The sequence below is a fragment of the Oncorhynchus mykiss genome, chromosome 17 (genome assembly GCF_057628025.1).
Source record: "Oncorhynchus mykiss isolate SJ-2025 chromosome 17, ASM5762802v1, whole genome shotgun sequence".
Taxonomy (NCBI): domain Eukaryota; kingdom Metazoa; phylum Chordata; class Actinopteri; order Salmoniformes; family Salmonidae; genus Oncorhynchus; species Oncorhynchus mykiss.
Genome location: NC_143038.1, coordinates 24,300,233 through 24,422,486, shown reverse-complemented (window position 1 = coordinate 24,422,486; position 122,254 = coordinate 24,300,233). Strand labels below are relative to the sequence as shown.

General features: G+C 42.9%; 3 protein-coding genes and 1 long non-coding RNA gene across 43 annotated transcripts in view; 3 read left to right on the top strand and 1 right to left on the bottom strand.

The window, feature by feature from the left end:
• The first annotated feature begins 3,533 nt into the window (after window positions 1-3,533).
• blcap (apoptosis inducing factor BLCAP) lies at window positions 3,534-12,889 on the top strand. Of its 2 annotated transcripts, none has more exons than XR_002469200.3 (2): window positions 3,534-3,898; window positions 10,480-12,889. XR_002469200.3 is itself a non-coding variant. In XM_021568382.3 (2 exons), exon 2 carries the CDS (start codon window positions 10,618-10,620, stop codon window positions 10,879-10,881), a length of 264 nt encoding a protein of 87 aa, XP_021424057.1. In that variant the 5' UTR covers window positions 3,741-3,894; window positions 10,480-10,617; the 3' UTR covers window positions 10,882-12,889. The 2 variants fall into 2 exon arrangements, 1 of the variants encoding a protein (XP_021424057.1); XM_021568382.3 differs by having other exon boundaries at window positions 3,741-3,894.
• A 1,018-nt stretch (window positions 12,890-13,907) lies between these two features.
• Window positions 13,908-95,385, bottom strand: ripor3 (RIPOR family member 3). Of its 9 annotated transcripts, none has more exons than XM_021568375.3 (22): window positions 94,888-95,385; window positions 73,462-73,573; window positions 43,548-43,700; window positions 43,233-43,311; window positions 42,565-42,588; window positions 41,953-42,006; window positions 41,421-41,570; window positions 40,623-40,686; window positions 40,476-40,519; window positions 40,164-40,289; window positions 39,185-39,330; window positions 36,407-36,536; window positions 31,665-32,336; window positions 31,076-31,224; window positions 29,531-29,690; window positions 28,042-28,171; window positions 25,984-26,145; window positions 21,287-21,445; window positions 17,642-17,844; window positions 15,228-15,311; window positions 14,691-14,781; window positions 13,908-14,343 (listed from the first exon to the last, which is right to left on the bottom strand). In XM_021568375.3, exons 2-22 carry the CDS (start codon window positions 73,557-73,559, stop codon window positions 14,243-14,245), a joined length of 2,979 nt encoding a protein of 992 aa, XP_021424050.1. In that variant the 5' UTR covers window positions 73,560-73,573; window positions 94,888-95,385; the 3' UTR covers window positions 13,908-14,242. The 9 variants fall into 9 exon arrangements, with proteins under 9 accessions (XP_021424050.1, XP_090061249.1, XP_090061251.1 ...); XM_090205123.1 differs by having other exon boundaries at window positions 31,076-31,203; window positions 73,462-73,569; window positions 94,888-95,332; XM_090205125.1 differs by having other exon boundaries at window positions 39,185-39,246; window positions 73,462-73,569; window positions 94,888-95,332.
• LOC110493860 (uncharacterized) lies at window positions 80,896-96,339 on the top strand. 2 transcript variants are annotated; one of them, XR_016487839.1, is made up of 4 exons: window positions 80,918-81,074; window positions 81,148-81,242; window positions 88,818-88,887; window positions 95,007-96,339. It is a non-coding gene; the product is annotated as an uncharacterized LOC110493860 (long non-coding RNA). The 2 variants fall into 2 exon arrangements; XR_002469201.3 differs by lacking the exon at window positions 88,818-88,887 and having other exon boundaries at window positions 80,896-81,074.
• A 14,697-nt stretch (window positions 96,340-111,036) lies between these two features.
• chd6 (chromodomain helicase DNA binding protein 6) overlaps window positions 111,037-122,254 on the top strand; it is a 108,013-nt gene continuing 96,795 nt past the window's right edge. For 19 of the 30 annotated variants that reach the window (XM_090205107.1, XM_090205098.1, XM_090205122.1 and 16 more), the window contains exons 1-2: window positions 111,764-112,134; window positions 113,197-113,246. In XM_090205107.1, coding sequence (XP_090061233.1) covers window positions 112,065-112,134; window positions 113,197-113,246 — 120 coding nt within the window. In that variant the 5' untranslated portion in view covers window positions 111,764-112,064. Of the gene's footprint in view, window positions 111,386-111,648; window positions 112,481-113,196; window positions 113,247-122,254 lie in introns of those variants that run through there. The other 11 variants (XM_090205121.1, XM_090205119.1, XM_090205114.1 and 8 more) reach the window with 4 other exon arrangements.

Here is a 122,254-nt window from a genome sequence, read left to right as displayed (position 1 = left end):
TTCATGGTAAGATATTTCATAATAAACTTACAAGCAAACTGACACGTGACGTTACACGACGTGAACACTACGTCTACATGACGTGTGCACTACGTCTACATGACGTGTATGTGTCACGTGACATGAATGTGACGTGAACGCGTCGGCAGTTTGACGCCTTAGAAAAAAATGGTAATTCATAGCGGTATTTTATGGTGCTAGGAAGACATACATACATATGTTCAATACCGGAGATAAATAACGAAGTGCGCGCCCGCATCCACACGTGCCACAAGACTACAAGACTACAGTCCAAAATGAGAGCCACCTTGAAAAACTAAAATTATTAACTCATTTTTCTAAAAACAAGCCTGAAAGCCTTTCTAAAAACTGTTGACATCTAGTGGAAGCCATAGGAACTGCAATCTGGGAGGAATTCCTTTGAATATCCCGTAGACAAGCATTTGAATGGGTGGTGACCTCAAAAAAATAATTCTGTATGGATTCTCCTCGGGTTTTCGCCTGCCATATCAGTTCTGTTATACTCACATACATTATTTTAACAGTTTTAGAAACATCAGAGTGTTTTCCAATCCAATGTTGCCAATTATATGCATATCCTAGCTTCTGGGCTTGAGTAACAGGCAGTTTACTTTGGGCACGTCAGTCATCCGAACGTCCGAATACTGCCCCCTAGCCTTAAGAAGTTTTAAAGAGAGAATGAATGTCCAGTTATTACACGTGAATACATACATTTCACATATGCACAACTGGAATACACTACAATACCTTTCCACTTAGCCTGGGTACCAGTCTGTTTTTGCCATCATGCCACTCCTTGCCACTTTTTGTAATGCCAAAGATGACAAGGAGTTGACATGATAGCACAAACAGATCTGGGACCAGGTTACTTCTCACTCAAGGTTCATGAATGAAAGTAAATCAAAAGATGAATGTGGGTGGCATCACAATAATGCTCACAGGATCATATTACGGTTAATGCAATATTGATATTTTGAAGTTTGACAATTGAATGATCGTTAACATGATGTCAGCTTCACATTTTACACACAAAGACCACAAAAGAAGTCATGTTATCACAATTGCATCATCTTCAAGGTAATCACCACACTGTATATTCCAAACATTCCTGTTTGTTTTGACTTGAAAGTGTCTATATGCCCTTAAACGAGGACACAAAACATTTATGAAGTTGATTCATCCTGATACCTTTGAAAACCGACATGTGATAACTCAATCGTTTGTAAACCGATGACAATGATACAAATGATCAGCACAGCTAAATGAACTAGCATGATTGAGGCTTCTATGTATACCATTGACTGTTAGCCATTGTGTGCCTTGTTTTTAAGGAGCACAGTCATACAGTTACTTAGTGATGGAGTCTCACAGTACGTGGCGGTACAAGAGTAACAGAGAGGAAGCTGTTGAAGATGCATGTCTGTTTTGAGAGATATTGAAGAATAATTTCAATGTGACAAACTGTTGTTGTTGTTTCTACTATCTTGACTACGTCTGTATTGTGACCTCTAATTTTTGCTCTCAGTGGTTGACTCTGTTCTTTTTGATGCTTATCAGCCCAATATCAACATTCCGAGCCATCTGTGGATTTATAATTATGCGATGTCTGTACGAAGAACCATTTTTTTCAGCTAGTTTGTATTTGTAGCTAGTTAAAACTGCATCGCCTGTCAATGCACAATTGTCATCATAGGTCAGAGTCTCTGCAAGTTGGCACAGTTTAGACAAGAGCACACTTTAGGGGTTGTTAACTACATAAAAATAAAATGTCACTGGGCCAATCGGGTCTGCGGTCTATTTTTCAGGCTAGAGACCATGTTGCGGAGCCTTCGGTGGGCAAGCGGTCATTTGATTGATGAAGAGGTGGCCAGCAATCTAATTGCTGTTGCAGGGGAGTTCCTGCAAGAGGCAAATTACATCAACAACGGGAACCTTACCAAGATGGCAAGTTGTTACATTTGTATCATTTTTTTTGTAAGGCGTGCATGGTAAAGGCTGAGATTGTATCATTGTACTTGTCCTGTGTTGTCTCCTGTGTCAAGTCTGGGATTTTATCTGTGCACTTCTATCTTGCGAAGTCAGTCAATAAAAAAAAACATTCTAATGCTGTTCCTAAATTCTATAGGGTGATCTTATAGTCTTTTAACCTAAAAAAGTTTGTAGGAGTGTATGTTTTAACAATTTATTGTATTTTATTTTTGTAGCCTATCCTTTGGAGGGAAGGCGGTAATCAGATCACCAAGGAGCAGTTTGAGTTCCTCATAGATTGCCTGAATATGCAGGCCATGGAAGATCTGGGACATTTTCAACTTACTATATGGGGCCGTGCATTATCATGCTGAAACATGAGGTAAGGTGAATTTTGTGCACAACATTTGAGAGAAATAAGCTTTTTGTTCTATTGGAAAATGTTGGTGATCATTTATTTCAGCTCATGAAACATGGGACCAACACTTTACATGTTGCATTTATGTTTGTTCGGTGTATATTTGTAAGTACGGTGTCTAGTAGAGGTCGGTGTTTGAAGGCAGCTTGGAATCAAAGAAAGCTTCGGAACCGCGGAGAAATCAGTGGGAGCTCGCATTTTGTAACACGGTTTGAAAAAGCACATGATCAAACTAAGCTTTGGATGTCATTGATGACATACAATCGATATACCGATATAATCCATCCACCTGACAGGTGTGGCATATCAAGAAGCAGATTAAACAGCATGATCACTAAACAGGAGCACCTGGGGACAATAAAAGGCCACTTTAAAATGTGCAGTTTTGTCACACAACAAAATGCCACAGTTGTCTCAAGTTTTGAGGGAGCGTGCAATTGGCATGCTGACTGCAGGAATGTCCACCAGAACTGTTTCCAGAGAATCTAATGTTAATTTCTCTACCATATGCCGCCTCCGTCATTTTAGAGAATTTGGCAGTATGTCCAACCGGCCCGACAACCGCAGACCACGTGTAACTTCACCAGCCCAGAACCTCCACATCAGGCTTCTTCAATTGTGGGATTGTCTGAGACCAGCCATCCGGACAGCTGATGAAACTGAGGAGTATTTCTGTCGGTAATAAAGCCCTTTTTTGTGGAGTAAAAACTCAGTCTGATTGGCTGGGCCTGGCTCCTCAGTGGGTGGGCCTATGCCCTCTCAGCCCAGGCTGCGCCCCTGCCCACTCGTGAAATCCATAGATTAGGGCCTTAATTTCTATTGACTGTTTTCCTTATATGAACTGTAACTCAGTAAACTCGTTTAAATTGTTGCGTTTATATTTTTGTTCAGTATATTTCTTAAGAGTCCTGCAATGGAAATACTGAAGCTACGTCAGACTGGGTCATCACTAGTCAACACAGCCACAAAGTCAGATTCCACAAGTACAAAGTCAAAATTGGCTTTAAATTTTTGGTCTTAATTTAAAATCAAAATGTAAGAAGATAAATTGCAGAAATGTGCGGTGTTTCGCCATAATTTTGAATTTGTGGCTGTGTTATCTAGTGACAACCGCTGGTGGCTACGCAGTCGTCTAGGGGTCAGTGCTATCTGGTATCCTTGGGACGTCCCTATATCCTAATATTTCGAAATCACCGACAGTGTCTGGCATTTTGGTACACCAGAATTACATGAATTTCCACTGAAACGTTGCAGATGCATTGTGTTCGGTGTGAATGTTGAACTTTTGTTGCATACATATCCAGATGATGCCGCTTACTATTATGCGTAAAACACGTTCCGTGTGTTCGAAGCGTAACCATTTTAAACTGCAATGGGGGGTGTAGGGAAGTCCCAAGTATCCATCATAGTACGGACCGTCGTCTACTCTTAAGGCAGCAGCAATGGAGTCGAGTAGTGTGCTCGAGCAAGAATGAACCTGGAAATTGGCAGGTCTAGTTTTATTCTTTAAAGCGTTTATGCAAATACTTAGCTAGCTATTAACACTAACTTGTATGTATGATTCAATGTGACATATTATTGACTCTTGCTATGCAAGCAAGGAGCTAGTGTCTCACTAGCCAGCCAGCTAATTATTAACAAGCAAACATAACGTTGACTACATGTTTTATTGTTTTAGCCAACGTTAGCGTTACTGACTGTAGCTAGCTAGTCAGCCAAATCAATCCCACCATAGTTAACCGGCCTTGAATGCAAAAAAAAATACAGTTTGTTGTCCTGGATCTTAGCTAACCAAATCCGCTTTAGCTAACTGCTAGTAGTAGCTATGTTAAGTCACTTCGACCCTACGTATTAGCAGACTAGCGTAGCTATTTTTGCATTTGCAGGGACATTTTATAGCTAGCTATTAAATAAGACAATTGTGTGCATGTGATCCTTTGTTTCTATTAACTAACAAGCAAATAGACTGATTCGGAGCTTGATTAGCAATGTTGCAACAAACTTGCTAAAGCAGCTGGGTGAAGGGGACTACGTGCATCTATGGTTCTGGTAGGCTGGACATTAAATTAACGACTTTTTTTTCAGATTTAAAAACTCGTTAATTGCATCCGCCGTGGAGTCCAGTTAAATAATATTACCGTATGTCCCAGCTGCCTTATTTTAGGGCATTTTTCACCCTGCCAGCTCCTATTGGTTATATAGCACCGTGGCACCAATCTTCCGAGTGTTCTATTCCTAGCCTATTGTTCTGCGTCACAAAGCCTGTTTTGCTATTGCTGGCAATGAGCCCACGTTAACTTCGTAGATTTACCTCAAGTAATCTCTTACTGCTACTTGGTGTGGTAACGTCAGCTCACTTTTCGCCTGGCTGAACTTTGTAGTGACAAACAGTGTAATGTATGATAACGTTTGGCTGGCGCATAGCTTTCTGGTCATGGTTAACCATATATATATATATATATATATATATATATATATATATATATATATATATATATATATAAAAAAAACATTTTTTATTTTTTTTCATAAAAGGGTGTAAACCTAAACAAAACATGTCGTGTCCTATTTTTCAAGATGTGGCCGATTTTAAACAGCTAGAAGACATATTTTTAAATTATTTTTATTTTCGATTTAATGTTATGGCAGGTAGCCTAGTGGTTAGAGCATTGGACTTGTAACTAACTATTCGATCATCGAATCCCCGAGCCGACAAGGTAAAAAACAGTCGTTCTGCCCCTGAATAAGGCAGTTAACCCACTGTTCCTAGGCCGTCATTGAAAATAAGAATTTGTTCTTAACTGACTTGTCTAGTTAAAGGTCAAATAAAAAAAACTAATGCAAAATGGTCTCCTTCTCCATTCCACAGAAATCACGTTTATAGTCAATATTCAGCTTGAATCTTTCCAAAACATGTTTCACAGGATAAATTCTATGTAACATTTTAAATTAAACGTCCTTTACCCTGCTACTGATACAATATTTGTTAGCAATTTTCCATGCTTTCCCCCATTGTATATCACCATAGATATTTGACCAAAATAATCTTGCTGAGGGAATTGTAGTATCACAAATAATATTCCTAATCTGTTTATTACTACATTTATCTTCGATGTTAATATTGCCAATGAATATATTTTCATGTAAGTCTGTTACTTCCATCAAAAACAATTGCATATTCTTTCGGGGTTATTGGAATTTTAAACTTATCAAGAAATTCCCCATATGACAGTAGATATCCATCCTCATTCAGTAACTGACCAACCAAAATAATTGTATTCTCAAACCAATTATGAAAAAAAAAGAGACTTATTTTTAAATACTTTATATGGAACAACAAAAAAACTATCTGTGAGGGGGAAATTGTTTTTACGCCAACATCCAAGCTAAAATTGCCTGCTTATGGAATTTGGCCAACTTTACTGGGATTTTATCAACATCAAAATTACATCAAAGCAAAAATTCTAAACCAACAACAGAGTCAAATAAATACTCAGGGAAGACATTCCAAATACACTTCTGGTTCTTAACATACTTTAAAAATAAATTAGATTCTAAAGTATTATTTAGGGTATTTAAATCTAAAACCTCAAGACCTCCTTGTTCTTGGGTATTGGTGAGAATATATTTTCATAGATAGTGAGGCTTGTTCCTCCAAATAAAATTATAAAGAATCTTATCTAAGTCCTTTACAATTTTAGGGGATAATTCAAGTGATAACGAGACATAAACTGATCTGGATAACCCTTCAGCTTTGGACAATAAAACCTGACCGTATAACAAAATATCTCTCAGCAACCAGAGGTTCAATTTCTTCTTTGTTTTCTCAATAATGGGGTTGTAGTTTAATTCCCTCCTTTGTTTTTCATCCTTGCATATAACAATTCCAAGATAAGTATCCTTATCTTTAATTGGGATACCATTTACTTCCTGTAAAACACAATCCTTGAGTGGAACTAAGAATGACTTATTGATATTAAATTTCATACCCGAAACTAAGAAAAAATCTTCGATACAGGAAACTGCTTTAGAAACCTCATTCCGGTCTCTTAAAAATATGGTGGTATCATCAGCTAGTTGACATAGTTTAAATTCATTGCCAAGTGCTGAAACATCTTGAAAATTCCCTTTCTTGATATGAAGAGCCATAATTTGAGTAACCAATAAAAATGGACCAATTGGGCAGCCCTGCCTAATGCCACGGCCAATATCAAATCTTTGGGATGTCCTGTGAGCTAATTTTACAGAGCTAGTACAACCACTATATAAAGTTTGGACTGCTTTTTTTTAAAAAGTCACCAAACCCCAAAAAACATATTGCTTTGAACATAAACTCAAGTTCTACAGTGTCAAAAGCGTTATAAAAATCAACAAACATAAGAGAACTATCATCAAGGATGAGGTCATTATAGTCAATCATATCTAAGATCAACCTGATGTTATTACTTATGTGTCGACCATGCATAAAACCAGATTGTTCTTCATCAATTATATGATGCAAGCCTTGTTTCAACCTCAGCAAATACAGGGGCAAATCATTTCCCATCATTATTAAACAGGCTAATGGGTCTCCAGTTGTCTATATAAAGAGTATCCTTAGGTTTGGGAATCAAAGTAATAACACCTTGCTTTAAGGAAGCCGGTAACTCCCCTTTTTCTATTGGTTCTTGGAACATAGCAAGAATGAAAGGAATCAATTGATCATTAAATTATTTATAAAACTTGCTTATTAAACCATCATTTCCAGGGGAGCTATTGTCTGTCCTTAAGGCTTTTAATGCAGTTGTTTATCTCTTAGCAATGTTTGCTACGTTGTCTAAAATATCCTTAATTGGAAGTTGACTGGGCTGATGTATACATATTCTGATAAAACTGGGCAACATGCTGAGAGATTTCTTTTGGCTTTTCATTGGAAATATTATTAATCATTAATTTACATATGGAAGGCTTTTCGCGTGCCCTTTTTTTCCTAAATTAAATAAACATTTTTCTCTCCCTCTTCCTTCCGTCTTCCTCTTGATCTTACAAGCCCTCCCCGGGCCTTTTCCTCGTAGATACAGTCTAACTGCATTTGCAATGATGATAGCTCCAGTAATTCCTGATTAGTTAGTTCAGTTTTTTTAGTACAATCCATTATTCCCTTTATGTCATTTTCTTTCTCTCTCTTGGCACGAGCAATTTCCTTCCCCATTGAAATAGCCAAAAGCCTTATCAAATTTCATTAGCTCCCAAATGTATTCACGACACAGGCACAATTCCAGTGTTTAGCAATAATTCCTGCTATTTCCTTCTTAAATACTTCATTATTGAGTAAAGTCTTGTTCATTTTCCAGTAACCATTAATAACTTTTTTTTGTAGACAAACCATGCGTATTTATCTTTATTGAGATCCCTTTGTGGTCTGTTAAAATTGATGGTTCTATAGAGACTGTATCAACCTTGTCAGCCATATCTTCAGTTATCAGCCAGAAATAAATACGGGATTGTATAGATAAATCTTTGGTACTCCGTGTAAACAAAATGTTATCTGGGTTCTTATGTCTCCAAATATATACAACACCTAACCATAGACATATATTCCTTATATCACAAACAGAATTGCTATCTTTAGGAGGCCATCTATCTAGATTATCATGTAATACTGTATTAATCTCCACCCCATATTATTTTGGCCAATGTAGACATAATTTCACTTATTTTCCTCTCAATGTCTCTAAATAAAATAGTTACTTGACTTTTTATTGGAAGCATAAGTATTTACAACAATGAGTTGAATGTGGTTGACATCTATACCAATAGTATAACCCCTGTATTACCTGCTTCATGACTCAATATATGACCCTTACAGTTGCCTTTTAAAATAGCGACCCCTGCTGACCGATTAGTACCAAATATCATTCCGGCATTGACACTTCCAAAACGCAGTATCTGTGGAACAGACATGATTCAAACTGTTTTAGAAACTTCAGTGTTTTCTATCCAAATCTACTAATAATATGCATATCTTATATTCTTGGCATGAGTAGCAGGAAGTTGAAATTGGGCATGCTATTTATACAAAAGTGAAAATGCTGCCCCCTATCCCAAAGAGGTTTTAAGGATCAGACCCTTTTTTTCAATTTTTGCCAAAAATTTAACTGTCTAGCTCAGGACCTGAAGCAAGGATATGCATATTCTTGATACCATTTGAAAGGAAACTCTGATGTTGACGTTTTTGGAAATGTGAAATTGCTGTAGTAGAATATAACACATTAGATCTGGTAAAATATAATACAAAGAAAAAAACGAAACACACTGTGTATATTTAGAGTTTAAGTCAGACACCATTTTAGTCAGGACAATCTCCTCTTTGTAATAAAGTAAGTCTGGGCAGCGAGCTCGGTGGTCGTTGATCACTAGACCAGAAAGAGTCTAGAGTTTTCATTTTTTCCCTACTTCCTCATTACGCAGACATGCTCAGTCGACACCATCAAGGTGCGGTTTGTTTACTTTCTACACAAGTAATTTTTTTCAGTTTCATCCTAAGAAACTTGTAGTGGTAAAATAGAAAGGGATAAAAAAAAATCTGCCATTTAGGGGAAATGGAATTCTAAGCATCACTTCAGTCAGAGGCTCTGCGACGGTTTGTTTCAATTCAATTTCTATGGCCTCGCGCTAGTGTTCCAAGCTCAGCCAACTTCTTCTTTGGCCCTTTTTCAAGCCTTTGGTGAGTTTTGACTCATTCTATTGTCTATTGTCATTCTATTGTCCAGCCTAGTTCTGGTTTACGTTACTTCGTTGTAGAGAATCTTCTCAGGAACACAAGACTTCATTTCGTGAGGGTAGGACTTTGATTAGATCTTATTTTCAAGTTATCGGAAAAGGTCAAAAAGGTCGCAGAAAGATCAATGTTAATCATGAGTCAATAATGGCATCAAATCACCTGTCTGGTTTCTTAAATGAAACACGTTTTGACCAAGGAAAAGAGTTGCTACTTTAAAGCATCTCAAATATAAAATATATTTTAAGTTTTGTTTTGTTACTAAATTATTGCATATGTGTTATTTCATAGTTTTGATGTCCAAACTTTTCACTTGTACAGTATATATCTAGCTATGGCTCTACAAAAAAAATCCCGGTCTACCAGCAGCCTATCACTGACGAATTGGGGTCAGCCCTACTTCAAAGGTATTAGCTGTAACACATTAGCTGGGTTTCATTGTAATGTCATTTTTGGTGTTGATGAGTTTGAAGGAATGATAAACTGCAATGTTTCCAGCAAATAATTAGCCTAGGCTCAGAAGAAACAGTGGGCTGCCTGCTAGCCAGCTGCACAGAAAGAGAGATTTGACCTATTTTCAATTCATTATTTTCAAGCCACTGAATTCTAGTAGTTTTTACTTGAAAGAATAAAAAATCAAAAAATTTGCAGATGGCACAAAACGGTCAATGCTGTGCAGCACTGCCTCTCACCCGGCTCATTGCCTCAGTGAACGGCATGGACCAATCCCTGACAACCATACATCAAAAAGTAGCTACAAAGTTCTACTTTGTTACTTGCTATTTGTTTTGTGTCTGAAAACATCTGAAGCCGAAGGAAGAAACATTTCACCTTATATTTCAGTCAAAAGACGTCCGATGACCATGCAACACCCTGAGGACTTTCCCATACTTCAAATTTCACATCGATCTTAAGTTGAGGAATACCCATCACAAAGAGCAAATATGATGACACCGGTTTTGCAGAAAGGGCTTTCCCACAGATTTGAACGCTCTTAGCACAGCACATGCTTTACATTTGGACTCATATTGCGTAAATATCGTAACGAACAGTATTGGGATTTTTAGACATGGGTGATAACTGCCACATTGTTTTCAAATAATCTATGTGTTTTGACAACCACATTATTGACAATAAGTGAAAACAGATTTTACTGCATTTTTTTGTAGAATTGTGTCTTTTTTTTGTAGCGTTTTAAGCCCTACCAATAGCTACACTACGCTAAACGTTCTTCATTGTCATGTCAAAGAGAAACTGATGGCTTGTGTTGTGTTTCTGTACCTTTTTAATTAATTGTATGCTCTCCTTTTAGGCCCGACCTGAAGGTAACAGATTACAACCTGCTCCGACGTCACAACTGCGATGGTTAGGAAACCCCACTGTGTCATTCCACCCAGCCCTGTGGCCACCTGATTAAGCTTGGTGTGTGTTTGCCTTCCCCTCAAAGACGATGTACTGCCTTCAGTGGTTGCTCCCGGTTCTCCTCATCCCGAAACCTCTGAACCCGGCTTTATGGTTCAACCACTCAATGTTCATGGGCTTCTACCTGCTCAGCTTCCTGCTGGAGAGGAAGCCATGTACCATTTGTGCCTTAGTGTTCCTGGCAGCTCTGTTTTTCATCTGCTACAGCTGCTGGGGGAACTGTTTTCTGTACCACTGCCATGACTCCGCACTACCAGATTGTGCACACGACCCCAGCATTGTGGGCACCTAAGAGGATTCTCCGTGACGTGATGCGCAGATGGATCCTGGACAATATGTATCTAGGCTGTGAATAAAATCTCCCACCTGACACTGTCCATGTGGAGAAACATAGACTTCATCCTGATTCTCATCCCCTCGACCCTTAGTGTGCACTTGTTCACGTCTCTTAATGGATTTAAAAGGAATTGACTGGTGTATGAAATATGGTTACTCCCCCATGCATACACCAGTCCACTGCTTTTAAATGTGTGGGCATGTGTACACTTCCCAGAGAATAGCCTACCCTACCCTCCTCACTACTGCCCTCCACCCCTGCCTTTTCCCCCTGTTTTTTTTGTGAATGTCGCCTACCCTGGCCTCATTGGATCTAAACGTTTGCATGGGTTGCCTTTTTTAGAGTTTTCAAAAGTCGTGTTAATACATATGTTTTAATTACAGAAATCTGAAAGTTTCCAAAGGGTAGAAATCAAATGTGTTGTTCGTGTGAAAATGCTGACTATCAGTATAAGTTACAGTAGCAGGAAGGTGAACATGAAAATCCTGCTTCCCTGTTGAGCTTTGGACGTCAAGAGGAGGCGAGTGATGTGAATCTGTTATCTAGAGTGCCTTCAGAAAATATTCATACCGCTTCACTTACTCCACATTTTGTTGTATTACAGCCTGAATTCAAAATGGATTAAATAAAACCTCACCCATCTATACACAATACCCCATAATGACAGTTAGAACATGTTTTTAGAAATTTTACCTAATTAAATACAGAAATATCTCATTTACGTAAGTATTCACAGCCCTGAGTCAATACTTTGTAGAAGTGCGGTTGGCAGCACTTACAGCTGTGAGTCTTTCTGTGTATCTTTCCACACCTGGATTGTGCAATATTTGCCCATAATTATTTTCAAAATTCTTCAAGCGCTTTCAAGTTAGTAGTTGATCATTGCTAGACAACCATCATAGATTTTCAAGTAGATTCAAGTCCGAACTGTAACTCTGCCACTCGGAAACATTCACTGTCTTCCTGGTAGGCTATTCCAGTGTAGATTTGGCCTTGTGTTTTAGGTTATTGTCCTGCTGAAAGGTGAATTAATCTCCCAGTGTCTGGTGGAAAGCAGACTGAACCAGGTCTTCCTCTAGAATTTTGCCTGTGCTTAGCTCCATTCCATTTATTTTTAATCGGGAAAAACTCCCCCCAGTCCTTAACGATTACAAGCATACCCATAACATGATGGAGCCACCACTATGCTTGAAAATATAGAGAATGTTACTCATTAATGTGTTGTATTGGATTTGCCCCAAACGTTACACTTTGTATTCAGGACAAACAGTTAATTGCTTTCCCCACATTTTTTGCAGGCAAACTTTTAGTGCCTTGTTGCAAACATGACAGATGTTTTGGAATATTTGTATTCTGTACAGGCTTCCTTCCTTCAATTAGGTTAGTATTGCAGAGTAAATAGAAGAAAATTGTATCACAGCCATTAAACTCTTAACTCTTCAGGTCAATGGCTCATGGAGACATACCTGAGCGGTTTCCTTCCTCTCCGTCAACCTGACTTAGGAAGGCTGCCCGTATCTCTGTAGTGATTGGGCGCATTGATACACCATTCGACGTGTAATTAATAACGTCGCCATGCTGAAAGGGATCTACCAATAGGTTCCCTTTGCGAGGCATTGGAAAACCTCCCTGGTCTTTGGTTGATTTATGTTTTGAAATTCACTGCGCGACTGAATGACCATACGCATACAGAATGATCTGTATGTGTGGGGTACAGAGATGAGGTAGTCATTAAAAAATCATGTTAAACAATATTATTGCATACAGTCCATGCAATGTATATGACTTGTTAAGCACATTTTTTATGTATTTTTATTTTATTTGTGCTGTAACAACAATGTGTAAAAAGTCAATGGGTATGAATACTTTCTGAAGGTGCTGTATGTCACTTCTGCAGAGTTCAAATGCTACTACTGCTTTTCATTTAATAAAGTTCACCCTCTGAAGGTGTTATCACACTGAGCATGATGCTGTGGCCTTGTTTTCTCAGTTCTTCTAGGCTTCATATCGACTTCCAAGTGTTATCAGTTGCCCACTATCTGCATTTGCGAAGGCGAGAACCCCATGCCCAAGACCGAAAAATGAAAATACTAATTTGCTGAAAATAACAATTTGATTTTTGAGATTTCACAGAATCATAATATTTGAAAAGACAAAAGTTTGCTTTTATAAAGTTTTGTAACTTGTCATTGAAATGTGTACAGTATACTAATGCTGTCTGCTGCTGGAGGGATATTAACTGATTATTTTCAGTTGGGCCATAAAGAAACTGCTGGACAAGATAATGAGCTCTTAATCAAAATGTTTTGGGATTATTTTTAACTCCAGCACGGTGTGATACCTATCAGGGAAAGTTCACCATTTTGAAGCTGGCTATCCAGTGAACCACAGACCACACGAAATGTTTATATTTTGCCCGGTCTGGTTTTGAGAACTTTTGACAATGAAACTTAAGTTAATTATATTATGTTCTGTTGCTGTAGCAAATTACATTGTTTGCCATTAAGAGGTTAGGTCATCAGTCTGGATTTGCTCTTTCATGAAAATGTTGCTGCCAATTTTATTTATAGGATATATTCAATATGTGGGAGGTTTGTAAATGCAAATAGTTATTTTGGCTTTGTTAGTCATTCTGTTCTAATCTTTTTTGGCTTGTAATTAGCTCATTGTGCTTTTTAATACCTTTACACACCTTTTAGTGTGGTATATCTAGTAATTACATCCAATGTCATTTCTACATATAGATGTAAATAAACAAAGATGGAGCTTTTCACTGTAATGCACAGGGAGTGAGTATTTTGTTCAAAGGGAGATTTTACAGCTAATTTTTCAATAAATCTTTGCTGGTCTTGTCTTGGCAAGGCGTTATTTGTAGAGTTACCTGTCCAATTAATGCTTCCCAACATGTTCCGGCCAGTTGAAACTTTGGTCACACCCCAGAAACATTTATCAACACAAAGATGCTTGGTTCGAAGCAAATATGTACATGTATCCACTTTATTTGTATTGTGTACATTTCATATTGATACTGCTAAAATATAGAATAAATATCTGAGGTGTTTTATATCATACAGAGCACCTAGTGGTTATACAGGTTTTCCTGTACATGAAGCCGGGCAACTGTTTAAGGCCCCATACACTGTCAGGACAACTGCTTTGTACAACATCTGTACAGTTTGAGTATGTACAGGGATTATGGCCCATTATGTTTTGCTGCTGGTCTATTCTAAATGTTCCTCTGGCTCAGATCCAGTCACTGCAGTTTGGCAGCCCAACCGGGAGAGGGGGGTACATTCATATGACTTTTCTCTCAACTTTAAAGGATTGTGATTTCAGTATCCAAGTTCTGATATGCTTCATCTTGCAACTCACAATAAATCTTGTCCATTCGCTGGAATGCAAGGTGACCTTTTTTACCTAAAAGAAGAAAAAAATGCATCAGGTCTACAAAAAAAATCAAGGCTCACATTTGTAAAGCGTCTCAAGAGTATGATTGTTGACCTCAGATCAGTTTTGCCTTTTAAATCATAATGGATAACTGTGGGGACCTGATCCTACGTTAGCACTCTTACTTAGAAGATTCGTGATATAGGCCCAGGTTTCTTATCATTCACTCATGAACACAATATAGGAATTCAGAAAATGATGCATCTTAGGTAGAAATCTAGCCCAATTGAACACAGGACAGTTATTAAAATGATTTATGTAATCAAGTAATTGCAAGCAAATGAACATGTTAATGAAAACACCATCTGGCTGATTACCAAATGATAGCACAGTCTCTCTAGCAGCGCTGCGTAGGTCCTCGTCAGCCGACCGCCACAACTCAGCCACCTGCTCCACACTCTCAGTCGCCTGCCAAACACAGGAGTTCAAAGTTCAAAGCGTGTTATATAAACCAAACCACTAGGGTGCCATCTCCTCAAAACATAACCACAACACATCTCAAGAATAAACACCTGTAGCTTTACGCTGGCTTGGTGTCTTTATTTTCAAGCAGAGCCAAAGGTCTACCACTTGAGTGTCTCCCTCAAATATGCCACCAAAAAAATCCCAATGAAATAGGGTGGTAGAGAGAACTGCCAGGCCAAAACAAACAGGATTATAGCATTGGCAGCCAACGGGCTGGTAATCTACAGCATTCGTGTCCAGGATAAGATGGTGTGTTGACGCAGAGTGGCGAATGGCAACATGTGGGCAGACAGAGGAGAGATCATCTGTGTATTCTGGGATTTGGGTTTGGTCTCCTTGTGAAACCCTGTGGCTTCGGCACAAAGACATCACACACCAAGAGGACTCACTTTGAGACACTTGAGGGCCAGACAGGCAGCCTGCTGGAGCTGGACATTGCTGTCCCTCAGGGTTTCCGTGTAGTAGACGATAGCCTAGGAGGATAATACAATTACAAGGACATAAACTACTTTATGTTCCAGTTTCCCAGACTCAGATTAAACCTAGTCCTCGACTAAAAAAACTCTTTCAATGGAGAACCTCCATTCTGAATGCTTTTTACTCCTGAACAAGGCTTAGTCTGTGTCTGCAAAACCGGTCCTAGAAGAACTTCACTAATAAAGCATCATATAACAATGATATGCACTGCTGCTCAGAGTCTCAGTTTAATCAACTGTAATAAATACCAACCCAACCGAGGGAGGGATGATGGATCTAGACTAGAGCTACAGTAAAGACTAAATAGTAGGATGAGATGCTTGTGTTGTCCTTCGGTAATGGATTTGTTTCTTATGGATCCCAGGACTCTTTGAGAATAATTACACAATTTAGAAAGGTAAAGAAATTAGTATTTCATTATTTACAAAACATTCATAAGCATTACAATTCATTAGCATTTATAACATTTAATAAATCCTCTTAGATATAAAGTCCCCTGTTCTGGAGACCTGTGTGGTTCTGGTACCAGTTCCAACCAACATTTTTGCTTATACATCGATCTGTGGACACCGTAGATCGAAATTGCTTGCGTAGCCCTGGTTCCCATGGACACAGTAGTATATTTAGTCCGCCTGTGTGACGTAAGATGTGACATTTGAAACCACTTGAAGCTGGGATGTCCCTCCCTTCGCTCTTCCGACTGTCCACCAACTCCTGGCTGAACCCTATGTCACGGCCACTGATAAAGCACATGCCTGCAAACCTTACATCGTAGCGCAGCAGGAGAGAGGGGTTTCATCACTATAGCACGTTCAGAGATCGATTTATAGCTATTAATCTAAAATGATTAATAGATTCTAAACAAAGAACACTTTGTCATAGATGGACAGGATATGAGATGAAAGGCTAGTTCCTAATGAGTTCAGGAAGCCAATCTAGAAGGTAGGAAGCTAGAGCTCTGTGTGATGTTCATAGTGGTGGGAGCAGACATTTTGATCAAAACAGACCTTTAGAAAATATACACATTTTCTCTTACACTAAACATACAAATATGTATTTTACAGTTATAAGGAAGGTGAAATCTTATAGTTAGTGGTTTTATAATTTGATTATACTACATTTAGAACGCATATAAGTTATTTCAGTGTTATTCATAGACTTTTGTTGAATAGTTTCATATTTTCATATTTTTATCATATTTGTTCTGTGTACATGCAGCTTGTGTCCTAAAAAGTGACTACACCTCAGCAATTTATAACTCTTTTTTACCAGAAAGGTGACAATTGAACCTTTCTTGGAATATTTCAATTTTACCTTTTGTGATACAGCCTGGATTCGAACCAGGGACGGTAGTGACGCCTCTTGCACTGAGATGCAGTGCCTTAGACCGCAGTACCACTCAGGAGCCCATTACTAGTTATTGTTTATGGTCCTCTCATGATAAATAATTACTTTTGGGGATTATGTAGATTACATTTTAAATTATATGCAGTTACATTTCAGAGGTTTTAAACAAAGAAGGATTTATAAACATTTACAAGCTTTTTGTAACTTGTACTTGACACCCAGGGCCATAAGACGTTATGACACGGTCATAATCCTGTCATAATTTGTCATAACAACTGATATAACTTGCCATAACCTGTCATAATTGGTCATAACACTGTCATGGCCCATATATTTACAACTGATGTAAATGAATTATTTACAGTTATGTTTATTGTCATCGTATTTGAAATAACTTGTAGAAAATACGCTTTATGACTCTGTCATGAAGCATTATGACCATCCTGTGTCACTTTACTTGGACTAAGAAATTACACTTTTGACAATGACAAGAGCATTATGACCATCATAATCATATAAGCCAGAAAGGCCTGTCACATACATGCCATTATATCAGTCATCAGTCGAAAGAACAATGTCTCGTCCTACTCCTAAAATATGCTCCTGCATTCAATCCCAGTCATCAGCAGCAAAGCATTGGGGTAGGTGCATGTCTGACATCAACGTGTGCGCAATTACAAAGATAATTTAATATGGTCAATAAAATAAAAATAAATCTAAAATAAACATACTGTTGACACGTAGGCTATGGTGTAATGGAATGTTTTGCCTTGTGTGGAAGGTTTTGTGGGTTTTGACACTCTTATGTAGGTGTCATAACCAGCCTTAAAATGACGCAATACATGTCACAACAGGTCTAAATATATGTGTCGTGACAGTGTTATAACCGTGTCATAACTGTGTCATGATACTGGGTGTCATATAAAGTGTTACCAAGCAGGTAATGACTTAAAAGTTTCACTATTGGCCTCGTCCGTACCTTTGTCCTGAAGGCCTTGTAGCCCACGGCTCTGCAGAGACAGTTGCTGGCTGCCTGGGACACCTTGTGGTTGGCATCTGTCTGGAGACTGGCTAGGCGCTGGAGGGTATAGCCCAGGGGCAGCAGTTCGACGATGCGCCTCCCTTTCAGCTTCTTCAATGCCTTTCTCCTCTTAGGACTCTCCAGAGCAGTCACCAGGTGCACTGACAAACACACACACCAAAAGATTGTAAGTTATTTTTACCTTTCTATATAATACATTAGGAACCACCTGCTCTTTCCATGACATAGACTGGCCAGGTGAATCCAGGTGAAAGCTATAATTCCTTACCTATGTCACCTGTTAAATCCACTTCAATCAATGTAGATGAAGGGGAGGAGACAGGTTCAATAATTATTTTTAAGCCTTGAGACTTAAATGGGCAAGAAAATTGAGTGTGTCAAGAACTGCAACGGTTGGGTTTTTCACACAACAGTTTCCTGTTTGTATCAATAATGGCCCACCACCCAAAGGACATCCAGCCAACTTGACACAACTGTAGGAAGCATTGGAGTTAACATGGACCAGCATCCCTGTGGAACGCGTTCAACACCTTGTAGAGTCCGTGCCCCAACGAATTTAGGCTTTTCTGAGGGCAAAAGGGGGTGCAACACAATATTAGGAAGCTGTTCCTAATGTTTTGCACACTCAGTGTATAATTAAAAATCTGGGTGCCAGTTTGCTTTTGTCTGCTTAAAGACAACTTGTCATTAATTTGCCGAACAACTCGGTAGGTATTGTTGAATGCAGAAACAGTAAGGAAGGTATAAACAGGCTAAATATTTGTACAACAACAGTTGGAAAGGAAATAGATAGAGAGATAAAGGACACACATGTTGAGGAGATGTTGAGCAGAAACCCAAAAGGGCTTATCAATAAAAACCACAAGACTGAACCATCCCCTATCAGTCAAAATGCATAGCCTATTGTACAATAATAAAACAAATTATGCATGGCTTCCATCCAATACAGTACTCTGGGCTGTTCCCCAACTGCTGCTGTGGCAGCTCAGACTAGACCTGGGTTCAAATACTATTTGAAATACTTTGAACCCTTTCTTGAGCATGCCTGAAGTGCCAGGTGGATGGTTTTGCACTTTTGGGACTTTTCTGTTGGTTCCACATTGCAACGGGCACACTAAACCAAGCACATCTAATGCATTTCAAACAGTAGTTGACCCCAGGTCTGGCTAGACCATACATGCCCAATTATCAAAGCTTTTCTGCAGCATTCTTCACAGGGTAACTCATCACGTTCTGCACATGCAGATTTACAGTAGTATGGATCTTTCAGTGTGTGGTGTGAGTTGTCCCCTGGGCTTTCTGAAGACACAGCTGTAGGGGCCACTAACGAAACCTGTCCTTTGTTTCACACGATGGGTCTTTTCATGTCCTAGAGCACCCACATGCTTCAGTTTATGACTTAATTTAGTTCTGGTGTACATGGAATAGGAATAGTGTCGACAGATTCCATCCAGATGTGTAGTGTGTCTTGGGAATGTTTTTGGGACTCTCACGTTCTCCTGGATCTAAAATACAGTTGAAGTCGGAAGTTTACATACACTTAGGTTGGAGTCAGTAAACTTTTTTTCCACTCCACAAATTTCTTGTTAACAAACTATACTTTTGGCAAGTCGGTTAGGACATCTACTTTGTGCATGACACAAGTAACTTTTCCAACAATTGTTTACAGACAGATTGTTTCACATGTAATTCCCTGTATCACAATTCCAGTGGGTCAGAAGTTTACATACACTAAGTTGATTGTGCCTTTAAACAGCTTGGAAAATTCCAGAAAATGATGTAATGGCTTTAGAAGCTTCTGATAGGCTAATTGACATAATTTCAGTCAATTGGAGGTGTACCTGTGGATGTATTTCAAGGCCTACCTTCAAACTCAGTACCTCTTTGCTTGACATCATGGGAAAATCAAAAGAAATCATCCAAGACCTCAGAAAAAATATTGTAGACCACAAGTTTGGTTCATCCTTGGGAGCAATTTCCAAATGCCTGAAGGTACCACGTTCATCTGTACAAACAATTGTACGCAAGTATAAACACCATGGGACCACGCAGCCGTCATACCACTCAGGAAGGAGACGCGTTCTGTCTCCTAGAGATGAACGTACCTTGGTGCGAAAAGTGCAAATCATTCCCAGAACAACAGCAAAGGACCCTGTGAAGATGCTGGAGGAAACGGGTACAAAAGTATCTATAACCACAGTAAAACGAGTCCTATATCGACATAACCTGAAATGCCGCTCAGCAAGGAAGAAGCCACTGCTCCAAAACCGCCATAAAAAAGTGAGACTAAGGTTTGCAACTGCACATGGGGACAAATATGGAGAAATGTCTTCTGGTCTGATGAAACAAAAATAGAACTGCTTGGCCATAATGACCATCATTATATTTGGAGGAAAAGGGGAGTAGCTTGCAAGCCGAAGAACACCATCCCAACCGTGAAGCACGGGGGTGGCAGCATCATGTTGTCGGGGTGCTTTTGCTGCAGGAGGGACTGGTGCACTTCACAAAATAGATGGCATTATGAGGGAGGAAAATCATGTGGATATACTGAAGCAACATCTCAAGACGTCAGTCAGGAAGTTTAAGCTTGGTCGCCAATGTGTCTTCCAAATGGACAATGACCCCAAGCATACTTCCAAAGTTGTGGCAAAATGGCTTAAGGACATCAAAGTCAAGGTATTGGAGTGGCCATCACAAAGCCCTGACCTCAATCCTATAGAAAATTTGTGGGCAGAATTGAAAAAGCGTGTGCGAGCAAGGAGGCCTACAAACCTGACTCAGTTACACCAGCTCTGTCAGGAGGAATGGGCCAAAATTCACCCAACTTATTGTGGGACGCTTGTGGAAGGCTACCCGACACGTTTGACCCAAGTTAAACAATTTAAAGGCAATGCTACCAAATACTAATTGAGTATATGTAAACTTCTGACCCACTGGGAATGTGATGTAAGAAATAAAAGTTGAAATAAGTCATTGCCTCTACTATTATTCTGACATTTCACATTCTTAAAATAAAGTGGTGATCCTAACCTACCTAAGACAGGGTATTTTTACTGGGATTAAATGTCAGGAATTGTGAAAAACTGAGTTTAAATGTTTTCGGGTAAGGTGTATGTAAACGTCCGACTTCCGACTTCAACTGTATTTATGCTGTGGTCTACTACATTGTCTTTGCCTCTGCTTCCCGTACAAAACCCCATTGTTTGCTATGGATAGGATTTAGGGGCTTTAAAATATGAATAAATAAATGTATGATACTCACTATCCTCAAGATCAACTCAAGACTGTTCTGTTAAACCGCAAATCTTCCATTATGGTCCTAAGACTAACATACTGTAGCTAACTTTTCTCAAATGCATGGAACTGAATGAGGTGATACAGCAACACTTCAATGTTGAAGGTTGTCGTCGGTTGTGTCTATGTCCCTTCTTTTTCTTTTTTATCTTTGCTACTTTTTTGTACAGCCCCGGAGCTTTGCCTGGATGGAATGTAAATGATCCTCTTGCCATGTAAACCAAGCCTGCACAGTTTGGTTCAGGTCAGGTCAGCATGATAGTGTGAAAGAGTCCTATGACAGGATACCTTCTCTGGAGAGGCGGGAGATGTGTTCTCCCAGGTCTGTGAAGCTCCAGCGGCTCAGGTAGGTGGAGAGCTGGAAAACTGTGACCCTCTGTGGACTGTAGCGGGCCATAGGCACCATCCGACAGCTAGCTTGGATCTGCTGCAACAGCTGCGCAAACACTGCAGACGACACAATTTTTCAGTGACCCACTACAGTCAAATACCAGCTAGCCTCTGGGTCATTCCACCAACTTGGAGAGAATTATGTGAACATTACAGTTTTGAAAACATAGCTTGTCCATAAAAAAAGTGGTTAAGCTACAAATTTCTGTACTGAATGAAATATTACCACTACTTTTGTAAAAACCATGTCTATCTTTATTTCCAAAACACAATTCAACACAATCACAATCGCTTGTTTGTCTTTTAATAATGTTAAGCATCTTTTAACACAGGCTTAACATGTACTGTAACAAACACTTTGTACGTTTTCTTTTTACACATTTAACATAGGCCAGGCCCTGTTGTTACCTCATATCCCAGTGATAATGCCTTGCTTCAATTGGCTCAACCATTGGCTCAGCTTACCCAATTTTGACCATATTAGTCCACACAGCTACAAGGATGCACATGCTGGGGTTATGACCTCATATTGAAGCTTATAGAGAACCCAACTGATATATAGAACCATTTAAAAATGATCTGCTTTGGTTTAGATACAAGTGTTAGGGGTGCGTGAATGAGGACCCAAAAGCGAATTAACAAAACAGAGTTTCTTTAATGACGAAACACATGTAGGCTCAGATGGACAGGCAGATTCCGACAGGACAGGACAAGGTTGCAGCAACCACGACGATAGTCTGGTTCAGGCATGAGAAACACAAACGAGAATCCGACAAAGACAGGAACAAAAACAGAGAGAGATATAGAGGACTAATCAGAGGGAAAAAGGGAACAGGTGGGAAAAGGGGTGACGAGGTAGTTAGGAGGAGACAAGGAACAGCTGGGGGAAAGAGGGGGAGAAAAGGTAACCTAATAACGACCAGCAGAGGGAGACAGGGTGAAGGGAAAGGACAGAAACAAGACACAACATGACAATACATGACAGTACCCCCCCACTCACCGAGCGCCTCCTGGCGCACTCGAGGAGGAAACCTGGCGGCAACGGAGGAAATCATCGATCAGCGCACGGTCAAATCACGAACTTGAAACGAGCGAAAAACAGCGCCCAGCGCGCCTGACGCGCATTAAGTCGTTTGGCAGAACGGATGTACTCAAGGTTCCTATGGTCAGTCCAAACGACAAAAGGAACAGTCGCCCCCTCCAACCACTGTCGCCATTCGCCTAGGGCTAAGCGGATGGCGAGCAGTTCGCGGTTTCCCACATCATAGTTACGTTCCGACGGCGACAGGCGATGAGAAAAATACGCGCAAGGGTGGACCTTGTCGTCAGAGAGGGAGCGCTGAGAAAGAATGGCTCCCACGCCCACCTCTGACGCGTCAACCTCGACAACGAACTGTCTAGTGACGTCAGGTGTAACAAGGATAGGTGCGGATGTAAAACGATTCTTGAGGAGATCAAAAGCTCCCTGGGCGGAAACGGACCACTTAAAGCACGTCTTGACAGAAGTAAGGGCTGTGAGAGGAGCTGCCACCTGACCGAAATTACGGATGAAACGACGATAGAAGTTCGCGAAGCCGAGAAAGCGCTGCAGCTCGACGCGTGACTTAGGGACGGGCCAATCAATGACAGCTTGGACCTTAGCGGGATCCATCTTAATGCCTTCAGCGGAAATAACAGAACCGAGAAATGTGACGGAGGAGGCATGAAAAGAGCACTTCTCAGCCTTCACAAAAAGACAATTCTCTAAAAGGCGCTGGAGGACACGTCGAACGTGCTGAACATGAATCTGGAGTGACGGTGAAAAAATCAGGATATCGTCAAGGTAAACGAAAACAAAGATGTTCAGCATGTCTCTCAGGACATCATTGACTAATGCCTGAAAGACAGCTGGAGCGTTAGCGAGGCCGAAAGGAAGAACCCGGTATTCAAAGTGCCCTAACGGAGTGTTAAACGCCGTCTTCCACTCGTCCCCCTCCCTGATGCGCACGAGATGGTAAGCGTTACGAAGGTCCAACTTAGTGAAAAACCTGGCTCCCTGCAGGATCTCGAAGGCTGAAGACATAAGAGGAAGCGGATAACGATTCTTCACTGTTATGTCATTCAGCCCTCGATAATCTATGCAGGGGCGCAGGGACCCGTCCTTCTTCTTAACAAAAAAAAACCCCGCTCCGGCGGGAGAGGAGGAGGGGACTATGGTACCGGCGGCAAGAGCTACAGACAAATAATCTTCGAGAGCCTAACGTTCGGGAGCCGACAGAGAGTATAGTCTACCCCGGGGGGGAGTGGTTCCCGGAAGGAGATCAATACTACAATCATACGACCGGTGTGGGGGAAGAGAGGTGGCCCTGGACCGACTGAACACCGTGCGCAGATCGTGATATTCCTCCGGCACCCCTGTCAAATCACCAGGCTCCTCCTGTGAAGAAGAGACAGAGGAAACAGGAGGGATAGCAGACATTAAACATTTCACATGACAAGAGACGTTCCAGGAGAGGATAGAATTACTAGACCAATTAATGGAAGGATTATGACAAACTAGCCAGGGATGGCCCAAAACAACAGGTGTAAAAGGTGAACGAAAAATTAAAAAAGAAATGGTTTCGCTATGATTACCAGAAACAGTGAGGGTTAAAGGTAGCGTCTCACGCTGAATCCTGGGGAGAGGACTACCATCCAGGGCGAACAAGGCCGTGGACTCCCTTAACTGTCTGAGAGGAATGTCATGTTCCCGAGCCCAGGTCTCGTCCATAAAACAGCCCTCCGCCCCAGAGTCTATTAAGGCACTGCAGGAAGCTGACGAACCGGTCCAGCGTAGATGGACCGACAAGGTAGTGCAGGATCTTGAAGGAGAGACAGGAGTAGTAGCGCTCACCAGTAGCCCTCCGCTTACTGATGAGCTCTGGCTTTTACTGGACATGAAGTGACAAAATGACCAGCAGAACCGCAATAGAGACAGAGGCGGTTGGTGATTCTCCGTTCCCTCTCCTTAGTCGAGATGCGGATACCTCCCAGCTGCATAGGCTCAGCACCCGAGCCGGCAGAGGAAGATGGTAGTGATGCGGAGAGGGGGGCAACGGAGAACGCGAGCTCCTTTCCACGAGCTCGGTGACGAAGATCAACCCGTTGCTCAATGCGAATAGCGAGTTCAATCAAGGAATCCACGCTGGAAGGAACCTCCCGGGAGAGAATCTCATCCTTTACCTCTGCGCGGAGACCCTCCAGAAAACGAGCGAGCAAAGCCGGCTCGTTCCAGCCACTGGAGGCAGCAAGAGTGCGAAACTCAATAGAGTAGTCTGTTATGGATCGATTACCTTGACATAGGGAAGACAGGGCCCTGGAAGCCTCCTCCCCAAAAACAGATCGATCAAAAACCCGTATCATCTCCTCCTTAAAGTCCTGATACTGGTTAGTACACTCAGCCCTTGCCTCCCAGATTGCCGTGCCCCACTCACGAGCCCGTCCAGTAAGGAGAGATATGACGTAGGCGACACGAGCAGTGCTCCTGGAGTAAGTGTTGGGCTGGAGAGAAAACACAATATCACACTGGGTGAGGAACGAGCGGCATTCAGTGGGCTCCCCAGAGTAACACGGCGGGTTATTGATTCTGGGCTCCGGAGATTCGAAAGCCCTGGAAGTGGCCGGTGGATCGAGGCGGAGATGGTGAACCTGTTCTGTGAGGTTGGAGACTTGGGTGGCCAGGGTCTCAACGGCATGTCGAGCAGCAGACAATTCCTGCTCGTGTCTGCCTAGCATCGCTCCCTGGATCTCGACGGCTGAGTGGAGAGGATCCGAAGTCGCTGGGTCCATTCTTGGTCGGATTCTTCTGTTAGGGGTGCGTGAATGAGGACCCAAAAGCGAATTAACAAAACAGAGTTTCTTTAATGACGAAACACATGTAGGCTCAGATGGACAGGCAGATTCCGACAGGACAGGACAAGGTTGCAGCAACCACGACGATAGTCTGGTTCAGGCATGAGAAACACAAACGAGAATCCGACAAAGACAGGAACAAAAACAGAGAGAGATATAGAGGACTAATCAGAGGGAAAAAGGGAACAGGTGGGAAAAGGGGTGACGAGGTAGTTAGGAGGAGACAAGGAACAGCTGGGGGAAAGAGGGGGAGAAAAGGTAACCTAATAACGACCAGCAGAGGGAGACAGGGTGAAGGGAAAGGACAGAAACAAGACACAACATGACAATACATGACAACAAGCACCATGAAACCTCTAACACAGCACATTCATTTGACAGGCTCTGTTGTGGCACTCTTTTCATGGAACGACCCCTCTATCTACCTTAGGCATAGCTGTTTTAACGAAACCGAAAGGAGCAGTTGGAGGTAAAGGATGACAGCTGCCATTTGGGACATTTTTCATCAGTCAACAGATTTGATATTGTGACTAATACTGGAACATACTGTATCACTTTTAGCCTGATTACCTGCTTCTGCATTCAATTACATTATATGATTGGCCTGCCAAGACAACAATTAGGTGGCCAAAGCAGTAAAAGACTAGCAACCAGGCTAGCAACTATACTGAAGCCATGCCCTTTTATTGTTTCCATTGAGTTAGCTGTTGTGCTACGGTGCTGACCTGCATCTGGCTGGCCGGGCTGCTTGGCTTTGACCTTGTGGATGTAGCGTTTCCTTAGGGTCTGGACAAACGTGTCAGTGGGGCAGCAGAGGGGCGACTCGGTGCTTGTACACTCCTCCCAAAACACCAGCAACTCCCTCTGTCTCTGGGCCTTTGGGAGAACTAGGGGAAGATCAGAGGAAGAGTTATGCAGATGTACTATGTTAATTTGACCAGTTTCTCACAGCAAGAAAATAATCCTGCAGCAACAAGAAATGTGAATTATTATATGGATAATAATTAAATTGACCTTTTTTTAGGGGTTGGTCTATTTTTTGGGGTGGGCAAATCAAACTTTAGAAGCCTTTTTAAACCTTGCATTCACTACAAGTTTGCATTTCCTGTCTGCGACAACAGAGTCATCAAATTAAGAGCATACACCTGTACATTTATTGATATGTTAAATCAGATCAGAGGCCTCACACTGACCACTATTGACAGAGTTGTGTAATTCTGTCTATGCAACCATGACAATTTATATCCAGTATCTAGGAAAGTAAGTTAATTAGTCATATACAAAGCGTCTTTTTTAAAGGGAAATGGAGCTTCTCTTCCCTGTCATACATTTGATTTAAAACAATTACAGCGGGACAGGAGACAGACACAAATCAAATCAAATCAAGCTTTATTTATACAGCACATTTCAGAGCCAGGAAAACAATAATAAAAACAATGAAAATAAAAACTGAAATATTTACTACACAACAAACATAAGAGGATAAAAAACAAAAGAAAAGCAACACTAAAAAGTTGTGTTTTAAGAAAGAAAGGGATAGACAAATTCTTATTTACAATGACGGCCTACCGGGGAACAGTGGGGATAGGGATCCTTCTTTGGGATAGGGGGCAGCATTTTCACTTTTGGATGAAAAGCGTGCCTAGAGTAAACTGCCTCCTACTCAGTCCCAGATGCTAATATATGCATATTAGTATTAGCATTGGATAGAAAATATCTGAAGTTTCTAAAACTGTTTGAAAGATGTCTGTGAGTATAACAGAACTCATATGGCAGGCAAAAACCTGAGAACAAATCCAAACCGGAAGTGGGAAATCTGAGGTTTGTAGTTTTTGAACTCATACCCTATCAAAAACACAGTGGGATATGGGTTATTTTGCACTTCCTACGGCTTCCACTAGATGTCAACCGTCTTTAGAACATTGTTTCAGGCTTCTACTGCGAAGGGGGCCGAATGAGAGCTGATTGAGTCAGAGGTCTGGCAGCAGCCTCAATCTCAGTCATTCGCATTCACATGAGAGGTAGCTCTTGCTTTTCTACAGACAATGGAATTCTCCTGTTGGAACATTATTGAACATTTATGATAAAAACATCCTAAAGATTGATTATATACTTAGTTTGACCAGTTTCTACGACCTGTAATATAACTTTTTGAACTTTTCATCCAACGTTCGGCTGGACCTGAACGCGCGTTTGTATTTGTTTATCAAACGCCCTAACAAAATAAGCTATTTGGACATAAATACTGAAATTTATCGAACAAATCAAACATTTATTGTGGAACTGGGATTCATGAGAGTGCATTCTGATGAAGATCATCAAAGGTAAGTGAATATTTATAATGCCATTTCTGACTATTGTTGACAACACAATATGGCAGATATCTTTTTGGCTGCTTTGTTGTCTGAACGCTGTACTCAGATTATTGCATGGTTTGCTTTTTCCGTAAAGTTAGCAGAACCCAAGTCCTAGACAAGTTTTAACTGCCTTGTTCAGGGGCAGAATTACAGATATTTACCTTGTCAGCTCAGGGATTCGGTCCAGTAACCTTTTGGTTACTGGCCCAACACTCTAACCACTAGGCTACCTGCCGCCCCTGTGCTGAAGGTACTGCTAAAGGCTTTCGAACCCTCGCCATATGTATGGTCCAGAAGCAGCTCTGTTGGCTACGAACCCAAACTCTGACACATACAAAGATATTTTTGTCATTTTCCCCCATTTTTAAAAATAGTTGAACCAGTCTCTAAAACAAAGCATTTGAGAGAGAAAAGATGGCTACTTACTGTTACTGACAGAGAGCATGTCTGCTGTCTCCAGCATCAACCTGCTCACTTTTTCAAGTACCTCTGCTTGGAGTGACATCTCTTCCAAAATGTCCCTGTGAACTACCGCTGACTCTGAACTCCTCATTGCCTGTAAATCAGGGCCACTGGTTACACACTTTCAATTTTAGGCTGCATAGTTACACAGTTATAACTACTTCCATTACGATTTACTTTGTTATTTTAATTTAAACCATTCCCTGTGTCCCAATTCTCTGTCCTTTCCCCCGAAGAGTGCACTTGTTCACTTACCCATTGGATTTAAAAGGAAATGACTTCTGGACCATGCTTACACCAAAACAATGCTTGTACATTTGCAGTGAAAAGTACATGATCTCACACTTAAAACCTTTTGTGACTAGGGGGCAGTATTTTCATTTTTGGAAAAATAACGTTCCCGTAGTAAACGGGATATTTTGTCAGGACAAGATGCTAGAATATGCATATAATTGACAGCTTAGGATAGAAAACACTCTAAAGTTTCCAAAACTGTAAAAATATTGTCTGTGAGTATAACAGAACTGATATTGCAGGCGAAAGCCTGAGAAAAATCCAATCCGGAAGTGCCTCATGTTTTGAAAGCGCTGCGTTCCAATGCGTCCCTATTGAGCAGTGAATGGGCTATCAACCAGATTACTTTTTCTCCGTAAATCCCAAGGTATCTACAGCATTGTGACGTAGTTTTACGCATTCATGTTGAAGAATACCCGTAAGCGGCTACATTGCGCAACTGGTCACCTGATGCTCTTAGAGTGATTCTCGCGTAAAATACAGAGGTAGCATTATTCCAATCGGTCCTACTGAAAAACCAATTGTCCCGGTGGATATATTATCGAATAGATATTTGAAAAACACCTTCAGGATTGATTATAAACAACGTTTGCCATGTTTCTGTCGATATTATGGAGTTAATTGGAATATTTTTTGGCATTTTCGTGACTGCAATTTCCAGGCGATTTCTCAGCCAAACTTGAAGAACAAACGGAGCTATTTTGCCTACAAAAATAATATTTTTGGAAAAAAGGAACATTGGCTATCTAACTAGGAGTCTCGTGAGTGAAAACATCCGAAGCTCATCAAAGGTAAACAATTTAATTTGATTGCTTTTCTGATTTCCGTGACCAAGTTACCTGCTGCTAGCTGGACAAAATGCTATGCTAGGCTATCGATAAACTTACAAAAATGCTTGTCTAGCTTTGGCTGTAAAGCATATTTTGAAAATCTGAGATGACAGGGTGATTAACAAAAGGCTAAGCTGTGTCTCAATATATTTCACTTGTGATTTTCATGAATAGGAATATTTTCTAGGAATATTTATGTCGTTTATGCTACGCTCCCTCATGCGGGATGGGGAGTCACTAGAGGAGAAAGGACAAATACAGACTACTAAACACAGACTAACAACCAAAATGGCCGTCTTGTGTTTGACAGTATTGGACAGGCCCCATACCTCCAGAAGTAGAGTGCAGATGCCCAGGTGTGTTTCCAGAGCATGGTCCAGACTATAGTTCCCGGTGGTCAGCGTGGCAACATCTAGCTTGTCTCGTGATTGGCTTTCCTGATAGAAAATCCCCAGGCTCCTCAGCGTGCTTTCCTGGAATGAGCTGATTCTATTGGATGAAAGAGACATAGTGGAATACAGTAGGGTCTACAGTAGGTCCAAATACTACAATGTGGGCCTGCTGTACTTAATTATCTCAGGTTGGGTGGTCCACAGACTACACATTAATCCACGTTATTATAATGTGATAGTATTAAAATCACATTTCACAAATGTGTATGATTGAAATGGGAATTATGGATTTATGCTACTCTATGTCATGATATATTTCCGATATTTGCTTAGGTCTATCATATATTCAATAGCGCTACACATCCACAAGGGGGTGAGTTGGAGATTTCTCCATGTAGCTACTCTGCTAGTCTCATCTCCAGTCAGTGCTGTGGTGGTGCCTAGAGAAGTGGGTATATTCTAATTTGCCAAAAATGTACCAAATGTCCCTCCCAGCGAAGGAAAGGCACCCTGTGTGAATAACCTACAAATATAAATCCCATGTTGGTCGTTCACTGTCAGACCAACCCAATATGTACTGTAAAAGGATAAATGAGGCTGTCAACTGAGGCAGAATTCACAGGTTTCAGAATTTTTCCTTTTTTTCAGGATTTTGTTCTTACACTTAAAAAAAAAAAACAACAACAACAAAATGCTTAAACCAAACCAGGAGACCACTTTTGAGGTCTGGGAACAATCTAAGATTTATTTTATTTTATTGTGTAGTTACCCTTTCATTCAAGTGCACCTAGCACGGTTGTTTGGTTAGCAGTGTTTCTGTAGCACATGAGATGGAGTTTGCGAAACAAATGGCCACTGGGTTTATGCAAAAAACAAAAAAGGTATCTGGATCCAATCCTGAGCTGACAAGGTAAAAATCTGTCGCTCTGCCCCTGAGCAAGGCAATTAACCCGCTGTTCCCCGGGCGCCGAAGACATGGATGTCAATTAAGGCAGCCCCCCACACCTCTCTGATTCAGAGGGATTGGGTTAAATGCGGAAGACACATTTCAGTTGAAGGCATTCAGTTGTACAACTGACTAGGTATACCCCTTACTAAATTTCAAATGGATACTTCAGTCTCTGTCCATGAAACCGTTTGCCTGTGCGTTGCACATTTTAGAACAGTGTTTTTCCCGCACATTGCATTTTGGAACATTTGCACGTATAGGCCAACAACTGTATGCACATTGCTGCACCTAAAATGTGAAGAAAAAGCTAAATATTCTGTTCCATCAGCCACATATTAATTGATACGGTGTATACCTCCACAACACGACTTTGATACGCATCGTGGGGATTAAGAAGTGAATATATGCAATGCCCATTGAAAAATAAGTGGGTATATGGTGTATACCTGCATATACCCTCCACTACACCACTGTCTACAGTCTCATCTATGGCTGAATGGGAGTATGTTCATGAAGACTCTTTCACAACCCACCCTGTGTCATTGAGGCGCACGCTGCCCATACAGGAGACGTCTTCATCAGCATTGAAGTCTGTGGAGAGGAAGTCAAAACTCTCCAGCACCTCCTTCTCTTCCACAGCAAGTGTTTTGGCAGAGGAGCTCTTCAGCAAGGAAAGGTCATTCTGAGAGGGTAACACGCACATGTGCAGACACACACACACACACACGTGCACACACACACACAGGCACGAATGAGCACACACACATGCACGCAAGCATGATTGCATGAGCACAGACACAAACACACACACCTTCATGTACTGTATTAAACAACTCCATCAGTTGCTGTGAACGAAGATTAGTTCCAACTTTAATTCATTCAGCACTTTGTTTTAGGAGGGGTTAGTGTGTTACAGTAAATTGCTTCAACCTTCTGTCCATACATTCTGTCCATACATTCTGTCCATACATTCTGTTGTAAGTGCTTTTTCACTGGGATTAGAATATCATAAACAATATTTGTTAGGGGAGTGAAAGTTCTGGGTAAACGGGTTCCAAGGGTTAAAGGGTAAAGGGGTTCAAAAGGTTACAGCATGTGTCAATGCTTTCTCTAAGCACTCACTTTTAAGATGGTGTTGAGGTGCAGGATCTGGTTGTCTAGTGTCCTCAGCTCTCTCTCTTTGCACTCCTGGCCCTGTAGAGCCGACTCCAGCTCCCCCAACAGAGCACTGATCCTCAGAGCCTGAGCCTTGTGCTGGTTACCGGTCACCACCGGCCTGGCTAGAGCTTCCTTCTCCTGCTCCTCAATGTCCTCGTACCCCAGCCTCACCTCCACCTCCACACCTGGCCCCCCTTTGCTGCTCCTTATTGGAACAGTCTCAGTGGCTGTCTCTCTACCAGGACTTGGGCTAGAACTGGGACTGGGGCCTCCTCCATTCTGCCTGAGGATGTCCGGAGTGCTGTACCGCTGCTGCTGGGCTAGCAGGGACCCCCGCTTCGTCTCCCCGGGTGTTGAGGGAGAGGAGAGGCCCGTGTCGGTTGGGGGCCACTCGTCCCCTGTCTCAGAAGTCCCTGGAAGTCCCCTCGACGTCCTCTCTTCTGGTGGGCTGCTCTCTGAGACTAGGCCCTCCGTCAGGCTGATTTGGGTCTGGCTGCCCCCTTGGCTGTACGTGGGGGTGGGGTTGAGGGCCTGGGAGGTGTCAGCAAGGAAGCTGAGTAGAGACACCCCTCGAGACTCCCGTGACACCAGGGAGAAGGAGCCCTCTGGGTCGTGCTGGAGCTGTCGTACCATGGACTAGATAGAAGACCACAGATATTTTAGCCATGTTTCAAAATGGTTCTTTAGAGATCTATTTGAAGGGTAGTTCTTGGAAAAACCCATAGAATTATTAGGATCTCTATGGAAAAGAGCACCAGAAAGCAGCCAATGTGTCGCCAATGTGAAATGACTAGGTTGTTAGTGGTGCACGCTAGTAACTTTCAGTCGATGACGTCACCCACTCTGAAACCTAGAAGCAGTTGTTTTCCTTGCTTTGCTAGAGCTGTGGCTTTTGTGAAATGACAGGTTGCGATGCTTCCTGGGTGACATTTGTCAGTGTGCTCAGAGGGTCCAGGATGGGGCAAGGAGATGGACGGAAGCTAACTGTTACATAAGGATAAGACAAATAACCATCATGGTGCAAGGTAGCACCCTTTTTCAAGAGTATAAAGAGAGAGGGAGGATAAGGAGAGAGACAGCATGAAAAACACAAGTATTTTGGTGTGAAAAGCATTGCATCCATTCGTCCTAGCCTGGCATCTGGACTGGAGACACATTCCAGATTCCTGGATTGCACAGGTACATGGGAGACATGCTTGGAAAAACATCAAAGCCCAACAAATACAGAATAAAACACCAACCTACAAAAGCATTACAATACATTTCCTCTAATACAATAGCCTTTACAGCTTGTTGAGCAGAATCCATAATTGAATTAAAATATACAAAATACAGGGTTTTCTTTGGTAAGACTTAACAGATAGGGACCATGGGGTGTGCAGGCATACCATACAGAGTAGTGTGTGTGAGACTGCCTAATAGAGGTAGGTTAGAATAGTTCCATACTCTTGTGCTATAGCCAACATTCTTTTAGTGGTCAAAAATTAATATAGTTAATTTATACAGATGTCAGATCTTAATCCTTACTAGTCGATTGACGCACCCGAATTTACATATAAACGTGTTACAAATGACGGAGTCATCCACGATTCACTAAAATATATTTTGAAAGAGGAAGCAAAATACTAGAAGCATATGTTCTCTTTTCAGTCTCCTCCATTTGCACTAACTGAAGTTGCCTGTAAGGAATTATTTCCTAATAATAATAGTGTAAAAAACAGTATGTTGACGCAATCTAAGTAACATAATAAAAAAATCCCCATCAAAATCTGTCTGTTTTAAGCTAGAGATAGCTGTTTTTTTTGTATGGGCTGCGTCTCAATGCACCACATCTGCCTATGTCCACCTTCCGCACCTGCGGAAGGTGCTGTTTGTCAGACTAGGAGAAATCCCCAAAAATCGGTCTTCTCACGAAAACATCAAAGGTTTGGCATACAAATTCATTTGACCACTCCATGGACAAACAAGACTCTCACTAACACGATGGGGACTCGTCTGAAGTCGGTACAGCCGATGTGTCAACTTTCGCATGAGGCTACAATACTTCGAGTTTCCTGGGGATGCTGTGAACCAAGCTGTACCCATTGTGTCATTGTGTTTATGAGTCTGTGACTAAAGAATGTGAAACAATGTGTATGTTGACTGCTTTTCATTAAATAAATGTTAATTTATAAATGTTTTATAGCCTATAGGCTTAGGAAAAGGGGAGACTCTCAAAAACACTATGGTGTTCTCCGTTTTTCACAAGTATCACAGGACGTCTGAAAGTAACCCAGTACTGGTTTAAAAACTGAATGGAAGTATGGAAGTAGTTTTGCGTCATCAAAAAAGGGGTTAAATGTGTCCCAAATGTTTTTATATATTACCTGAGCTTTCTTATATCTCATAGAAATAGAACAGACTCTTCAAAACCATATTCCTATTTTATGACTGTTTGTTTTGCTATTTATGAATGTGTTATTCAATGCATTTCTATGGGCTATAGCAGTAAAGGACAAATTCAATATTTTATCAAATAATTTTTGTACATATTGTATACCTACAGGGGTCCTAAAATTCAAAATCAAATAGCTACATTACCACCTCCCTAGGAATCAACATTTTTATTTATTTATTATTTGATCAAATATTGCATTTGGCCTTTCTGAAAAATACCAGTTCCCTTTCTCTCCATGCGGGGGCAGTCTAGTCATTGGGATCAGGGCTTGCTATCAAAATTATTTTCTCTCTCTCTCGCTCAAATGCTAGGCCTAGGTCCTATTACTGCAACATTCAAATGTAATTTAAAAAAAAATTGAAATGCAGCCATACACATCAACAACCGTCATTTTCTATAGCTTAATAAAACAAGTTAGATATTGGTCTTCACTAGGCTACGACATACAAGTGTCAAGTGTATGATACGGTCAAAATTTAGTTCAATTGTTATGGCTGCTGCCTCCAGAGTGCAATACTGTATAGGCCTACTGTGTCGGTGTTGGTTTGATTCCGGGCCATGCCCTTTCGGCACAATTAACTCGATTGACTTGATTTAGTTACACACATTTAAAATATGAACAGTCCAGGGATATTTGACCCCTTATCTCGATAAGAATTAACCGTGCTAGACACTTTTGGATAACATAAATAGGAAACAAATAAAATAATAACAGTAGACTACAACAACAGTTTCCATTCATACAAAGTGTTGGCTAAATTGCCACAGTACATTTGCCATGGTAAACCATGAAATACTTTATTTATATTTTAGAGAATGCTTGTCAAATAGATAAATCACCCATAGTCCGTTAAAAAAATACTAAATTATTCAGATTACAGTACCAACCAGAAGTCAAACATATCTTGAAAGACTTTGGTTGCAAAGCAGGACTAAGGGTAACACCGACATCATCATTCAGGGAGTGGTAATGAGGTGAACAATAATGGTTGCAATTGGGATCAGCTGTGTGTGTGAATTTAGCGCATATTGATGGTTTAACAAGACATCAGCTGGCAATAATCTTGTGCTATCGTTGGTTGCAACAGCCCCCTTGTTATTTGATTATATTCCAAAAGGCTATATTCTGGAGGCTACTCATTACCCTATCCAGTGTCACATAATGAAAGGTGTGAAAACCAATAATAGGCTACTGTGTTTCCCTGGCCGAGTTGATGAGCTGATTTGGGCCATCTGTCGATTGACAGATGTAGGCCTAATGTAGAACAATACACTTTTCTGCAGTAGGGATGCTCGCCCACATTTCATAATTAGGTCATGTGTAATTTGTCAATAAGGTTCTGACCTTTGGTGTGGATTGAAAGCCTATATTGTGTGGCTTTAATGTTTACTTTCGTAAAGCTGTCAAGATGTTTATGCATTTGAACCTATCCGACGATGATTCCGTTGAGCTGAGACACGTTGTGTCAGTGATCAGACTATTCGTTTTACTTCTAGGAAAAATGTAAATAAACTAAATGAACGTGTGGGCCCTCACGTCTGCTCAGGCTGATCACTATATCACCCAGCAATTCAGGAGGCTCTGAGATGGAGCACGTAGCTTAGACCATTCTAGCAAGCGTTAACAATACTATGCAAATCATTCCCCAAACCATAGCCCTAACTTTAAATAATTTGGAATTAACACCTAAACTGTTAACCTTTGAGTTGCTTCTATAACCCTGTAACCACACACAATTAACCCGGTAACCACGCAGAGTGAATGCCTAAAAAAATAGATATTGGACCATTGGACCAGATTTGAACCAATGCCAATTCTGGAATATATGGGTCAGTGACTGTAACCACTGGACCACACAGGCACTGAGAAAAACAATAGTTTATTCTGCCTATTGCTTGCCTTCAACATACAGTATACTAAAGCAATTGATAAAAAAACAAAACAGATTTCCCCCAATTAAAAATACATCTAGCCCCTACAGATATGTCCATTTATCACAATCCACATAAGAAATCACACAAGACATGCTGTAGCCTGCACATGGCCTACAGAAGGTACAATGTAGGTACGGTCCTGCATTGTTTACAATCACCTCTTCCGGCTGCCCCCTGGTGGCGATTCTAACACACGAAAGCATTAAATACAGTTATTATTTCCAAAGTGATCAACTCTTCTATCATTCATTGTCATAGAATACAATACATTACAATGAAGAATAGAAGAGTTGGCTATAGCACATACAGTATGGGACGAGTATGGGTCACTCACTATGAAGTATTTCTCTGTGAAGCTGGGTGTGTTGGGAGGGATCCAGCTGTACACCGAGCCCTTCCTGCTGTGGATGGACTGCCTGCTGGATGCAGTGGTGATTGGCCTCATCTCCCCACTGTCAAACGGACTTGGGAGGGAGAGAGAGAGAGAGAGAGAGAGAGAGAGAGAGAGAGAGAGAGAGAGAGAGAGAGAGAGAGAGAGAGAGAGAGAGAGAGAGAGAGAGAATGTACACAACCGTCCAAATGTTTGGGGTCATTTAGAAATGTCCTTGTTTTTGAAAGAAAAACACATTTTTTGTCCATTAAAATACCATCAAATTGATCAGAAATACAGTGTAGACATTGTTAATGTTGTAAATGACTATTGTAGCTGGAAATGGCAGATTTTTTTATGGAATATCTACATAGGCGTACAGAGGCCCATTATCAGCAACCATCATACCTGTGTTCCAATGGCATGTTGTGTTAGCTAATCCACGTTTAAGGCTAATTGATCATTAGAAAACCCTTTTGCAATTATGTTAGCACAGCTGAAAACTGTTGTTCTGATTAAAGAAGCAATAAAACTGGCCTTCTTTAGACTAGTTGAGTCTGGAGCATCAGCATTTGTGGGTTCAATTACAGGCTCAAATTGGCAAGAAACAAAGAACTTTCTTCTGAAACTCGTCAGTATATTCTTGTTCTGAGAAATGAAGGCTATTCCATGCGAGAAATTGCCAAGAAACTGAAGATCTCGTACAAGGCTGTGTACTACTCCCTTCACAAAACAGCGCAAACTGGCCCTAACCAAAATAGAAAGATGAGTGTGAGGCCCCGGTGCACAACTGAGCAAGTGGACAAGTATATTAGTGTCTAGTTTGGGAAACAGACGCCTCACAAGTCCTCAACTGGCAGCTTCATTAAATAGTACCCGCAAAACACCAGTCTCAAAGTCAACAGTGAAGAGGCGACACTGGGATGCTGGCCTTCTAGGCAGAGTTGCAAAGAAAAAGCCATATCTCAGACTGGTCAATAAAAATAAAAGATTAAGATGGGCAAAAGAACACAGACACTGGACAGAGGAACACTGCCTAGAAGGCCAGCATCCCAGAATTGCGTATTCACTGTTGACGTTGAGACTGGTGTTTTGCGGGTACTCCATTTGTATTTTTATTTTAGTGTAAATCATTCTCAGAGTAAACCAAAAGGTAGTTTATATGGCTGGTGGTCTGACTGAGAAAGCAGGTCAGAATAGCATCATGACAGAATGGCGGAGCAATCAGAAGGCACTTATTGATGGCCGAGGTTTAGGATCTGGTTAAACTACCAGCACTGTGAAGAGAAACCATGAAATGTCCTCCACCTGGAGTCTATATACCCACTGTAATCTGATGTGTTCTGGTGCAAGGGCGGAGCGTGTGTGTGTGTCTGTCTGTCTGTCTGTCTGTCTGTCTGTGTGTGTGTGTCTGTGTGTCTGTGTGTCTGTGTGTGTGTGTGTGTGTGTCTGTGTGTCTCTGTGTGTGTGTGTGTGTGTGTGTGTGTGTGTGTGTGTGTGTGTGTGTGTGTGTGTGTGTGTGTGTGTGTCCATGGAAGGGGGTGGATGAGGTAGTCTATAGTCTGTATAGGATCAGCTGTTCTGTCACAGCTGGGTCATGTTAGAGGAGAGGTACAGTAATGGTCTGGTCTGTGTTTCAGTCAGTTTCAGTCCTCCCTCTCTTAGGAATGACTGAAAAACTGGCAGAGAGAAATACTCAAATGATCTAAATCTGTCTAGCACTGTCTGAGTAGCAGCTGCAAATGTCCTTCTATTGATCTAATACATGCTTACGTTCAATTCTCAGAGAGAAAAAACACTTAACTTCCAAACCTATGACCTACAGTATGACCTATAAATAAGAACCAGCAGATTTCCCTGACCATGTGACCTTCGTATAGTTTTATTTATGAGGAAGATATTTTTATGTTTTACTATTTTGAATTCCTACCTTTCACGTTACCACTAACTTCTCAGTATAATCAGGAATAATTCAGCACCCTATAACCATATAAACAATGTTCTGAAACTGATACAAATGTTAAAATGAAAGTTTATTTCGAATGAAACCAACACCACCACCTCTCTGTCATGGTTTATACCAATGACAGTTGGTTCAGGTTCTTTGAATTGCCTTCTTCTCTCTACTCTGCCTTTCTTGCATCTCTGTCTGTCTTGAGTATTTGCTAGCAAACTGGGCCCTCACACTTTCCTATGCCGATGAGCTCAAGACAGACACAATTGTATTTGTTTCCTGTATTTCAGCCCCTTTTCAGGTGTCCCAACGTTTCTTTTTACAAAAACATTTCAATTTGTCAGCAAGATGCATCAATTAATTCAGGCTACAAAAGTGGTCGCCCAATGACAATCTGCGAATGTAATGACACGTTTTGGTGTTTTATAACAGATGTCTATTTCCATTCATCAAATGGCCGGTGCACAGTGCACTGGTTTGGATGCTGGAATCATTTTTGAGTGGACGAACGTGAGCAGGTAGCCTACTTTTTGAAGTGATTTGTTTGACACTCAGGTGAAAACATCAAGACTGGTTGTGTCAATGCCACATTAAAAGGTAATACATGTTGACCGTTATAATACATGTCTTATAATACATGTCGAACCCATACATGCTCTTGTGCATTCACCTGGAGTCCTTTGAAAAAAATAGAGACCCCCCCCCCCAATGTCATGGTATAATTCGTACTCTGTATATAAACATAAACCTTGTAAATAATTTTCCAAATGGCTAACTGGTGTACTTACTTCCACACCACCTCTAGTTGGAGCTTGACGGTGCCTAGTTCAGTGATGTCCACTACCATGAGCTGGGGTCGAGACATGAAGAAGTCAGCACTCTTACACATTACCACGCCAACCAGCAGGGAGCCCAGCCCCTTGACCTCTGTTACCTGAGTAGAGACACATGATTGGTCAGTTGAAACGTCACGCGAGGTCAGAACTCCTCATTCTTCAGGTGTCGACTCTTAACAATACAACGTTCTTCTTTCTCTATCCTTTTCATTCACAGCCATTTACTTTTTCCGGTTTTCAAGGTGTATTATCATACTGTTTCAAGCTTTGAACGTCTGCAACTTCAATTGGACTTAGTTTGACTGGAAATCCTTTGGCCTTTGTAAAGATACCTCAATTAGCCAGAAAATGGGCTTCATATCTCTTTCACAGAAGAGATGTTGTTTTCCCCATCAACAGAGAATGTAACTTCATCCACATTGTGCACTGTTTGCCACTGTGTTTCCGCACACAAAGGACAGGAATACGCCTGTCATCACCACCCACATGGTCGCCCCTGACAGGATGTGACGTTCACACTGGTGTGTGGGCTTGCACCCGGAGAGCATCTGAATGTATTGTCATGTGTGATCCTGATGTGCCTGGATGTACCTGACAGACACACAAATGAAGTTTCCACAGGGGGAAATCAACCGCTTTCAACTGCTTCTCAATCTCAAATGTCACCTCATTACCTCTGTAGTAGTGTGCTATGTGACCACACGTCACTCTAGTCAAAAGTTCTACACTATGTACGAGTTAGACTGTCATTTCAGATGCAGCTCAGTCTAAATCTTTAGGGCCCAGTTTCCTAGGCACTGATTAAAACTAGTACCGGATTAAGAGCCAGCTTCAATACAGATTCTCAATTGAGCAAGGTTTTCAGTCCAGGACTAGATTTAATCTGTGTCTGGGAAGCCGCCCCCCCCCCCCCCCCCAAAAAAAAGCTCACCTTTATATCAAAGTTCTCATGGATGTGAGCGAGGAAGATCATCTCCTCAACATCCCATGACTGCCTATCATCCGTCTGGATTTTTCCCCGGATCTTCCACCTCTGCCTCCCCAGACGGATCACAACCTGGATGGAAAAAAGCATACATCTTTGAGACCGTGTCCCATATTGCTCCCTATTCCCTAGAAAGCTCACTACTTTTGACCAAGGTCCTTAGAGCTATGGGGATATGGCGCCATTTCGGCACTTTTTCCTCAGTTGTGGTTCCTCAGAGCGTTTTTCACCGGGATATGTTTTGATAGAGGCACTCACTTCGTATTGGTCGCCTGGGCATAGTCGAGCGAAGCCGATCAATCCTGTTGGAATAGATTTTTCAGACAAAGTTGAAGCTTGCCACTGAGGTGTGCCATGTTTGTATTCCATTTTACTAGAATGATGAAGGTTGAACATGTGTTTTACCTTTCATTTTGATGTGAAGCTCTCCCAAGAGAATCTCCAACTCCCCCTCCATGACACACATATCCTGAAAATATGTGTAGGTTATGATCAGCAGTGGATTGTTACTGTACTTCATTTTCACAATTGATTTATTGATCTAACTGGACCTATAGGAGTTGTCTGCATGATCAGAGACTTATAATGTCTTGGTAACACTTTACACAAAGATTAACTTTATAAAGTATTTCTAGGTAGTTTGTACATTGTTTATTATTAGTTTATAATCTATGAATTAATCAAACCTGTTTATAAACTACTCCTTCAAAGTATACTTGAATATGTCTAATAGATCTTATAGTGAAATTCTGTGTGTGAGAACCCATGACAAGAGAAGACAAATGGGAGATTCAAAGTCCATCTGTGAACCATACCTCCACACTATGTCAGTGGTAAATGGGGTTATGCTAGCTCACGTGTGACCCATACCTTCCCTCTGGCAATGGTACATAGAATTATGGTGTGTATTAGAACCCATGAAATATGAATAGTAATGGTCCTTCAAGTACCCATCAGTGACCTGTGACTCCAGACTCAGCGGTTGGCTGCTAAGCGTATAACATGCGAATTAACTCATGAAACAGGACGATGAACAAACTTTTGGTTGTCTGTTCATGTCCCATATCCACCCGTATGTTCTAAACATGGCAACCAAAGGACACGTTTGACCAGAGGATCTGTGTATACGGTGTGTGAGATAACCCATGAAATTGTTGAGGTAAACAAAGTTGTGTGGCACCCGACCGCGTGTGACTGCAATACCTCCAGGCTGTGGCGATGGTTACGGTTGAGTTCCTGCAGGCTCTCTCTGGAAGCCCGTGAAGAGGGCGATAGAGCGAAGGCTTTCTTCATGTTCACCGCCCCCTGACACAGACGCCACTGAATACAGTAAGTCTCGTACAGCTCTTCCACCTGGAAATGTAAATATAAACAGGCAACCATTTTGCCCTCCCTCTGGTTATTTATGAGGCTGTTGCTCCCACATGGTGTTATTCTTCCTGATGCATCGATGCACATTGGTTGGTGTGAAAACCCCTCAGTGTTTGACTGTGGTGGAGACAGAATTGACACTACATAGACCTACATAGAGGTCATTGAAGTGTGGCCTGTGTTATCTAGCGGTTTGTGCTGTTGATCCTGGCCTGCATGTATCCTGGAGACAGAACGTGTTCGAAACTGAACCACTGCCCCTCTGACTCATAGATGTCATACCTTTCCTGTCATCTCTTCAGTATCATGTCTGTTAAATAAAAACACCAGCAATATACATTAGGAAAGTTATGGAAGTTGTTACCTTGCTGATTTGGAACTCCAGTCTTCTTATGTATCTCTCCAATGCTCGGATCTCCTGACATCGCAAAATCAAGTGGTACATTTTATGACAACAATTTTTAAATGTAATTTTAAAAATGTTGTCTTATTTTTTTTTTTACCCCCTTTTCATGGTATCCAATTGGTAGTTACAGTCTTGTCTCATCGCTGCAACTCCCATACGGACTCGGGAGTGGCGAAGGTCGAGAGCCATGCATCCTCCGAAACACAACCCAACCAAGCCGCACTGCTTCTTGACACAAGGCCCGCTTAACCCGGAAGCCAGCCACACCAATGTGTCGGAAGAAACACTGTACACCTGGCAACCATGTCAGTGTGCATGTACCCGGCCTGCCACAGGAATCGCTAGTGCACGATGGGACAAGGACATCCCTGCCAACCAAACCCTCCCCTAACCCGGACGACGCTGGACCAATTGTGCATCGCCCCATAGGTCTCCCGGTCACGGCAAGCTGCGACAGAGCCTGGACTCGAACCAGGATCTTAGACCACTGCGCCACTTGGGAGGCCCCATGACAATTCATTTTGACCATTAGAATAATAATAAGAGAGCAGGCAAAAAACGGTATCTCACCTTCTCCAAATCATACAGAAAAGCCTGAAAACAGAGGAGTGTCTAGGTTTATTTCTGGGAGATCTATATGTTTTATGAACTCGATACAAAAGCAATGTCTTAAAAGTTGTTTCTTTATCCCTCACATTCCCTTTCCTCGCCTCTTTCTCAAGCCGTTTTGGAGGAAGAGATCCTAGATGAGGAACCTCAGATATTCTGCTCCAATGTGTTTTGAGGAGATGAGAAGAGTGGATGTGAGAGATTGAGAAAAGACTGTTGATAAAGAGCCTAAATTGTTCATTGTGACTGGACTGTGTACTAGTGGAGGCTTTCTATTCCATGTGTTTACTGCAGTTCCACTCATTACACTCTTCGAAAAGAAGGTTATATCTGGAATATCTGGAACCATAAAGGGCTCTTCAATTGTCCCCGTAGGAGAACCCTCTGAAAATAACTATGTTTGGTTATAAGTGGAATCCTTTCATTATTACAAGGTTCTACGTGGAATCGTTTGTCCACTAAAAGGTTCTAAGTAGAACCGTTTTCACCAGCAAAGGGTTATACCTGGAACCAAAAAGTGTTCACCTATGGTGACAAACAAATAAACTTTTTGTTTATCTAGGAGTGCAATGCAATGAGCCCATACTTCCCATTTTCCCATCCAACAACCTCGACTACTATATACTCACCAGTCTGGAGTTCCTCTTGGTGTCTCTTTGCTGGGAGGACAGGAAGTCCATCTCCGTCTGATGGCCATCTAGATACTCCCTGCCAACAAAGCTCAATATCAGCCACCAAGCACTGTGCGTGATGCTGATTGGTGCAGTACAGTACATGAGACTTCTGAATTAACAGCAAGTTGCCCTGATGCACAGATCGAAGATCAGCTTATGTTTCCCCCTACCAATTAAAGTGGAAAACATAAAACCTTAGATCGGCGACTAGGGGCAACTTCACACTTGTCTACTCCATTGGACATTCATATGATTGGAGTTGCTACTTACTTGAGGCCTTTCCGTAAGGCCTGAAATATCCGGTCCACCTGCTCAGGTTGCTGTCCCCAGATACTGGCTCCAATCCGACTGGGAGAAGGATGCACCCTGGTAGATTTCCCCGACAGGGCCTTGGATCGAAAAGAGTTCTGTAAAGGGGAGACCCTGTATGGAGGAGAGGATGAAGAAGGCAAGCATTTACACACAGTGATGATTGCGTCTCAAATGGAACCCTATTCCCAATATAATGCATTACTTTCGAGTCCTATGAACCCTGGTTAAATGTACTGCACCATATAGGGCACTCCAGTCCTCGAGTACCCCTAATAGGGCACTCCAGTCCTCGTGTACCCCCAACAGCACACCTTTTTGTTGTAGCCCCGGACAAACTCACCTGATTCAACGCATTGAGGGCTTGATGATTAGTTGACACCTTGAATAAGGTATGCTTGGATTTAGGGTGCCATTTGGGACAATTTTTTTAATATTTGTTTTATTTATTTTTTACCTTTATTTAACCAGGTAGGCTAGTTGAGAACAAGTTCTCATTTGCAACTGCGACCTGGCCAAGATAAAGCATAGCAATTCGACACATAACAACACAGAGTTACACATGGAATAAACAAAATATACAGTCAATAATACAGTAGAACAAAAGAAAACAAAAAGTCGATATACAGTGAGTGTAAATGAGGTAAGCCTGTTGCGGCGAGGCGTTCCCCTCAGGGAACTATGCATTTTATATCCATAAATCTCGGTTTACATTGACGCCATGTTCAGAAAATTCTCAAAAATGTCCGGAGGAATATAGAAAGCTACGCCAGATAACAGAAATACTCATCATAAACTTTGACTAAAGATACATGTTCTACATATAATTAAAGATACACTGGTTCTTAATGCAACCGCTGTGTCACATTTTTTTTTTACGTTACGGAAAAAGCCTAACATTGCAATAATCTGAGACGGCGGAGAAACATTGTTACGTCTGAGCGCTATGTTGGAGTCAACAGAAATACAAAATTACAACATAAATATTCCCTTACCTTTGATGGTCTTTGATCAGAATGTACTGCAAGGAGTCCTACTTCAACAATAAATCGTTTTGTTTCATAATGTTCAATTCTAGTGTCCATGTAGCAGCATCTGCTACCACTTTCAGCTCAAATGCCCAAAAAATGACTTCTGGTCCAGGATAATTTTGCATCAAAACTTCCAAATTACATATTACAGGTCGACGAAACTGGTCAAACTAAGTGCAGAATCAATCTTCAGGATGTTATAAACGTACAAAACGAATGGCATTCCAAACGGCCAATTCTAGTTCATCTCGGGCTGATTGGAACCGACGACTCACTCCAAACGCATACGCGCTTTCAAGCACATGAATCTTTTGCGACACTGTAGTAATTTCCCTCCCATTAGGTCAAAGTTCACAGCAAATGCTCCATTGCACTTTCTACTGAATGAGGACATCTAGTGGAAGACATAGGAAGTGTTTCCAGATCCATAACTTGTTGGGAAGGGAGGGGGCGATGACGTCAAAGTTGCCCCAACTTTCAGGATTCCAAAACTAGTTTGGAAGATTGCCTGCCCTGTGAGTTCTGTTATACTCACATACATAATTCAAACGGTTTTAGAAGCTTCAAAGTGTTTTCTATACAATAATAATAATAATATGCATATATTAGCAATTTAGGACAGATTTTGATGCAGTTCACTATGGGCACGCAATTCAACCAAAGGGGAAATACTGTCCTTAACAAGTTTTTAAGGAAATAAATAGGCCATGGTGGCGAAGTAATTACAAAATAGCAATTAAACACTGGAATGGTAGATCGGCAGAAGATGAATGTGCAGGTAGAGATACTGAGGTCAAAGGAGCAAAATAAAAATAAATAAATACCAGTATGGGGATGAGGTAGGTAGATAGATGGGCTGTTTACAGATGGGCTATGTACAGGTGCAGTGATCTGTAAGCTGCTCTGATAGCTGGTGCTTAAAGCTAGTGAGGGAGATGTGAGTCTCCAGCTGCAGAGATTTTTGCAATACGTTCCAGTCATGGGCAGCAGAGAACTGGAAGGAAAGACGACCAAAGGAGGAATTGGCTTTGGGGGTGACCAGTGAGATATACAGTGCCTTGGGAAAGTATTCGGCCCCCTTGAACTTTGCGACCTTTTGCCACATTTCAGGCTTCAAACATAAAGATATAAAACTGTATTTTTTTGTGAAGAATCAACAACAAGTGGGACACAATCATGAAGTGGAACGACATTTATTGGATATTTCAAACTTTTTTAACAAATCAAAAACTGAAAAATTGGGCGTGCTATTACAGCTCTAAGTCGCTTGGGGTATGTCTCTATCAGTTTTGCACATCGAGAGACTGAAATTTTTTCCCATTCCTCCTTGCAAAACAGCTCGAGCTCAGTGAGGTTGGATGGAGAGCATTTGTGAACAGCAGTTTTCAGTTCTTTCCACAGATTCTCGATTGGATTCAGGTCTGGACTTTGACTTGGCCATTCTAACACCTGGATATGTTTATTTTTGAACCATTCCATTGTAGATTTTGCTTTATGTTTTGGATCATTGTCTTGTTGGAAGACAAATCTCCGTCCCAGTCTCAGGTCTTTTGCAGACTCCATCAGGTTTTCTTCCAGAATGGTCCTGTATTTGGCTCCATCCATCTTCCCATCAATTTTAACCATCTTCCCTGTCCCTGCTGAAGAAAAGCAGGCCCAAACCATGATGCTGCCACCACCATGTTTGACAGTGGGGATGGTGTGTTCATGCTGATGAGCTGTGTTGCTTTTACGTCAAACATAACGTTTTGCATTGTTGCCAAAAAGTTCAATTTTAGTTTCATCTGACCAGAGCACCTTCTTCCACATGTTTGGTGTGTCTCCCAGGTGGCTTGTGGCAAACTTTAAACAACACTTTTTATGGATATCTTTAAGAAATGGCTTTCTTCTTGCCACTCTTCCATAAAGGCCAGATTTGTGCAATATACGACTGATTGTTGTCCTATGGACAGAGTCTCCCACCTCAGCTGTAGATCTCTGCAGTTCATCCAGAGTGATCATGGGCCTCTTGGCTGCATCTCTGATCAGTCTTCTCCTTGTATGAACTGAAAGTTTAGAGGGACGGCCAGGTCTTGGTAGATTTGCAGTGGTCTGATACTCCTTCCATTTCAATATTATCGCTTGCACAGTGCTCCTTGGGATGTTTAAAGCTTGGGAAATCTTTTTGTATCCAAATCCGGCTTTAAACTTCTTCACAACAGTATCTCGGACCTGCCTTGTCATGTACTGTCATGTTGTCTTGTCTCTGTCCTTTCCCTTCACCCTGTCTCCCTCTGCTGGTCGTTGTTATGTTACCTTTTCTCCCCCTCTTTTCCCCAGCTGTGCCCTGTCTCCTCCTAACTACCTCGTCACCCCGTTCCCCACCTGTTCCCTTTTTCCCTCTGATTAGGTCCCTATATCTGTCTCTGTTTCTGCTCCTGTCCTTGTCGGATTCTTGTTTGTTTGTTTGTGTGTCTCATGCCTGAACCAGACTATCATCGTGTGTGCTGCAACCTTGTCCTGTCCTGTCGGAATCTACCTGTCCATCTGAGCCCACGTATGTTCGTCATTAAAGTACTCTGTTTGTTAATTCGCTTTTGGGTCCTCATTCACGCACCATAACAGAAGAATCCGACCAAGAATGGACCCAGCGACTTCGGATCCTCTCCACTCAGCCGTCGAGATCCAGGGAGCGATGCTAGGCAGACACAAGCAGGAATTGTCTGCTGCTCGACATGCCGTTGAGACCCTGGCCACCCAAGTCTCCAACCTCACAGAACAGGTTCACCATCTCCGCCTCGATCCACCGGCCACTTCCAGGGCTTTCGAATCTCCGGAGCCCAGAATCAATAACCCGCCGTGTTACTCTGGGGAGCCCACTGAATGCCGCTCGTTCCTCACCCAGTGTGATATTGTGTTTTCTCTCCAGCCCAACACTTACTCCAGGAGCACTGCTCGTGTCGCCTACGTCATATCTCTCCTTATTGGACGGGCTCGTGAGTGGGGCACGGCAATCTGGGAGGCAAGGGCTGAGTGTATTAACCAGTATCAAGACTTTAAGGAGGAGATGATACGGGTTTTTGATCGATCTGTTTTTGGGGAGGAGGCTTCCAGGGCCCTGTCTTCCCTATGTCAAGGCAATCGATCCATAACAGACTACTCTATTGAGTTTCGCACTCTTGCTGTCTCCAGTGGCTGGAACGAGCCGGCCTTGCTCGCTCGTCTTCTGGAGGGTTTCCGCGCAGAGGTAAAGGATGAGATTCTCTCCCGGGAGGTTCCTTCCAGCGTGGATTCCTTGATTGAACTCGCTATTCGCATTGAGCGACGGGTTGATCTTCGTCACCGAGCTCGTGGAAAGGAGCTCGCGCTCTCCGTCGCCTCCCTCTCCGCATCACTACCATCTTCCTCTGCCGGCTCGGGTGCTGAGCCCATGCGGCTGGGAGGTATCCGCATCTCGACTAAGGAGAGGGAACGGAGAATCACCAACCGCCTCTGTCTCTATTGCGGTTCCGCTGGTCATTTTGCCACTTCATGTCCAGTAAAAGGCCAGAGCTCGTCAGTAAGCGGAGGGCTACTGGTGAGCGCTACTACTCCTGTCTCTCCTTCAAGATCCTGCACTACCTTGTCGGTCCATCTACGCTGGACCGGTTCGTCAGCTTCCTGCAGTGCCTTAATAGACTCTGGGGCGGAGGGCTGTTTTATGGACGAGACCTGGGCTCGGGAACATGACATTCCTCTCAGACAGTTAAAGGAGCCCACGGCCTTGTTCGCCCTGGATGGTAGTCCTCTCCCCAGGATTCAGCGTGAGACGCTACCTTTAACCCTCACTGTTTCTGGTAATCATAGTGAAACCATTTCTTTTTTAATTTTTCGTTCACCTTTTACACCTGTTGTTTTGGGCCATCCCTGGCTAGTTTGTCATAATCCTTCCATTAATTGGTCTAGTAATTCTATCCTCTCCTGGAACGTCTCTTGTCATGTGAAATGTTTAATGTCTGCTATCCCTCCTGTTTCCACTGTCTCTTCTTCACAGGAGGAGCCTGGTGATTTGACAGGGGTGCCGGAGGAATATCACGATCTGCGCACGGTGTTCAGTCGGTCCAGGGCCACCTCTCTTCCTCCACACCGGTCGTATGATTGTAGTATTGATCTCCTTCCGGGAACCACCCCCCCCCGGGGTAGACTATACTCTCTGTCGGCTCCCGAACGTATGGCTCTCGAAGATTATTTGTCTGTAGCTCTTGACGCCGGTACCATAGTCCCCTCCTCCTCTCCCGCCGGAGCGGGGTTTTTTTTGTCAAGAAGAAGGACGGGTCTCTGCGCCCCTGCATAGATTATCGAGGGCTGAATGACATAACAGTGAAGAATCGTTATCCGCTTCCTCTTATGTCTTCAGCCTTCGAGATCCTGCAGGGAGCCAGGTTTTTCACTAAGTTGGACCTTCGTAACGCTTACCATCTCGTGCGCATCAGGGAGGGGGACGAGTGGAAGACGGCGTTTAACACTCCGTTAGGGCACTTTGAATACCGGGTTCTTCCTTTCGGCCTCGCTAACGCTCCAGCTGTCTTTCAGGCATTAGTCAATGATGTCCTGAGAGACATGCTGAACATCTTTGTTTTCGTTTACCTTGACGATATCCTGATTTTTTCACCGTCACTCCAGGTTCATGTTCAGCACGTTCGACGTGTCCTCCAGCGCCTTTTAGAGAATTGTCTTTTCGTGAAGGCTGAGAAGTGCACTTTTCATGCCTCCTCCGTCACATTTCTCGGTTCTGTTATTTCCGCTGAAGGCATTAAGATGGATCCCGCTAAGGTCCAAGCTGTCATTGATTGGCCCGTCCCTAAGTCACGCGTCGAGCTGCAGCGCTTTCTCGGCTTCGCGAACTTCTATCGTCGTTTCATCCGTAATTTCGGTCAGGTGGCAGCTCCTCTCACAGCCCTTACTTCTGTCAAGACGTGCTTTAAGTGGTCCGTTTCCGCCCAGGGAGCTTTTGATCTCCTCAAGAATCGTTTTACATCCGCTCCTATCCTTGTTACACCTGACGTCTCTAGACAGTTCGTTGTCGAGGTTGACGCGTCAGAGGTGGGAGTGGGAGCCATCCTTTCTCAGCGCTCCCTCTCTGACGACAAGGTCCACCCATGCGCGTATTTTTCTCATCGCCTGTCGCCGTCGGAACGTAACTATGATGTGGGTAACCGCGAACTGCTCGCCATCCGGTTAGCCCTAGGCGAATGGCGACAGTGGTTGGAGGGGGCGACCGTTCCTTTTGTCGTTTGGACTGACCATAGGAACCTTGAGTACATCCGTTCTGCCAAACGACTTAATGCGCGTCAGGCGCGTTGGGCGCTGTTTTTCGCTCGTTTCGAGTTCGTGATTTCTTATCGTCCGGGCTCTAAGAACACCAAGCCTGATGCTTTGTCTCGTCTCTTCAGTTCTTCAGTAGCCTCCACTGATCCCGAGGGGATTCTCCCTGAGGGGCGTGTTGTCGGGTTGACTGTCTGGGGAATTGAGAGGCAGGTAAAGCAAGCACTCACTCAAACTCCGTCGCCGCGCGCTTGTCCTAGGAACCTTCTTTTCGTTCCCGTTCCTACTCGTCTGGCCGTTCTTCAGTGGGCTCACTCTGCCAAGTTAGCCGGCCACCCTGGCGTTCGGGGTACGCTTGCTTCCATTCGCCAGCGTTTCTGGTGGCCCACCCGGGAGCATGACACGCGTCGTTTCGTGGCTGCTTGTTCGGTCTGCGCGCAGACTAAGTCCGGTAACTCTCCTCCTGCCGGCCGTCTCAGGCCGCTTCCTATTCCCTCTCGACCGTGGTCTCACATCGCCTTAGATTTTGTCACCGGACTGCCTTTGTCAGCGGGGAAGACTGTTATTCTTACGGTTGTCGATAGGTTCTCTAAGGCGGCTCATTTCATTCCCCTTGCTAAGCTTCCTTCTGCTAAAGAGACGGCACAAATCATCATCGAGAATGTTTTCAGAATTCATGGCCTTCCGTCAGACGTCGTTTCGGACAGAGGTCCGCAATTCACGTCTCAATTTTGGAGGGAGTTTTGCCGTTTGATTGGGGCTTCCGTCAGTCTCTCTTCCGGCTTTCACCCCCAGTCTAACGGTCAAGCAGAACGGGCCAATCAGACTATTGGTCGCATCTTACGCAGTCTTTCTTTTCGCAACCCTGCGTCTTGGTCAGAACAGCTCCCCTGGGCAGAATACGCCCACAACTCGCTTCCTTCGTCTGCGACCGGGCTATCTCCTTTTCAGAGTAGCCTCGGGTACCAGCCTCCGTTGTTCTCATCTCAGTTCGCCGAGTCCAGCGTCCCCTCCGCTCAGGCTTTTGTCCAACGTTGCGAGCGCACCTGGAAGAGGGTCAGGTCTGCACTTTGCCGTTATAGGGCGCAGACTGTGAGAGCTGCTAATAAGCGTAGAACGAAGAGCCCTAGATATTGTCGCGGTCAGAGAGTTTGGCTCTCCACTCAGAACCTTCCCCTTAAGACGGCTTCTCGCAAGTTGACCCCGCGGTTCATTGGTCCATTCCGTATCTCTCAGGTCATTAATCCTGTCGCAGTGCGACTTCTTCTTCCGCGATATCTTCGTCGCGTCCACCCGGTCTTCCATGTCTCCTGTGTTAAGCCCGCTCTTCGCGCCCCCGCTCGTCTTCCCCCCCCCCCCCCCATCCTTGTCGAGGGCGCACCTATCTACAGGGTCCGTAAAATCTTGGACATGCGTCCTCGGGGCCGTGGTCATCAGTACCTAGTTGACTGGGAGGGGTACGGTCCTGAGGAGAGGAGTTGGGTTCCCTCTCGGGACGTGCTGGACCGTGCGCTGATTGATGATTTCCTCCGTTGCCGCCAGGTTTCCTCCTCGAGTGCGCCAGGAGGCGCTCGGTGAGTGGGGGGGTACTGTCATGTACTGTCATGTTGTCTTGTCTCTGTCCTTTCCCTTCACCCTGTCTCCCTCTGCTGGTCGTTGTTATGTTACCTTTTCTCCCCCTCTTTTCCCCAGCTGTGCCCTGTCTCCTCCTAACTACCTCGTCACCCCGTTCCCCACCTGTTCCCTTTTTCCCTCTGATTAGGTCCCTATATCTGTCTCTGTTTCTGCTCCTGTCCTTGTCGGATTCTTGTTTGTTTGTTTGTGTGTCTCATGCCTGAACCAGACTATCATCGTGTGTGCTGCAACCTTGTCCTGTCCTGTCGGAATCTACCTGTCCATCTGAGCCCACGTATGTTCGTCATTAAAGTACTCTGTTTGTTAATTCGCTTTTGGGTCCTCATTCACGCACCATAACATGCCTGGTGTGTTCCTTGGTCTTCATGATGCACTCTGCGCTTTTAACGGACCTCTGAGACTATCACAGTGCAGGTGCATTTATACGGAGACTTGATCACACACAGGTGGATTGTATTTATCATCATTAGTCATTTAGGTCAACATTGGATCATTCAGAGATCCTCACTGAACTTCTGGAGAGAGTTTGCTGCACTGAAAGTAAAGGGACTGAATAATTTTGCACGCCCAATTTTTCAGTTTTTGATTTGTTAAAAAAGTTTGAAATGTCCAATAAATGTCGTTCCACTTCATGATTGTGTCCCACATGTTGTTGATTCTTCACAAAAAAATACAGTTTTATATCTTTATGTTTGAAGCCTGAAATGTGGCAAAAGGTCGCAAAGTTCAAGGGGGCCGAATACTTTCGCAAGGCACTGTACCTGCTGGAGCGCGTGCTACGAGTGGGTGCTGCTATGGTGACCAGTGAGCTGAGATAAGGCGGGGCTTTACCTAGCAGAGACTTGTAGATAACCGGTAGCCAGTGGGTTTGGTGAAGAGTATGAAGCGAGGGCCAAGCAACGAGAGCGTACAGGACGCAATGGTGGGTAGTGTATGGGGCTTTAGTGACAAAACGGATGGCACTGTGATAGACTGCATCCAGTTTGTTGAGTAGAGTGTTGGGAGGCTATTTTATAGATGACATCACCGAAGTTGAGGATCGGTAGGATGGTCAGTTTTACGAGGGTATGTTTTGCAGCATGAGTGAAGGATGCTTTGTTGCGATAAAGGAAGCCGATTCTAGATTTAATTTTGGACTGGAGATGCTTAATGTGAGTCTGGAAGGAGAGTTTACAGTCTAACCAGACACCCAGGTATTTGTAGTTGTCCACGTATTCTAAGTCAGAGCCATCCAGAGTAGTGCTGCTGGTCGGGCGAGCAGGTGCGGGCAGTGATCGATTGAATAGCATGCATTTAGTTTTACTTGCGTTTTAGAACAGTTGGAGGCCACGGAAGGAGAGTTGTATGGAATTGAAGCTCCCCTGGAGGTTAGTTAACACAGTGTCCAAGGAGGGGCCAGAAGTATGTAGAATTGTATCGTCTGCGTAAAGGTGGATCAGAGAATCACCAGCAGCAAGAGCAACATCATTGATGTATACAGAAAAGAGAGTCGGCCCGAGAATTGAACCCTGTGGCACACTCATAGAGACTGTCAGAGGTCCGGACAACAGGCCCTCCGATTTGACACACTGAGATTTGACAAATCAGAGAAGTAGTTGGTAAACCAGGCGAGGCAATCATTTGAGAAACCAAGGCTGTTGAGTCTGCCAATAAGAATGTTGTGATTGACAGAGTCGAAAGCTCTGGCCAGGTCGATGAACACGGCTGCACAGTAATGTCTCTTATTGATGGCGGTTATGATGTCGTTTAGAACCTGGCTGAGGTGCACCCATCACCAGCTCTGAAACCAGATTGCATAGCGGAGAAGGTATGGTGGGATTCGAAATGGTCAGTAATCTGTTTGTTAACTTGGCTTTCGAAGACCTTAGAAAGACATTTTAGGATAGATATAGGTCTGTAGCAGTTTGGGTCTAGAGTGTCACCCCCTTTGAAGAGGGGGATGACCGCGGCAGCTTTCCAAACTTTGGGAATCTCAGACGATACGAAAGAGAGTTTGAACAGGCTAGTAATAGGGGTTGCAACAATTTCGGCAGATCATTTTAGAAAGAGGGGGTCCAGATTGTCTAGCCCGGCTGATTTGTAGGGGTCCAGATTTTGCAGCTCTCTCTCTCTTCTCAATTATAGAGGATTTATCGGTGGTGACAGTGTTTCGTAGCCTCAGAGCAGTGGGCAGCTGGGAGGAGGTGCTCTTATTCTCCATGGACTTTACAGTGTCCCAGAACTTTTTTTAGTTAGTACTACAGGATGCAAATTTCTGTTTGAAAAAGCTTGCCTTAGCTTTTTTAACTGCCTGTGTATATTTGTTCCTAACTTCCCTGAAAAGTTGCATATCACGGGGGCTATTTGATGCTAATGCAGAACGCCACAGGATGTTTTTGTGCTGGTCAAGGGCAGACAGGTCTGGAGTGAACCAAGGACTATATCTATTCCTAGTTCTACATTTTTTGAGAGGGGCATGCTTATTTAAGATGGTGAGGAAGGCACTTTTAAAGAATAGCCAGGCATCATCTACTGACGGGATGAGGTCAATGTCATTCCAGGATACCCCGGCCAGGTCGATTAGAAAGGCCTGCTCGCGGAAGTGTTTCAGGGAGTGTTTGACAGTGATGAGGGGTGGTCGTTTGGTCACAGACCCATTACGGATGCAGGCAATGAGGCAGTGATCGCTGCGATCTTGATTGAAAACAGCAGAGGTGTATTTGGATGGCGAATTAGTTAGGATGACATCTATGAAGGTGCCCGTGTTTACTGATTTGGGGTTGTACCTGGTAGGTTCATTGATAATTTGTGTGAGATTGAGGGCATCAAGCTTAGATTGTAGGATGGCCGGGGTGTTAAGCATGTCCCAGTTTAGGTCACCTAGTAGCACGAACTCAGAAGATAAATGGGGGGCAATCAATTCATATATGGTATCGAGGGCACAGCTGGGGGCAGAGGGAGGTCTATAGCAAGCGGCAACATTGTGAGGCTTGTTTCTGGAAAGGTGAAGTAGAAGCTCAAATTGTTTGGGTACAGACTTAGATTGTTATACAGAACTCTGCAGGCCATCTTTGCAGTAGATTGCAACACCGCCCCCTTTGGCAGTTCTATTTTGGCGGAAAACATTATAGGTAGCGATGGAGATTTCAGGGTTTTTGGTGGTTTTCCTAAGTCAGGATTCAGACATGGCTAAGACATCTGGGTTGGCAGAGTGTGCAAAGCGGTGATTAAAACAAACTTAGGGAGTAGGCTTCTAATGTTAACATGCATGAAACCAAGGCTTTTACGTTTACAGAAGTCAACAAATGAGAGCACCTGGGGGGTGGGAGTGGAGCTAGGCACTGCAGGACCTGGATTAACCTCCACATCACCAGAGGAACCGAGGAGAAGTAAGATAAAGGTACGGCTAAAGACTATACGAACTGGCCGTCTAGCACGTTCAGAACAGAGAGTAAAAGGAGCAGGTTTCTGGGCACGATAGCATAGATTTAAGGCATAGTGTACAGACAAAGGTAAGGTAGGATGTGAGTACATTGGAGGTAAACCTAGGCATTAAGTAATGATGAGAGAGATATAGTCTCTAGAGATGTTTAAACCAGGTGATGTCATCGTACATGTCGGAGGTGGAACAACATGGTTGGTTAAGGCATATTGAGCAGGGCTAGAGGCTCTACAGTGAAATATAAACAGTAATCACTAACAAGGACAGTAATGGACGAGGCATGTTGATATTAGAGGGAGGCATGCGTGGCCAAGTGAACATATGGGTCCAGTGAGTGGTTGGGCTGGCTGGGGACACGGCGATTCAGACAGTTAGCAGGCCGATGCTAACAAACTAACAGTTAGTAGGCCGGGGCTAAACAAGCTAGCAGCTAGTAGACCGGCAAGCTAGCAGTTAGCAGGCCGGGTTAGCAAGCAAGCAGTTAGCAGGGGCTAGCAGTTAGCAGACCGGGTGAGCAAGCAAGCAGTTAGCAGCGGCTAGCAGTTAGCAGACCGGGCAGGCAAGCTAGCAGTTAGCAGACTGGGCTCGGCGAGCTAGCAGTTAGCAGACCGGGTTAGCAAGCAAGCAGATAGCAGGGGCTAGAAAGTTAGCCTTTGGGGGACGTCGCGATGGGGGTAAGTCTGTGTTTGCCTCTTCGTGCGGTGACGTCGATAGACCAGTCGTGGAATGAGTATGGTTCCAAGTAGCTCTAGGTAGCTAGCAGGCCTTGCTGGTTGGCATATCGGGCCTTCAGCGGGCGTCGCGCCAGAGGGGCATGTTGGAGTCCTCGGGCAGATTATGTTGGCATTCCAGTCGTAGGGGATCTGCCGGGTTCCATGCCCCGTACCGGCTGTAGAATGGGTCCGGATATTGTAGCCCAGGAGAATGCTTTGGTGGTAGCACAGGAGCCCTGACCGGGCTAGCTTCAAGCTAATTGGTGCTTGCTTGTGGGATGGAAACGCTAGCCAGGAGTAGTCATCCGGGATTGTGGTTAGCAAGTTGTGAAGATCCAGATGAAAATGTTCAGTTTGCGGTAGGAATCCGGGGATAAAAATAAAAGGTCCGTTATGCTCTGGTTAGAGTCACGTTGTTCGAACTGGCGAGAGCTTTCCGAGTTGAATGTTAGCTGATGACTGCTGGCAATGGTTTGCTGACTGATAGCTGGTAGTTAGCTGGCTAGCTTCAGTTGAGGGATTCCAGATCCGAAGTAAATATTAATACTTTAGAGAAAAAAAGCAGATCCACGCTACATTGGGTGAGGTGGGTTGCAGGAGAGTATTTAGATGTTGGGATTTAGCAAAATATTTTAAAAGATATGCGAAGAAAAAGATGTAAAACGATATATACAAGGGATACTGCTACGCCATCTTGGATTGATTCATGCAATTACATGCAATTACTGAGGTATTTATGACATGTCAAATATGTGCTGTATGTCCATGTATGTCATAGCTTAGTTTACACATCCTCGTTGACGCAATCAACATATTTATCGCCAGAGTTGGGGAGTAGTGAACTACATGTACAGGTAACTGTCAAAATAAAGGAAACACTTGAGTAAATGAGGGATACAACGTATATTGAAAGCAGTTGCTTCCACACAGGTGTGGTTCCTGAGCAATTCCAAAGAAATTAACATCCCATCATGCTCTGGGTCATGTATAAAAATCTAATCAAATCAAATTGTATTGGTCACATACACATGGTTAGCAGATGTTAATGCGAGTGTAGCGAAATGCTTGTGCTTCGAATTCCGACAGTGCAGTAATATCTAACAAGTAATCTAACAATTCCACAACAACTACCTTATACACACAAATATATGGATGAGCGATGGCCGTGCGGCATGTGCAAGATGCAATAGACAGTATAAAATACAGTATATACAGTTGAAGTCAGAAGGTTACATACACCTTATCCAAATACATTTAAACTCAGTTTCTCACAATTCCTGACATTTAATCCCAGTAAAAAATCCCTGTTTTAGGTCAGTTAAGATCGCCACTTTATTTGAAGAATGTGAAATGTCAGAATAATAGTGGAGAGAGTGATTTATTTAAGCTTTTATATCTTTCATCACATTCCCAGTGGGTCAGAAGTTTACATACACTCAATTTGTATTTGGTAGCATTGCCTTTAAATTGTTTATCTTGGGTCAAACGTTTCGGGTAGCCTTCCACAAGCTTCCCACAATAAATTGGGTGAATTTTGTCCCATTCCTCCTGACAGAGCTGATGTAACGGAATCAGGTTTGTAGGCCTCCTTGCTCGCACACAGTTTTCCAGTTATGCCCACAAATTGTATATGGGATTGAGGTCAGGGCCTTGTGATGGCCACTCCAATAGTTTGACTTTGTTGTCCTTAAGCCATTTTGCCACAACTTTGGAAGTCTGCTTGGGGTCATTGTCCATTTGGAAGACCCATTTGCGACCAAGATGTTGCTTCAATATATCCACATAATTTCCCTCCCTCATGATGCAATCAATTTTTTGAAGTGCACCAGTCCCTCCTGCAGCAAAACACCCCCACAACATGATGCTGCCACCCCCACAACATGATGCTGCCACCCCCGTGCTTCACGGTTGGGATGGTGTTCTTCCGCTTGCAAGCTTCCCCCTGTTTCCTCCAAACATAACAATAGTCATTATGGCCACAAACAGTTATATTTTTGTTTCATCAGACCAGAGGACATTTCTCCAAAAAGTATTATCTTTGTCCCCATGTGCAGTTGCAAACCGTAGTCTGGCTTATTTATGGCGGTTTTGGAGCAGTGGCTTCTTCCTTGCTGAGCAGCCTTTCAGGTTTTGTTGATATAGGACTATTTTACTGTGGATATAGATACTTTTGTTCCTGTTTCCTCCAGCATCTTCACAAAGTCCTTTGCTGTTGTTCTGGGAATGATTTGCACTTTTCGCACCAAAGTACGTTCACCTCCAGGAGATAGAACATATCTCCTTCCTGAGCGGTATGACGGCTGCGTGGTCCCATGGTGTTTATACTTGCGTACTATTGTTTGTACAGATGAAAGTGGTACCTCCAGGCGTTTGGAAATTGCTCTCAAAGATGAACCAGACCTGTGGAGGTCTACAATCTTTAGTTCTTGGCTGATTTTTTAAAATGTTCCAATGATGTCAAGCAAAGAGGTACTGAGTTTGAAGGTAGGGCTTGAAATATATCCACAGGTACACCTCCAATTGACTCAACTGATGTCAATTAGCCTATCAGAAGCTTCTAAAGTCATGACATAATTTTCTGGAATTTTCCAAGCTGTTTAAAGGCACTGTCAACTTAGTGTATGTAAACTTCTGTCCCACTGGAATTGTGATACAGTGAATTATAAGTGAAATAATCTGCCTGTAAACAATTGTTGGAAAAATTACTTGTGTCATGCACAAAATAGATTGCCAAAACTATAATTTGTTTACAAGAAATTTGTGGAGTGGTTGAAAAATTAGTTTTAATGACTCCAACCTAAGTGCATGTAAACTTCTGACTTCAACTGTATACATATTTTGTTTTAAGTCATCCCAAGTGGGTGGGGTTGGTGGGGGGGGACATATACCTATACCTCCTTTTTATATATTGTTTTACTATCCTTGAAATATGCATATTGCATAAGATACCTTGGATAGCTGAGTTGGTTCCCTCCAGAATCCCTTTCCCTAGGTGTAAATTTGATTATGTTCGCCCTGGACAGAGCTCTACTTAGGTTCAGTTTAACATGGTAGCATTTTGCTCTAGTCTAAGAGAGGTAGATGCTGCCTTCCGACAGGGGGAAGGCCAGCATAGGGGTCCAAGGTTTTCTTCTGGGTATTTTGTTGTTTTTAGCTTTTTTGTATTTTCTTTGCGTTTTATTACTCTGACCTTTCAGATCGTACTAACATTAATTTCTGATTACTGTGACTTTGTCTAATTCACATACTCTAGGCTCCACATGCATTATCAGCTGAAACATGAAAGGAATTAACCAGGTGGTCAAGCATAGCCGAGTGTGTGCTCATCTTAAGTCCTTAAATCCGGACATTGTTTTTCTCCAAGAGACCCATCTCCGGTCCAGCGACCATGATAAATTAAAGGGAGGATGGGCAGACCCAATATTTCACTCCAACTTTGGTTTTAAGGCCAGAGGGGCAGCCATCCTTATCAGAAAAGGCTCCTCCAAAGTAATTTCAGATACTAATGGCAGATATGCTATGCTCCTAATTGGATGACGCTAAATTTTTCTCTGACCTCATCTCAACACTTCCCGACCTTAACTCTCATCATTTAATATTGGCCGGAGATTTCAATTGTGTATTGCATCCAAGTCTAGACAGGTTCAGACAGAAGCCCAACGATGTCATTTCAAAATCAGATGCAGTAATAAACTAATTTGTAGAATCCTAAAATGTATCTGATCCATGGAGGAGGAGCAATGTCACTGCTAAACAGTACTCCTTTCTTTCTCCAGTCCACCGCTCATACTCTATGATTGACTTGGTCCTGCTGGACAATAGAATTCTTCCTTTTGTAACTAATAGCCAATAACACAGCATCTTTATATCAGACCGTAGCCCTGTCCAGCTAGATATCCGCTTTCCGGACAGTAGTGTGTCACTACGCGCATGGCAACTTGATCCACTACTACTATCCTGTAGTGCCTTTAAAAAATACATATCAACATATCACATTGATGTCTTTTTACAGATAAACTGCACCCCTGACGTGTCTCACTCTACCATAGGGTCTTTGACAACAAAGAGTGCACCCAACGCTTATTGGAGCTATCTCAACTCATTCTAGATGTGCACAACAGATATGCCTCTTCTCCGACTTCTGAACTCTACAAATAGAGACTGCTACACCAATCTGAATTTGTCAATCTTTCCACCAAACAAACGGAGCAGCTGTTTAAGTCAAGGCAAAAATTCTATGAACATGGATAGAAAGCTGGCAAGCTGTTATCTCACCAGCTTCGACAATCCGCTGCTAGCAGCACCATAACTGCGTTACATCTGCCCCTGCCCCGCCCTCTACTTCTCATCATGTGTCTCCCTAACCTGCCGCCACTCCCCCAGTGCTCTCTCCCTCTCTCTCGCTGTGTGGGTGTGTCTGATTGTGTGAGTGGAGACAGGTGTGCTGGAGTCAGCTGCAACCTGTTCCATAATCAAGACCTCATACTCAGCCCTGCCACTCCCACGCTGCCAGATCGTAGCCTCTGCTCAGTCAGTCTGCATTTCAAGCCGTTTGTTCCTGCATAGATAGTGTTATCCTGTGGTGCCTGTTTTCCCTAGCCTTACACTGCTTTTCTCTCCGCTACAGTTCCATCCGTCCTGACTCTGGACCCTGTCTCCAGTCCCTTGTCTCGTCAGTCCTGCTTCCCAGCCCTGGACCCCCGCTCTACTGCTTCCTTGGATTCCGCTTCGGACCTGCTTACCATGCCCTTTTCTCCCCTTGCAGCCACAGCCTCAGTTCCTGGTTCCCTGCTACCCACCCAAGCTACCCCTGGCATGCACCCCCCCCCCGCCCCCCCCGCTTTTCAATAAATAGCTTGGTTACCTTATCCCTGTCTCCTCATCTGTGTCTGCACTTGGGTTTACCTGCTCCACCCCACGTAATTGTACGATCTGGCCCAAGATATGAACCCAGCAGACTTAGATCCTCTCCACCAAACCCTCGCCTGCCAAGGCACCCTGCTCGAGCAACATGACCAAGCCCTAAAACCCCAACCGTCAATTAGTTTTTACTGAGCCTTTCTGACCTGCAGGGCCGGACCTTCCCCCAGAGCTCGCAACCAGCCCCTAGTCCTTCTCCTCCGCCATTTGTTCGGGCTCCTGAGCGTTATGATGGCAACCTCAGAACTTGTAGAGCCTTTTTGGTACAATGTTCACTAGTGTTCGAGCAACAGCCCTACTCTTATGCTAGCGAATGGGCCAAGATTTCCTTCCTGATTTGCTGCCTCCGTGGAGCAGAGCTCTCCTGGGCCATGGCGGTGTGGGATAGACAGTCTCCCATCTGCTTCACCTGCTCCAACTTCACGGAGGAGATGAATAGAGTCTTTGACCACCCTGTCAATGCTAAGGATGCCGCTAAATGACTCCTGTCCCTCCGTCAAGGCTCCCATAGTGTCGCTGAAGTGGCGATCGAGTTTCACACTCTTGCCGCTGAGAGAGGCTGGAATGAGGAGGCCCTTCAGGGAGCATTCCAGAATGCTCTCACTGAGACCATCAAGGACGAGTTGGTGTCCAGGAATAAGCCTGATGGACTCGCTGAACTCATCTTTCTCGCCATCCGAATCGACAACCATCTCCGTGAGCGTCAGAGGGAGAGGCAGGTAAGGTTGCATGCCCCATAACATCTGATTCCTTGCCTTGTTCTCCTTCCCCGACTGCCTCCCTCCCCAAGTCTCTTCCAGAACCTGAACCCATGCAGCTCGACCGGGCCTGTCTCTCTCCAGAGGAGAGGCAGCAGCGAATCAGCACTAGGAGCTGCCTATACTATGACCAGGTTGGTCACTTTGTTTCCACTTGTTCCCTGTGTCCAGCAAAAGAGGTGGCTCGGCAATCTCTGCAATAATGGGGGATATACTGTTGAGCCAAATTGCCTGCCCATCGCCCCCCAGACCCCTGCTTGACGGCGTCCTCGTGCGGTAGAGCCAGGCTTTTCCTCTGCCAGCTCTCATCGACTGGGGCGCCGACGAGAGTTTCCTGGACCGTGGTGTCGTTACTCAGTTGGGCCTGGACACTGTTCCACTCGATCCACCCCTCGATGTCAACGCTCTCAATGGACAGCTGTCTGGGAGTGTCTGGGAGAGTCTGGGACAGTGTCTGGTAGAGGACCGTCCCTGTCATCTCTCTGGAAACCACCAGGAAAGGATCAGTTTCCACATAATCGACTGCCCTCACTCTCCTCTGGTTCTTGGCCATCCATGGTTAAAGCTGCACAACCCTCAGATCGACTGGACAACCACTTGGAGTTCATTTTGTCACTCTAATTGTTTACATTCTGCCCTTGCTCCTGCCTTGTCTGTGCCCCAGTCCATTCCATAACCTCCGGACCTGTCAACAGTTGCTCCCGAGTATCACAATCTAGGTCCTGTGTTCAGCAAGCTCCACGCCCTGCCGCTGCCGCCTCAACGGCCGTATGACTGCCTCATTGACCTCCTGCCTGGAGCTAATCTCCCCAGTAGCCGGTCGTATAACCTCTCTTGCTCCGAGCACAAGGCTATGGAGAAGTACATCCAGGATTTCCTGGCTGCAGGACTTATCAGGCCTTCATACTCGCCGGTGGATACTGTTTTTTTCTTTGTAAATAAGACGAATGCGTCACTGAGGCCGTGCGTAGACTTCCATGGGCTGAAAAATATCACAGTGAAAAACAAGTGTCCCTTGCCACTCATCAGTTCTGCTTTTGTCTCCCTCCATGGTGCCATGGTGTTCACCAAAGTCAACCTCTAGAATGCCTACCACCTTGTCCCCATCAGAGAGGGGGTCGAGTGGAAAACTACGTTTAACACACCACTTGGCCAGTTTGAGTATTTGGTCACGCCTTTTGGTCTTACTCTCCTGCTGTTTTCCAGAACATAGTCAATGATGTGCTGAGGGATGTGATTGGACGCTTCATTTTTGTCTATTCGGATGACATTCATATTCAAGGACCCTGGGGCTTACCAGCAACACGTTCATCAAGTTCTCCAGCGGCTGTGGGAGAATAAGCTTTTTGTCAAAGCTGAGAAATGTGAGTTTCCTGCTTCCTCGGTGTCCTTCCTGGGTTATATATTATTGCACAGGGGGAGTTACGTATGGACCCCACCAAGGTCATGGCAGTCACAGAGTGGCCTGCGCCCTCTAACCTGAAGCAGCTACAGCGTTTCCTGGGGGTTTGCCCATTTTTACAGACGTTTCATCTGCAACTATAGCCATCTGGCAGCACCTCTCACCCCTCTCACCTCCACCTCCACTCCGTTTCACTGGATCCCTGAGGCAGAGGCAGCGTTCCTGGAACTCAAGCGCCACTTCACTTCCGCTCCGGTCCTCACTCAGCCGGACCCAGAACTCCGGTTCATCGTGGAGGTGGACGCCTCCGACATCGGGATAGATGCTGTTCTGTCTCAACATTCCCCCTCTGATCAGAAGCTCCAACCATGTGCATTCTTTTCCCGTAAACTCTCACCTGCAGAGAACAATTTTGACATCGGTAACCGGGAACACCTGGCAGTTAGGCTGGCTCTTGAGGAGTAATGTCACTGGCTGGAGGGCTCTGTACTCCCCTTCATTGTGTGGACAGACCACAAAAACCTGTCCTACATCCAGACCGTCAAACATCTGAACTCCCGACAAGCCAGGTGGGCTTTGTTCTTCGGTAGATTCAATTTCACACTCATCGCCCCAGTTCTAGGAATACCAAGCCTGACGCCCTCTCCCGCCAGTTCACCACCGACAACACTGGTTCTCAGCCAGATTCCATTGTGCCATCCACCTGCATTGTTGCCACCAGCCTGACCAGTCCTAGAAATGCTCTGTTTGTTCCTGATTCTGTTCGCTCTGATGTTCTTCAGTGGGCCCATTCTACCTGCCTCACCTGTCACCCTGGTATAAACCGGACCCTCACCTTCCTGCATCAGCACTTTTGGTTGCCCACTATGGAGAGAGATGCCTGGGAGTTTGTCTCAGCCTGCTCGGTCTATCCCCGGAACAAAACCTCCACTAAAACCCATTTCCCATACCCAGTCGCCACTGGTAGCACATAGCTCTAGACTTCATCACTGGCCTTCCCCCATCTAATAGTAACTCAGTCGTCCTCACCATTATTGACAGATTTTCCAAAGCGATTCACTCTCCAAGCTCCCTTCCAGGGAAACTGAGGACCTGCTGGTATCCCATGTGTTTCGTCTGCAAGGCATTCCCTCTGACAGATATGGAGATCCTTCTGTTCAGCTCTTGGTATCAATGTCAGTTTTTCTTCTGGATATCACCCCCAGACCAACGGCCAGACCGAACGGGGCAACCAGGAGATGGAGACTACCCTACGCTGCGTGACTTCTACTAACCCTTTCTCCTGGGTTGCTCAGCTACCCTGGGTTGAATATGCCCACAACACCCTCACCAACGCCTCGTCAGGTATGTCACCTTTCGAGTGTGCTCTGGGTTACGAACCCACCTTGTTCCCCGCCCAAGAGGTTGAGGTTGCGGTCCCCTCTGTTCTTGATCAAATGCGCCGTTGTCATCGCACCTGGAGGAAGGCCCGGGCCGCTCTTCTCCGTGTCGCCGCAAGGACCCAGTACCAAGCAAACTGTCACAGTACTTATTTATGAAGCTAGTGACCGATGTGGTGTACTCCTCAATACCATCAAAGGATCCCTGAACATATTCCAGTCTATGCTAGCAAAACAGTCCTGTAGCTTAGGATCTGCTTCATTTGACCACTTTTTTTATTGACTGAGTCACTGGTGCTTCCTGCTTTAATTTGTGCTTGTAAGTAGGAATCAGGAGGATAGAATTCTGGTCAGATTTGCCAAATGGAGGGTGAGGGAGAGCTTTGTACCCGTCTCTGTGTGTGAAGTAAAGGTGGTCTAGAGTTTTTTTCCCGCTGGTTGCACATTTAACATGCTGGTAGAAATGAGGTAAAACGTATTTAAGTTTCTCTGCATTAAAGTCCCCGGCTACTAGGCGCACCGCCCCTGGATGAGCATTTTCCTGTTTGCTTATGACGGTATACAGCTAATTGAGTGCGTTCTTAGTGCCAGCATCGGTCTGTGGTGGTATGTAGACTGCTACGGAAATAGAGATGAAAACTCTCTAGGTAGAGAATCGGTATACAGCTTATCATGAGATACTCTACCTCAGTCAAGCAAAACCTTGAGACATCCTTAGAAATCATCCACCAGCTATTGTTTACAAATCTATATAGACCGCCACCCCTTCTCTTACCAGAGGCTGCTCTTCTATCCTGCCGATACAGTGTATAATCCACCAGCTGTATGTCATTCATGTTGTTGTTCAGCCACGGCCAGGTGAAACATAAGATTTAACACTTTTCAATGTCCCGTTGGTAGGATATATGTGCTTTTAGTTCGTTCAATTCATTATCCAGCTATTGAACGTTGGCCAATAGGAACGATGACAAAGGCAAATTAGTCACTCGTTGGCGGATCCTCACAAGGCACCACAATCTCCTTCATTGATAACTCTTCCATCTCTTTCTCCTGCAAATGACGGGGATGAGGGCCTGTTCAGGTGTCTGGAGTAAATCCTTCTTGTCCAACTCTCCTCCCCAGCGCCATTACAATTGTTTGCTGTAGTGTTAAGATTTCCCTCCACTGGAATGAAGGGGCCTAGCTCCAACCACGAAAAACAATCCCAGACCATTATTCGTCCTCCTCCAAACTTTACAGTTGGTATTATGCATTCCGGCGGGTACCATTCTCCTAACATCCGCCAAACCCAGATTTGTCCGTCAGACAGATGGTGAAGCGTGATTCATCACTCCAGAGAACACGTTTCCACTGTTCTAGAGTCCAGAGCTTTACACCACTCCAGCTGACACTTGGCATTGATCTTAGGCTTGTGTGTGTCTGCTCGGCCATTGAAACCCCTTTCATGAAGCTCCCAATGAACAGTTCTTGTGCTGACGTTGCTCCCAGGGGCAGTTTGGAACTCGGTTGTGAGTGTTGCAACCGGGGACAACCAAGGACGATTTTTATGCTCTATGCGATTCAGCGGTCCCGTTCTGTGATCTTGTATGGCTTACCACTTTGCGGCTGAGCCATTGTTGCTCTTCGACATTTCCACTTCCCAATAACAGCACTTACAGTTGACCGGGGCAGCTCTAGCAGGGCAGAAATTTGAAGAACTGACTTGTTGGAAAGGTGGAATACTATGACAGTGCCAGTTGCGGTCAGTAGTTACGGTCAGTAGTTGTGGTCAATAGTTGTGGTAAGTAATTGTGTTGTTGTGTGGTTGTGTTGAAGGTTCTTTGGTCCCTACAGTATGGACCTGGTCAGTAGTTGTGGTCAGTAGTTGTGTGCTTGTGGTCAGTAGTTTTGTGGTTGTGGTCAGTAGTTGAGGTCATAACTTATATGGTTCAGTGGTTTTGTGGTTATTAGTTGTATGGTTGTGGTCAGTAGTTTTGGTTCAGTAGTTGTGTGGTTGTGGTCAGTAGCTGTGGTCAGTAGTGGTCAGTCATTGTGGTCAGTCGTTTTGTGGTTGTGGTCTGTAGTTGTGTTCAGTAGTTTTGGTGAGTAGTTTTGTGGTAGTGGTCAGTAGCTATGGTCAGTAGTTATGGTTAGTAGTGGTCAGTCATTGCGGTCCCAAGTTTTGTAGTTGTGTTCAGTAGTTGTGGTCAGTAGGTGTGATCGGTAGTTTTGTGGTTTTGGTCAGTAGTTGTGGTTTAGTAGTTGTGTGGTTGTGGTCACTAACTGTGGTCATTAGTTGTGTGGTTGTGGTCATTAGTTGTGCGGTTCAGTAGTTGTGTGGTCAGTAATAGTGTTCAGTAGTTGTGTGGTTGTGGTCAGTAGTTGAGATCAGTAGTTGTGGTCAGTAATATTGCTCAGTAGTTGTGTGGTTGTGGTCAGTAGTTGGGGTCAGTAGTTGTGGTCAGTAGTGGTTAGTAGTTTTGGTAAGTAGGTGTGTGGTCAGAAGTTGTGTGGTTGTGGTGAGTAGCTAGTTGTGGTCATTAGTGGTCAGTAGTTTTGTGGTTGTGGTCTGGTTCAGTAGTTTGGGTCAGAGGTGTATGGTTGTGGTCAGTAGCTGTGGTCAGTGTCTAAACTACAGTTGTTGTGTGTGAAAACTGAAAGAAGTGCGATGAGAAGTGATCAGGTGAAATATGAAGCGAGTGAACGGAGACAGCTTCACTCCATCCAATCAGAGCAGCAGGATCAATGTACATCCCGCTCTTCTCTTTACAGACAGTGGAAATCTTTCTCACACTCTTCATTGGTCTGTGTGGTCATATACCCTGTATGTCACCATGAAAAATTTATAATGTGAATGTATGTTCCATTGACAAATTTGAATAGCAGAGAAGTTTACTTTTTTCTAACTTGTTAAGAAAGTGGTAAAAATGTCAGTTGTCTTAAAAAGATACATAAAATGTTGTTGATGCAGTTACTTAAAACTGTTAAAGAGGCTGCGAATTTTTGCAGCTTTTTGTTAAAAATCGCGCAACATTTCAACGTCCTGCTACTCATGCCAGGAATATAGTATATGCATATGATTAGTATGTGTGGATAGAAAACACTCTGAAGTTTATAAAACTGGTTAAATCATGTCTGTGACTATAACCGAACGCGTTTAGCAGGAAAAATCCCAAGGAAAACTGTTCACAAAAAAAACCCAAAAATATCCCTCCGCCAGTCTCTGTATTGTCTATGGCAAGGGAAAATAGATGTTTACAATGCCTACAGCTTCCACACGATGTCACCAGTACTGTTAATTGATTTTAAATTAATTCTTGGTAACATGAGGAATAGGCACTTGCTGTCGTCGAGCACACCACAGGAAGTAATGAAAGAGAGAATGTGGACCATGATTTCAAAACGTGCTGCTATTGAATACAGATCGCCCCATGATCAATTTGATCGATTATTAACGTTTACTAATACCTAAAGTTGGATTACAAAAGTAGTTTGAAGTGTTTTGTCAAAGGTAACTTTTTTAATTTAAAAAAATGACGGTGCGTTTTGAAACGGTGCTTTTCCATGGATCAGACGGCCTTCATAAATGGACATTTTGGGTATACATGGACGGATTTAATCGAAAAAAAGACCCAATTGTGATGTTTATGGGACATATAGGAGTGCCAACAAAGAAGCTCATCAAAGGTAATGACTGTTTTATATTTTATTTCTGCGTTTTGTGTAGCGCCGGCTACGCTAATTATTCTGTTTACGTCCCCTTTGTGTATTTCGGGGGTTACATGCTATCAGATAATAACTTCTCATGCTTTCGCCGAAAAGCATTTTAAAAATCTGACATGTTGGCTAGATTCACAACGAGTGTAGCTTTAATTGAGTACCCTGCATGTGTGTTTTAATGAAAGTTTGAGTTGTATCGAGTACTATTAGTTGTCACTCTGAAATTTCCGCTGATGTGCGCTGATGTTGATCCCTGTACAGGGACAGCAGCCGTAACAGGTTTAAACAGCTGCATCAGTACCAGATAATGCTGTTCCAATTTCAGATTTGAATAGCAGGGAAGAGGACCAAGATGTCGTATGGTGCATTCGAAAAATATTCAGACCCCTTGACTTTTTCCACATTTGTTACGTTACAGCCTTACTCTAAAATTGATTAAATAAAACATCCTCATCAATCTACACACAATACACCACAATGAAAAAGTGAAAGCAGGTTTTTAGAAATTTTGCCAAAAAACAAAAAACAAACTGAAATACCTTATATACATAAGTATTCAGACCCTTTGCTATGAGACTCGAGATTGAGCTCAGGTGCATCCTGTTTCCATTTATCATCCTTGAAATGTCCACCTGTGGTAAATTAAAATGATTGGATATGATTTGGAGAGGCACACACCTGTATAAGGTCCCTCACTGCAGGTCAGAGTAAAAACCAAGCCATTGGGTCGAAGGAATTCTCTGTAGAGCTCAGAGACAGCACAGTGGCCTACATAATTCTTAAATGGAAGACGTTTGGAACCACCAAGACTCTTCTTAGAGCTGGCCGCCCGGCAATCGGGGGAGAAGGGCCTTGGTCAAGGAGGTGACCAAGAACCCAATGGTCACTCTGACAGAGCTCCAGAGTTCTTCTTTGGAGATGGGAGAATCTTCCAGAGTACAACCATCTCTGCATCACTCCACCAATCAGGCCTTTATGGTAGAGTGGCCAGACGGAAACCAATCCTCAGTAAAGGGCACATGACAGCCAACTTGGAGTTTGCCAAAAGGCACTTAAAGACTCTCAGACCGTGAGAACCAAGATTCTCTGGTCTGATGAAACCAAGATTGAACTTGTTGGCCTGAATGCCAAGCGTTACATCTGGAGGAAGAACCTGGCACCATCCCTACGGTGAAGAATGGGGGTGGCAGCATCATGCTGTGGGGATGCTTTTCAGCCGGAGGGACTGAGAGACTAGTCAGGATCGAGGGAAAGACGAATGGAGCAAGTACAGAAAAATCCTTAATGAAAACCTGCCCCAGAGCGCTCAGGACCTCAGAGTGGGGCGAAGATTTACCTTCCAACAGGACAACAACCCTGAGCACACAGCCAAGACAACGCAGGAGTGGAATGGGACAAGTCTCTGAATGTCCTTGAGTGGCCCAGCCAGAGCCCGGACTTGAACCTGATCAAACATCTCTGGAGAGACCTGAAAATAGCTGTGCAGCGACGCTCCCCATCCAGCTTGACAGAGCTTGAGAAGTGGTGCGTGCATATGTATTCACCCCCTTTGCTATGAAGCCCCTAAATAAGATCTGGCACAACCAATTACCTTCAGAAGTCACATAATTAGTAAAATAAAGTCCACCTGTGTGCAATTTAAGTGCCACATTATCTGTCACATGATCTCAGTATACATGTATAAACACCTGTTCTGAAAAGCCCCAGAGTCTGCAACACCACTAAGCAAGGGGCACCACCAAGCAAGCGACACCATGAAGACCAAGGAGCTCGCCAAACAAGTAAGGGACAAAGTTGTGGAGAAGTACAGATCAGGGTTGGGTTATAAAAAAATATCCAAAACTTTGAACATCCCACGGAGCAGCAGTAAATCCATTGTTAAAAAGAGATTGGAGTATCTGTCCATAGGACCACTTTGAGCCGTAGACTTCACAGAGCTGGGCTTTATGGAAGAGTGGCCAGAAAGAGCCATTGCTTAAAGAAGTAAATAAGAAAACACGTTTGCTGTTTACCAAAAGGCATGTGGGAGACTCCCCAAACATATGGAAGAAGGTACTCTGGTCAGATGAGACTAAAATTGATTTTTATGGCCATCAAGGAAAACGCTATTTCTGGCACATACCCAACACCTCTCATCACCCCGAGAACAACATCCCCACAGTGAAGCATGGTGGTGGCAGCACCATGCTGTGAGGATGTTTTTCATCGGCAGGGACTGGGAAACTGGTCAGAATTGAAGGAATGATGGATGGCGCTAAATACAGGGAAATTCTTGAGGGAAAACTTTTCAGTCTTCCAGAGATTTGAGACTGGGACGGAGGTTCACCTTCCAGCAGGACAATGACCCTAAGCATACTGCTAAAGCAACACTCGAGTGGTTTAAGCGGAAACATTTAAATGTATTGGAATGGCCTAGTCAAAGCCCAGACCTCAATCCAATTCTCAATCGAATCTGTGGTATGTCTTAAAGATTTACTGTACACCAGCAGAACCCATCCAACTTGAAGGAGCTGGAGCAGTTTTGCCTTGAATAATGGGCAAAAATCCCAGTGGCTAGATGTGCCAAGCTTATAGAGACATGCCCCAAGAGACTTTCAGCTGTAATTGCTGCAAAAGGTGGCTCTACAAAGTATTGACTTTTGGGGGGGACAGGATGAATAGTTACACATGCTCAAGTTTTCAGTTTTCTTGTCTTATTTCTTGTTTGTTTCACAATAAAAATATTTTGCATCTTCAAAGTGGTAGGCTTGTTGTATAAATCAAATGATACAAACCTAAAATAAATCTATTTCAATTCCAGGTTGTGAGGCAATAAAATAGGAAAAATGCCAAGGGGGGTGAATACTTTCACAGGCCACTGTATGTCACCATGAAAGCTTTATAATAACAATGTATGAGGACCACCGTCAAGTGCTGTTCATGCTTAGCACAATCAATTTCGTAACTTTGATAAATTGTTTATCATAACGCACTACGCATTATTACAGGCGACAGGTTCTGTACACATCATTGCTTTCTGTATCAGAAAGTAGGCCTGACCCTCTTTGAAGTCTCGTAGATTGATGCATTGCACTCTTTTTGTTTATAAAGCCCTCTTGACTTGCATAAACTTCTGCTGTACCTTACTTCATTGTTACAGACGTACGAGCTGCCAGACTCAATCTCAAGGATGGCTAACTCTGAAGAGCCCTTCGATATCCGCTGAGTTAGGTTAATCTGATTTTAGTTTTTTTGCAATTGGATGCGTTGGTGTCTCTGGGGCTATTTAGATGGCTGAATGAGGGCCTTTATACTGAAGAACGTGTTTGTTTTATATGATTGTGTTTTGCATTTTGTGTATTTCTATATGTATATTGATGTGTATTGAGTGTAGTGATGTGTATGTTTGATTCAGGGCTCATCTGTAAAAGAGAACTTGGTCTCAGCATGACTCCCTGTCGAAATAAAGGTTAAATTAATCAAATAAATATCCTCAGTTTTCCTCTGTCCCTCTCTGCTTTGAGGCAGGAAATGCATTCCAGTGTGTTGCTCCTGGGTTCTTAAGATGGCATCATGTCCCCCTTTGCAAACCCATCAGAATTCCAGAAGTGTTTTAGTGCAAAAACAAAGTGTGACAGTTGGTAGAGCATGGTGCTTTCAATGCCAGGATGGGAGGTCTGATTCCTACTGGGGCCACCAACAAAAAAATGTATGCATTCACTACTGTAAGTCACTTGAGTGTGCCGGATCCAGTATTTCAGAAACAGCCGCTCTCTTGGGCTTTTCACTCATGACAGTGTCTAGGATTTTACCAAGAATGGTTCCCGTCGACGGCAGTCTTGTGGGCAAAAACAGTTCATTCATGAGAGAGGTCGAAGGAGAATGGCAAAAGGCATGCAAGCTAAAAGGCGGGCGACCAATAGACAAATAACGGTGCAGCACAACAGTGGTGTACAGAACGTAATCTCAGAACGCACAACTCGACGAACCTTATTATGGATGGGCTATTGTAGCAGGCGATCACAATCCACTCATATCAAATAAAACAAGAAGTGTATCCAGTGGGCACTTGCTCACCAACACTGGACAATTGAGGTGTTGAAAAACTTTGCATGAAACATGACACCAAGTTCAGTTTACTTGAGTGGTCTGCACAATCCCCAGACCTCTTTGGGATGAGATGGAATGGGTTGCTGTCCCATGTGCTATGTTTGAATTAGTGTTCAGTAAATAGGACACTAAAATTGTTGAAAATCCCCCCTCTCCAACTGGCAGCTGTGTCTTACACTCCTGAGATGATATACACAGCGCACAGCAAACTAAGGGCTTTGGGTTGGAATTAATAGTCATTAAGGGTGTGTTCGTACATTCAATCTTGATTGCCAGAGTGTGCTCAGAGTGAGCTCTGGGCGTTCAAAAATTCAGAGCGTTGTCAGATTGTCCATTTGTAAATTCAGAGCGTTTCGCTCCTGGAGTGTTCAGAGCGCACACTGGACACTCTGGCCTAAGAGTAGGGTTGATCCGAACGTTCTGACCTCACAAAAGCAGTCAAGCACCCAAGCTAACTGGCTAACGTTGGCTAGCTTGCTAGGTACTTCCAGACACAAAAGAGAGAACAGCTCACTCTGACCATTTTATTCGCCCTAGCAGAGCTGGTTAGGCTGTTTTCATGTTATCCAGAGCGCTGGTGACTGTAACTGTTCTGCTGGCACATTTGAATTACCTTTTTTTTGCCGACGTTTACTGACACCGGCCATATACATTTGTAAACTCATCAGTTAATCTGTGTTCTGGCACACTCAAACGAGAGTGCTCTGAAATCGAAGTAGAACGCCAGAGCAAATATACATGCACCCTATGACTGAATTTTCTTCTGCTGGCTCACCTCTTGAGTTCTACTTGTCTCACTATTCGTTATTGATATTCGTTATTGATAACGTACTGTAAGTAAGTCAAGCATAAATTAAGCATTGGAGGGATTCAGTCACAAGGTTCTTTATTTTATTTAACCTTTATTTGCCTGTTGATTGTTTAACTGTTGTTGATTGTTGTCCTTGTGACTGAGTTGCTTAATGAAGTATTTATATCTGTCTATCTAGAATACAAGGTGGTCGATTGGCAGCCAAGACTGAGGTTGTGGGAGGAGGCTGACTGTCTCTTGTACTACATAGTGATTGACTATCTCTAACACTGGCCAAGTGAAGGGATTGGCTCTCTTGCAGAGCAATATTTGTGCCTGAGGCAATCCGGGAAGCACTCTTTTCACGCCACTTCGATACCGAAGTGACCTTTTCGTTACAGGTTAGATTAAGGTTAGGAAAAGGGTTAGGGTTAGGGAAAATGCTCTCCTAACCTGCTACGAAAATCACTTTGTAATGACGTGGCATGAAAAGTGTGTGTCCCTGTCAGCAAAGACATCCATACACACTAATAAAGAGTGAATGTGTGGAGGTTGATAGGGTGCTTATAAGTACATGTATTTTAGACTGCAGGGAACAAGCTCCTGCTGAGCTGGTCAGGATGATCCTGGTTCCATACCCATGGGTCTGTCTGATAGTTCAGTTGATTGGAGCATGGTGTGTGACCATGTTATACGTGACCATATTATATGATAGTTGTTTATCGCCTTAGTGGTCGACTAAGGATGTCACTCACCGGCGGCGTCCACTCACGGGGCTGAACCTCGTGAAGGAGCAGCTCCTCTGGACCACGCACCCATCCGCGGGACTCTCAAACCGCAGCTTCACCGACATTGTTCACTGCCTGCCTGACACACACACACACACACACACACACACACACACACACACACACACACAATGTTGATTTAGTTACTTTACATTCAGCCTACAGTGAACAGACTGAGGGCCTTAATCACTCAGGTTATTTTACAGTTCCAGGTTTTCTAGGATCCCTCTTACACTGTGGGCATTTTAAAATGTAAACAAAGTTGAATTGTTTTGTTTCACAGTAAACATTGCTACATTGATAATGAAATCAAACCCCCATACTCACAGCACCAGAATACTTTCTCTCTCTCTTTTATCTCAAGGACACTAACCTTAAATGGTTTTGGCCAGAAAATCTGGTTATTTGTATTGATAAACAATCCAGATAAACAGGATAGGAAGGATCTTTTCTACCACAACATAAAAAGAGTATCACTCCTTCATCCCCTCATCTATCCTCCCCCCTCCACACACCCTCTTGTGAAGCCAGAAAGATACATCATCAATACTTTCCTCCCTTTCCTCTGTCCCATTCCTCACTCCAAACTAGGAGCGCAGTGACATTCTGTGTGGTGAAGGACGTCTTACGTTTTGTTTTGGACTGTCAGTGTTAATAAGTTAACTTGAGTTAACTTTTTGTCATTTTAGTGAAAAACAATGGTTTTATAGCAATTAATCGCATTGTCTGAAAGCATTCAAAACACACTGAAAACATCTAGAATACATCATCTATACAGTTAAAACAACAAGGTGACATTGAGGTTAAAAGAAAGTGTATCAATTTACCTGATTTTGCTAAATCAAGACGTCAATATTCTGGCTTTTTGTATAATACTTCTTAAATTACAGCTCAATTTCAGCAAATTCAGAAAAAGCAATTAACCTTGATTTATCACAGTAAATTGTACTATTAACTGACTACATTTAAAAAATAATTTGACAGCCCTAGTTTTGTACTGTCTCCCCTCACATGTCTCAGTTTGTTGTCATCCATTTAATTTGTACATTCTTTAGTGTCAGATGGCTTTTTACTCTCTTCCATAGCCCGCCAGCATCACACACACACACACACACACACACACACACACACACACACACACACACACACACACACTCCAGCCTTGTCTCTGTGTAAGTTAGGCTCAGATCTAGGCGAGGGCCATGGAGAGATACTGAGATTGAGAACCCAGAACTTCTCATCCTCCCTCGGGTTGTAACTCATGCAATTTCCTGCCGGAGATAGAAATTTGCACAGAACTAAGCAATAGTTTGGACAGTTAAAACATTTTTGCTGTTACTCACTAATAAAGGCAACTTAGTGAAACCAGACATAAAATGTCAACACTTTAAACAACAGTATACAACTACTAAAATATATTGTAATTGTCCTTGAAAACAGCATATTCTCCGACAACCCTAGAAAATAATTAATTTAGACTTTGAAGTAAACATGTAAACATGTCTTGTTCCCTGTCTCCAGTGTGGGTGAGAGCCTTGTACATGTTTATATCTACAACTAAAAAGGATTTGCTTGAGAGGCCATAATGACCAATGCAGCCATTTGTAGATCAACATCAAATAATTTCTGGATAACAATTAAGTACCTTACTTGGATTGTTTTCAATTAAAATGGGCATAATGAAACCAAAATAGCTTCTTAGCAACGAGCAATTTCACAAGCAAGAATTTTGCTAGGCCTGTCTGGGCGTGGTCTGAGTGGGGAGGGTAAAACTGAAAACTAGCTTGTTATTGGCAGAAAAGTTAGGATCTCTCGTTCTTATTGGTCTATTAATTACCGCCTGGTAATGTCAGAAGGCAGGCCAAAACTCCATCCCACCAAAACAGGCAGAAATTTCAGACGGTCTTTTGAACAGCTCTTACACTAAAAGGGCATTATCATTTTCATAGTATTATTCCAACCTCATAGTGTGGAAATATATAGAAAATCATGTTGAAGGTACTGGGCCTTCAATGTTTCTACTCAATGACGCAATGCAGGGTTATCCAGTTTAAGATAGTCCTTTCTGTTTAGCTACATAATACTCTATGAATGGAGGTAGCACAAGATCAAAGAGACTCCAGTCAAGGCAAAGAGGCAAATCAGCCTATTAGAATACTTTGTCAGTTTGTGTCTAATGTGTCACTGGACATACTCTAGCCTAGCACATCTCTGCTGCAGTACTGATTCATTGTAATTGTGAAAGAGTCTAAGGGAAGCAATGGTCAGAGTAACCAAGGGAAGTAATGGTCAGGGCATCGCGAGTGGCGCAGCGGTCTAAGGCATTGCATCGCAGTGCTTGAGGTGTCACTACAGACCCAGGTTTGATCCCAGGCTGTGTCACAGCTGGCCGTGACCAGGAGACCCATGAGGCGGGCGCATCCTTGGCCTGCCAGGATGTCCTTGTCCCATCGTGTTCTAGCAACTGCTTGTGGTGGGTCGGGCGCCTGCAAGCTGACTTCAGTCGCCAGGCTGGCTGGCTTCCGGGTTAAGCGAGCAGTGCGGCTTGGCAGGGTTGTATTTTGGAGGCTGCATGGCTCTCGACCGTCGCCTCTCCTGTGTCCGTGCGGGAGTTGCAGCGATGGGACAAGAGTGTAACTACCAATAATAATAAAACATTTCAAAAATGGTCTAATATGTGGAACAACCATGCCAAGAGGTGAAATAAAATTGTAGGCTAGGATAGAGATCAAGACAGAGACTGACAAGAGGCAAATGTTACGTTCACACACTCTCCGAGAAAGACCTTTGGATCTCCTGAGGTAACTTCAGCGTATGTGTATGTTTGGATCCTTCAGCTTTCAGTGTCAAGATCTGCACAACCACCAGAGAAAAAATGTACACAACAGGGGAGGGACTCAGCGAGATTAACTTTGAAAAAAAAAACATTTTTGGCTCATCTGAAAACGGTTACATTCTCCCTGTGAGAGATTTGTCCCCAACAGTGGAAAAATAAACAGGAATGATTTGAGTGGGAAGGAGTTGACTTTATGAAAGCCATCATCGCACATGTTCCAACACACGGCTTTAATAAACACATCTCCTCTGCTCTCTGAGAGTGTATGGCTCAGATGGTGTTCGGGGCAGCGTGTACCATTTCCATAATAATATTAGCGCTGGTATATTTGTAGGAAGTGAAAAAGGATTAAGATTCGGCAACTTCATGGCCGATGAAGTTACTGAAAGTCTTTTAATCTAGACACCGGTGTTTGACCCGGATAGCCATGTCTCTCCACATGACAACGCTGCAGTTACCAAGCCCGGGCCAACTGAAATATTAGCACAAAGAAAAGATCCAGTAAGAAAAATGTCCTTGTGGAAACTCAAGAGACAATCTGGAGACTCACAACTCACAGTTTTTGTTTGCTTGTTTCTTTGCTATTTTCCATGCAGTGGCCCAGATTCACTAGAATTATTCATATTTGACACAAAGTCGAAACATTATGTCAAGGCAGTGTTGAAACCTGTATTTCATGAGTCCACTTAGTCGGTGTTGACTTTTACAAACCTGCGTTTTTATTTTGTCGCCTGAATACCTCCCCTCACGACACAAAAAGGTGACATTGTCTAGCAATTTAGTCCACATTCTAAAGTCATGTTCAAAATTATTGGCACCCTTGATAAAGATGAGCAAAAAAAGACGGCATAAAATAAATGCTACAAATACTGAGCTATATTGTACAACCTTATATATATTATTTTATACTAATACAATTACTCAGCGAAATAGATTTTTTTTAACAAGTCATTAGATTTTTTTTGAAATGATTGGCACCCCTGTTCTTCAATTCCTTTCAATACCTCACCTTGTGAGCATAAAGGCACTGAGTCTTTTTCAAAAATGTTTCCAAAGATTGGAGAACACATTGGGAAGGATATATGACCATTCCTCCATACAGAATCTTTCGTGATCCTTGATATCCTTCGCTCTGCACTTATGGCCTGCCATCTTCACTTCAAACCACAGGTTTTCAATGGGCTTCAAGTCCGGAGATTGCGATGGCCATTGCAAAATGTTGGTTTTGTGGCCAATGAACTATTTCTTTCAAAACAGGTTTTTTGGTTGTGTACACAGTTTAGCAGATTTTATGCTGTAGTAGGTGCAGCGAAATGCTTACGTTACTAGCAATGCAGTAAATGTCAAACAAGAACGCAAATAATTCAAATGTTATTATATATACAGTGCCTTGCGAAAGTATTCGGCCCCCTTGAACTTTGCGACCTTTTGCCACATTTCAGGCTTCAAACATAAAGATATAAAACTGTATTTTTTTGTGAAGAATCAACAACAAGTGGGACACAATCATGAAGTGGAACGACATTTATTGGATATTTCAAACTTTTTTAACAAATCAAAAACTGAAAAATTGGGCGTGCAAAATTATTCAGCCCCTTTACTTTCAGTGCAGCAAACTCTCAGAAGTTCAGTGAGGATCTCTGAATGATCCAATGTTGACCTAAATGACTAATGATGATAAATAAAATTCACCTGTGTGTAATCAAGTCTCCGTATAAATGCACCTGCACTGTGATAGTCTCAGAGGTCCGTTAAAAGCGCAGAGAGCATCATGAAGATCAAGGAACACACCAGGCAGGTCCGAGATACTGTTGTGAAGAAGTTTAAAGCCGGATTTGGATACAAAAAGATTTCACAAGCTTTAAACATCCCAAGGAGCACTGTGCAAGCGATAATATTGAAATGGAAGGAGTATCAGACCACTGCAAATCTACCAAGACCTGGCCGTCCCTCTAAACTTTCAGCTCATACAAGGAGAAGACTGATCAGAGATGCAGCCAAGAGGCCCATGATCACTCTGGATGAACTGCAGAGATCTACAGCTGAGGTGGGAGACTCTGTCCATAGGACAACAATCAGTCCTATATTGCACAAATCTGGCCTTTATGGAAGAGTGGCAAGAAGAAAGCCATTTCTTAAAGATATCCATAAAAAGTGTAGTTTAAAGTTTGCCACAAGCCACCTGGGAGACACACCAAACATGTGGAAGAAGGTGCTCTGGTCAGATGAAACCAAAATTGAACTTTTTGGCAACAATGCAAAACGTTATGTTTGGCGTAAAAGCAACACAGCTGAACACACCATCCCCACTGTCAAACATGGTGGTGGCAGCATCATGGTTTGGGCCTGCTTTTCTTCAGCAGGGACAGGGAAGATGGTTAAAATTGATGGGAAGGTGGATGGAGCCAAATACAGGACCATTCTGGAAGAACCTGATGGAGTCTGCAAAAGACCTGAGACTGGGACGGAGATTTGTCTTCCAACAAGACAATGATCCAAAACATAAAGCAAAATCTACAATGGAATGGTTCAAAAATAAACATATCCAGGTGTTAGAATGGCCAAGTCAAAGTCCAGACCTGAATCCAATCGAGAATCTGTGGAAAGAACTGAAAACTGCTGTTCACAAATGCTCTCCATCCAACCTCACTGAGCTCGAGCTGTTTTGCAAGGAGGAATGGGAAAAAATGTCAGTCTCTCGATGTGCAAAACTGATAGACATACCCCAAGCGACTTACAGCTGTAATCGCAGCAAAAGGTGGCGCTACAAAGTATTAACTTAAGGGGGCTGAATAATTTTGCACGCCCAATTTTTCTGTTTTTGATTTGTTAAAAAAGTTTGAAATATCCAATAAATGTCGTTCCACTTCATGATTGTGTCCCACTTGTTGTTGATTCTTCACAAAAAAATAGGGTTTTATATCTTTATGTTTGAAGCCTGAAATGTGGAAAAAGGTTGCAAAGTTCAAGGGGGCCGAATACTTTCGCAAGGCACTGTATATATATTTTTTACTAGAAATCAAGGACGAATCCAATTAACAACCCAAATAGCACTGTAACAGTAATCAAAATGTAATCTATACGTATATACACCAGACAAATGTACACAAGATATACTAAGAATTATATGTACAGTAGTAAATATATTAGAATGAGCTATGTCAAGAATCTAGTATATGTCAAAAATCTTTGTGGATTTTAATGTGTGCTTGGGGTTATTGTCTTGCTAGAAATCCACTTGCTGGCAAGTTTCAGCCTCCTGGCCGAGACAACCAGGTTTTTGGCAGAAATGTCCTGGTACTGGGTAAAGTTGATGATGTCATTGACCTTAACAAGGGCCCCAGGACCAGTGGAAGCACCCTCCTTTTGAAGCTTCAAGTCTGTTATTTGAACTCAATCAGCATGACAAAGTGATCTCCAGCCTTGTCCTCGTCAACACTCACGCCTGTGTTAACGCGAGAATTACTGACATGATGTCAGCTGGTCCTTTTGTGGCAGGGCTGAAATGCAGAGGAAATGTTTTTTGGGGGATTCAGTTCATTTGCATGGCAAAGAGGGACTTTGCAATTCATTGAAATTAATCTGATCACTCTTCATAACATTCTGGAGTATATACAAATTGCCATTATACAAACTGAGGCAGCAGACTGTGAAAATGCATATTTGTGTCATTCTCAAAACTTTTGACCATGACTGTATATATAAAAAACATTCTTAAAAAGTTGACATCACTATAGAAAGAATTGGCGTTGTGTAAACCTTTTTAGTTTTCTTTGACTGATTGAGGATGTTGTCTATTGTAATGATGAGCATTCTTTTCAGTTAGCCGGATCTTTTTGCTCTGTTCACCTAAAAGAGCCGTTCATTTTTCTGCCAAACAGCTCTACGTTGAGTGGTGTGTGGACCAGAATGAGGATCTCTCCTCACTACCTAATGAATGGCTATTTTACAGATGCGATCCGGTTCCTGACGTTAACCAAAAAGAGTAATTCAAAAAGAGCAGTTCATTCGCAAACGACCCTTCACTAGTTTATTGCAGTGAGTGTTTCTCGTTGTTACTAAGTCACTGTTTTGGGAAGTGATGTTTCTCCTCTCTTCTCTGCATGTTGAGCATAGCTGTTCACTCAGGGGACTGTTACTCATCAATGCACTTTAACTCCAGCATGACCGTTCCCCAAGAGCCAGTCAGCTTCCTTTGGCTCTGAGCCACAGATGACGGGGCCTCGCAATGCATAATCTGATAATCATAATAGTATGTCTGTTTCTTTGCTCTCCTTGCAAAAAAAAAAAAAAACGAACAACGAGCCTCTCCTAAGGAGGCATTTGTAAAGTATAAACACTCTGGAACATTTGGACCTATATGGAAATAGAGCGTATGAAAGTTGTTGAGCCCAATTAAGTCCATTGTGCAACGTATGTTTAAGCAGTGAGTGAGTGAGTGAGTGAGTGAGTGAGTGAATAAGTGAGTGAATAAGTGAGTGAATAAGTGAGTGAATAAGTGAGTGAATAAGTGAGTGAGTGAGTGAGTGAGAGAGAGTGTAAGAGAGAGCGAGATACATGTTTTCACTGACACTGAAAAGCTGTTTCACAGAGATGGAGGAATGGGGAGGTGAAAGGGTAGGGGCTACAGAGGGAAAACCAGAATCCCCAGAAAGCAGCATTTATTGAGCAGAGTGGAGGGGGGGGGGGGGGGCGCACAAAATGTTCCACCTTTTTGTTTTGAGTTTTACTGACTGGACAAGAGGTAAGGAGACTGACTATAAGTGTTTCTCCATATGCTGTGGTTGAGTAAAGAGACGTGAATTGTTGTTTCCTAGGAGATAACATCCTGCAATTGTGTACGTAATTCATCCTCCAACCACAAGGGAGAAGAAAGCAACGGAGCACATCGTTCAATTCTATCGGTGTATGGGTATGTATGCATGTGCATTCACTTAGACTTAGAGAGTAAGGCTAACAGAGACACAATATCAAAAACAATCAGAACTCTACCTCAACTTCGCTTCATCCAAATGTACAGAACTAGTCATAAGTTTGGACACACCTACTCATTCAAGGGTTTTTCTTTATTTTTCCTACTTTCTATATTGTAGAATAATAGTGAAGACATCAAAACTATGAAATAACACATATGGAATCATGTAGTAACCAAAAAAGTGTTAAACAAATCAAAATATATTTTATATTTAAGATTTTTCAAAGTAGCCACCCTTTGCCTTAATGACAGCTTTGCACATTCTTGGCATTCTCTCAACCAGCTTCATGGGGTAGTCACCTGGAATGGATTTCAATTAACATGTGCACCTTGTTAATGAAAAGTTAATTTGTGGAATTTTTTCAACAGCTCAAGTAAGCAAAGAGAAACGACAGTCCATCATTACTTTAAGACATGAATATCAAATTTAAAGAACTTTGAAAGTTCCTTCAAGTGCAGACGCAAAAACCATCAAGAGCTATGATAAAACTGGCTCTCATGAGGTCTGCCACAGGAAAGGAAGACCCAGAGTAAACTCTGTGCTGCAGAGGATAAATTCATTAGAGTTAACTGCACCTCAGATTGTAGCCAAAATAAATGCTTCACAGAGTTCAAGTAACAGACACATCTCAACATCAACTGTTCAATAGAGACTGTGTGAATCAGGCCTTCATTGCTGCAAAGAAACCACTACTAAAGGACACCAATAATAAGAAGAGACTTGCTTGGGCCAAAAAACACAAGCAATGGACATTAGACTGGTGGAAATCTGCCCTTTGGTCTGATGAGTCCAAATTTGAGATTTTTGGTTCCAACCGCCGTGTCTTTGTGAGACGCAGAGTAGGTGAATGAATGATCTGTGGTTCCCACCGTGAAGCATGGAGGAGGAGGTGTGATGGTGCGGGGGTGCTTTGCTGGTGACACTGTCGTGATTTATTTAGAATTCAAGGCACACTTAACCAGCAAGGCTACCACAGCATTCTGCAGTGATTTGCCATCCCATCTGGTTTGCGCTTAATGGGACTATCATTTGTTTTTCAACAGGACAATGACCCAAAACACACCTCTAGGCTGTGTAAGGGTTATTTAACCAATAAGGAGAGTGATGTAGTGCTGAATCAGATGACCTGGCCTCCACAATCACCCGACCTCAACCCAATTGAGATGGTTTGGGATGAGTTGGACCGCAGCGTGAAGGAAAAGCAGCCAACAAGTGCTCAGCATTTGTGGGAACTCCTTCAAGAAAAGCATTCCTCATGAAGCTGGTTGAGAGAATGCCAATAGTGTGCAAAGCTGTCATCAAGGCAAAGGGTGGCTACTTTGAAGAATCTCAAATATAAAATACATTTTGATTTGTTTAACACTTTTTTGGTTACTACATGATTCCATGTCTTATTTCATAGTTTTGATGTCTTCATTATTATTCTACAATATAGAAAATAGGAAAAATAAAGAAAAACCCCTGAATGAGTAGGTGTGTCCAAACTTTTGACTGGTGCTGTACATGCAAACATACTGTATGAATACTCTTCGCATCCCACCCAAGAGAGAGGGAAAAAGAGACACGCCCCAAATCAGTTCCTTGTGTTTCCAGCTTCACATGTTCTTGTGTACATTAGAGAAGGGGGCCTATGTTTACATGTGAGAGGTATGACGTATGCTGGGCTCTCATAAGGGGGCTACTCAAATGTCCAGAGCCAGCCCCACACAGAGACTGTGTAAATCACTCACAGGTCAGCAGTAATTGTTAAGAAACAGCCTCCCCAATGGGCAGAAAGGTCCACAATAGTGCCCAGAGGAGGGGACCCTGACACAAACACACACAGACAGACCTAGGCTATACACTTCCCCCAATATACCTACACAATACTCACGTACCCTACATGACCAAAAGTATATGGACACCTGCTCGTTGAACATCTCATTCCAAAATCATGGGCATCTTTGCTGTTATAACAGCCTCCACTCTTCAGGGAAGGCTTTCCACTAGATGTTGGAACATTGCTACTGGGACTTGCTTCCATTCAGCCACAAGAGCATTAGTGAGGTCGGGCACTGATGTTGGGCAATTAGGCCTGGCTCGCAGTCGGCATTCCAATTCATCCCAAAGGTGTTCGATGGGGTAGAGGTCAGGGCTCTGTGCAGGTCAGTTAAGTTCTTCCACACCAATCTCGCAGGTAGCGTTCTTCTGTATGAACCTCACTTTGTGCACGGGGTATTGCCATGCTGAAACAGGAAAGGGCCTTCCCCAAACTATTGACACAAATTTGGAAGCATAGAATCATCTAGAATGTCATTGTATGCTGTAAAGTTAAGATTTCCCTTCACTGGAACTAAGGGGCCCAGTCCCAACCATGAAAATCAGCACAGGCCATTATTCCTTCTCCACCAAACATTATAATTGGCACTATGCATTCAGGCAGGTAGCGTTCTCTTGGCATCCGCCAAAACCAGATTTGTCCGTCGAACTGTCAGATGGTGAAGCGTGATTCATCCCTCCAGTGAACACCTTTCTGCTGCTCCAGAGTTAAATGGCGGCAAGCTTTACACCACTCCAGCCAACGCTTGGCATTGCGCATGGTGATCTTAGGCTGACATTGCTTCCAGAGGCAGTTTGGAACTCTGTAGTGTTGCAACCGAGGACAGACGCTTCAGCACTCGGCGGTCCCATTCTGTGAGCTTGTGTGGCCTACCACTTCTCTGCTGAGCTGTTGTTCTTCCTAGACGTTTCCACTTCACAATAACAGCACTTACAGTTGAACAGGTCAGCTCTAGCGGGCAGAAATTTGATGAACTGACTTGTTGTAAAGGTGGCATCCTATGATGGTGCCACGTTGAAAGTCACTGAGCTCTTCAGTAAAGGCCATTCTACTGCCAATGTTTGTCTATGGAGATTGCATGGCTCTTTGCTCGATTGAATACACCTGTCAGAATCGGGTGTGCCTGAAATAGCCAAATGCACTAATTTGAAGGGATGTCCACATACTCTTGTTTATATAGTGTATGTATACCCCCACACTCAGACATTCAAAGAAATAACAAACACATAAATAAGCACACACACACACAACCTGGACCACGGGCTAACCACTGGAACCCTCACCAGAGAGACCCTCTTGTAAAGAAAAGGCCCATAACGTGAATACCCATTAAACCTTGATACTAATTCTGTAACCCGGAACGATGAGACGCTTTAAACACATCGTTCACATACAGGGAACGTTTACATTTTTGTTGTTGTTGAGATATTTGGGTATATAATGGTTAGTCAAAATGTTTTCTCCAGATGCTGCATGCCTCTCTCCATGCTTGCTCTCTGTTCCCTTTCGGTGATGAGCTTGGCCCCTGCATGATTTATCATGGCATCTTAATCATTCCCTTATTGTTGTCATATCTTCATCATGGCATAATTAACAGCATTATTTATTTGCTGAAAGTGAATCAAATGTGAATCAAATGACATTTCTGCCTCTAAAGTTCAAGTCAAACCCTGTTTTGTAGTGCCAACTGTGAGAAATTATATCTGAACGATTGTTGCCCTTTCCCCATATTAGTATTGTGCTCATCAGTTATAACCTTTCTCTTGACAATAGGAAGGCCGTTCATATCTATCTTCCAGGTAATGTCCTAAATGGCACTCTATTCCCTATAGAGTGCACTACTTTTGACCAGGGCCAATAGAGTACATTGTGTATAGGGAATAGGGTGTAACTTCAGACATTCAAATCAAATCAAACTTTATTTGTGCGCCGAATACAACAAGTGTAGACTTTACCGTGAAATGCTTACTACAAGCCCTTAACCAACAGCGCAGTTCAAGAAGAGTTAAGAAAATGTTTACCAAGTAGACTAAAATAAAAAGTAATAATAAAAAGTAACACAATAAGGATAACAATAATGAGGCTATATAGAGGGGGCACTTGTACCGAGTCAGTGTGCGGGGGTACAGGTTAGTTGAGGTAATTTGTACATGTAGGTGGGGGTGACTATGCATAGATAATAGACAGTGAGTAGCAGCAGTGTACAAAATGGGGAGACTTGGAGTTCCAGCACCGCTTGCCGTGCGGTAGCAGAGAAAACAGTCTATAACTTGGGTGACTGGAGTCTCTGACAATTTTATGGGCTTTTCTCTGACACCGCCTATTGTATAGGTCCTGGATGGCAGGAAGCTTGGCCCCAGTGATGCACTACCCTCTGTAGCTCCTTATGGTCAGATGCCGAGCAGTTGCCATGCCAGGCGGTGATGCAACCGGTCAGGATGCTCTCGATGGTGCAGCTGTAGAACTTTTGAGGATCTGGGGACCCATTCCAAATATTTTCAGTCTCCTGAGGGGGAAAAGGTTTTGTCGTGCCCTCTTCACGACTGTCTTGGTAGTAATCGCAGTTCTGATGTCCAGAAGTTATTTTCGGTCATAAGATACGGTAGCAGCAACATTATGTACACAATAAGTAAAAAAATAAGTTACACAAAACAAAACAAAAATAACAAAATACCACAATTGGTTGGGAGAATGTAAAACGCCAGCCATGTTCTTCGGCGACATCTTGATTCAAAGCTGTTACGAAAATCTTATCCTTAAGAATAAAATAGGAAAGACTCCACTTCCTGACTTACATAAAAGACGGTTCTTGGGGTATTCATGTAGGTCTATACTGTGGGAGCATCAAAGGATGTCCCGCACCTCTCCAAGACCTGTATATGTGTATGTGTACTTCGATGGGGTGGGTTCAAAGCAGAAGTAAACTTTTGGTTGGACCTTAATTGCAGTTGACCAATACATTTATCTTAATCTAAATGTGTGTCGTCGGTCTAGACAGACAATGGCAATTATTTAAGGTGTGTGTGTGCTTGTGTGCACATGCGTGTGCAGAGTGTGGTAGGAATACATTCTAATGTACTCTCCTGCTGACTCTGTGAATTGAAGGCAAACCTGGAAAAGATGTCAGATTCTGTTATGTGTTACTTGAATGCAGTGCTTGGCATAGGGAGGGAAAAGGGAGGACTATGTGTCTGGCTATTCGCTAGCCAGCAGGTAAAATTGCATAGAAACAGATGATAGTTTTCAATATTTTATATGAAAAATGTTTTGTGCATTTTGACTTTATGTGAATATAATGTCTTTCCCATGCAACATTCTGCATCATTATGATCACCATATTGTTCAAAAACAACTGTTGTTTTCCCCCAAAAAAACATGCTAATAAAATGTGATGAGCAGGGCCAGTTCCAAGCCTAAGCGACGTAAGTGGTCGCTAGGGGGCCCCCAATCCGAGTCACCCCCGCCACCCCCAAATCAAAAAATATTATTATTTATTTTTTGTATTTGGGGGTGGAGGGGTGACTCGGGTGGGGGTGACTCAGTCGGGGTCTCAACTTACTATTGAGAGTATAAGAATAGTAGAAAATACCAGGTACAATTTCGAAATTTGGTAGTGCATTAGCAGTTTTTCTCGTTATGTCAGTCACAGACAGTCACTCAATTAGCCATGTCAGCTAACAATTTTGAGAGTGGTGGTTAATTTAGCCAGCTATCTATACTTAGTAGTAGTAGTAATCATGTCTGAATACCGACCTGGCACAAAGGGCACATGCCCAGGGGCCCTGACCTCCAGGCTGCCCCCATTGATTTTGTTAATCATTCTCACTCAGATATCATATTAACATGGCATACTGTAAGTCATTACAAAATGTGTAGAATTGCAGGAAATTAGCTGTAAAACTGAAGAAATTATCTGAAAATGATCTTATTGCCAGAGAGGTTTGGAACTGTCTTTATTTTTGGTCTATTAACTACTTTACTGCATGGTGATGTCACCCCCCTATCCACATCGATGGAACAGTAGTGGAGAGGGTAGCAAGTTTTAAGTTCCTCGGCATACACATCACAGACAAACTGAATTGGTCCACTCACACAGACAGCATCGTGAAGAAGGCGCAGAAGCGCCTCTTCAACCTCAGGAGACTGAAGAAATTTGGCTTGTCACCAAAAGCACTCACAAACTTCTACAGATGCACAATCGAGAGCATCCTGGCGGGCTGTATCACCGCCTGGTATGGCAACTGCACCGCCCTCAACCGTAAGGCTCTCCAGAGGGTAGTGAGGTCTGCACAACGCATCACCGGGGGCAAACTACCTGCCCTCCAGGACACCTACACCACCCGATGTCACAGGAAGGCCATAAAGATCATCAAGGACATCAACCACCCGAGCCACTGCCTGTTCACCCCGCTATCATCCAGAAGGCGAGGTCAGTACAGGTGCATCAAAGCTGGGACCGAGAGACTGAAAAACAGCTTCTATCTCAAGGCCATCAGACTGTTAAACAGCCACCACTAACACCGAGTGGCTGCTGCCAACACACTGACACTGACTCAACTCCAGCCACTTTAATAATGGGAATTGATGGGAAATGATGTAAATATATCACTAGCCACTTTAAACAATGCTACCTTATATAAATGTTACTTACCCTACATTATTCATCTCATATGCATACGTATATACTGTACTCTATATCATTGACGGTATCCTTATGTAATACATGTATCACTAGCCACTTTATACTATACTATGCCACTTTGTTTACATACTCATCTCATTTGTACATACTGTACCCGATACCATCTACTGTATCTTGCCTATGCTGCTCTGTACCATCACTCATTCATATATCCTTATGTACATATTCTTTATCCCCTTACACTGTGTACAAGACAGTTGTTTTGGAATTGTTAGTTAGATTACTTGTTATTACTGCATTGTCGGAACTAGAAGCACAAGCATTTCGCTACACTCGCATTAACATCTGCTAACCATGTGTATGTGACAAATAAAATTTGATTTGATTTGATTTGATTTGACCTTGGAAGGCCAAAACACCATCCCACCAAAACAGCCTGAAATTTCAGGCAGCTCTTACCAATAGCTCTTACACCAGAAGGGCATTATCATCATGTTCACAATTTCACAGTATTATTACAAACTCATAGTGCGGAAATATATATGAAATAAGGAAAATATTTTTGACTGCACTGGGCCTTTAAAACTGGTGATGAGGAGACTGGTTAAACAGTCAACGTTTCAGGGAAACAAACAAATGTTTTTAACAATTCCCTTTAGAAGCAAAGAGGGTCACATGCACACGATTTCCACAGTGTCAACAAAAATAAAGGCTGGGTTTTTTGGTTTAAACCCGAGCCCAAACTCTCTCCCCTTTGGTATTTGTAGAGAGCCACTTTGAAAGCCTGAGAGATGACAGGGCAGACAGAGACATATCCACGAGGAGTTCAATCAAGGCTTCTTTCAAGTTGATATTTTGGTTCTGTTTTGTTTTAATGGATCCCAGAGCTACTGGTGCCCTGCATCCTGTTTGTGTGGAATGCCAGATGGGCTGTATTAGTGCTGCATCCAAAATGGCACCCTATTCCCTATGGACCCTGGTCAAAAATAGTGCATTACATGTTCATAGTGAATAGCATAACAAGCTTCCCCCATGTCTCCCCATGACTAGACTCCTGGGATCATGGCTCCTGTACAGTGGCCCTGAAGGGACATTCACGACTTACAGTACAAACTGTCCAGTGAGTGTTCTTTTTTTAAATCTCTCTCTCTCTCTCTCTCTCTCTCTCTCTCTCTCTCTCTCTCTCTCTCTCTCTCTCTCTCTCTCTCTCTCTCTCTCTCTCTCTCTCTCTCTCTCTCTCTCTCTCTCTCTCTCTCTCTCTCTCTCTCTCTCTCTCTCTCTCTCTCTCTCTCTCTCTCTCTCTCTCTCTCTCTCTCTCTCTCTCTCTCTCTCTCTCTCTCTCTCTCTCTCTCTCTCTCTCTCTCTCTCTCTCTCTCTCTCTCTCTCTCTCTCATATACAGTGCCTTGCGAAAGTATTCGGCCCCCTTGAACTTTGCGACCTTTTGCCACATTTCAGGCTTCAAACATAAAGATATAAAACTGTATTTTTTTGTGAAGAATCAACAACAAGTGGGACACAATCATGAAGTGGAACGACATTTATTGGATATTTACTTTACTTTCAGTGCAGCAAACTCTCTCCAGAAGTTCAGTGAGGATCTCTGAATGATCCAATGTTGACCTAAATGACTAATGATGATAAATAAAATTCACCTGTGTGTAATCAAGTCTCCGTATAAATGCACCTGCACTGTGATAGTCTCAGAGGTCCGTTAAAAGCGCAGAGAGCATCATGAAGTTCAAGGAACACACCAGGCAGGTCCGAGATACTGTTGTGAAGAAGTTTAAAGCCGGATTTGGATACAAAAAGATTTCACAAGCTTTAAACATCCCAAGGAGCACTGTGCAAGCGATAATATTGAAATGGAAGGAGTATCAGACCACTGCAAATCTACCAAGACCTGGCCGTCCCTCTAAACTTTCAGCTCATACAAGGAGAAGACTGATCAGAGATGCAGCCAAGAGGCCCATGATCACTCTGGATGAACTGCAGAGATCTACAGCTGAGGTGGGAGACTCTGTCCATAGGACAACAATCAGTCGTATATTGGACAAATCTGGCCTTTATGGAAGAGTGGCAAGAAGAAAGCCATTTCTTAAAGATATCCATAAAAAGTGTAGTTTAAAGTTTGCCACAAGCCACCTGGGAGACACACCAAACATGTGGAAGAAGGTGCTCTGGTCAGATGAAACCAAAATTGAACTTTTTGGCAACAATGCAAAATGTTATGTTTGGTGTAAAAGCAACACAGCTCATCACCCTGACCACACCATCCCCACTGTCAAACATGGTGGTGGCAGCATCATGGTTTGGGCCTGCTTTTCTTCAGCAGGGACAGGGAAGATGGTTAAAATTGATGGGAAGATGGATGGAGCCAAATACAGGACCATTCTGGAAGAAAACCTGATGGAGTCTGCAAAAGACCTGAGACTGGGACGGAGATTTGTCTTCCAACAAGACAATGATCCAAAACATAAAGCAAAATCTACAATGGAATGGTTCAAAAATAAACATATCCAGGTGTTAGAATGGCCAAGTCAAAGTCCAGACCTGAATCCAATCGAGAATCTGTGGAAAGAACTGAAAACTGCTGTTCACAAATGCTCTCCATCCAACCTCACTGAGTTCGAGCTGTTTTGCAAGGAGGAATGGGAAAAAATTTCAGTCTCTCGATGTGCAAAACTTATAGAGACATACCCCAAGCGACTTACAGCTGTAATCGCAGCAAAAGGTGGCGCTACAAAGTATTAACTTAAGGGGGCTGAATAATTTTGGCCCCCAAAAGGTCGCAAAGTTCAAGGGGGCCGAATACTTTCGCAAAGGAACTGTATATATATATACATACATACATACATACATACATACATACACACACCCACCTCAGTTGCAGGCAATGTGATGTTGGCTCTCGCTTGAAATGCAAAACACTCACAGGCCTGCATCCCATTCCCATCCTTCCTCTATTACTTCTCTCCTCATTCTTATTTTCGAAACGACTTATGTTCCAGGCAGAGGCAAAATCCCATTGCGGGAAGAAAAATAAGAATTCACAGGGGAAGAATCAGTATTAAATGCTCTGGTACACCAGTGGGAAGTATAGCCATTGAAGTCGTTGCAAAACGTTTGCCCCCACAACAACTAACGTTCAGCAGAACTCCTAGCTCAATAACTTCATAATAAAGTCTTGTTTCCTATCAGCACTGTACCTTTTTAGGGGCATATGCCAATGCCTCCATACATTACTAATGTAAATGGTCATCTGGAAAAGTAAAACCGGATATCTGACTCCAGAGGATGGGGGTGCATAGAATGTTCCTATGTGTGCCATGGCATAGTTCCACAAATACCTTCCTGTAGTAGATGCCATTGTTCTCCAAAGCCACAGAAAGTAACACAATTTTTCTCCAAAGCCCCAGAAAGTGACACAATCCTATTAATTATCATAAATGAACAGCTACTGCCGACCTGTTTTGGTCAATCTTATTCCATATCTTTATTGGGTATGGACAGGCTAACTCTATCATAATGTCTAGTTAATCATTGCAACTCAGTAGGCCTACTGTTACAAGAGAGCCTTCTGAGGATGTTTCCATAACACATTTCCGTACACATTTTTTCCTCTCAGAGTAATCAATGTTTTGGGTGTTAGGCACCATTCTGGGTATTATTTCGAAGCCAGGGAGGGATGTGTGTGGATGTGTCCCAAATTAACCCTATTCCCTATGTAGTGCACTACAAGCTAGGAGGCTTCATCCCTGGGGGTTGAGGAGGGAACATGGGGCACGCAGAGGCCATGTGTCAGTCTTAAAAATAAATAGTTTGCAAACTTTTGCTAATGCTAGCTAACACATTCCATTTGTTTTCTGTTAGCCAAACATTCTATACTAACTGTACTAGTCAATCTTCACATGCCGTTCTTATATGGCCTATTATCTAATATGTAATTCATTTGAAAGCTTTATTTTTCTCAGTAAAATGATACAGTTCTGATATGATAATTTACAATTTTTCCCATTTACTTTCTACAGTATTTGGACAGTCATTTGTTGTCGTTTCCTTTCCGGAAGGCTAATTTGTTTACTTAAGATATTCGATTTTGGGGGGATTGAAATTAAGATCTTGGAATATGGCTAGCTGCCATGGAGTTTATTATGCGCATGACGGAGTTGACATAAATCCACCTTATTTGGACAGTCCGGATAGTCCATCTGTAGATGCTCTACAGATGGTCATACTATCAACAAACCAAGGTTATTATAGTAAACTAAAATTGAAACTAAAACAAAAGCTAATCATGAAATTACTATTTCGTAAACTGAAATAGAATAACTAATAATCCCGTTTGAAAAACTGAAATTTATTTCAAATTATTTTAAATTATTATCTTTGACTCCAAAAGGAATTACAAATAAAATTAAACCATCATGAATTATGTTCAGTTAAAAAATAAATTGTCTACATTTTAGGTAAAAATCGAATTGAAGCTATTTAAGCAATTTTTTCTAATGTGGTTTTCAAGCTTCTGAATCTTACGGTCCCATTGAGAGGACGTTCCCACGAGCAGCACCGCAGATATTGGTTACGTTCCCCTGCTCAGACGTCGCATGCATCAACCAGCAGTGGACTGCGCAATATATTGATAAAATTAATCTTGTCCGAGAGAGATTCACATGGTTATCAAAGCATCACGTAGGCTAAGCCTATACGAAAACACAGCCCTTATTTTAAGTGTTTCTAAAAATCCCCTATGGGAAAATGAATGGTGGAAAAACAATAAGATCAATTTCTCTGTCTGTCCACTAGTTTTTATCGGTATTATGACACCTCCACGGTGGGGCTTTATTGACAGAGTGAAAAAAAAGGAACCCTGTACAGAAAAAAAATATATATTCCAAAACATGCATCCTGTTTGCAATAAGGCACAAAAATGAAACTGCAAAAATGTTGCAAAGAAATTAACTTTATGTCCTGAATACAATGTTTGGGGCATATCCACTCTTCATATTTTCAAGTATGATGCAGCCATATTTTCAATGGCTGCATCATTTTATGGGCATGCTTGTCATCGGCAAGGACTAGGGAGTTTTTTAGGATAAAAAGAAACGGAATAGAGCTAAGCACATGCAAAATCATAGAGGAACACATAGTTCAGGCTGCTTTCCAACAGAGTGGGAGACAAACTCACCTTTCAGCAGGACAATAACCTAAAACACGGCTTGGCCGGCAGGGATGTTCTTGTCCCATCATGCACTGGCAACTAATTTGACGGGCCGGGCGCAGTGTACACCTGACAGGTGTACAGTGTTTCCTCCAACACATTGGGGCAGCTGGCTTCCGGGTTAAGTGGGCATTGTGTCAAGAAGCAGTGTGGCTTGGCTGGGTTGTGATTCAGAGGACGCATGGCTCTAGACCATTGCCTCTCCCAAGTCTGTACCAATTGGGTAAAAAAATCCAGGTGTGCAAAGCTCTTAGACTTACCCAGAAAGACTCACAGCTGTAATTGCTGCCATAGGCGGTTGAATATCTGATAAATTACATTATATTTTTTAAGTGTTCCTCCACTTTGACAGAGTGTATTTTGTGTAGGTCATTGACAAACAAATGACGATTAAATCCATTTTAATCCCACTTTGTAACACAACAAAGTGTGTAAAATTTCAAGGGGTGGTAATTCTTTCTAAAAGCACTGTACATGGTGTGATAGCTGATACTGTGGTCTATACAAATATACAACAAATGTTGTTAAAATGAAGAAAAAAGATGGGATTGTCCCGATTTACAAGAATAACTATCATCACAGAGACAGACCTACACTCTAAGAGAAAAAGGCTATTGGCACAGTGAATTTCATGTTAATGGCTTGTCTGGGCAAGGTAATGGATCCTGAGAGCTGCTCAACTGACGTCTTTATTTTTCACTTTGATTTAAAAACATTTACCTCTTCCATTGAATTCCATCGCCATACGGTATGGGGGAAAAAAACTGTTCTCACAACTGGAACTGAAACATTCATTCCTGGCTTGTATTTTCTCTCCCTTTCAGAGTTTCATATTTCTCAAGTGAGTAGTTTAATCTGGAATTCAGTTTCAGGTTCTCACAAAATGGCATCAATGCGAATTGCAGGGGGGTGGTGGAGGAATGGTGGGATGGGGATTGGTGGGTGGGTGGGTGGGATCGAGTGGACGAGGGTGGAGGGTTATGATGATAGTACACTACTAAGTGGGATAGCACCATTGAAAGAATGTCCTGGGTCTAAGGCATTGTTCAGTCATTTTTAAGAGGCATAGTTTAGCCATTTTTCATAATTTTGTCATATTTATCTTTAAATTAAGGATTGCAGCAACCCTCCCTGTCACCCTGCTAATAAGCCTACATGGGACCTGTCCGACTGGAGGCTGCTTTTGATTAGCGTGTGTCAAAGCTCTGTTAGCCCTCATTACTCACACCAAAGCGGGTATCACTTCAGAATAGACATCATCTGCTTTGCAATCTCTGGGAGAAACCCCAAGATAAATTAGCCCAAAGAGAGCCCTAGTGTACAGTAAACAAAAACACCACTTATACACAACCATGCAACGTTATACAGTATTTAACTCGAAGCTAGAGGTTCCCCCACCTGTGGAAAGCACAGCTTGAAAGCGTTCAGTCCCCTCAAGTTTTCCCATCAGATAGATTGGGGCTCACCATTTTCCGTGAGCACGTGCCAGAGTTTGAAAAATAAACACGGAGGCTGCAGACTTGTGAGAAGGCTTACTTGTTTTGAAATATCGCCCTGCAGAAGTCAAACCTCTGCTCCAGCCTTGTTGTTTATGTTTGATCTGGCAAGCAACAGTCCAAGGGGTTCATGAGAAACTATGGCCGACATGCACTGTAAACAACTTTATCATCTGCATAGGCTCTCGGCAAATGCAAACATGTTTTTGGGCTAAAAGTCTCATTTTCATCCCCTGGAAACAAAATTGTACGTATGACTGTCATCCTGATGAGCAATTGTCTAGAAATCTAAAAGGTGGACACTGAATGAACACAGCCAATGCATGTGATACCTTTGACAGAGCAAGAGGCAAAGTAAATAATGGAAGTACAGTATTAGCACTGAAAGCAAATGTTTGACCTTACCTGATAGAAAACACACTCCTATCCTAGGGTGAATGTGTATCCGACAGCCTCTTGAAGTGCCTCTGTGCTGCTCATCTCCAGAGCTATTGGTGTGTGTGTGTGTGTGTGTGTGTGTGTAGGCTGGGCAGCTGCCTGCTGACTCCTGATTGCAGAGAGACGGCTAAGCTGAGAGGCTCCAGGAGGTAGAAGTGACACTGGATTCCGAGAAGCTGCTTGGAAGAGAGGCTCGACACATCAAATAGTACTCGGCAAACTCTCTCTCCCTCTCTCTGCTCCCACTCTCTCCTCTGCATCCTCTCTCTCTCTCTCCTGCTCCGTGTCATTCCCCCTCTCACGTCCAAGTTAAGGGTCTCCACTCCACTCCTCCCCTGCACTCTTTTCCCCAACCCCATATGCTTTGTCATTTCTCTCTCCTTCTCCCCCCCCCCCCCCCCCCCGCCCGCCCATTGTTTTCAGTGTCATTTCCCTTCTTTTGTCTTGCTGGCCCAGAGTTACTTTAAAGCTGTAAATTAAAATGCCTCAGAGCCCTCTCCCCCTCCCCTTGGTCAGTTTCACGTTTGGCAGCTGACTGAAACAGAAAACTTGGCAATCACACCGTCCATACAGCTCTATTACACAGAGTTATTGCAACTCTACTACACAAAGGAATAACCCAAGAGGTGTCATGTGGGGAAACCAGCAACACTGAGAGATTGAATTAAATGAACCCACAATACCTGTCACAAAACGTCTCTAGAGGTCCCAAATATAACATTTTGAGAGAAGGGCGACAAAGTAACTCTTTCTCCCTTTCCCTTTGAACACGTGCAAAAAGAGATAAGGAATGCAAGAGACTTATTTAGCGGCTCCACTTCACTCCCCATGTCATGTGACAGAGAAGACAGAGCTGAAGGATCTGTGTGTGGAGAGAATCTTTCGGCACCTGTGATTGGCTCTTCAACATGTGTCCAAGAGCCACATAAAGCATAATCTTTATATACTGTAACTCTCACTCGGTTCCATTGTGAAAAAGAATAGCTTTAACAAACAGAATCCCACTACTGGATCTGATCAATCTTTACGCTACGCTTAATATTTCACTTGCTGTATGTTTACAGACTATGCTACTGGTCTAATCACTCTGTTGATGGTTCATGCTGACATATCAATGACATACACCAAATATTCACAGACTTAGTTTAGACCATGGAACATTTACACTTTCATGATCCACCTTTATCTGATTACAGCTGCACATATTTTAGCATTCTAGATGTACTGTTTTGGAGTAACACAAACACTGCTCCCATCACAGCAAGAGACCATGCATTCAGCTGTACTGATATCTTGTTCTGCATGTAGCCAGTGATCTGTACTGTATATGACCTGTCTGTGCATATGGCTAATGTGACATAATAGCGCCCTCTGTTGTTGAATGTGTAACTTGCAAAATAAATGAGACTCATCTCTCCATTGAAGTGCAGATTATTCACCCCACTTACCCATGGGTCTACAGCATCACTTAGTTTCCATGGATGAGGCAAGATAGAAATTACTGCATGTCAATCGTATGAACACACCAGCCCACCCAGAAAACCCAGACAGGCCAACTGGACGAAAGATGGACCAGACCATCTGACATTTGACCGCACTGCCCTATGGCCAGTTCATTTCTGCATTCATATAATATCATATGGAGAATGAACATAAGCGGTTAGGTTATGGAGTGGAGCTGACTAACCAGGCAGTCAACTCATTGGCTTCGTCTTAATGAATTTGAGAGGAAAATCCTAATGGAGCCAGACAGTGAGTACCAGCTATCCCAACTTGCTTGAAACAATGACGAGAAGATAGAAACAACTTCACTGAGAAAAGCAGAGAAGTTTAAGGTCGAAATCATTAAAAAAAGATTGGACTTTCTAGCTTTCTCTGGGCTGAGTTCCAAGCGAATTAGGAGAGGAGTGAGAAGGGGGAGCGCAGGGAAACAAGGCAAATGTCGGGGATTGCAGGGGAGCACAGAACAGATGCTTAACTTCTTTAACCCTTACAGAACCAAATATGTTTCTCATAAAATGCTCAAGTCGCATATGGATTGGGGATTTCTAAGCATGGAGCTCTAATTGTGATTTTTACACAAGAACTCTCAATGATCGTTTATTAACCAGTATTACTGAACTACAATAAAACTTGAATTTGAAACTTTTTGAAACGGACAAGCCCAGGCAGTTCCTCCTGGTTTTAGTCTGTTTTCCTCTGTTTGGTGCATAAAGAACATGACCCAGTGCTTTGCTTACTGCAGTAACTGGTAGAGCAGATGGGTGGAGAATCAGCTAAGCTCTTGAGACTCAATCAAAGCATTGGCAAGATAAGCAGAATTGCAGGTGTAGCCTCCTGTACAGACATTGGGCAGGGTCAGTTTTTACTTCAGAATATCGAAAATGAGTAAATACATACTGAACTGTTATTTTACGAATTCAACAGCAATTTGTTGTCATCAAGAGAGAATAAGTACATGTTTTTTTAAAACAAAAATAAGTCAAAAAAGAAAAAAAGAAAAAACAAAGAAGACATCTGCAGGTCGTTCCAATGTAGGAAAACAGTTTCTACATTGTATTTTTAATATTTATTAGGATCCCCAATTAGTTGCTGCCAAGGCAGGGACTACACTTCCTGGAAAACAACACAGCAAACAGGAAACAACACAACAACAGAAAACAACACAACAAATGAAATATATATTATACATAAATATACATAGCACTACATTTACATTAGAATTGAGTCATTTAACAGACACTCCCATCCAGAGCAACCCACAGCAAGAGCATCATTTTAAGACTGCCAGGTGAGACAAGTACAGATCACAGTCATATCCCAACCATGTATCACATACTGTACATAATACAATGCATAATACAACAGAAAATGCATAAAAATGTCTGTGTGTCTCTTCACAGTCCCCGTTGTGCGTAAGGTGTTCTTTTAACTGTTTTTTTAAATCTGGGTTTATTGCTATGTTAGGTTACCTGGGGTGGCAGATAGTTCCATTTAGTCATGGCTCTATTTAATACTGTGTTTCACAGCTTCTGTTCTGGACCTGGGGACTGTGAAGAGACCTCTGGTTGCATGTTGTGTGTGATACTGATGAGTGTCCGAACTCCGTGCCAACTGTTGAACAGACAGGTTGGTACTTTCAACACATCAACACCTCGCTCAAAGACCAATAGTGATGCAGTCAATCTCTCCTCTACTTTGAACCATGTCATTGACATTCGGCCACCGTGTACCGACTTGCATTAAAAGTTTTAGTCCCACTTTGAACGAACTACGCACTTTATGGAGTCTTTTCAAAACTAAGACTACATGCTTCAGAAACTCATACTCATGAAACAGGGTTGGGTAGGTTACTTTGTAAATGTAATCCGTTACAGTTACTAATTACCTGTTTTGGATTACCCAAACTCAGTAACCTTTATCTGATTACATTCTGTTGGTTTTAGATTACTTTCCCCTTAAGAGGCATTGGAAAAATGTATGCTACCAATTGAATGACATCTATTGCAAGATAAATCAATGTTAAATTTACATTGCTGGCCAATATATGGATGTTCAATTTTAGTTTATGGGTTGGTTATGTAGGCTTCTTCTAACCCATCGCTTTCTACTACATACAGTGCCTTGCGAAAGTATTCGGCCCCCTTGAACTTTGCGACCTTTTGCCACATTTCAGGCTTCAAACATAAAGATATAAAACTGTATTTTTTTGTGAAGAATCAACAACAAGTGGGACACAATCATGAAGTGGAACGACATTTATTGGATATTTCAAACTTTTTTAACAAATCAAAAACTGAAAAATTGGGCGTGCAAAATTATTCAGCCCCCTTAAGTTAATACTTTGTAGCGCCACCTTTTGCTGCGATTACAGCTGTAAGTCGCTTGGGGTATGTCTCTATCAGTTTTGCACATCGAGAGACTGACATTTTTCCCATTCCTCCTTGCAAAACAGCTCAAGCTCAGTGAGGTTGGATGGAGAGCATTTGTGAACAGCAGTTTTCAGTTCTTTCCACAGATTCTCGATTGGATTCAGGTCTGGACTTTGACTTGGCCATTCTAACACCTGGATATGTTTATTTTTGAACCATTCCATTGTAGATTTTGCTTTATGTTTTGGATCATTGCCTTGTTGGAAGACAAATCTCCGACCCACTCTCAGGTTTTTTGCAGACTCCATCAGGTTTTCTTCCAGAATGGTCCTGTATTTGGCTCCATCCATCTTCCATCAATTTTAACCATCTTCCCTGTCCCTGCTGAAGAAAAGCAGGCCCAAACCATGATGCTGCCACCACCATGTTTGACAGTGGGGATGGTGTGGTCAGGGTGATGAGCTGTGTTGCTTTTACGCCAAACATAACGTTTTGCATTGTTGCCAAAAAGTTCAATTTTGGTTTCATCTGACCAGAGCACCTTCTTCCACATGTTTGGTGTGTCTCCCAGGTGGCTTGTGGCAAACTTTAAACAACACTTTTTATGGATATCTTTAAGAAATGGCTTTCTTCTTGCCACTCTTCCATAAAGGCCAGATTTGTGCAATATACGACTGATTGTTGTCCTATGGACAGAGTCTCCCACCTCAGCTGTAGATCTCTACAGTTCATCCAGAGTGATCATGGGCCTCTTGGCTGCATCTCTGATCAGTCTTCTCCTTGTATGAGCTGAACGTTTAGAGGGACGGCCAGGTCTTGGTAGATTTGCAGTGGTCTGATACTCCTTCCATTTCAATATTATCGCTTGCACAGTGCTCCTTGGGATGTTTAAAGCTTGGGAAATCTTTTTGTATCCAAATCCGGCTTTAAACTTCTTCACAACAGTATCTCGGACCTGCCTGGTGTGTTCCTTGTTCTTCATGAGGCTCTCTGCACTTTTAACGGACCTCTGAGACTATCACAGTGCAGGTGCATTTATACGGAGACTTGATTACACACAGGTGGATTGTATTTATCATCATTAGTCATTTAGGTCAACATTGGATCATTCAGAGATCCTCACTGAACTTCTGGAGAGAGTTTGCTGCACTGAAAGTAAAGGGGCTGAATAATTTTGCACGCCCAATTTTTCCGTTTTTGATTTGTTAAAAAAGTTTGAAATATCCAATAAATGTCGTTCCACTTCATGATTGTGTCCCACTTGTTGTTGATTCTTCACAAAAAAAATACAGTTTTATATCTTTATGTTTGAAGCCTGAAATATGGCAAAAGGTCGCAAAGTTCAAGGGGGCCGAATACTTTCGCAAGGCACTGTATAATAAATAATATGATTAAATGATATCTTTACATTAAAAAACAAAGCCTATCAGATTTCCAGTCATTCCAATAAATGTTTTACCCCTTGATCTTCAAGAAAAGGACTTGGAAATACAGAAGCATAGATTAGCCAACTTGTTTTACCTGAGCATAAGCCCTAAACTAAGGATTTATTAGCCAGCCCTACTCTGTTGTTTATGATTTTGTTGTCAAGGAGTACTGATTGGGCTAACTGATTCGAGTTGGAATGCGCTCATGGAATGGCATGCTTTGAGCACTACTGAAAATTGCTATTTACAGTTGAAGTCGGAAGTTTACATACACCTTAGCCAAATACATTTAAACTCAGTTTTTTGCAATTCCTGACATTTAAAAATTCCCTGTTTTGGGTCAGTTAGGATCACCTCTTTATTTTAAGAATGTGAAATGTCAGAAGTTTACATACACTCAATTTGTATTTGGTAGCATTGCCTTTAAATTGTTTAACTTGGGTCAAACGTTTTGGGTAGCCTTCCACAAGCTTCCCACAATAAGTTGGGTGAATTTTGGCCCATTCCTCCTGACAGAGCTGGTGTAACTGAGTCAGGTTTGTAGGCCTCCATGCTCACACATGCTTTTTCAGTTCTGCCCACAAATGTTCTGTAGGATTGAGGTCAGGGCTTTGTGATGGCCACTCCAATACCTCGGCTTTGTCGTCCTTAAGCCATTTTGCCACAACTTTGGAAGTATGTTTGGGGTCATTGTCCATTTGGAAGACCCATTTGCGACCAAACTTTAACTGATCTCTTGAGAAGTTGCTTCAATATATCCACATAATTTCCCTCCCTCATAATGCCATCTATTATGTGAAGTGCACCAGTCCCTCCTGCATCAAAGCGCAACCACAACATGATGCTGCCACCTCCGTGCTTCACGGTTGGGATGGTGTTCTTCAGCTTGCAAGCCTCCCCTTTTTCCTCCAATCATAACGGTGGTCATTATGGCCAAACAGTTCTATTTTTGTTTCATCAGACCAGAGGACATTTCCCCAAAAAGTACAATCTTTGTCCCAATGTGCAGTTTCAAACCGTAGTCTGGCTTGTTTTTGGTGGTTTTGGAGAAGCGGTTTCTTCCTTGTTGAGCAGCCTTTCAGGTTATGTAGATATAGGACTCGTTTTACTGTGGATATAGATTGTAACGGCTGTCGTGGGAAGAAGGTGAGGACCAAAGCGCAGCGTGGTACGTGTTCATCTTATTTAATGAAAACTGAACACTGAATAACAAAACAACAAAGAAACAACCGGAACAGTTCTGTCTGGTGTAGACACACAAAGACTGAAAACAACCACCCACAAAACACAATCGAAAACAGGCTACCTAAATATGGTTCTCAATCAGGGACAACGATTGACAGCTGACTCTGATTGAGAACCATACCAGGCCAAACACAAGAAATAGAAAATCATAGAAAAACGAACATAGACAACCCACCCAACTCACGCCCTGACCATACTAAAACAAAAGACAAAACAAAGAAACTAAGGTCAGAACGTGACATCGATACTTTTGTACCTGTTTCCTCCAGCATCTTCATAAGGTCCTTTGCTGTTGTTCTGGGATTGATTTGCACTTTTCGCACCAAAGTACGTTCATCTCCAGGAGACAGAAGCTGTCTCCTTCCTGAGCGGTATCACAGCTGCGTGGTCCCATGGTGTTTATACTTGCGTACTATTGTTTGTACAGATGAATGTGGTACCTTCAGGTGTTTGGAAATTGCTCCCAAGAATAAGCCAGACTTGTGGAGGTCTACAATTATTTTTCTGAGGTCTTGCCTGATTTCTTTTGATTTTCCCATGATGTCAAGCAAAAAAGGCACTGAGTTTGAAGGTAGGCCTTGAAATACATCCATAGTTACACCTCTAATTGACTCTAATGATGTCAATTAGCCTATCAGAAGCTTCTAAAGCCATGACATAATTTTCTGGAATTTTCCAAGCTGTTTAAAGGCACAGTCGACTTAGTGTATGTAAACTTCTGACCCACTGGAATTGTGATACAGTGAATTATAAGTGAAATAATCTGTCTGTAAACAATTGTTGGAAAAAGTACTCGTGTCATGCACAAAGTAGATGTCCTAACAGACTTGCCAAAACTATAGTTTGTTAACAAGAAATTTGTGGAGTGGTTGAAAAATGAGTTTTAATGACTCCAACCTAAGTGTATGTAAACTTCCGTCTTCAACTGTATGTATACAGTGCCTTGCGAAAGTATTCGGCCCCCTTGAACTTTGCGACCTTTTGCCACATTTTAGGCTTCAAACATAAAGATATAAAACTGTATTTTTTTGTGAAGAATCAACAATAAGTGGGACACAATCATGAAGTGGAACGACATTTATTGGATATTTCAAACTTTTTTAACAAATCAAAAACTGAAAAATTGGGCGTGCAAAATTATTCAGCCCCCTTAAGTTAATACTTTGTAGCGCCACCTTTTGCTGCGATTACAGCTGTAAGTCGCTTGGGGTATGTCTCTATCAGTTTTGCACATCGAGAGACTGAAATGTTTTCCCATTCCTCCTTGCAAAACAGCTCGAGCTCAGTGAGGTTGGATGGAGAGCATTTGTGAACAGCAGTTTTCAGTTCTTTCCACAGATTCTCGATTGGATTCAGGTCTGGACTTTGACTTGGCCATTCTAACACCTGGATATGTTTATTTTTGAACCATTCCATTGTAGATTTTGCTTTATGTTTTGGATCATTGTCTTGTTGGAAGACAAATCTCCGTCCCAGTCTCAGGTCTTTTGCAGACTCCATCAGGTTTTCTTCCAGAATGGTCCTGTATTTGGCTCCATCCATCTTCCCATCAATTTTAACCATCTTCCCTGTCCCTGCTGAAGAAAAGCAGGCCCAAACCATGATGCTGCCCCCACCATATTTGACAGTGGGGATGGTGTGTTCAGCTGTGTTGCTTTTACGCCAAACATAACGTTTTGCATTGTTGCCAAACAGTTCAATTTTGGTTTCATCTGACCAGAGCACCTTCTTCCACATGTTTGGTGTGTCTCCCAGGTGGCTTGTGGCAAACTTTATACGACACTTTTTATGGATATCTTTAAGAAATGGCTTTCTTCTTGCCACTCTTCCATAAAGGCCAGATTTGTGCAATATACGACTGATTGTTGTCCTATGGACAGAGTTTCCCACCTCAGCTGTAGATCTCTGCAGTTCATCCAGAGTGATCATGGGCCTCTTGGCTGCATCTCTGATCAGTCTTCTCCTTGTATGAGCTGAAAGTTTAGAGGGACGGCCAGTCCTTGGTAGATTTGCAGTGGTCTGATACTCCTTCCATTTCAATATTATCGCTTGCACAGTGCTCCTTGGGATGTTTAAAGCTTGTGAAATCTTTTTGTATCCAAATCCGGCTTTAAACTTCTTCACAACAGTATATCGGACCTGCCTGGTGTGTTCCTTGTTCTTCATGATGCTCTCTGCGCTTTTAACGGACCTCTGAGACTATCACAGTGCAGGTGCATTTATACGGAGACTTTATTACACACAGGTGGATTGTATTTATCATCATTAGTAATTTAGGTCAACATTGGATCATTCAGAGATCCTCACTGAACTTCTGGAGAGTTTGCTGCACTGAAAGTAAAGGGGCTGAATAATTGTGCACGCCCAATTTTTCTGTTTTTGATTTGTTAAAAAAGTTTGAAATATCCAATAAATGTCGTTCCACTTCATGATTGTGTCCCACTTGTTGTTGATTCTTCACAAAAAAATACAGTTTTATATCTTTATGTTTGAAGCCTGAAATGTGGCAAAAGGTCGCAAAGTTCAAGGGGGCCGAATACTTTCGCAAGGCACTGTATATGTATATATACACACACAGTGCCTTCGGGAAGTATTCAGACCCCTATTGAAGCAACATCTCAGACATCATCTCCTGCCTCATGGGTCGTGCTCTGGAGTGGGCGAACGCAGTCAGGAAGTGTCACAACCAAGTGTCAAGACTCCAACCGAAGGTAGCTCCCCTTCCCGTTCGGGTGGCGCTCGGCTGTCGTCGTCGCCGGCCTACTAGCTGCCACTGATTCTTTTCTCCCCCTCCTTATGTGTTTATTGATTACACCTGTTTTGAGTTGGTTGTATTAGTTAGGCTTTATTAGTCAACCGGCCCGCCCGTTTCTTTGATCATTGTAACCCTGGTGTTTGCTACAGACGAACGTGTTCGTGTATTTAGTGCTGGACTGTTTTCGTTCCCTGTGTCTGGGACATTTTGTTTGAGCACCCATAAGTGGGGTGGCTGTGGTTCACCGTGTGTACATTAAAGGAGCACTATATTGAACTCTCTGCTTTTCCTGCGCCTGACTTCACCCTCACGACACCCAGTACCTTACAGAATCCCGCACCAAGAAAATGGAGTCAGCAGGAACAGCGGCCAACCCTCTCCCATCGATGGAGGAACGGGTTCTCCACCATACCACTGTTCTCCATCGGGACCAATGGGAGAGGAGTGGTCTCCTCTCTCCACCTTCAGCTCCCCCAGCTCAGGACTCACCATCCCCCTGCTCCAGCGCTCTCCGTCTTATGCTCCCGAGGGTTTATGATGGAGCGGCGGCGGGGGGAGCCGAAGAGCCGAAGTGCCAGGGGTTCTAACTCCAACTAGAACTGTACCTGGCCACCGTAAGACCCACTCCCTCAGGAGCGGAGAGGGTGAGTGTCCTCATCTCCTGCCTCATGGGTCGTGCTCTGGAGTGGGCGAACGCAGTCTGGAATGGCCCAGACTCAGCGAAGGAGCACTACCCAGAGTTTTCCCGCCGTTTCCGTGCCGTGTTTGACCACCCTCCAGAGGGCCGAGCAGCGGGAGAACGACTATTCCATCTCAGGCAGGAGAAGAGGAGCGCCCAGGATTACGCGCTGGAGTTCTGGACCTTGGCAGCAGGATCTGGGTGGAACGACAGGGCCCTTATCGACCACTACCGGTGTAGTCTCCAGGAGGACGTTCGCAGGGAGCTAGCGTGTCTTGACACCGCTCTTTCCCTGGATGAGTTGATTGACATGTCCATCCGACTGGACAATCTTGCTGGCTGCCCGCGGGCGTTCGGAGAGGGTCCTGTGCGTTCCACCACCCAGCACCTCTGCTCCCGTTCCGATGGAGTTGGGAGGGGCCGTGCCGAGGGGTACCGGAGGAGGAGGCCCCCCCCTGCACCAGCTGTGGTCGGAGTCCGTCTGGGAGTCGAGATGGCAGGCGGAACACTTCTCGATCACCCCAGGTGAGTCAGCACCAAACTCACACAGAACCCCCTGTTAGTCACATGTTTGTCTTGATTTATTTTCTTACATTTTTTTACGCATCTGGAAACTTTATGGATCGCGGACTCGCCCTTAAGTTAGGTGTTCCGCTTGTGCCGATAGATTCTCCCTTTCCCGTGCACTCCCTAGATAGCCGGCCATTAGGGTCAGGGGTGGTCAGGGAGACCACGGTTCCACTGGACATGGTAACACAGGGGAATCATAGGGAGCGTATCAGTCTCTATATTATTGATTCGCCTGCGTTTCCAGTGGTGCTAGGGATTCCCTGGCTGGCCCGGCACAATCCTAAAATTTTGTGGAGACACAGGGTTCTCCAGGGGTGGTCAGAGGAGTGTTCTGGAAGGTGTCTGGGAGTTTCCATCTGTGCCACGTCGGTGAAGAGTCCAGACCAGGGTCCCACGGTGTGCATTCCCCCCCAAGTATGCCGATTTGGCAATCGCTTTCAGTAAAAAGAAAGCGACTAAATTACCACCTCATCGACCGGGAAGGGATTGTGCGATAGATCTCCAGGTAAACGCTGCGCTTCCCAAGAGTCACGTGTACCCATTGTCCCAAGAGGAGACGTTGGCTATGGAGACATATGTCACGGAGTCTCTGGGACAGGGGTACATTCGGTCCTACATCTCACCCTTCTCCTCGAGTTTCTTTTTTGTGAAGAAAAAGGAGGTTGGTTTGCGCCCGTGTATTGATTATAGAGGTCTAAATGTCATCACAGTGGGGTTTAGTTACCCACTACCTCTCATTGTGTGTTCTCCAAACGAGCCGTCTCCTTTCTAGGTTATCGCATTTCCACCTTGGGGGTGGTGGAGGGTTACCGCATTAAGGCCATGCGTAATTGGCCGACTCCAACCACGGTAAAAGAAGTGCAGCGGTTTTTGGGTTTTGCCAACTACTACCAGAGGTTTATCCGGGGTTTTGGCCAGATAGCGGCTCCCATTACCTCACTGCTGAAGGGGATCCCGGTGCGGTTGCGGTGGTCAGCAGAGGCTGACGGAACTTTCAACAGGTTGAAGGTGCTGTCCACGGATGCAAAAGGCATGAGTGTGCAAAAGGCATGAGGAGGTAGGCGAATAATTACAATTTTGCAGATTAACACTGGAGTGATAAATGATCAGATGGTCATGTACAGGTAGAGATATTGGTGTGCAAAAGAGCAGAAAATAAAATAAATAAAAACAGTATGGGGATGAGGTAGGTAAAAATGGGTGGGCTATTTACCGATAGACTATGTACGATACGGAGGATCGGTCCCCCGAACCTACTCCTATCCTTCCCGCCTCGAGGCTGATAGCACCAGTGGTATGGGAGGTGGACTCGGACATCGAGCAGGCGTTACGGGCGGAACACGTGCCTCCTCAGTATCCGGCGGGGTGGAAGTATGTACCGCTTGGTGTTCGGGACCAACTGATTCGGTGGGCTCACGTCCTAACCACCTCGGGTCACCCTGGAGTGGCGAGGACAGTGGGGAGCCTTCGGGGGAGGTATTGGTGGCCTATCTTGGCTAGGGCCATTAGGGTTTATGTTTCCTCCTGTTCGGTATGCGCCCAGTGTAAGGCGCCTAGGCACCTTCCTAGAGGGAAGTTACAACCCCTCCCCGTTCCACAACGGCCATGGTCTCATCTCTCCGTAGATTTCCTGACCGAAAACACTACGGTTCTGGTGATTGTGGATCGGTTCTCTAAGTCCTGCCGTCTCCTCCCGTTTCCCGGTATCCCTACAGCCCTACAGACTGCGGAGGCATTATTCACCCACGTCTTCCGGCACTACGGGGTGCCGGAGGACATTGTTTCTGATCGGGGCCCCCAGTTCATGTCCCGAGTATGGAGGGCGTTCATGGAGCGTCTGGGGGTCTTGGTCAGCCTGACCTCCGGTTATCACCCCGAGAGTAATGGGCAGGTGGAGAGAGTGAACCAGGAAGTGGGTATGTTTCTGCGGTCGTATTGCCAGGACCGGCCAGGGGAGTGGGCGGGATACATCCCCTGGGCCGAAATGGTCCCGAACTCACTACGCCACTCCTCTACTAACGTGTCCCCCTTTCAGTGTGTAGGGCCCTTCAAAGTCCTGAGGAGAATAAACAAGGTGTGTTATCGATTACAACTCCCTTCCTATTATCGTATTAACCCCTCATTTCATGTGTCTCTCCTCAGGCCGGTGGTAGCTGGTCCCCTGCAGGACAGTGAGGTGCCGGAGGTCCCTCCTCCCCCTCTGGACACGAGGGGTCCCCGGCGTACACGATACGGGCCATTCTGGACTCGAGACGCCGGGTGAGGGGCCTGCAGTACCTCGTGGACTGGGAGGGGTACACTCCGGAGGAGAGGTGCTGGGTACCGGTGGGGGACATTTTGGATCCGTCAATGTTGAGGGATTTCCATCGCCTCCATCTGGATCACCCTGCACCTCGTCCTCCGGTTCGACCTCGAAGCCGGTGTCGGCGCGGTCGTCGTCGCCGGCCTACTAGCTGCCACTGATTTTTTTCTCCCCCTCCGTATGTGTTTATTGATTACACCAGTTTTGAGTTGGTTGTATTAGTTGGGCTTTATTAGTCAGCCGGCCCGCCCGTTTCTTTGTGCGGGATTGATCATTGTAACCCTGGTACAGACGAACGTGTTCGTGTATTTAGTGCTGGACTGTTTTCGTTCCCTGTGTCTGGGACATTTTGTTTGAGCACCCATAAGTGGGGTGGCCGTGGTTCACAGTGTGTGCATTAAAGGAGCACTATATTGAACTCTCTGCTTTTCCTGCGCCTGACTTCACCCTCACGACACCCAGCACCATACAGGAAGTTAATGGGTCTTCCAAATGGACAATGATCCCAAGCATACTTCCAAAGTTGTGGCAAAATGGCTTAAGGACAACAAAGTCAAGGTATTGGAGTGGCCATCACAAAGCCCTGACCTCAATCCTACAGAAAATGTGTGAGCAGAACTGAAAAAGCGTGTGTGAGCAAGGATGCCTACAAACTTTTACAGTTACACCAGCTCTGTCAGGAGGAATGGGCCAAAATTCACCCGATTTATTGTGGGAAGCTTGTGGAAGGCTTCCTGAAACATTTGACCCAAGTTAAACCATTTAAAGGCAATGCTACCAAATACTAATTAAGTGTATGTAAACTTCTGACCCACTGGGAATGTGATGAAAGAAATAAAAGCTGAAAAAAATCATTCTCTCTACTATTATTCTGACATTTCACATTCTTCAAATAAAGTGGTGATCCTAACTGATTGACGACAGGGCATTTTTACTAGGATTAAATGTCAGGAATTGTTAAAAACTGAGTTTAAATGTATTTTGCTGAGGTGTATGTAAACTTCTGACTTCAACTGTATATATATATATAATTTATAAATCCAAAAATGGATGGAGCAACTACAGATTGCCTCTTTAAGTCAATCAAAACGGTATGGGTTTGAGCATGTGTCCATCAGGTCTATGGATTTTTTTTGGATCAGCATGAATTGGATTGAGCAATAAAAGCCCCACTTTCATTCCATAGGCTGGGATCCGCACTATGCAGCTGTTGCATGGCTGTCCATTGGTTTAAAAAACATTGATTGATAGGCCATTTAAACTTATTGAATTCAACCATTATTGGGTTCAAATACACATCTAGATGTGTGAACAGCCATCCAAAACAACCACAATCCGTAAGGCCCAAATAGCTAAATGAGAGCGCAGCAGTGTGAGTTACGTCAATGCGGTAAGTAGATATCAATAATAAGTGAGTGGGTGGGGAGGTTGGTATAGCACTTCATTTTACAGGCCTACTGTTTCCACTTAGTTTATCTAGTTAGTAGGTGGTTATGCATTAACAATGGATACTTTCATATAGGCCTAGAATTCAGCACAATTGTTAACCTGGTACCAATGGTGCATGTGGTGCTTGATTGATTGAATCCCAGAGGAAGTTAGTCATGTGCTACAGTACCAGGATTTGGGATATCAGCAGTGGCTGGATCATGGATGCCAAGGGGAACCGGGCTTCCCCAAAAAATTGAAAACAAAAATAAAAAATAATAATGTATCTTTAGTCTCTCTGTTTCATAATTTTCCTTCATGAAGGCAAGGGAAGTCAGCGAGCATCTGGCCTTCCTTGACAAAAAAAGTATAAAAAATGTGTCAATCAGCATTTAGCTAAACTTAGCAACCTCAACTGTGAATGGTGCATCAAAAAAAAGTGTCAAGGGAAGCCAGCTTGGCATTGACATCACTCCTATCAAATCCCATTGAGAGCACACGTCATTGACAGAAAAACTTAAATTGTTGCATCTCATTGTGCTGTTGTCCTCCAGTGGCTAGCTAGGCAGCTAGCTAAAATTGTCCCTTTCTTAAATTATCCATGGATGGAGATAGAGATTTGGACATGTGGTTCAGATCGAACCGATAATTAATACATTGTTGTGCCCCTGGCCTGAGATGATGGAAGTTCAATATGTAGCTAGATGTAGAAGGCTAATGTTAACTGGCTAAAGTTGATCATGAATGGAAGTTAGGCTAACGAGCAAGCATTTTAGCCAGCTAGCTTAGGACAGCAACAAATAAAAGAGTGTACTGTATGACAGAGTGATAGACCGTTTCGTCAACATGAAAGAGAGGAGGATGGCATTGGCTTTTCTCTACAAGTAGGGTGAGTCAACATGTTTTTCTACTTGCACGAACGCGCCCACACAGAAAGAGGAACCATGGGCAGCCACATCATATTTAGTTTACGTTGATTGGACTATATTGAAATGTTGAAATTAAAATTATGCTGGAATAGTGGAGGCAGCTCCTGTTTTCTTTGCGACTTGTGGTAACTCTGTGTGTTTCTAAATCAAAAGTTATTTAGTGGTCCGAAGATGTCAGAAACATTAACTTGCTTGATCATGCTGTAGGTCTTGTAACTGTCTGTTACTGTACATGCAATGTCCTTTGTAGACATCACTGGACAGTGGTTACTATCCGGTTTTGTGATTAAACAAAGGTGTGGTTGAATTGATCCTGTCACTGTGTCTTCTTATTGTCTTGACCTGTAAGCCTATATATCACGGTTGCAAGGCATATGAATTAACAGGTTATAGCGCATACAACGCAATTATCACAACATGTAAGTTGTAATATATATATATATATATATATATATATATATATATATATGTGGGGAGGGGGGGCTTGCTACTGGATACCAGTAGAATGGAGAATGAAAGCTGGAATAGGACTACAGACTTAAATTTACTATCCACCTGATGTCGAGAGGGGCATGGGCAATAAATAATCTTACCTCACCCGACTCACCTGGTTTATTCATTGTATTCAACTGGTTTATTCACCTGACTCTATAGCATGGCCAAGAGAAAGTGACAGACAATAATCGAGGTGAACTGTCCAAGCCACTGAATATCTCCCTTGTACAGTAAACCCTAGCCTACAGCAAGGGGAGGCTAAGAAACTAGACAGTGACCTACCTGAGCATTAGCCAGGTAAACCAGGACACCTCACCATACATTTGTCCCTATACAAACATGTTTCAAAACAAAGTGTTATGACTGAATGATACTTGTAGGTTTAACTCACAGCAATCTACAACCACCCCATATGGGGAATCACAAAATGTGTCACTAACTCTGAAGACTTCACAGCAGGTGACGGACAAAATAGATTTTACTGATTAAATACTGAAGAATGCCAACGCGTTATAATCCAGGACATTTCACATCCGGGAAATTAAACATGAGCAAAGACGTGGAATGTTACATTTTTTTTTCCTTCAACGAAAGCACCATGATTGGTGAATGCAAGGAAGAAGAAATATAAAACCACCGGAGAGCCAGCCGTACAGCAATGAAACCATTAGATTGAGACCACGAAAAAAAAACGTGTTAAACGAAGGACCGAAAACCGAGTGACTTTCATGGCCGAAAAAGGAGGTTTTCGTGCGGTTTTATGGTAAGCGAATTACTACTATACAACCAATCACATAAAGGGTGCACATCAACGCAAATAACTAAAAGTGCACAATGGTGCTTGCAATATGGGTTAGTGCTATAGTAGGTCATTGGGACGTCCATATCCTAAATCCTAACCTCACCCCCTACCCTTACCTTAAACATAACCTAGCCATAACCCTAAACATTTACAATTTCAATTTATATGGTGGTATGGACGTCCCAGTGATCCCAAATAGCAAAGATATGCAATATGTAGCTCTCAGACAAACGTAGAACGGCACTCCTTGTTTGACAGCTGGAGAACCAATGGAAATATCCATCGACCCAGCTGCGCTATGGTGCAGCCAATGAAAAATAGAATGTTACGGGTCCAATTAAGGTTAGGCTGTTGTAGCAGGCGGCCAGTGCTAAACTTCACCAAATAATAGCTGTTTGTATTTTGGCTGCAGCAGTAGCCATTTTAGGTAAGTAGGTTTTTTTAACTTTTTATTTTTTTTACTCTGTGTTGTATTGCTGGGTCTTGTGTTGTGGTATGGTTGGGGAGTCTCGAACTCGTGCATCCCTCATGAATGAACTCCTCTGCTCTTGTGCTTTAAGAGGATTAAGAAATTGTACGGAGTTTTTTTCCGCCGTCTCCCACCCCCCCTCAAATTTTGTATGCATTTTTCTAAACTGTCATGGCGTTTTGTGTCCTTGGAAATAAATGCGGGGGTAAAACCCAGTGTTCGGCAGCTGATGGCCTGACTGGTGAGTGTTGCCCGGGTAGGTGAGGTCTTATTGAGGGGTAGCGGCGGTGTCCCTGCGAGGAGTTTAAGGGGGTGTTAACACGTGTAAGGACTGGAATATATAACATCATTGCAGTGACATTAGTTAGCAGACTGGCTAGCTCGATGGATTGCTAATATAAATAGGACACGGTTCCCGCCGATGTAGTGTTTTTTTTTTTTTTTGCGGAGATGTTTGGATGATTAACGCGGTCTTAATCATATAAGAACGACCAATTTGCCAGCCAACTTGTAGCAATTCTGTTCTATAGGCTACTACTTAATGATAGCCAGCACAAGTCCTTACCATTAAAGGCACGTTCCCAACGGTAGGTAAATTATTCCTATGGAATTTTTTGTAGGCGATCTACACCAGGTGCGACTCTGTGCAACAGAAAACAAAGACCCTGGTTGCACGGGTAAAATAGCCCCCTGCACCACTTAAGGTTCCTTTTGTAAACTTATAAACAAAAAAGCTATCCCCAAATAAGAGCTCGCTATGAGCGAATACGTTTTTGTCTGATTTTAGTTTAGGGCAAACTTAATTTAGAAAGCAATAGTGCATTTGGTGGTTATTTTAATCCGGTAGTTTGTTTCCTAGTTTGGCTCACTACTTTCAAAGTGTCGTGCTGTAATTTACAAGTGTCTAACTTCAGTTGCACATTTTATTTCACATATAGCCTAGACTAGTTGACACATGAGTCAGACTTGCAGTAATTACATTGTAATTATTCATGGTGCCCAATCATGGAGGCCTAGATTTAATGTCTCACAAAAAAAGGCCTGGTGTAGTGTAACACAAATCTATCGATGGAGAAATGTGACAAACCAATGGTCACCTGTTTATTGTATTTTACCTTCAGCTGTGTTTCATTTACATTTTAAGATTACTAATATGAATGATCTTTTATGCAGAATAACTTTCTACAGGACTAGTCAACTAGAAATACCCCTCAGCCCCTTTGCAAATAATTTGACCAGGTCCTATTAAGGTTAGTGTGTTTTGTTTTTCACTTTAATAAAGAAATATATTTATGTGTCATAGATGCAGCGACGGTGAAGAGAAACATGAAGATACAAAATAAGGACAAACAGGTTTGTATCTTTTTGACCTGCATTGTTGTCTTGTGTCTTTACACGCATATTACGTTGTAAACAAATGTCTTCAGCAACCTTGAAATATAAAAATCAGGAATAGCACTGCCACTCAGCTCAATTCTGCCTTGAGTTGCCATAGTGTGTGGGTCGATATTTATGATCCTAAGTTCCTTCACAGATGGAATTGAAGGATGAGTCAGACCTATGTGTCTGACGCATCACACGCGTTACCATACAATGAGTATAGTCTCTTGGTCTCTGCTCATTTCTCACTGAGTTGTCCATGTTCAATGTTGAACCCAGGCCACACACAGAACTCTGTTCATTAGCCCTAGGGTCCTCAGGGCCTGAGGTTCTGGTTCGTGAGGGCCTTGATAATGGCAGGATTTCATTCTAAACCATGGCGATAGGCCTATTTGAAGACCCATTCTGTAATGATAGATGCTATTTGTTTTAAAGCCACAGTTTGCAATATGTCCTACAGTTCAATGGTCATTTCGTAGATGATATACAGATGGTTCCTTGAACGATAGTCCCATTCCTTACCAAACAAGGTGAAGGATCAGCCTTTAATCAAGTGTGTTATCTGACTATGACAGCTCCAAGTCCCTCCATTCTCCAATAGAATCAATGTGCAGTGTTTCCCCTTTTTGTTCATGTAAATTGTTTAAACAATTTAAATTGTTGCCGCCACCCCAGAATATATATATTTTTTTATTTCAGAATGACAAAACATATTTTCAATGTAAACTTAAACAACTAAAACCAGATCTAGATATTGGAGTGCTGTATTTCTTTGAGAACTAACAACCACCAAATTAAAAACTAGACAGTCCTGGAGAATCTAACATTCCAAAAGTGTCATGTCATGGCCCATTGATTTTGTTATAATGTTTGAGTGACTTAGCATAAGAACACTGCATAAGCCATGGCAAAATGTGCACAATTGTAGGAAATTAGCTTTTAAACTGTAAATCTTTATCTTTGCCCCATGGCAAAATGTGTAGAATAGCAGGAAAGTAGATTTAAAACATCATAATGTTGTCTCTGCGGCCAAGAGTAGGGCCTCAAATGTTTGGTCGGAGACCGTGCCATTGGCATGCCCGCAATTTTTTATCCTGAGCAGATGATCACACCAACAAGTTGAGATGGGTTAGTGGCTGCTGGAATTCCCATGATACTGCTTATGTACAGAGTTGTTTCTTCAAAAGAATATTAACCAAAATCATGAATTTACCTCAGTGGCTGAATAAATATTGTACAATGAGATAAATAGGAAAGTGGCCACACCTTAACAATTTCGCTTATTGAATTAAAATTAGTAACTGACAACATTACACAACAATGCAATGCCTCTTGCATTTTATTCATCAATCTCACATCCAGTTACTGTAACTCCTGGATTATTATATGTGACCGACCGCCTTGATTCGGTCTTATGTAGCAAAATTTGAAATTGTGTTTTTTTTTTTATACATTGGATAAAAGCAGAGACACAGAGCTACAAAATGGTATATCATACACTGCATTTGAGGAACAATGGGAAAGTAATTCTGCTTTGAAAGTTGATGAACTTGTATCTTCATTTTTGAGAAAATGGCCTTTGAATGTTTTAGTACCTACCGGAGAGCTATTCTTTGTCTACACCCATTCAGCATCATTCATATCCTCTTAAGTGTGGCCTTCAAGGCAGAGTTGCAACGAAAAAAACATATCTCAGATTGCCCAATAACAGTAAAAGATTAAGATGGGCAAAAGAACACAGACACTGGACAGAGGAACTCTACCTAGAAGAAAAGCATTCCCGGAGTCGACCTCTTCACTATTGACATTGAGACCGGTGTTTTGCGGGTACTATTTAATGAAGCTGCCAGTTGAGGACTTGAGGCATCTGTTTCTCAAACTAGACACTCTAATGTACTTGTCCTCTTGCTCAGTTGTGCACGGCGGCCTCCCACTCCTCTTTCATTTCTGGTTAGTCGGTTTGCGCTGTTCTGTGAAGGGAGTAGTACACAGCCTTGTACGAGATCTTCAGTTTCTTGGCAATTTCTCGCATGGAATAGCCTTCATTTCTCAGAACAAGAATAGACTGACGAGTTTCAGTAGACAGTTGTTTGTTTCTTGCCATTTTGAGCCTGTAATCAAACCCACAAATGCTGATGTTCCAGATACTCAACTAGTCTAAAGAAGGCCAGTTTGAATGCTTCTTTAATCAGCACAACAGTTTTCGGCTGTGCTAACAGAATTGCCATTGGAACACAGGAGTGATGGTTGCTGATAATGCCTATGTCGATATTCCATAAAAAATGTGCCGTTTCCAGCTATAGTAGTCATTTACAACATTAACAATGTCTACATTGTATTTCTGATCAATTTGATGTTATTTTAATGTGCTTTTCTTTAATACTTCTTATGGTATAGGGGACGCTTGCGTCCCACTTGGGGAAAAAAACCAGGGAAAATGCAGCGCGGCAAATTCAAATAATGATATAAAATCAAACATTCATTAAATCACACATGTAAGATACTCAATTAAAGCTACACTCGTTGTGAATCCAGCCAACATGTCAGATTTTAAAAAGCTTTTCGGCGAAAGCATTAAGAAGCTATTATCTGATGATAGCACTATGTCAATAAAGAGGGTAGCATATTTCAAACCTGCAGGCGCTACACAAAACGCTGAAATAAAATATAAAACATGCATTACCTTTGATGAGCTTCTTTTGTTGGCACTCCAATATGTCCCATAAACATCACAATTGGTCCTTCTTTTTGATTAATTCCGTCCATATATACCCAAAATGTCCATTTTATAAAGCGCGTTTGATCCAGAAAAAAACAGCTTACAAAAACAGAACGTCACTACAAAACATTTCAAAAGTTGCCTATCAACTTTGCCAAAATATTTCAAACTACTTTTGTAATACAACTTTAGGTATTTTTAAACGTTAATAATCGATCAAATTGTAGACGGGGCTATCTGTGTTCAATACATCAATGAAACAAACCATGCTCCTTTTTACGTCTTGCGCAACTCTCAATAGGGTAACCTTGTTCCAGGATGTGCTTCTTCTTCTTTGCACAAATGAATAACCTCAACCAAATTCCAAAGACTGGTGACATCCAGTGGAAGTGGTAGGAACTGTAAAATGGTCCCTATCAAATATCCCTTGGCAAAGACACCAGAGGGAACGGTCAGAAGAAAAAAATAAAAAATATTCTGAACAGTTAGTCCTCTGGGTTTTGCCTGCTACATAAGTTCTGTTATAGTCACAGACATGATTGAAACAGTTTTAGAAACTTCAGAGTGTTTTCTATCCACATCTAATAATCATATGCATATCATATATTCCTGTCATGAGTAGCAGGATGTTGAAATTGGGCACGCTATTTATCCAAAAGTGAAAATGCTGCCCCTTATACCTTAATTGATACTACCCTTCCCGGATCCGGGTGCGTAATCATCGCCTGAAACTAATTAGCATAACGCAGCGGACATAAATATCCCTAGAAAATATTCCTATTCGTGAAAATCACAAATTAAATATATTGAGACACAGCTTAGCCTTTTGTTAATCACACTGTCATCTCAGATTTTCAAAATATGCTTTACAGCCAACGCTAGACAAGCATTTGTGTATCATAGCCTAGCATAGCATTATGCCCTGCTAGCAGCAGGCAACATTTTCACAAAAATAAGAAAAGCAATCAAATTAAATAATTTACCTTTGAAGAACTTCGGATGTTTTCACCCACGAGACTCCCAGTTAGATAGCAAATGTTCCTTTTTTCCAAAAATATTATTTTTGTAGGCGAAATAGCTCCCGTTTGTTCTTCACGTTTGGCTGAGAAATCGACCAGAAAATGCGGTCACTACAACGCCAAACATTTTTTCAAAATTAGCTCCCTAATATCGACAGAAACATGGCAAACGTTGTTTAGAATCACCCTCAAGGTGTTTTTCATATATCTATTCGATAATATATCCACCGGGACAATTGGTTTCTCATTAGAAGCGATTGGAATAATGGCTACTTCTGTACTTTACGCAAGATTTTCTGCGGGAGCCATCATGTGACCACTTGCTCAATGTGGTCCCTTACGGCTATTCTTCAACATAAATGCGTAAAAAGACGTCACAATGCTGTAGACACCTTGGGGAATACGTAGAAAACGTAAGCTCATTCGTAGCCCATTCACAACCATATAAGGAGTCATTGGCATGCAGCGCTTTCAAAATATGGGGCACTTCCTGATTGGATTTTTATCTGGGTTTCGCCTGTAACATCAGTTCTGTTGCACTCACAGACAATATCTTTGCAGTTTTGGAAATGTCAGAGTGTTTTCTATCCAAAGCTGTCAATTATATGCATAGTCGAGCATCTTGTCGTGACAAAATATCCCGTTTAAAACGGGAACATTTTTTTTATCCAAAAATGAAATACTGCCCCCAGAGTTTCAAGAGGTTAAGTGGTTAAAAAAGCAAGTACATTTCTAAGTGAGCCCAAACATTTGAACGGTAGTGTACATCATGGATGGACGTCTCTCACTGTCTCGGATGCAATGGTTGCCCTTAGTTTGAAGATGTATTCCGGAGACTGGTGTTTTCTCCTTAGCTATCATACTCAAATTTCACTGATTTCAAAACTCGGTCCTCCAGAAAGTGGAGAGCAACACTTATGTAGTTCTAAAAATAAAAAAAAAAGCTGTGTTAGACAGGATTACCTACACATACTGACCAGCTCAAATAGACAGAAGCGTGCTATATGGCAGACCAATCCAAACTCATCTCTCGGCATGTCCAGCCCACTCATTATCTCAGCCAATCATGGCTAGTGGAAAGGTTTCTGCATTTCTGTGGCTAAACCAACTAGGCCCGTAATTTTAAAAAATATATATTCGTAGTTACAGATGGCATACAAGTCTGTAATTAAGGCACATGAAAGTTCACATGTTCCAGAAGGAAAATAAATACATTTTACGTTCAAATGTTCTTTGTTTCTTTCTCCTGTGACGTAGTGACCCGCGGCATACGCCTAGTTTCCTGAAATTAGGATAGAAAACTTAGTGAAACGAGAATGGAAATGTTAGTTAGGTTGACAGAAGTGGCACATACCTGATTCTGACAAGTCCATGCTTGTGTCTGGTCCACCATCATGCTACCTCAATGGACTAGACTCGTCTCGAGACTTGACCATAAAGTTTCTAAAAGGACATCCTAGATTCGAGCCAATGTCTTAAGTAGTTGAACATGTTATTACTCTAATTTTGTGAAAGTGACGAACTGACACGTTTTCATTTTCGTCAAAAACAACTATAAATCGAAGGAGTGCCTTTGATTTGACGGCCTGCACAAGACGAATGTTAGACCCGGTGATGTGTTCCTACCCATGAAGTTAGCTAGCCAAAGTCACCATGACATCGCCTACAAGCTTGATCGGGGATTTCTATTGGAGAAGCAGTTTCTGCCCCTCTTCTTACTGTCTTTGACTAGATATCCCATTCAGAAGAATGTCCTTGTCCTTCTAAGACATTCTTCACACCCCTGCTATGCCAGATGGTTAGTTGGGCGATTTAGTTAAATTCCTTTCAATTCATGTTTCATTGGGTTTTCAGCTGGAAACAGAGCGAGAACAGGGAATGGAAGTCATGATTATGGCTCGGACAGAAAATGTTGCACTTTGTATGGACTATTCTACTGTAGCCCATGGTGATGAGTAGGGACGGGGGACGCTAGATCAGGCTGAAAGATGGGCTTGCTTCTTCATGGAGCACTGTCGCTTGGTTTTGGCCTGTTGGACTGTGATGCGGGCAGATGCCCATTTAGAATGGGAACTATACACTTGGCCTGTTCTGCCTGTACACATGCACCATGATGAATGCTTTAATGCCGAAACACATTGGTTTAATAAAGGAGCACTTTTATATTGAACTGATATTTTCCTCAGTAGCTGAATAACTATTGCACAATGAGGATAATAGGATCTACGCTATTTTGCTTTTACAATTGTAATTCATAAGTGGCAACATTACACAACACACTGGCATGGATTAATTCAAGTACATTACACTTACGCATATTTTACTATTTTATTTATTTCACCTTTATTTAACCAGGTAGGCCAGTTGAGAACAAGTTCTCATTTACAACTGCTACCTGGCCAATATAAAGCAAAGCAGTGTGACAAATACAACACAGTTACACATTCGAACATACAGTCAACAACACAATAGAAAAACCGATATACAGTGTGTGCAAATGTAGTAAGATTAGGGAGGTAAGGCAATAAATAGGCCATAGTGATGAAATAATTACAATTTAGCATTAACACTGGAGTGATAGATGTGCAGATGATGTGCAAGTAGAGATACCGGGGTGCAAAAAAACAAAAGCAATATGGGGATAAGGTAGTTGGGTGGGCTATTTACAGATGAGCTGTGTACAGGTGCAGTGATCGATAAGCAGCTCTGGCAGCTGATGCTTATAGTTAGTGAGGGAGGTATAAGACTCCAGCTTCAGTGACTTGCAATTCGTTCCAGTCATTGGCAGCAGAGAACTGGAAGGAAAGGTGGCCAAAGGAGATGTTGGCTTTGGGGATGACCAGTGAAATATACCTGCTGGAGCGTGTGCTACAGGTAGGAGTTGCTATGCTTACCAGTGAGCTGAGAGAAGGCAGGGCTTTACCTAGCAAAGACTTATAGATGACCTGGAGCCAGTGGGTTTGGCGACGGATATGTAGCGAGTGTCAGCCAACGAGAGCATACAGGTCACAGTGGTGGGTAGTATATGGGGTTTTAGTGACAAAACGATTGGCACTGTGATAGACTACATCCAATTTGCTGAGTAGTGTTGGAGGCTATTTTGTAAATGACATTGCCAAAGTCAAGGATCGGTAGGATGGTCCGTTTTACAAGGGTATGAGTGAAGGAGGTTTGTTGTGAAATAGGAAGCCAGTTCTAGATTTAATTTTGGATTGGAGATGCTTAATGTGAGTTTGGAAGGAGAGTTTACAGTCTAACCAGACACTTAGAATATGTGAACAACTACAAATACCTAAGTCAGAACCGTCCAGAGTAGTGATGCAAGTCGGGCGGGTGGGTGAAGAGCATGCATTTAGTTATACTAGCATTTAAGAGCAGTTGGAGTCCACGGAAGGAGTGTTGTATGGCTTTGAAGCTCGTTTAGAGGTTTGTTAACACAGTGTCCAAATAAGGGCCAGATGTATACAGAATGGTGTCGTCTGCGTAGAGGTGGATCAGAGAATCACCAGCAGCAAGAGCGACAACATTGATATGTACAGAGAAAAGAGTCGGCCCGAGATCTGAACCCTGTGGGACCCCCATAGAGACTGGCAGAGGTCGGGACAACAGGCCCTCTGATTTGACACACTGAACTCTGTCTGAGAAGTAGTTGGTGAACCAAGCAAGGCAGTCATTTGAGAAACCAAGGCTATTGAGTCCGACAATAAGAATGCGGTGATTGACAGAGTCAGAAGCCTTGGCCAGGTCATTGAAGATGGCTGCACAGTACTGTCTTTTATCAATGGCGGTTATGATATCGCTTAGGACCTTGAGCGTGGCTGAGGTGCACCCATGACCAGCTCTGAAACCAGATTGCATAGAGGAGAAGGGTGGGATTTGAAATGGTCAGTGATCTGTTTGTTAACTTGGCTTTCGAAGACTTTAGAAAGGTAGGGTAGGATGGATTTAGGTCCCTAACAGTCTGGGTCTAGAGTGTCTCCCCCTTTGAAGAGGGCGATGACCGCGGCAGCTTTCCAATCTTTAGGGATCTCAGAGATACGAAAGAGAGGTTGAACAGGCTAGTAATAGGGGTTGCAACAATTTCGGCTGATAATATTGGAGAGGGTCCAGATTGTCTAGCCCAGCTGATTTGTAGGGGTCCAGATTTTGCAGCTCTTTTAGAATGTCAGCTATCTGGATTTGGGTGAAGGAGAAGCGGGGGGACTTGGGTAGGGGTAGCCAGGTGGAAAGCATGGCCGACCGTAGAAAAATGCTTTTTGAAATTCTCAATTATCCTAGATTTAATCTAATATATTTTTGCACTATTGGTTAGAGCCTGTAAGTAAGCATTTCACTGTAAGGTCTTCACCTGTTGTATTCGGCGCACATAACAAATTAACTTTGATTTATTTAGTTTCTTAGCCTCAGTGCAGTGGGCAACTGGAAGGAGGTGCTCTTATTCTAAATGGACTTTACAGTGGACAAATCCTTTTGGAACTAGTGCTACAGGATGCAAATTTCTGTTTGAAAAATCTAGTCTTTGCTTTCCTATCTGACTGTGTATATTGGTTCCTGACTTCTCTGAGAAGTTGCATATCACGGGGGCTATTCGATGCTAACGCCACAGGATGTTTTTGTGCTGGTCAATGGCAGTCAAGTCGAGTGAATCAGGGGCTATATCTGTTCTTAGTTCTACATTTTTTGAATGGGGCATGCTTATTTAAGATTGTGAGGCAGTGATTGCTGAGATCCTGGTTGAAGACAGCAGAGGTGTATTTAGAGGGCAAGTTGGTCAGGAGGGTGACCATGTTTACAGATTTGGGGTTGTACCTGGTGGGTTCCTTGATAATTTGTGTGAGATTGAGGGCGTCTAGTTTAGATTGTAGGACTGCCGGGGTGTTAAGCATATCTCAGTTTACGTCACCTAACAGAACGAACTCTGAAGATAAATGGGGGGCAATCAATTCACATATAGTGTCCAGGGTACAGCTGGGAGCAGAGTGGGGTCTATAACAGGCAGCAACAGTGAGAGATTTATTTCTGGAGAGATTCATTTTTAAAATTAGAAGCTCAAACTGTTTGGGCATAGACCTGGAAAGTATGACAGAACTTTGCAGGCTATCTCTGGAGTTGATAGAACTGCCAAAGGGGGAGGAGTTGCGATCTTGACGGAAAATGTTGTAGTTGGGTATGGAAATCGCAGAATTTTTGGTGGCCTTCCTAAACTGGAATTCAGACACGGCAAGGATATCAGGGTTGGTGGA

Bases quoted from the DNA above. Each gene is read 5' to 3' on its own strand.
- ripor3 (XM_021568375.3), bottom strand. From the start codon at position 73,559: ATGTCGGTGAAGCTGCGGTTTGAGAGTCCCGCGGATGGGTGCGTGGTC. The intron at 14,782-15,227 runs GTGAGTCCTCTT...TGTGTTTGGCAG, and splicing joins TGGCCCTCAAGTGTCTCAAA to GCGACTGAGAGTGTGGAGCA. The intron at 14,344-14,690 runs GTAATCAGCCAG...TTCTTCTTTTAG, and splicing joins AGAGACTGTGCTATCATTTG to GTAAAAAAGGTCACCTTGCA.
- blcap (XM_021568382.3), top strand. From the start codon at position 10,618: ATGTACTGCCTTCAGTGGTTGCTCCCGGTTCTCCTCATCCCGAAACCT.